Raw genomic sequence first — 111,159 nt, 5'->3', positions numbered from 1 at the left:
TATGTATGTAAATGTAATGAACAGATATTTCCTAAAATTGTACTTCAGTTCATTTTTAAAAATAAATAAATACATAATTTTCTTTAGCAAAAGGCTGTGCAAGTTCCTGAAAGAAATACTTGACTTTTCTTTCTTTCTTTTTTTTTTTAAGGGGGGGGGGGGAAGTGCAGTAATACTTTCCAGATGGTATAACTTAACTTGCACTGCCAAATATTATACTCGGTGGCATCTAACTAGAGAGCACTCGAAAAATTTCAGCCTTGACAAGAGATACTTACCAGGGTGCCAAGTGTGATGTGTCTGTGTATGGAAGGAGACAACTAGGAGAACAAATGAGCAGGAGAAATATTCTGTGTTATTGAGGCTTTACCAAATGAGCTGGCATTACAAAAATAACAACTGAAAGCAGCCAGCAGTATTGAAGTTGTGGAAGAATAAAATGTCCTCCATCACTGACTGGATTCTGAACTTGAAAAACGTCTTTTCCTTTTTCTCTGTTTTTTTTCCACAGACTCGGTAAAGTTTTTTTCCCTTCGCAGTGTTTCTGTGTCTGCTGTCCTTGAAATGCCAGAGGAAACATACGGCGGACAGCTTTACAACTTCAGTATGCTCGTGCTGAATGCAAGCGGCCTGACAAATGTTCTTCTCGTTAGCGGTGCTGTAAATGGACATCTCGGAGTTTTGCCATAGCATTCTCAAGTCATCGCTTTCCCATTTGGTCCAGTGGAGTTTGTTTGGTTTTTTTAAGCCTTCTTATCCCTAGCCTGGAAGGAAAATCCAGCAACAGCCACTTAAGAAAGCTTTGCTTTTTATAGAAGCTTACATTTGTGTACAGTAGGTTCCCCATTTATATAGTGGAATAGTTTGAAGTTGAAGTCACGCTCCCATAAAAAGGCCTGTGTAGCTATGGCCTGCAGGATTAAGGGCTTTGTTTTCATAAGGAAGATGTTAATCTTCATGAAATCACTTGCTGCCAATTCTTGACCAATTGAATCAACTGCATTACACTGGAGAAATGTATTCTCTGATTTAAGGGCGGCATTGAATTGGGCGACTCGGACAGGCTGGAGAGCGAGAGTGGATTCTTCATTGTTTAGCACCACGGAATGATTTTTTAAGGACAAAAAAACCTATTTACAATCCTAAATCTGTCCCCAAATGCATCCTTTGGCATATTCAGACCTGTTTAGTTTTGCTCCTCATTCCTGTTCCATTTCTTTACCAGCAGCAATTGCAACTAGCCACTTTTTTCAATGACAATTTTATATAGGCAAGGAATATTCTCCCTTACAGGATCCCGTAACCTTTTTGCACGCTCTGTCACACTGTTTGTAGATACAGTGTGTGCTCAGGTATGTCTGTATTCCTGTGCTCATACTGGATCAAAAAGACGGTGCTTTGCGTGGCTCAGGTTTTGTGATTCAGAGCAATTGCCACGTGCAAAGCTGCGCCTTTAACAGTTGTGCTTAATGCCCCCATTTAAGGAATCGGGGATTCAAATACCAAACCTACATTGGAACAGCTGTAAGCTCTTCACTTAAACAAAATTAAGGAGGGTAAGCATTAGATTTGGATCTGTCTTTGTGCTTTTAATTAATTTCTTGCCCAATTTCAAGTAGTAGTTCACAATCTGGCCCACAATTTTCAGTGAGAGAGACTCCTTCCACTGCGGAAAAAACTAGCACTCAGTAACAAATAGCTTGCGTTATTAAAGAGAAAAAACAGTTGGTATAAGATCATATTTGTAACTCAGCTGAACAGGCAGAAGATGCAAAGATTTACTTTTTCCATTTAGCAATAATCCTTTTGGTTCAATGGACTCAGCTTTTCACCCTCTGCATAGTAATAGGCCTTGCAGTTACACATAAGGGGGTCATTTAGCACAGAGTGGCTTTAAAAATGCTACTGCCATCAGTTTGCCAAACAAGTTATTGCTTTGCAGAGTCCCTTCTGCGCAGTGACTTGTTTTAAAATAATCACAGACTATTTCTAAATAAGCCCTAGCTGATTTATACACGTAGGCCAAGATTTTTCATTGAGGGATCTCAGCATCTGGGAGTCCAACTTAAGACACTTGAAAGAGACCTGATTTTGGAGGGGCAATGTTTGCCGTCTAAAAATTAGACGTCTTTTCAGGTATCTCAGAAGAGGCACCGATCACTAGGGAAGATGTTGGTCATATCAGCTGGTCGAGATGACAACATTTCAACCAGAGGATTCATCTTCACTTTGCTAGTGATATTGGAAGCCGTTGTATGCTAGACCCTTTGGCATTTCAAGAGCCATGCCAATTATACTTGCTATAATTAGAGTTATGAGACACATTGTTTAAAATGCCAGAGGCTCCTGCATGTATTAGCTCTCCCAATGTTAGTAATGTTTATGGAGTTGAACCACAATTACCAACGGGTCCTGACGCAGGTAAGTCTTCCCTAGAGGAGCTGAGGTTTGTACGTGTCTGATGGCACCCGATCTTGCATGGAGACCACCCCGTTTTGCCATTGTCTCCAGCGGGCAGTCTGATCGGTCCCTCTCGTGTAGCAGCGGCTGCTGTTTCAAAGTGGAACGTGTCGACCGTGTGAGAATGGGTCTGTTCTTGTTAAGTTTCTACTTAGTAGGCCCAGGTCCGCATCCCCCCCGAACCAGCCAAGCGCCCTTGATTCCCATGTCAGAAGGGAGCACAATGTGGATCTAGGTTTTCTCTGGATCAAAGAGGAAAATTTGGCCCTTATGTTACCTTGAAGCCTTCCTAGCTGAAATAACAAAAGGCATTGGTACCTTTTGGCCCAGTTCTTGATGAATGGATGGTAAGCTCTTTTTGTTTGTTTTTTTCTTCTGTCACGTGCATGTAAAAGTGCTTTAAAAACCTTTCAGACCACAGAAAGCCAAGTGCCCGTATGTCCAGGACTGTCTTTTCCTCAGCTACGTTGCGGAAGTGTGAATACATATTGTTTGGAGCAGTAGGCTTGATGCACAATAGATGTTTGCTCCGGCACTGTGGTCTGTCCCATGCTGGTGAGAAACAAGGGTCGTTCTGGAGAAGAATAGCCTCTACTTGCTGGTCACAGTCGCAGCCAGCAGCCGCAGACTTTTGTGATGGGAGCGTGAACTTATAAGGAGTGGGACTGGATCGAAGCGGGGTTAGGAAACTAGTGGGCGTCTCTCTGCTAATGCAAAAGCACAGAAAGGGATTGTTGGCACGGGCACACAACACTCCCCCCCCCCCCCCCCTTTTATTCCTCAAGCAAAAATTCAAATGGATTTTCCCTTGAAGTGCATCTCGGTTCGCTTTGACTGCGGGGAAGATGCACTCGGTGATAAGCAGACTCCACCCGAGCTGCTTGCCAGCATCACTTTGCCAATTCCTAGCGGCTGAGAATAGCTCTTTAGAGACAACAAAGTATCAGGGAGCAAAACCATGTAAGGACTCGCATTCCTCTGGCTAGCTCGGAAATCCATGTGTTCTTTGGCCTTAAGAGCGCAGGAGGAGTGGAAAGCAGCTAACCGATTTTTTCTTTTTTTCCAGGCAATGACGTGATTCTCTGCCACAGCTGATAAAGATAGGACTGGGGAAGGTTTAAAGAAATGAGCTGTACAATTAACATATGGAACTGACTGCTGCAGGACACGAAGGCAAACGATTCCCTCCGGTCGTTTAAAAAAATGGGTTACGCATGAATGTGAGTGCGATCCTTGCGACGATACAAGCTGATCGCTGGCTGAGCGATCCCCTTTCCCATGGCACGCTATCACAGAGCTGGATTGGGTATCGGGGGTTTTGCACAGGCTGCTCTTATATGGCAGGATATTGCAGTGGGTTCATACCTTGTTTGTATTGCCATAGTCCCTTGGATTCGCAGTCAGGGATCAGGAAGCCCTTGATTGAGGGGATCTACAGGAAAGTAACAAAGGGGTAACCCTTGCCTGGGGATCTGGCGGTCTGCAGGGCGGGTAGGATGCGGTAAGAGAATGAAACAAATGGGCGAGGTTGGAGAGTTGAGGGCACAGAAATGCAGGAGTTAAGAGTTTGCCGTTGGGTAGCCAAGGGCACACAAGAGCCCCACTGCTGCATTTCATTAGGCTATTACAAGGATGCTGGTTGCAGAATTGGGGTGAGGGGAATAAAGAAATAAAATAAGACGATGTTGCTGATCCGATCTTCTGTACATAGCGACCGTCTGCATTTGTGTCTGGTACAGCTCTGAGCACGCTGTGAACTCGTCTGTAATCACAATAAGCTCCAAGTCTATAAATAGTTGTCCACCTCCAGTCCAGCTCCTCCGCTACAAAGTTTGGTTACAGTTGTACTAATAATACAAGCTGTCCGGGTCTCTAGAGGGTTGTGATGATGGATGGCATAAATGCTATTGCAGTGCTGAGCACTGACGTGCTGTCAGTAATGCCATCAAACAGGAAAGGTCAGGGAAGTAATGTACACCAGCGGTCCTCTGCGCTCATCCTCTAAGTAAATGGCAGCCCAGAGCTAAAAGTTAGAAGTGAATGTGTCCCAGCAAGCACAGACAGCTCTTTCCTCCAAGGGAAGGTGCATATGCATTGCTTGTGAAATGGTCTCTCTTGCTGTTGTGCTGAACAGCACAAGCCCCTGGCACAGAGTGAGTTGAACGCTGTGCAGCATGTCTGCTCTTATCTGAAATGGGATAGACACGGTACATGCTTAGAGGCAGGGGCTACGGAGTAGTACGCAGTCTGCAGGTGTGCTGGAGAATAATCGGCCTCCCTGGGCTCTTTGCTCCCAGTGCCTGTGCTTTGCTGGGTCCTTTCACCCGTGCTCCTTGCCCCCAGGGAAAAGAGCCTTCCTCCCTTCAGCTCAGCCATTTGGAACAGCCTCGCCTCAGACAGAACCTGAAAAACTTGCCTGTGCACCTGAATTTCTTTCTCCCTTTCTTCTCTATAATAGCATAATAGGTAACTCAGAATAATAGCTAGGGCAGCTGTAAGCCTTCCCAAGCTTCAGTTATAGTTTTACACCATTCTGCACGAATATGAGTTCTTGTCCATTTGGTTAATGCCGTACTTTATCGCTACGTGTGCAATGAGATCTGTGATGCTTTGATATGAAAGGGGGCGGGTAGCTACCTGGGTTCAGTTCTCCGGTCTGCCACAGACTTCCCTGTCTGATTTTGGTCAAGTCCCTTAGTTTCTCTGCGGATGCTGGAAAGATAAGTCCGCTAGCACAGTCAACACACAGCACATGCGATAGAACTGGCGCCGACAGCCCCTCGGCGTGGCACGCATCAGACGGGGCAAGGAGCGGGAAGCCGAGCAGCAGATAGAGCAGAAAGCGGAGCAGCCGACCAGGCAGAGGGAAGGGCTGGAGCAGTGCTTGGGGCTGATGCGAGGCTCGTTTGTGGCACGCCGGACAAAAAGCTTGGCCCTCGCTGCAATAGACCATGAGGCGCTCCAGTGCTGCAGTGAATATTACTCGGACCAGCACTGAACGTAGGCCTGGGGAAGGCCGTATTATCTCACCGCTGCAATAAGTTTGTCCGGGCTGATAGAGGTGCTTACGCCAGGGTGTGGGAGGTGGTCCTTTACAACAACAGTCTCCACAGTCATGTCTGAAGTTGGTTTTGTTTCTAGCAATCGTGCTGCTTTTCAGTGACCTTTTGAGCTGAAAGAGCCCAATTCGGGATATTTGGTGGCTCTCCAGTGGTGGCCCAGCTGCCTCCTGACCGCCAGCACCATGCCAGTGGGCCCTTACACTTCAGACCCAATGGCCTGGTTGGTGGCACAAGCCCTGGAGCAGTAGGAGAGTCTCTCCACAGCTAGGACCTGATTGATTTTGAAGCCCAGGACCCCTTTGCTGCATGGGAGCTAGAGGCACAGAGCACTTCCGAAATCGTGCTGTGGGTCTGGGGAGAAGACAGAGAAGCAGCCCTAAGTTATAGGGCTGTGGTGGACAGAAACACAGGTCTTCAGCTTCTCTGACCACCGTGGTGCCTCTTGATTGCGTTGATAGATGAGGGATCAGATCCTTTCAGTGTATCAGAGCACAGGTACGTCCCGTCCCTGTCCTTGCACTGCAGTCGTATCACCGGCTGTTCCCAAGTCTCACCTCCTCTGTGCACGGTCACTTAGTGCTAATTATAAGCCATCCACAACTTGCAATATATAACCGCCAATGAGGTTTTTTTTTTTAAGCATGCAGCTTTTCACTAGTCAGGCGCTGGTGATGGCAGCTGTGCTCTTTCCTGGCCCAGAAGCAGCAGTGTCCCGGATTGTTCCTGACTGAATCCCATCTGCTGGGCAAGCTACTATACCATTTAATGCAGATTTCTGCCTGCTGGCATTAGCTAAACTTCAACGGCAGCCTGAACCCAGTGCCATTTGATCCCAGGAGACTCCCACTGTCTCGAGAGAGGTTGATGCTTTGTAAATTCTCCCGGGGGACTGTCCTGGGCCCTAACGCAAGCTTGAGCTGCTCTGCAGAAGAAATGGGGCAGCTCCTGTCCTTCCCTCCAGGCCACCAAAGGTTGTGCCTCGAGCATTGTATCTACCTGTGTGAGAAGCGTGGGTGTTCGGGCCCAGAAGTCCTTCCCTCCCTGCGTATTGCAGACACGGCGCTGCGGCGGTTTGCTGTACCCCGAGGTCTGGGGGGCAATAAATCTTGAGCATGAGGGAGAGGGCTCCAGGAGGGTGGGGACGTGACTGTCTGGCCCTACTAGTCATCACCAGACATGGAGGGGGCTGGGGTGGGAGGTTACAGGGCTATGGGCCTTGCCTGCAGCTGTGAGGCCGTGTGGTTAGGGTGTTAGGCTCGGTGGTTAAGCGAGGGCGAGGGGCAGGGTTTTCAGTCACACAGGCAACACCCTGCAGCGCTGCTTCGGTCTGAGCAATGCTGGAAAAAACAGTCCCACCAGAGGCGCCGAGTACCCTGGCCCCCTCGGAAAGGGGGGCTGTCACCTGAAATGCATAAAACTTTCCATCATCTTGGGCCACCCCAGCACAGGTAGAAGTCAGCGTCTAGGAGTGCCAGCAGGGAAGCCAAGCCACGCTCAGGTGCAATACGGGGCCTGTCCGGCTCCCAGCCACCGTCGGGACCTGGACCCGCTCCTGCCTTGTTGCGTTCTGCTTGCAAGGACCTGGGGCGCTCCCAGGACGGGCTTTACCCACTGACCGCTGCAGAGCCGGGTTTGGAGTCCACGTCGCTGAGTAACCCGGGCTGGGAGGAGAGGCTCCCTTCGTTTCCCCCCAGGGCTGTCCTCTGCCTCTGCTCGCTCTGCTCCACGGTGGGTTGGTTGTTTTTCTGCTCTCCAGGCCACGTAGGAGGCTTTTCCCGAGAGAATTACACCTCCATGCTTCTAGCAGCGGGCACCTCTGAGCGCTCGTTGCGGAACAAGAGCGGTCTGTCCTGGCTCGCTTCAAACCGCTTCCCAGGCACGGTGACCTACACTAGCAAAAGGCCCTGTCCCAACGTGAAAACCTAACTCTTGGTTCAGAAATGATACCTTTTATTAGACCAACTAGGAAATTGCAACAGAACTGCTCTTTTTCTGAACCACGAGTTCTAGCTTTTGGCCTTCCACGTTGTCTCAGGCCAGCACAGCTACCAAATACATCCCAGTGTGAGCCCCTGTGTAACAGTTTACGTTTACCGAGGATTTTACACGGGGAATAGCCGGTGTCTGCATAGGAATGGCTTTGCTCAGGGCGAATAGGACCTCACTCCCCCCAGCTGACCTTTTGGTCTGAACACAATGACTTGTCGAGGAAAGTCCCAGCTCCGCCTGGGGACCTGTGTGTGAGGAAACTTTCCAGAACCCGGCCCTCTCACTTAATGACTTGCTTTATCGCTCAGTAGATACGGGGATGGGCTTGGCCTGCCAGCGCAGGGCAGATTGCAGACTGACAACTTAGCTTGCGCCGCCTTGGACTTGGTAACCCTCTCTTTCTATTTGCCGTCTCTCCCACCCCACAGACGTCTGAATGACGTAAAGGCAGCTGTATTGTCAGCAGGAAAAGGAGCTGTTGTCGGCTTTTGGCAGCCCGTAATCACAACGGCCATAAAACGAGGCTGGGGCTTCTGGGGAGTGCAAAGGCTCAGGGAGTGAAAGGGTGCTCAGGACTTTCAGCCTGAGCTGGTTTTAGGCTGGACATCTCGGAGGGACTGGGAGCAGTTAGGTGCCCATCGTGCATCGCACCTCTATGGCACCGAAGCTCCTCACTCCCTTAGGCTCCTTGGAAAATTTCAACTTTAATTCTCTCTCTCTCTCTCTTTTTTTTTTTAACTTTCTGCTTTCCACTGATCACATGCGGCCTCCTCTGGGCCTGCCTGCTATGGCTGGTATGCTTCCCGCTGATTGTTAAATCCTGGTTGCTGGCGTAGGGGGATGGGGAAACTTCAGCTATTTTTGGGGGGGTGGGGGGGTGGAGAGGGGAGTGAATAGCGCAGCATTCATTTTCCAGCCAGCTGCTGCTGATTCAGGACATTTTCAGCAGTGACAATTGTATGGAGCCGAGCCACCGAGGGATCAGTTACAAGTGACTGCTGCAGCTACAGTGTCGACAGCGGCTTTCTAACTCGTTCCTCTCTGTATTTCTCACTGTGTGTGACACAGATGGAGACATTTGGAGAAGTAACAGGATAGCAAGGCGGATAAGAGAAAAAAAAAAATCCCCTGGATTTCCTCCCTTGTGCTTCTCCCCCCCCCCCCCCCCCAGCCGATGATACGATCACGTGCTTTGCTGCAACAATTTCCATCCCTCTCCTTGCAGAGAAGAGGGTTCGGGCAGGATCCCTGAACACGGCCCAGCCTGATGGGAATTAGCGAGCAGGACACACAGACCTGAATACATTTCTTTGGGTGATTCATAGTTCCTATGAATTTAAACCCCCAGGATCACGCGTTGCTTGGAGGGTTTGTAAATGCATCTATAATTATACCCAGCTGATAAGTCAGCCCTTATGCAAATACTTTCTGGAAGTCCTGTTCCCACCTGTTTGTTATTTCTATAAATTTCCCACAGTGGGTGGATGAACAACCCGGGGCTCCTGGAAAGGCTGGTCACCCTCAGGGGTCCAGGCAAGGCAAATGTGGGAGAAGGGGATTGATTGTAAATGTGGAGCTTTTGCAGGGACCAAGGTGGAGTCCTGCTTCTCCTCCCATAGAGGTGCTGCATGAGGACGCCTTCCCAGGTGGAAGGTGCGAGCTCCTGCACACGAACAGGGAAGGAGCTTGGGTGTTTGGGCAGGGAAGATGCGGGAGGCGGGGAAGTTTGGGTGGTACGAATAGTCAGGAGGCCTGAGTTTTGGGCCTGTCTCTTCTGCAGGCCTCTGTGTGACTTCTGGCAAGGCACGCTGGGCTTTAGTTCCCCAGAACAGGGACAACGGTCCCATGCTTTGGGCTAGATGGCTGAAGCGTCCCCTGTTAGGAGGGTCGTTATTATGTCACTTTGCATGGAATTTGGCAGCCCATTTACTTAGCTTTGGAAGCTGCTTCCTCCACAGCATGAAGAAACTGGGCCCTTTACCCTGCCCAGCTGGTCGCCGGGGCTAAGCACGGTATATCACATAGTGCATTGTTCATGGGCTCGCTTGGTACGAAGGACGTACCGCGTGCGACTTCACATTAGAGCCAGAATTTGGTACAAATGCCCAGTGAGCAGCAGGGACCTGACTGCTTAATTCAGATTAGGCTGCTGCATGTTCGAATCACAAAAAACGAGGGCTGGAAGGGACCTCAGGGGGTCACATCTAGTCCAACCCTCTGCTCAAAGCAAGACCATCCCCCACTAGATCATCGCAGCCAGGGCTTTGTTGAACTGGGCCTTAAAAACCTCCAAGGATGGAGATTGCACCATCTCTCTGGGGAGCCTGCTCCAGGGCTTCACCACCCTCCTAGTGAGAGAGCTTTCCTAATATCCAACCTAAACCTCCCTTGCTGCATTGTGTTCCCAGATTGATCACGGAGCCTCAGACGCCTTCCCCATCCACAGAGTGGGAATGAAACCTGCCAGCTCGCTGCAGTGGAGGCGCTCATTTAAAATACGTTTGTACAGCACCGAGCGCAACCTGGCTGGGGCCTGCTGCCAGCACCCCTGCATCTCCCTTGGCTCCCTGCATGACACGTTAGCTAGTCTCCGAGCATCTCACGCAGTATGGGACAGAAGACCGCAGCAGTGGCGCTGTCTTTCCCACGGAGGTTGCTGAGTCCGTGAAGTGCGAGGCCCTGCCACTAACACACCCACTGCTGCTGGCAAGGCTGTGCGGATGAATGAGAAGCCTGGGACGCAGCCTGGGGCACTGCCCCGTAACAAAACCTCTTGACAATGTAAACAGCATCCTTCAAATTCAAATACAGAACATGCAAGCGAGCGAGCAGGAGAGATGCCTCGCCTAGCACGCCGTTGCTGTTTCTCCCAGTTGCTATGTAAACAGCTTTATTTCTGGCTCAGACCACATACCAGGTCGCAGCCCTGTGCCATGTAATCCCAGATGATTGGTTTCAGCGCGCTGGGGCGGATACGGCGGCTCCAGAGCAAAGCTCTTCCAGTATTACCCAGAGCAGCTGCTCTGCTTGCGCCAGGGCAGTTGCAGGCTGTCGCGCTGCCTGGCCCACGGGGTTTATCGCAGCGACAGAAAATAGATAAAATTCCTTCCGTGCCAGCACTCACCGGGGGGGCCGACATAGCTGACACCTCCCGAGGCACGCAGCTAAGACCAGGCAGGGAAGGGCCCGGGCGTAACGCTGCACGGTGCAGCTGAAACGAACGCCGTCTGCGTCCTCCGCGTCTCGGCCGCTGGGTTCCGTGAGCCGGGCTCAGAGAGGGCTGTCCCAGTCTCGGTTTGAAGGCCGGATGGCATCGTCCGCCCTCCACAAGGCAATAAATGCATAAATACTGGGACTGAAAAGGACCTCTTGAGTCCCCAAGCCTGGTCTCCTGCTGTCACAGTCACCTAATCGCCACCTTAAGACCAGCAAGGGTTTTGTCGCCTTCAATAGCATCTATGGGGGAGAGCTTCCAGCCTCATCTTCCCTTCGTCTCGCTGAGGCTGAAAGGCAGGGGGCTGCCTCCTACTAAGGGTCCGTGTACAGTGCCCAAGGCAATTCACAAATAATTGATGCTCTGGTCACAAATGGTTGGGGCTACTACTAATGCAAGTGAGCCCTTTGTCCATGCAGGCGGGCATCTGCATGCGAAAAACCTCTATGTGTGACGAGGAGGTGCCCAGGTTATACGGAGACCCGCCGGATGTGCATATATTGTCACGGTTGGATGCTCGTGTTTGGGGTGGTGAATACACAGCTAAATGCTGGAGGTAGGCAGGGGATGGGGTCCCACAAAGGCTAGGCACTGGCAGCTGCTCCTGCTGGCAGCTTGGAGACTGAGTCCACGATCCTGTTGTGCCGCACCAGCCTGGCAAGACTGTGCACAGGGTTTATACCCAATTTGAGTCTCTCTTAAGCCTTGACTGGAGAGCGTAACTTGAATTTCAGCATGGCTTTCCCTTTACTTATTAGTATGGCCTCTGCAAAAGAAAGACATTAGCTACCAGAGAAGGAGCAATGGCCTCAAACTGCAGCAAGGGAAGGTTAGTTTGGCTACAAGGGAAAACTTTCTCATGAGGAGGGTAGTAAAGCACTGGGACAGGCTGTCCAGAGAGGTGGTGGAGGCTCCGTCCTTGGAGGCTTTTAAGGCCTTGCTAGACAAAGCCTTGCCCGGGATGATGTAGTCGGGGCTGGTCCTGCTTTGAGCAGGGGGTTTCGCTGGATGTGACCTCCTGAGACCCCCTTCCAACCCTCATTTTCTGTGAGTCTACTAGGGGGGAGACAGCAATGCCTACTGCTCAGACATGGAAATATTGGGATGGGAAAGTTTTCTGACCTCCCAAATACCTTTCCCTATTCAGGGGGTGAGTCAATGGCCAAGCACTGTTGTAAAGTGTGGTCCTGATGGGGGAGGTCCAGCCAAGCCTCCCGCCCTGATCTGTGACGCTGCCTTTCCCATTGTTCAGTGAGGAAGAGGCCGGCGGGCCAACCTTGCTTCTGGCTTTCTCTGTCATCTGGAGAGCGGTTGCAAGCAGTCAATTCCCTGGTGTCTGCAGAGCAAATGGGCAGCCTTCATCTGCTTGCCCCTCTACTGTTCGTCCATTGAAATCTGTACAGAGTCAGTTCTGCAGCACAGCGCTGCTGGTTGCAGTGCTTGCAGCTATGCTGGCTCTGGAGCAGGATGCCATGCCAGCACCCTGGCTTGAATATAGGAAAGGCCATTGAGCTCGGGGCCTGGGCAAACCTCAAACTCAGAAATTTTGCCTTCTCCATCACTACATCCCCCCACCCCCAGCCATTTCCACCATGCAGCGTGCTGTCCTAAGCTGCCACACCATGTGGCTGGGTGCTGCTTAGCCGGGTTGTATCACAAAGGAGACTTTTTTTTTCCCCTCTGGCAGACGAATAGTTGTGCAGTGTGTAAAGATCTGTGGGATGAAAAGGTCCCTACCAATATGAGCTGGAGGATTAGTAATGCATGCAGGGAGCCCCTCGGGAGGAGGATGACTGTGCAGAAGTACCACCGTTTTCTGTCTTTCTTGCAACCACAAGGCTATAAAATTGGAAATCGCAGTTGAACAAAGGGCGGACTGATCTCTTTACAGCTTCTGCCTCCGGGTAGCTCTGATCCAGTATTGCAAAGAAAGCTAGCCGGCAGCTGGGCTCTGTGGGTGGTGAGCTCACAGTCAGGTTCCCCCACGTGGTGGGACGTACTCGTGCCCCACGGAGTCCGAGTGCTTTGTGTTTCTCCTTTTGTTCGGTGAGCGGGACGGTCGCGTCAGCGGCAGAGGAGGAAGGGCCGTGCCTCATCAGAGAGGCCAGATGAGGCTGCGGAGGCTAGCGGGCAACTCAGTGGCTCGTGGCCTTGCCTGCGTGAAGCCTCTGCTCTCCTTGGGTCCCTTTTCTGGTCATCTCAGAGGACAGGGAGTCGTGGGACTCAGAGCATCACTCAAAATCATAGCAGCCTCGGACCTACTGCTGCTGCCGGGGATTGCACAGCTTCAGACTATGGGGGATTGAGGGCAGTGTAATGGTACATCAGTCCCCTCGCACATCTTCCTTCCTTTCCTCTTGTACGTGGGGGAGGAGCAGAGTCTGACAACCAAACCCTGTTGCAGGCAATGGAGAATTCGCATACGTCCCCTGAGGGTGGTGGGCCTTGTTGGGAGAGGCAAAAAGCCTGGCCCTTTCTCCAAGAGGCAAACACCCGGATTAAAATCGTGGATGGAGTGAAACGCGGTCAAAGACCAGCACGTGGAAAAGACAAATCCACGACAGAGAGACCCGGGACGGGGCATCTGGGTCCACTGCAGGGCGCCTGCAGTATTTGCGTGGTCCTGGCATCTCTCACCCTGACAGGCGAGCAGTGGAAAAAAAACCTCCCTCAGCCCACATGTGTCCTGGAGGGGATATCGGTAAGACAATAAACACTGCCATGTGGCCTGCAAGCTCTGGGCTACATCTGTCTGTCTGGATTAGGGCCAGTCCCAGGAGCTGCTTATGCTAATAGAGCTCATCTCCATAATCTTGTCACCCAAATGCCTCCTTGCTGTTGGTGGAGGGGCAGGGATTTGGGATTATAGGGGGCACCAGCCACTGGCTCCCCTCCTTTGTGCATCAGGAGGAGGCAGGTTGGGGGCGACGGGACGGGGTAATACCAGATAAGATCAGCTCAGGGAAGAGGTCACGTATTGCAGTGCGAGGGAAGAGGCTTCTACCTGTCTTTGCACCCTGCTGGCCTCCCCCTGACACGAGGGTTTCGGCTGGTTGGGGGGAGGCAGATGATGGCCTGGCTACCCTTCACTCAGATTGCCAACTGGCTGCAGCTGTGGTGGCATTCAGCAGGCTGGTAGCATTTGCCTGGAGTCCCCTATCCGGCTACCAGGAGCCTAATGCCCCTAAGAAGGGGTCCCGTAAGAGAGGCAGGTGACTAGATCTTCACCCTGAAAGGGGCGGCGGAAGTGCCAGCGGACATCTGAAAGAGGAGGAGGAGGGTGAGGGCTGGCACTTCTCAAAGATGAAGCGAATTCCTGGCCGAGATGTATGTTGTTCTGTTGCTAGGCAAGTCAGGACCCAAGGCAGGGAGGTGGTTTGGACTCTACACAGCGTGCGGATGCTTTCTGGGGTGGCATGGGAAAGGACCTGCATTATACAGTTTCTTTTCCTGGGTAACAGTCTGCTGGGAAGTGTCCTATGACCCAGGCACTCCTTCCACAAAGGCAAAGCCAAAGAGCCTGCAGATGCCAGCAGTTCTGCATGGTGTGGATCTGCTGTGGTTTCAGACACGGCTGGGAGATGAAAGGCTCTGCCCCTCTACCAAGCTGCTCAGATGCCCAGTTTCCCAAGTATTTGCAGTTGCTGGGTCAAGCTCTCCCTGACCTCGAACCCTGCTGAGTTTTGCTCTCGCCAGGGATAAAATTGGGCTGACCGCAGCACATGCAGGTTCAGCGTTGAACATTTTGAAACCAGGGGGTGATCTCAGCTGCGCGCCCCAGGGGAGGTGTTGTGCCCCCACAGCTGTGCTCCTGGGTGCAGATTCCCCCTCTAATCTCCGGCTCTCCTGGCACGGTGAAAGCAGGCACTTGGCAAGCACGGAAAGGCACCAGCAGCAGCGAAGGGGATTTTTCGCTGCATCCCGCTGGGCGGGTGCCAGCAAGGCCTCCGCTAGGAAAGTGGCCCGTTGCTGTGGACAGGTGCAGCTGAGCTGCAAATGCAAACAAGGACAAGCTGTGACCGGCACCATTTAAAACTTGAGCTCCAAGCGGCTCTACGGGAAAGCAGACACTTAACAGTTCTGGTGTTTCTAAGGTAGGAAACAAGCAGATGTGCAGGTCTTCCTTTTTTATTAGGTATAATAAACCCAAAAGGGCACATGTCTGCTGTTTTTTCAACTGCTCGGTAGGTTGCTTTAAAGCCCTTTTTTCCTGTGGTAGCTTACAGCTGCTTTATTCCCCATTTGTACCTTTTGCCTCGCATCTGTTCCTGCCTCCTCTGTCACCAGGGCATCTTCTTGCCTCTTGTCTCAGGCTGTAGGTTCCAGATCTCCGTGTAGGTAGGTTCTTCTTGCTTCAATATGGGAGGTGCCAGGCTGCATATCAACCCACTTGGCCTCAGGTCGTAGGGTCTCACCACTGCTCTTCCCACCAGCCCTGCTTTCGGTGGCAGGCCACAGACCCCTTGCTCTACACTTCAAGTTCCCATGTTTTTGTTCCTCCCCGTTTTTTTTTCCCCTCTGGAGAAGAGGAGACCGAGGGGAGATTTAACAGCAGCCTTCAACTACCTGAAGGGGGTTTTGAAAGAGGACGGAGCTGGGCTGCTCTCAGTGGTAGCGGATGACGCCACAAGGAGCAATGGGCTCCGGTTGCAGCAAGGGAGTTCAGGTTGGATATTACTCAAGGTCTGGAATAGCAAGCACCTACTTTGAGACAAATTTAGGATGTTTATCTTGCTGGGATCCTGCGATCCCTGCTGACTTCCTGCCCCTGGGGCAGGGGGCTGGACTCGATGGTCTTCCGAGCTCCCTTCCAGTCCGAATGTCTATGAATCTATTAGGAAAAAAACTTCTTGCGAGGAGGGGAGTAAAATGCTGGAAGAGGTGGCGGACTGCCGTCCTCGGAGGTTTTCGTAACCAGGCTGGACAAAGCCTTGGCTGGGATGATGTAGATGGTGTCGGTCCTGCTTCGAACAGGCTGTTGGACTAGATGTGACCTCCTGAGCTCCCTCCCAACCTGAATTTTCTATGACTCTGTAACATGCTGGACTCTTATTATGTACATGCATTTCCTCCCCTCTACTCCTCTTCTCCCAGAGTCTTGGTGAGGAACCCACCCGGAACGAGACAGACAGTGGTGTTGCCAACCCTGTCCAGCTGACTGGCACAGGTGAGGCACTGTTATGGGGCTGGGATAGGGAAGAGCCACTCCACCTCCCTCTCCCTCCCAAAAACTTCATGTCTGGTTGAGCTATTTCAATTTAAAATAATTCATAGTCAGTCTCTCAAGTGCTCCTTCCTTCCCAGCCATAAACTGCTAGCATTAGCAGCCTGGCCATGCTGGCCATTTTGCAGAAACCAAGCATGGAAGCGCTGTCTGGAGCACTCCTGGGAACGACTAACTCCCACAGGTGTTCAGTGGTCACTAAATATAGCGTGGGGTGGGTGGGAAGCAGCTGGTCGTAACCATACAGGCTGCATGGTGAAAGGATTAAGGAACTTCTCACGTTTCAGTCCTTTCCCCTGATACCAGCTCTGTAGTTTGTGTCTCCGCCCATGGCTGTAACTACCCAAAGACGATGGGTGATTTGGGCCTTGGGCTTTGGTCCGGGGCCCGGATCTGTCTTGATCAGAAAACTCCATGCAATCATGTGACTTGAGTTGAATGAAACCTATTGCTCTGGTGGTGAAACGGCGTGTCCCCAACTTAGCCCCGAGCAAAGTTTTAGCGGCCGAGCTTCGTAAATCCACGAACCGCAGTTTTTATAATGGAACTGCTGACACATGGCTGAGCCTCAGTGCATGGAGAAAGCCCTGCTAATGCAAGAGCTCTGTTCGCACACACCACTTATTGCTGTCGCTGCTTGGCTTAGTCGCTAGCTGCTTGTTGACTGAGCTCCATTTGGTCTGTAGCACTACACATCTAGGAGCCAAGAAGAAGGCTTTCTCCCTTGATTTGCTAATGGACGATGTTGTGCAGAGACAGACTCGTGCAAGAAGAGACTTGGCTTCTCCCCACCCTGCGCATTTGCAGGTGAGGGTAGCTGCTCTGCACAATCCAGTCTCCCCTCTCTATTGCATCCTTTCCCCGAAGGACAGGTTGCATGAGGGGACTTGGTAGGTACAGTTCCCCACGGTCTCGAGCTTTGTGTAGTCTTTCTATGCCCGTGCAGAATGGGCATCAAGGCGCCTTTGGGAGCATTTCGACTCCAGGTACATGCAGGCCTAAGTAAGCGTGACAGGCACGTAGCAGTAAAGAGCCGGCTTAAAACTAAAGGAGGCGGGTTCTTCTCTCGCACACCATCCTGTGAAAGTGGGAAGAGCAATACTGGCACACTTAAAGTTCATTTGAAAATGGCGCTGGCCAGGAGGCTAGTAGCAGCACATAGCCTTTCACCTCTCCTGCCAGTGCTGCTCAGTTTAGGAATAGCTATTATCCCCGAGAGTGGAGCTGGGAGAGAGGGAGTCTTGCCCTAGCTCCTTGCGAACTGATGTCCGCATCCCAGAAACCACCAGCACACCAGGACTGTGCCATCATCCCTCTTCCTGGCAGACTTGGGTGACCTTGTTCAAATCACGTTACTACCTGGGCCTCCATTTCCTTGTCTAGAAGATGGCCGTAGCAACAACCATGGTAGGAAGTAAGGGTTAAGTTATTTCCAAAACACTTGATCTTCTTATGAAGACTGCTGTAAAAGGGTCAGAGATGGTGATGGGCCGAGCAGAAATATGACCAGAGACTGACCAAGAGCTTGCATTTCTAACAGTAGAAGACCTTATTTGATTCTTTGCAGGTTAAGTGTCCATTTTTCCCGCTGGCAAGACAAGACATGGATTTGGGTTCCTGCCAAGAGATAACTTACACAGACCCTGTCTAGACCAGTATATTCAATTCCTCACAGGGACAGATGGTCTTCATGACTCACTAGAGGTCCATTCTTATCCAAAGGATCCTAGCGTTCTCTGCCTGCTTCATTAACTTCCCCAGTAAAGCTTTCCAGCCATGCTTGCTATTCTGCTGATCGGTCTTGTGTTCAGCACGACTGAGACAGCTGTAAAGACTGGTCTGGATGTATTTTATTTCTCAACCTTATCGATAGATCTGTACTGCTGCTCAGCAGATATATCACGCACGATCCAGGATTTGCTCACAAGCTTTTGGCTTTGCTTGTTCTGTGATTTAGGTTTTGGGAGGCCCAAAAGAACACCGTCACTGCAAAGGAATAAAAAGACATATGCTTCTTACGTGCCTGTGTGGGTTTGCCCCCCTTTCTTTTCTTCTTAACTGTACCTACAGACGTGGAGATAATCTGGCATTGTGCTGTGGGCAAAATCAGGGTGTGCTCTGCTATTAGAGATGGCAAAAAATGATTCTTTGTTTCAGCATTTTGTATTGATTCCTGCTCACTTCTTTTTTGTCTTTCTCAGACAAAATTGTCACTGGAGTTGGCGCACAAATTTTAAGACGCGACCAAAAAACTTTACATTTAGTCTCTTTTCTCAGTCCCTACCAAGTGGGAACCATTATATTTGAGGAAGGACTTTTGTCGTGGATATGCAGCAGGTGATCAGCACGGTGTGGCCGGCTGGCCTGGTTCAGAATCCATTCTTCTACTGCAGCCTGTTCGGGAGAGAAATGCAGCGGGGACAACAGCCCGTGCAACAGTGGACCCGAGGAGGAATGTGGGACAGAGCCATGATCTCACTCCCATGAATCAAACTGACTTAATCCTGAACAATATTCTCCAACATGCCATACAATGATGGGCTCTGCCAGCCAGCCAGAGCATGCCCAGCCTGTTATGTGAGCAATTCCAGACCCCGCCAACATGCTAATCTGCTGAGGGGAAGCCAAACCCTCTTGCTGTTAGAACTGCTCCTGGCACAAATCAAGATGCCAGAGATGCACTCCTCTTTATCATCATGTCGGGGTAAGATGGTGCTAATGAGACGAGGACATGCCTTATAGCAGTGGTCTCCAAACTTTTCTGATCGCGCACCCCTATCAGTAAAAAAAGTTTTGAGCACGCACCCCCAATATATGTATATTTATATAAATAGAAAAAGTTCTAATATTTTCTTCCCGCACCCCAATGGATCGTCTTGCGCGCCCCACTTTGGAGACCACTGCCTTATAGGCCAGGAGATGCATATGGGCCAGCGAGAAGCATTGTATGGTTCTACAAATATTGGGCAGGACGATCTCTTCAAAATTGTCATTTATTTTATGATGCTCCAGAAAGCATTGGGCACGATGTAGAAGATGAAGGCAGACTCTGTAACAGGACTCTGCATAGAGGGCTAGGGCTTTTTTGCTGATTGATCTGTGTCTTGGGTGTTAGAGCTCTTGTATGCATTATAGACTAATTCCCATTTGCTCACTCCAGCGTGAGATCCTAGAGCATGGAAAGTTTTTGAGCGTCCCTCTGTAAGGTTGGTAGAAGGAAGGCTGGCAACGAGGCGGTCCTGGCTGGAGCAGCCAGTCTCAAGGGGAAACGAAGGCTAAAATCATCGCTGCTCCCAACAAGCAATATGCTTTTTCTTTGGGACTGCCAGCCACGTGGGGAAATCGCAGAGGGTACTGGAGTGAGCAGTGCTCATACAAGTATGTAGGACTGGGATTTTCAGAGGACTCCAAGGTAATTGGGCCTCATGCCGCTATATCCCAATGAAATCCCATAGGTGTTGGATACCTGTGGCTGGCTTTTTAAAGACTGTGACACTCTAGGTAGATAGCCAGGTGCTTGTGGGGTTTTAAGAAGCACCAATGTGCTCAACTGCTATTGAGAACAAGGGAATTAGGAAAAGCCTTTAAACTTCTCGAGGCGCCGAAATCCCTTACATATCCCTCTCCTCTCAGAACTGGTTATGACGGCACGTGTATTGACTATACGCCCTTCTGCAGTTCTCATGTGCCCAGACTCGAAGAGTTTTGCAACGAGGAAAAGTGGGCTGGCTGCATGGCTGGAACCAGGTTCGACAAGTAGTAGTAAGGAAATATAAGGAGAAAAATTATGAGGGAAAAGCCAGCACTGTAGGAAGTGGATTTTGGAGGAAAGTCCCTTTGAGAGAGAGATTTCCCTGCTAAACTGTGGCCCCAGGATTCATTTCTTGCTCTGTGCAATGGCCTCAATTACTTTTCAGGCAACAAGTTTATCATAGCTCCTGTCATCCTAAACGAACCCTACAGGCTTTATAAACTGATGCACACACTAAGCGTGTGAGCTCTAGGTTCCTTTCCCACAGCACAGAAATGCAGCTGTGTCTTGGGAGAAACGCAGCTGGTGTTTAACCACGAGGCAGCATTTCACCAAGGTGCTGGAGGGAAGAGGAATTGAAATTATTGCTGATTTAGTCTGGCCAAATTGCAGGGAGAAAGACCAAGGCAACTGTTTGCAGTGTCCTGTTACTTCCCGGTACAAGCCTGGACCCTGTTTTGCCTGGTGGCGAAGCAGCAGGATTTGGGAGGAGCACCCCTGCCCAGGGCACGCTGACAATTGCGTGATATTCTCTGCTTCCGAGTGAAGAAAGAATTGCAGTGGATAGTTTGGGAGCAGATGCTCAAAGCGCTGCCTCCTGGGCTAATTCCAGTCTTCTCGTTGCCGTAAGAAGGACATTAATAGACCGAATGGGCATTAAATATATCTTTTCAACTCAATTACCCCTGTCCTGAAAGCATGAAGGATTATTTAAATATATAATCATTTTTTAAACGGGAAAGCTTGTCACCAGCCTCACACGTACACAAACCTACACGGGGAGAGGATCTGAGTTGCGTACAGCCTTAACTATCATTACTTTAATCCACAAGGTCTCTTTTCCCCAGTAACTGCTGTAATCAAATAATAATCTAGTTTATTACATGCCAGGCAAAGTGCTTTAGCTGATCAGCCAATTGTGCTGCAAGGATAGAGAGCCTGAGCCTGCTGCTGGCTGTGGGGCTGGGAATGGGAAGAGAGAAACAATAGCTTCCTCTCATTGAAATCCACATCCTTATAAATTGTCCTAATGGGCCTGGAGTGGAAGCTGCATTCTTCAATTGATTCCTGAGTTTCAAGGGAGCTGGGGATTTAGCCACCGTTGTGGGCAGGTTTTGGTGAGAACACCTCTGCACGGGTTAGGAGAGGGTCTGAAAGGCTGGCGGGTGGCAAGGGGTCAGATAATAAAACTGTTGCCCAGACAGCTATTTCCTCAGGCATGCATTCTCCCTTCCTGCTTAGCTATGATATTTTACCTTTAGTTTAGCTATCTTTTATGTCCGTTACAGAGGCACTGAAGTTAGCAATGGGAGAGCCCAAACATATCATCCAGCCCATCCCCAAGAAGAAAGGCAGGATTGTGCTCCCCCTGCCCGCAATGCATTCGTGACCGCAGATGGAAAGACTTCCATATTATTTTCCCGGGGAAAGGCTGGAACGGCAAGATACTGCGCGATAGGTGTGCTGGAAAGGACGGTCCCGTGCTGGACCCGGTGATCTAATACAGCGGGTCCCAATCCGTGATACACAGACACCCCCTCACTGGTACGTGTTAGCAGATTTCCTATAATTACTTTGTATGACAAATTTGCTGGTGGTACTTAAGGTTGCATTGTTTTAAATTGGTGGTGCAGAACCTGTCAGAGCTTGGAAGCCCTTGATCCAATAGGGCTCTTCCCTGTTGAGCTGTGCGATCAGCAATGCTGCAGAAGGCTAGATCTAGAGGGCACGGGCGCACCAGCCGTTGCCCGACTTCTGTGCTGTTTCCACAAGACAAAAAGGGCCTGGAAAGGTCACAAAACCTCACGGTGGAGAAAGAGAGCAAAACTTGGCAGCCTCCACATCCTAATATTTTAAGGATCTATAAGAAAAACACTCCAGCCTTGGGGGCTGCCCGTTCTCAAGGGCCTGGGCAGCGTTAGGGTCACCGCAGGGAGCACTGTGCTAATAGCAATGCGCGGGAGGGCTGGCGGGCTCCAGGAACCCTTCACCTCCACATCTCCCCTTCCAAGTCGACTTGCTTGTTCCCAACCAGAAAGCTTATAGTTTCATAGGGCCTGCCCTCATTATCCTTGATGGCAGGGAGCAACTGATGCTGAGCAGTCATCTCAGGAGAGAGGCTCTGCCTTGGCTGTCTGCGGGAAGGCTTTCAAGGGGTGGCGGGGCTTGCACCTTGCTCTTGTTAGCTGTGCCTAGAGGCCCCGGCCAAGCGAATCCTGGTAAAGCCTCAGCAAACGCTTGACAAGACAAGCTCGTGCAAATTATTATACCCATTGTACAGGGGCTCAGGGAGCCCAAGTGATTTTTACGTAGCGTCGTGCAGAAAGCGATGAGTCAAATTAGGAGCTCTTCTCAGTCACAGCTCTCTGCCTCGATACCAGAACTCCCTGTTCTCTCCAAGTGAGCGAAGCGGGCTAATATGCCTCTTTGGTGGCTTCACCAAAGTTCACGTCTCCTGGCTGGCAGTCCCGGCAGGGGCTCATTTTGCACCGAGGCCTTGGTGTGCTGCCTGCGATGCTGTCACCGCGCCTCGGGGTGGCTGTGTGTCTCTCAGGTGTATGGTGAGCACCTGCAGGGAAGTGGAGGGCAGAGTCCTGCCCAGCAACGATGCTCTAGGGGACTGCACGCCTCCTGGGGAGGCGCCCTGACCCCAGCCCCCGCAGCAGCCGGCAGGATGCTCAGCAATGAAGTGACATCACCCTCTGGTGGTGAAGGTGGGAGAATCGCATGATGCTGGGATTTTGGGGTAAAACAAGAAGAAACCAGGAGCCCTGAAATCCATAAGAATCACCAGGTCTGAGTTATCTCTAGGAAGCAGAAACGCAGTCCAGGTTTCCGGAGAGGCTCATGGGGGCTGAGTTGAGTTGGGAATAGTTTTATGGCCAGAACAAGGAAAACTGAGATTTCTACCCTGTTTCCACTGGAGGTCTGTGGCCTGTTCACAGCTGAGATCCAAAGCTAGGAGGACGTGAACCTGATGGGAATTGGGGCTAAAGGACAGGAATAGTAGGAATGTGTGGGGTGGTGAGGGCAGGGGTGGTCATTCTCTTCCTATCCAAGGGAGGAAACTTTCTGTAGAGTTAAGCCAGTAAAATATGGGGTGGGATGACACTTATTCCTGCTCTGGGCGTTCCCCCAGTTAGAGCTTACTTAGTGTACTAATTAATGCCTTTTCTCTTTCTCTCCCTCTCTTTCCAACACATCGGCCCATCAATTTCTGTTCTATTTTACTTTCTCCTAGGATGAAGGTAGGAGCTAAGTGTCCTTTAACAATGAGGCATGCTGGGAAAGCTCTGTAGTAGGTAAAGACCAGCCTTTTCTTCAGTCGGCGCCTAGTCTGCTGGTGGTAGGACCTCCAGGTATGGAAGAAAATGTGCCCTGGTATTTATTTGGGTTTTGCTGCTTTTAGACAGGTTTTATGCACGAAGCAAGGAACAGCTTTTAAATGGCATCATTTAGACCATTGTGCCAGCCACATGGTTATTTTTGTTAGGCCACTTGCAGTTTAATCCTCTGAACTGCATTGTGCACTTAAGTACGCAGTGTGGGGTATGGTATAAATAAGGCCAGAGTTGTTTTTTTCCCATACGTATTAGCGTTTCTGTCCTCAGGGGCTGGTAACCTTGTAGAAGCTTGCAATGCTACGTTCCCCGAGAACAGGGCGGCTGCAGCATTCACAAGGACAGCCCCAAAGAGCTACGCTTTCCTCTCTGGCTCCTGGAACTGCAGGACTTAAAAAATAACCTGGCCTGGTCTGTCCAGGCTCTGAGGTAGTGAGTGTTTCATGTGGCCAGCAGCCCCACTGGTGTTCCCTGTACATGAGTGGTGTGCACGCATCCACACACATGCACAAATACCTCTATGCGTATGTCTTTATGCCTGGCTCCTGTCCCTCCCCGTTATCCGCTCCCTCGAAGCATGCCCTTGCTGCACCCCCTTAGTAAGCTGGTTTTGCTGGAACTGCAGTCGGCTGCACCCTATGCTCAGTGGAGGGGGGGGACCTTCCAGTAATGAAATGAAGACGCAAAACAGTGGATATGTAGCTTTAATTTCCTCTAGAAATTGCGTACTTGAGAATATTTCCTATTTTTAGGCCTGTTCCCCCACAACTCGTGTCAAAAGCTGAGACAAACAGGCTGTTCGCTGCGCTCCGCAGGCTGTTTCCAGAGCCTGACCTTTCCAGTCACCCGGCACGAGCATCTTGCAGTACGGCTGCCTGGGGTCTGCTCACGCGCTATTTCAGCGGGGGCAGGGGCTTTTCAATCATCCGGCGTGCCTGCCGCCCTCGGTAAGAACTTGGCTGTGATGTGTTAGTGCGATGCCCGGAGAGATGATGTTGGGGCAGCAGGAGCTAGGAAGGAAATTCCTCCTAGCTGATTGCAAACCCAGCAGGACAGGTGAAACAACCTGCCCCTTTTGCCACCAAAATATCTGTTCCCTCTGGTGGGATCGGAAATGCTTGTTTCTTTTTGCCCTCCGTGGGGCAGTGATGTTGGCGAAGGGTGCTGAAGATCCCCGGGACACGGCTACTTCGGTACGCACCAGTATTTCTAGGTCTTAATGCAAGCGTGGCCGTGGGTGGGAGTAGTGGCGCGGCTCATCGAGGACCCGCGCTGACCGAAAGCTGTCGCCTGCTTAATGAGCCCTTTGTGAAGATGAGGGGTATGCGCAGTGGTTATTTCTCCTGGTGTTCCCATATCCTTGTCCAGTGCTTGTGGGGTCACAGTAACATTGGCAGAGCTGCGTGATGTGCTGTGTCGTGCCGTGCCGTGCCGTGCCGTGCCCAGGCCATCGGGCTAGGATGTCTGCGCTGTGCCGAAGGCAGTGCCACGTCCCGGCTGCAGACGCAGGGCACGGGGATGGCAATGGGCCCTTCCTGCCTCTCACGCCTACCGCCTGGCACCATCGCTTGATTTTTAGTGCCACCTGGTGGATAATTAGTTAATGAATTAGTTATTGGATTGGAGGAGATATGAGTTTTGGGACGCAGCTGTTGGGTATGTGAGAACAAGAGGGGTTGACGCCAGCATCCTGAGCAGATTCCAGCCAGGCTAAATATGTCCCTGTTGGCCTTCTCCCTCATTCTCTGCCCAAAGCATCGCGTAGCTGTGCTTCACCAAGGTAGCTGCATATCAGCCCTTGCGTACGGGCTCTTTATCCTGCACTTTCAGACCCTGCCGTGCAAGATGGTGCATGATGTAGTCATCCTTCCTTGGAGGACTATGTCCCCATTGAAAGAAGATGATAAGGTGCTCTAATGGGCCTTGTCTACCTTAAAACCTGTTGCCTTTTGGTACTTTATTCCTGGTGATTGATTGGTCCTTGGTAGAAATCTTCCTCCATTAGTGATTGACTTGGAAGGAAAATTACCCATTCCTTAAATGATGTCAGTGACCCTCTTTTTTGCCTCTCAACAGCCTTATGAAGGAAAGAGGCCACGTGCTGCAGTATGTCTATCAAGATTGACCTTGCTCGGCAGAAAGGTGCTGAAGCACTTTGCATTCCCTCTAGTCACTGGAAATACTGCAGTTAGCCACTTCGATTCCCCACCCTGAGACGTGTTTAAAGGAAGAGGGGAAAAAAAAAGGCTTTGTGTGACAGCCAATACTGTGGGTGGGCTTAGGGGAAAAAAATCCATCCATTTGTCATGCGGGGGCTGGCTCCTAGGTAGGAAATGGCACGTTAACATCCCCTGTTCTGCGTAATCACAGGCCCCAGGTTTGCCAGCAGTCTCCTTCAGAAACTCCTGCAGGCTTATTAAAGTCAGCAGACGCTTGGGTCTCAGAGACGTTTCATCTTCCACTAAAGCATCGTCACAGCCATTGTTGGAGGGAACATGCTGGGCGCAGAGGATTAGTGGGGGAAAGGAAAGCCCCGTGGTAAAGGGACTGCAATGGGACAAAAGATGTGTGAATTTATCTCCTGGCCTGGCTGTGTGACATGGGGCAAGTCATTTAATCTCCCTACATCCTGCTTGTAAAATGGAGGTGACAATTCTCCCTCTCACTCCCTGTGTTTAACCTCTTCGGACCATAGGATGTGTGGGGCAGGAGCTCTCCCCTGTATGTGTCTAGCTCTATGGGGCCTGCTCTTAGACAAGGCCTGGAGGTGATTAATATGTTTATTAATGGTCTCTCTACTGGCAAATCCTTCATTTCCAAATGGTATCTTTATAATTGTGCTGCACAACTCTGGAGCAGTCTGTTGTCCGAACGTGCAGGCGGCAGAGGTGGGCAAGTGGGTCTGTCAGCTTCCTGGCAGACCGTAAATACACCTGCAAATCAAAACTTTGTGTCGCAGCATCTGCACAACCGTCCACCCCCCGACTATTCAAACAGCTTTAATGAGTTTTTGACCTCTCAGCTGCATTGTTATGAATCCCTTGGCATTTTACTCTTACCCCGCGACCCCGTGTTAATCAGGGCAATGGAGGCTGACAAAATCTTGATTGAAACATGGGTTCGGTGAGATGCCGCAAGCCTTGGAAGTGATCAGGTTGCTCAGGAGGGGAATAGTCACTTACTGTGAGCACTTAAACAGCGATGGAGCAGGGCAAGGGTCTCCTGCTGAAAACCCTGAGCCGGGAAGTGGAAGACATTGATTCTTTATCAGCAATGTTATTTGTAGCCGTGCCCAGTGACAGATGTGGGTTTCATCGTTCTTCCATCTGAGGAATAGCACTACAGCCGAGTGACAGCAACTCAGGCAGTCGTCATTGATATGATACATTTTCAAGTGGCTGATGCATCTTGTAGCTTCTGCCAGTTGAAGATAAGCGGTTCTGCCAGGGACAGGCATTACACATAAACTGGTATAAATGATTGCAAACCAGTTCAAATCCGTAACACAACAGAAGTTCAGTGTGCATAAACCACTTTCAAAATGGATGGAACCAGTTTAAGACAAACCTGGATGGATGCATCAGACTTAACTGATTTAGGTGAAATCAGCTTATTGAACTTCTGTCCCTGATACACTCCAGATTCAAGTTAACTCTCAGACCCCCAGCATCCCAGGATGCTTTGCACCTCCACCCTGGCAGGGTGGGCAAGCTAGCCTTAGCCCAAGCTGTCTGCTCCAGCTGAGCAGGGAGGTGTGCTCTCGTGCACCCTGGCTCCTGGCCTAAGCCACTGCAGGTATGTGGCTGCATTTCTGGAAACAGAAGTGAACATCTATTCACGTGCTTGTCGGTTCAATCTATGCAATTCAGACTAACCTGCAAAGATTGAATCAGTTCAGCCTTGGGCTTTCTCGCTGTCTGTACTTAGCCTTAAAGCACAGGCTTTTAAAAAAGCATGGTATACATTTCCAAGCAGGTAGATTTATTTTATCGGTGTGGGTTTGACACCTGAAAGGAATGTATTGTTTGTGGAAGGTCTGGGTTGAGAGATGGAAAATGAAGTCTTCCATAGGTTGTACTGCTTGTGAGCTACCAGTTCTAGCTTCTCCCACCGTGACGTGGTGTCTGTAGCTCCATCTCTTATAGTGTACTTTTCTATCTTCTGTTTGAGGTGATTGCCGTTTGGGGCTCAGTTCAGATCCAGCATGTTGCAGATGTGACCTCTTTCCCATGATTTCATTTCCTTACTTTCTCAAGGTCATGATTTCCCTTGATTTTTAAAATGGGGGAAACCCCAAGCCCCTCGATTGGAAGTATGTGTAGGGCTAAACCTAACACCTGGGCTGAGAAGGCAAGTCTCTGTGGCCTGTCGCATCCTTCAGAGGTGAATTCGGTTCTGTCCCCAAGTGTCAAGGTTCAAGGGGTTCCACCACGTAGCTGCAACTATTTTTTTCTTGGGGCAGCCAGGAGTTTCCCAGGATATGCTATTTATGTCCCTGTGGCTTTGGGGACTGCGTGTGCCTGCAAACATGGGAATAGACACTTCTGAAAATTCTCCCCAATGAGACTAAGTGGTTTAGAAGCCTCAGTTCCATTGGAAGATAACAGATGAACATGAGCCTGCAATGCGATGCTGCGGCTAGTAAAGCGACCGAAACGCTGGGTTGCATCCATAGATGCTTCTCGAGCAAATCCCGGGACGTCATTCTCCCCTTGTACTCGGCCTTGGTGAGGCCGCAGCTGGAGTACTGCGTCCAGTTTTGGGCTCCGCAATTCAAAAAGGATGTGCAGAAGCTTGAGAGAGTCCAGAGGAGAGCCACACGTATGATCAGAGGTCAGGAAAACAGATCTTACGATGACAAGCTGAGAGCCATGGGACTCTTTAGCCTGGAAAAGCACGGGCTCAGGGGTGATCTGATGGCCACCTGTAAGTTTATCAAGGGTGACCGCCAGGATCTGGGGGACCATTTGTTCACCAGAGCGCCCCAAGGGATGACGAGGTCGAACGGTCACAAACTCCTGCAAGACCATTTCAGGCTGGACATAAGGAAGAATTTCCCCAAGGGCTGGAACAGTCTGCCAGCAGAGGTGGTTCAAGCGCCTACACTGAACACCTTCAAGAGTAAATTAGATGCTTATCTTGCTGGGATCCTATGACCCCAGCTGACTTCCTGCCCTTTGGGCAGGGGGCTGGACTCGATGATCTCCCGAGGTCCCTTCCAGCCCTAATGTCTATGAAATCTGTGAAATCTTGGGCTCAGAAATAGAAATAGAAGGGCCTCGGTCACTTTCAAAATAAGGGGCTTAGGCATGTTTTGAAACCTAAAAATGGTTCTGAGTATGTGCTTCAAGTCAGGCAAGTACTTGCACACCTTCCTGAATCGGGGCCTCCGGGGGAAATTCATCACTGTACAGAGGCCCAGGAAACCACAACCACAGGGAGAAAAATGTCGTAGTGGCAGCGATACCATCAGGTGTCACGGGGACCAGCACCATATTTAATTCTGTAAACGAATTAGCAAAGACAACCAGGGATTATTAATGACCAGTACTGCAAGGCCACTTCCTGTTTTCTGTCCCCAGGGGAAAAATTTCCACTGTGCCTTAGCAGGGGATAAAGAGCTGTTCATTGCCTCTTGTTGGATGCTGGGCTGATCAGTGATATATGGGCTCTTAGTGATGACTCCTTGTCTCTTCGTTCACATCTGAAGCGTGCCGGCTTCTGTATTGGATTCTGGATAGAACAGGGAGCACAGGTTAATTTGCTATCTTTGGGATGTCCTTTGTTCATTGCAGAGCTGTTTCTCGCCTCCCGCCCTTTCACTGACACTCAATCTGCCTGCTCTATTATTCATGTCCCCTGTCTTCCCTGGGAATTGATCATAGATAAACAGTCATCAGTAAACAGGGCGTGTGGGCAAATGCACGTCTTAACCCATTGATGTTTGGATGCTAGGAAGAAGTGAAAACCTGCTTAAAGCTTGTTAACCGGCCCTCCCCAGGGGAAGATTGGAAGCTTGCCATGCCTCAAACTCCCCTTATGGATTTGCTTTTGGGGGGGTTTTTTTGTTTTAAATCAAAGACCAAAATAGCTTCTGATTTTCTTCTCTCATTCTGATGGCTTCCTGGGCAATAAAGACCCCAGCGAAACCTCCAGAGAAGCTACATGGCTGATGAGATCTATCTCCGCATGTGTGGGGCCTCTATCACAGCAGCGTGCGAGTGCCTCCCAGCACCCCGGGTGATGACTTGAACGTAATCTCTCGGCACAAGGCAGAAATGACTTGCCCTTTGTGCAAAAGAGCTTGTGGCTGAGTTGGGGTCTGCAACCTCTCTCATCCATTGGAGACTGGTGCTTTGCCTGCTATGGCATCCTTCCTGTCCGAAGGAGAGATGACGTCTTCCTCCTAAGGCTGTTGGGGCCCTGGGGAGAGCAACACATTTAAAACTGGAGAAGTCCCTTCCCTCTGTATCTCTTTGGGATGGGCTTGAGGGGGGCACCCCTTTCTGTCTAGGGGTTGGTGGCCGCTGGACCCATCCACAGCGAGGTCTCTGGCCCTGTCCTGAACAATTTTGGGGCTTGTTGTGGTGGCCTGGTCTCCAAACAGAAGACAGAGCCCTTATTCCTCCAGCCCTTCCATCCTGCCAGCTTGGCGTGTGGAATAACAGCATCTTCCGTGCTGATGGCAGCTCTTTCCATGTTTGTTGGCAAACGCTCGGCCACCAGCTGAATAGCGTTGTTCTTGATGGCTGAGCAAAGCCGACAGCTACCAAAGGCTTCCCCTGCAATAGCGTGTGTGCAAATATGCAGCGTTCCTCCCCCCCACTCCCCCCTGCTCAAAAAAACCAGTGTCTTAGAAAAGCAGAAGGGCCTGCGTGAGGTGGCGGAAGAGCCTTCAATATTTGCCTCGGGTTTTCTTTGTGGGGACGTAAGGGAAACGTCTATTCCTTGAGCTGCTGGCGTTTTGCGCGCCACACGCCACTCACTTTTTAATTGCATACGCTCGCTTTTCAAGGATTCCCACGATTCCCGCGGACTCGGCCAACTCCCCAGATTTCAGCCCTTCATCGGGGATCTCGGAGTGGAAGAGCGGTGGCATTTGTGTATCTGGGGTGAAATCCACCCACGCAGCGAGGCCAAGACGAGGCGGGCGTGCTTTGTGCGAGCCATTTGGTGATAGCAAAGGCAAGGAGGGCGGAGCTGGGGTATAGGCCCCCTCTATACAGCCGCTTTGTGCTGTGGCCCCTGCATTGGGACAGAGCAGCGTGGCAGTATGAAAACTGATCCTGATTTCAAGTTTGCTTTGGCCTTGTTTCGGCACCTTGGGAGCCAGCCTGCCTCCCTGTCCCCCTGCCTCCCGAAGGGAATTCACGTCCGTGTTTCTTTCCACGGCTTTCCCAGGTTTCTTCTCACCGAGGGCTGAGGACTCCTGCAGGCGGGCGACGCCCTGGCCGTCCCTGGGCCTCCCGCACAAAAGCTGGTGGCACGGCCAGGGCCTAAGTGACCCCCCTGCGGGCTCTCCTTACAGCCGCTTCATCTCCTCAGCCGGCGAGCACCCGAAGGCCTCAGGCTTGGTGCCGCTGGTGCAAATCTAAGGTCTGGGCGGACGGGAGTGTCCTCAGCGTGGCTGGGCTGCTGGGGGCGCTAATCTCTTTTTTGAGGACTTCTTTTTGCCGCCTTTTTCTTCTCGCTCCTGGGACTGGCTCCCGACGCTTCTCCTCCTCCCCCAAACGGCGCTCGGTCCCGGGAAGGATCCGGCCCGCAGCTCCTAGACCCCGCCCCTTGCCGGCGGCCCCGCCCCGCGGGCGCGGCAGCCAATGGCGGCGGGGCTGCGTGACGTCGCGCGGCGGCCCCGCCCCGGGGGCGAGGTCGGTCCGGCGGAGCGCTGCCTTTCCTGGCTCCGGGCGCGGCGGAGCGGGCGGCGATCGCGGCGGCCCGGGGCGGGGGCGGGGAGGCGCTTCTCCGGCGCGGAGGGGGCTGCCCCGCGTGCCTGCCTGCCTCTCCGGCGCTTGCCCTCCAACTTCCTGCGGCGGAGGGGCGGGGAGAGGAGCCGTCCCGGCCGGGCTGCCATGCTGTCCAACACGCCGACCCCGCCGGCGCTCTTCCCCACCCCGCCGCCGCCGCCGCCGCCGCCCCCCCAGCAGCCGCCGCCGGCCCAGGCGCCGCCGCCGGCCCAGGCGCCGCCGCACCCCGCGGTGCAGCAGCAGTTCCCCCCCTTCCACGTGAAGGCGGGCCTGCAGATCAAGAAGAACGCCATCACGGACGACTACAAGGTCACCACGCAGGTGCTGGGCTTGGGCATCAACGGGAAAGTTTTGGAGATCTTCAGCAAGAAGACGGGGGAGAAATTCGCCCTCAAGGTAGGTGGGGCCGCCCCCCCCCCACCCCGGGCAGGGCGCTGCCCCTTGTGCTGGGGAAAAGCCCCCAGGCTCCTCGTTGGGGTTTGCCCCCCCTTCCCTCCCGCCCTCCCGGCCCGCCTCGTGCTGTCCTCGGGCCCGGGGAGCGCCGGCGCCGGCGGGGGGGTGTGGGGCGAGGGTCCTCTCCCCGGCCTGTGGGGGCTGGGGGGCCAGAGCGAGGCCGTGCAGGCCCTCCGGCCACCAGCGCCGCGAGGCACCGTGTCTGGGTGGCCGTGCCGGCTGCCACAGGGCCCCCCACTCCCCCCGGGAAGCAGCTGGGCGGCAGGACTTCCCCGGTGCGGGGGGCTGCTAGACCCCCCCCTTCCTGTGGTGGGGGAGAGGGGAGGTGAGAAATACCAGCCGCGGTCACCGCCCAGCCGCGATGGAGCATGTCCGCTGTCTTGTTGCACGGAAATACAGCCGGCGCCCCAGCCGCTGCGAGCAGGCTGCGAGCCGTCTCGGGATGGGGTAGAACGAGCAAATCCTATGAAACTGCGGAGACAAAAGAGCTCCTGCAATGCCCCCCCCCCCCCGCCATCAAAATGAAAACGCACTTTAAAAAAGATCCAGCGCACTTCCTGTCCTCCCTGCCGCCGGGGTTTGTTTGCGTTGTACCTGGGATGAAACCGGCTGCCCCTGTTTCATTGTTTGCTTTCTGGCTCGCTTGCGTGGTGTTGCTACTGTTCCCATCCCTGCCGTGAAACGTCTGCCCCCTCTCCCCCCCCACCCCCTTAAAATTCTGCCCGCTAACATGGACAAAGCCGGGCTGTGAGTTGGTTTAAAACCATGCCAAGTAATGTGGGAACGGGTTGGCTTCGGGGCCGAAGTATCAAGTTTGAGAGGCAAAGTCGTCTCCAGTCTTGGAGATTTGTTCCAGCTCGTTTCTGGGTGACGTTGTACAGCTCGAGCTCGCACGCACGGTTGCTCGGGCTCTGGTAGGACTCTGTCAATGCCGAAGTTGGTCTGGCTGTCCTTGTCTAATCACCCTCTTCAGCAGTTACGTTGTAGACACTAAATGTCTCCTGTTCTCCCTCCCAGAGCTGGGTGCGTTGTGGTGGATACAGGAGTCCATAACGTGCCTTTGTTTGAAAGGTGTTTGTATAAACAGTGCGCTAAAATATACACACATTAGGCCACAGTAATGTGATGGTTTCCCTTGTCTCAAGTGAGCCTTTGGAGAAGGGGACGGGGTTTCTCTGCTACAGGGAAGCTGGGAAAGTTTATCTGTGCAACGCAGCGCTAAGCATCAGGTGAGATGTGGGACGCTCCCCGGAGGAGACGGTTCCTGCCCATCTTGGACGCGGTCTGCTCCCCCTCGTTTGCTGTTCCGAAACTCTAAATCTTCGCCATGAACCTGGTAATGCACAAAACAACAAAGCCAAACCCACAACCCAGGCCAGCTTCTGGTTGCCTGTGTTTCACTGGTCTTTAAATGAGGACATCTGCTTAAGGCTGGGCTTGCTAAACTCAAGACAATGAAGGAGGAGCCTTTTTGATATGCAGATCCCCCATTGATTGGGATCCTCCTTCAGAGTGGAGGTGTGCAGAGGAAGGGGCAGAGAAATTACTGCTGCAGATCTAATACCTTGGGGAAAAGAAATTGGAGTTATTCTGCTGAATGACATGTGCGTAACTTTTTTGGCTAAAGGGCTGACGTTTCTCATTAGCCGCACTGTTGTGCTTGAGGAACATGCCCAGTATCCCTCTTTCCTCCCCCCGCCACCCGTCCGTTTCGACTGTAAATGAGTAGGATCAACCTCTGTTTTGACAGACTTGCTCGCTCCATCAATTTGAAAGTTGACTCAACTATTTGAATAGCAGTTTCATACCCTTTCTGCGTGAAATAACAAAAGAGAGAGAATGGCGGGGTGAGGCACAGGGAAAGGGATGCCTTGTGTCGGCAGCTGTCCCTTATCAAAATACGGGCTCAGCTCAGCAGGGCCCCTCCGCGGTGATGCTCTTGTCCGTCGTATCCTGCTCCGCTAGCCGCGTGGCCAGGGTGCGCGTTTGATTTGTGTTTTGTTGGCTGTGCTTAAATGCCTCTTACAGCCCAGGGTTTCAACAGCATTAAAATGGAACGTAAATCGCAGCCTTTACCTTTCAGCGTAAATCCCACCCCCTACCTTGTTTCACCCCCTCTGAGACCTGTGTGAAGATGGGAAGCTGTGGCCACATGGGGCCAAATCTTTCCATGTGCGAGCTAAGCCTGCAGATGCGCCAGATCCAGCAGCAAGGCAAAGGACCATGACAGATTCAATTGGGACTGTTTCTGCCCAGACGTTGTCCCCACCCCCATCGCTCTCCTCGTTTTCTTCCGGGCTGAGAAGAGTTTAGCTGAGCTATTGAATGTGTTGGTGTCAGTTCAAAGTGCAGCACAGCTGCTCCCGTAAATGACTCCTCCTAGCCCGGGATTTGAAAATCTGCTGTGCTGTTAGTTCGGGGTCCTAGACGAAGCTACCCGGTGTCCTTTCTGCCTTGAGGAGTACGTCCGACAAGCTGCCTGTCCAGGGAGCTTGGGAGACTTCAGGTCCACCGGTTGAACCTGTGGGCAGTGATGGGTGACTTACTAACTACAGTGTGCCTGGCCCTAAATGCCGCGCGGTGTCGCTCAGCCAGGGCCGAGCTCTTGTGAACCTATACAGAGTTATTCACAACTTCTGAATTACTCATTAGCTGCATCAGCGAAGAAGGAATAACTGAGCGACCTGGATACAAGGAAATGATTGCATCAGGAGCTGTTGCGTTTCCGGTGACATTAAACAGAAATTGTGTGGCTCCCAGCCAGAAGTCAAAGGTGAACTGCCTTTGTGCTGTATGCTGGGTTTGAAGGCTAGCAGCTATGTGCTAAGCCTTTCTCCCCACACGTCATGCTCTAAAAGGTCGTGTATTAATGCAATTTGTTGTCGATGGAGAGACAACTATATATCGCGTTAATATTTGTGGCTACCTCTGTTTCTGGTTTGCTCCTTTGGGAATCCTGTCAAACCACGCGTTCTTAAACCTCTCTCTCCCAACTTCGAAGAGGCATTTATGTCGGGATTTCATTAGATAACCGCTGCTATAATAATATTTAAGGGTTTTGGGACGCATGTGCAGTTCAGCAGCCGAGAAGATGCAATTTGACCAATTTCCCCCCACTTTGAGTCCTTGGCAGAGACGCTTGATTGCTGCATAAAGTAGCGCGTTCCGGTCTCGTGCAAGTGAACGTGCTATCGTCTCACTTGTTTGCGCTGTGCCCAGATGATATAAACAGTGGAAGCTTTTTTTGCAGGTAGTTCTGGCCTCACCTGTTTCTCTTCCCCCAGTCACTGCAGAAGAAAACATGCCAGGCAGAACTCACCGGATGACCAGTATTAAGGAAACACGATGCTGTTGAGACCAGCAAGTTGGCATTGCCTCTTGCTGGGGATGTCAAGTTAGATGCTTTCTCCTTGAGGGGCTGAGTCCTGAAGGTGTTTTGGTGACCTCCACCTCAAGGCGATGTGGTGGCACGCAGTGACTCCTTCAAGATGCTTAGCCCTAAACAGGATCAGGCTCTTTTATGGATGAAATAATTTGCTCTTTGGCATTCTGAACGTTAATGGCAATGAAGTGGTGGCTAATGGTCCTGAAACATGAGATGGTGCGTATATTGTGTCCCGTCCTGTCCCGTCCCCCCACCCCCCCACAGCTTGGCTTGGTTTATTATCAGAAGCAAATTAGATTTGTAAGATCTGGAAAATGTATTGTATGTAGGTCACTGCTGACTTGACTTGGCTTTGGTTATTGCAGTTGGGCTGTTGGCATTATGCGATACAGATTGCAGGGGTAGGATTGCGGGTGAGGTCCAATTCTGTGTTGCGCAGTGTCAGTTCCATTCCTAGAGGTACTTTTCCAACTGATCTTCCAATGCGACTCTGGATCAATGACTGGTTGCCTTAATGCAGCCCTTTGCAAGGAAACGGCAGGTGGTCTGGGTCGGAGGATAATAGAGGCTCAGTTAACGCTGGATGAATGCTAGTGAGTAGCTTTTCCCGTGCGTCTGTCTGCATCTCTGCCGTGTGTTTCACTTGGGGAGGTCTGGGGGGTCAGTTGCTTTTAATAAAAATGAGCTCTTAATTTCAGCTTCGAGGTAGTTGTAGCTGGCCGATGGACTGGGAAGATGGTCCACGGAGCAGTCCTTTTGGGGATGCTGTGCCTTCCAAGGTACCTTAGCAGTATCCGTCATGCTGCTTTTCCCCAAGTACCCATTAAAACAGCCAAGTGCTTGAAGTGGAGCAGTTCTGTATTGGTGAGCACATGCCCCTAAATGCATTTGTGCCATTTGAGTTCATCATCTGTCCAAGAGGGAGAGGTTATCTGGGGGAGGGAGGCACAAGGGCCATAATGATGCCCATCAGGGGCCTATCACTGTGGTTCTTTTGTAGGCTTTACCAGAACAATGTCGTCTAGGACAGCAGGGGCCAGCCTTTTTGGCAGACATGCCACAAAGTAAGCCCAGAAGGTAAAGTCCATGCTTTTCAGTTAATCCCCCAGGGAATTAGGAGGTGCCCCTTATTGCGCTATGCTGATGCGCTGAACGTTATGGAACACGATCCGGTCGTTCCCTTGAAGTCGCAGTTAGCTCAGATCCTGGTTTTTGACTCTGTAACGGACAGCAAGGGCTTCTCTAGTTGGTCTCTGCTTGGAAGAGCATCTTGACGTTCCCCCCTCCTCTTGCATCGTGTCTGTTGGATCTGCTCTTTATTGTAAAAAGTTGTCCCTTACCACTTTTTTAAGCCGGTTAAGAACATACCGGCCCCCTCAGTCTTAACTTGATTATTTTTTTTTTTTTTTTTGCTTTAAGGATCATGATGCTGCATTAGAATTTGGCTTCTTGCAACAGCCACAAGATGCCTCGGATGACCGCATTTATTTGGCTGATGAGTGAACACGCTCGCCCTCCCAAGCTGGGGTTTTTCAGGGATGACTCGGGGAGTTAGGCTCTCAGTTCCCGTTCGCTTTCAGTTGGAACTGGGTGCATTGCTCCTTTGAAAATCCACTCTTAAATTCTCAGCCCCATAATCATCGAACAAACCTATGAAGATTGCAGGGCTAGTGCTCCTTGGTGAAGGTATCTCAGTATTAACTGCATGCTGCTATCTGGCTTGTTCTTAGCGCTGTCAAGCCCACGTCACTGGAGGGGTAGCATTTTTTTTAGCTTCGTCACGTAGTTTGTAAAACCAAAAATGGCCTTAATGCCATCTCTTATGCAACACACAGTTGCAAAGCTGTGGACAGTATAATGATTTCCCTGGGGTATTCCAGGACAGTGGTTTATTATCTCACTGACCAAAGTTCTCCACTGGTTTGAGTTCGGAGTTCACATTGGTAATTTGGGCGTCATGCTGTGCCTCCTAAATTATTGTCTGTGGCAAGCACTCAAATCCGCAACTTCGTATTAGGTTCTGAGTTAAACTGACAAGACCCAGGCAATCGAGGTTGACTTTTGCTTTGTGCTTTGGCACTGATACTTCCTAAGGAAACCATGGGAGCTGAATAATAATAATAATAATACTCCTGCATCTAGTTCTTTTGAACTGGAAGGGAGGATGGGGAAGCCGCAGCTGAGGGAGACCGAGCCTCGGTGAGAGGAAGTCATTTCCCCATAGTTATCTCTAGATTCCTTCTCTCTACCTTATCCTGCTGGACCGCGCTCGAGACCTGACTTCACGCAGCAAAAGAGAGCGTGCCGCAAAGAACAGGCCCGTGCTGGCATGGATGATCTCATGGATGATTTCGCTAACTTGGCCTAACTTGTTCTGTAGGGGTTGTAGAACATGTTGGTCGACTACCAGTCTTCATGATTTTGGAGACTTTGACTTCGGCGCAGTGCTAAGGGCGGATGCGACTTACCTCCGGGGCCTGGTGGAATGGAGATTTCACAGCCTCTCTAGGTGATCTGCTCCAGCGCTTGACCACCCTTGGAGTGAGGCGGTTCTGTCTAACGTCCTCCTGAAGCAGAGATCCTCCTGCTTCACACGTGCTCAGCCCTCCATAGCTCCGCTTAGTTCAGGGAGTTGCCCAGGGCCACTGACGGAGTCTGTGGCAGAACTGGGGTCTGAACTCAAGTCTCCGGAGCCTCGGTGCCAAGGCCATCCTGCCCTTCTCAGGTCAGGGATGGACCGTGTTACAGCATTAGCCAGGGTCAAAAGGGGGTTGAATAGCTTCATGGAGGGTGGGTCCATCGGTGGATATTCAGCGCCAAAATTGGGGTTACAGCCTAAAAGTTAGGACTTCCCAGGCCTCTGGAAGGGGGAGGGATGGGGTAGATCATTCTTCATAGGCCGTGTATGAATTAATACCGTTCCCGTGCGAGACAGGCCGTGTATGAATTAATACCGTTCCCTCTGAGAGACAGGACACTGGGCTTAATGGACTCGTGGGCCGACTCGGTCTGTTGTTAGTACTTCCCAGGCCAGGTGTGTTGGCAGAAACCCTTTGGAAGGGTTGAGTGCTTTCCACACACGATAAATTGAGCGATGTACGTGGGAGATTTAGTTCATGCATCGTGACAGTTGGGTCCCAGATCTGATTTCAGCAGAGTTTCTTTGGGAAGAGCGCCGGTTAAAATGGTGTATTAACCTGTTTTGTGCCGCATTGCCTTGTACAGACTTGTGCCTTTCGTTAGCCAGCAGCCCCGGGCTGGGGCTCTCTTCTTTGTCAGGCATGCTTTACTTGCTGTGAGGCACTGGGCTTTAAATGTACTGTGTATATTTAAAGCACTGGATAAACAGCTTGGAGCTCTGTAGATTAGAAGCAAGGTCTCCGAGCACATCAGTGGGATGAGAGATAGGGACATGGAGACACCAAAGAGCACAGACAGGAAGCCTGGAAAAGCGAGTTGGCGGCATTGCCGCTCTTGAAAAGCCGATAGGCCTGCGCTCAAACTCATCCGGTCCCTGCCGAGGGGATGGGGATGGTGGATGGGGTAAGAGTCAAGGGGGTCGGAGACCTCCTTGGATGCAGCTTGATCTGAAGCAGTGCTTCTGTGGCCGTGGGGACTGCATGCGTGGTGCGAGATGGCGGGTGGGGGGGGCTGGAGTTCGGGGTCTCGGGTTGCTTGCGCGCTGACATTGCTGCTCAGTTCCCGCAACCAGGAGCCTAAAAACAGCGTAACAAAACCTTCCTGGCTTGCCGGAGTGCTTTCTCACCACCGAAGTCTACGGACCGTGGTCTGAGTGCACTTGTGTATTTTTAGGTCTCTGACTCGCGGCTCCTCTGCTCCGGCCCCGGCCCTGGGCTCTGCTGGCCGAGGGTTGCAGGCCTGTGCTGGGCCTGGGAGGGGAGGAGGGCACTTTGCTGAAGGGAAGAGCCTGGCAGGCATGTTGGCACCAGGTGGCTTTCAGTCTGCACTGGGTGTTGCCCCAGGAAAGCCACTGGTGCGAACCCTACTCCAGAGAGAGGTGACGGGTACAAGGCTCCCCCTCTGCCTCTGCTCCAGGATGAGGCCCGTGCGGATGTCTCCTGTGATTGCTTGACCAGAAGCCACCCTGCTTCTTGTGTAAAAATACACAAGTTTCCATGCTGAGCTGGGTTAGCGTCAGACCCCACTGGTTTGCTCTGATTCAGCCTCGCATAGTGTTAATGCAGTGAGGGGAGGGTGCCCGGTGCTGCAGGACCCCCTCCCCCTTCCCCACTCCTCTCTTCGAGTGCACGAGCTGTGCGCTGCTCTCTCTCCATCCCCTTGCGCCCAGGGCTCGGGCGGCTTCTCTCCAAGCAGAAGGCCCCGTGTATGGCTTCGGGTTGCAGCGTTCGGACGGCATGACCTCACCTCGCCGCTTCCAAGAATAACGTGCCACCTCCCCGGTTGCCTGGCCAGAGTCCTCTGCAGAGGGAGAGGGTGGCTGTGGGCTGCTGGGGTTGGTGCAGCAGACAGCACCTCTTCCACGGGCGCTTCCAGCTAGACCCCCAGCATGACGAGTGCCCACCCGATGTGAGGGCGAGGGCGCCGGCGTGACGTGCCACGCATCGCTGGGGCTTCCTTTCTCCCCGGTGGTGGGGAGGGGGTTAGCGGGGTGTGTAGCAGGGACGGGCCCTCTTCTGTGTTTCGGAGCATGGTAGCTGCCGTGGGGATCCTTGCAGGTGCGTGACCCTCTGTCCAGGCCCACCCCAGGTCCGCTCTCTTTTTGCTCCGGCGATCTTGCTGGGGCCAGGCATCCCGACATGGCACAATCGAGCGCGGCTGAGTCGGGCGGCGTTTTGAGGATGTGAGAAGCACGCGGGGAATGCTGCTCGGCTGGTGCGGCGCTCTCTGCAGAGAGCGCCTGTCTCCCAGGCCAAGGGCGGTGGCAGGAGTGAGGAGGGTAGTAGGATTGCTGGGTTGCTAATGCGGGGGGCTTGGGGGGGGCTTGCAGCAGGGACAGAGATGTTGGGAAGCGCTGAAGCTAATGCACGGTGCCAGACTGCGCTGTCGCGGGGGAAATCTAGGCGTGTTGTGATTGTGCCCGTGGGAATGTGAGCACCGAGCCATTCAGATGGGAACTCCCTTCTCCGGTCCCGACACACCCTGTCAGGCTTGCCAGGCAGCTTCGTATCCTAATCTTTTAAAAAGGGCTTCAGCCGCTGAGGACCAGGCAGTGGGGCTGGAGCTCCTTGAGCGCCCTTTGAAAAGCTTGCCCGCCGTTTGCTGAGGCGGGGTGCTAGGGCAAAGACCCCGGTGTCCTTTCCACTGAACCGGGGGCGCCGGGGTGTGATGGATCGGTCAGAACAGGGGGTGGCAGCTGCCTCTGGGGGCTCCCCCAGACCATCTGTGCCACCACGGTCTTCCCGCTCGCTGTCTAGCAAGGCGCTTGGCTTTAGCGCTCAAGCTAATCCCTGTGCAGAGAAGGCTCCTGGCTCTGAAGCGCCTTAAACGGTTCTGGGGAAAGTGCTGATGGTGGTACTAGCGGAGAAGAACAAGCCACTTAATCCCCTTTAGCTGCCCACGTCCTTGACTTGGTGGACGTGAAGGTGCTCTGATGGTTCTCTCTCAAGCACTTGGGCCTTGTGTAACTTTGTTTTGGAGGAAAACTATTTCCCAGCTGGTTAAAGTGCTTTAGAGCCAGGACGTGGACTTTGCACCTGCCTATCAAGTGCTTAGCAGGTTGCTGGCACTGGGTACTGAAATACCACTCGTTGACTGCTCCCAGCACACAGCTGGCATGTTGTTTAAACCCGGAAGGGTTGTGACTTCAGGTGTTTCTCTTGGAGGGAGCTTTGGTCCCAAGAGACACGGCAAAGTACCTGAGTAATGTGAATGGAAATAGGCTGTGCCTAAAATTTCCCTTTTAGGTTCTTTCCTGCACTGAAATCGCTTTAAGCCCAGTCCTGTGCACAGGTGTGTGTCTGCTTTATGGGCCATGGATTTGTATCACTAGGGCAATGTCATTGGTGACAGAGGTGCAATGTCCAAGGCCCTGGGGGAGTGCTGCTTTCTGAGAAACTTTGTACTCTGCCAGATTTACCCAGACACATGCTTTAACTATTCGCATTTCAGCTTGATACCTGCATTTGTGACTAGCCTAAATTCACCATTTTTAATGCTTGTTAAGGGCATGCATGTGTAGACATGCATGCTTAATGTGCATTAACTTAGGCTAATGCGCATTAAAGCATCACATGCAGATGCATCCTAATTTAGCAGGGATCTGCTCCTGGGGACTAGAGAAGGGGGCAAGAGCATGAATCCGAATGCAGCGAGCACTAGCAAGAGAAATTCCTGTACCAAGTCACTGCCAAGATTGCAGCTTTCTGGGGGTCTCACCTCTTTAGGGCTAGGGGTTCTAGTGAGCAGGGTGCACTAATCACATCGACCCTGCATTTCTTCAGGGGCCTTAGGCAGGGGTCAAGACCAAAAGCCCGTGAATGCTCTTAAATCCCACGGATGTGAGACGTCTCGAGATCGAATCTCTCTGGAGCTGCTGTGATCTGTGGAAATGACGTTGCAGGCAGGGTGGCTCTTGGGCACGGGGGTGGCTGGGGGTAGGGGAATCGCTGCGTGGCTGGCTGGGGCTTGGTGAGGCGGGGAAGGCTGGCGTACAGCACGTCCTCTCCATGCTTAGATGGACATGCACGATAGTACCGGAAGGGGTGGCTGATCTGCTTTGGACAGGGGCAACGTCTTGCCTTGTCCATGCGTGGATGCTTTCAGCATTAAGTAATAAAGGGAGCAGGCAGGCAGGCAGGTTCACTGCAGCTGCCTGGGATCGGGCCGGCGGTCTCTGTTATGTGTAATGAGATTATTTAAGTCTCTGGCGTCATGGGTGCATGTGACTCTGAGCCTGGCCATCCAGTGAGCTGCAGCCTGCGTTGAGGATAGGGTTCAGCCTCTGATCCCAGATCTGAATGTTCCTGGGGTTTTGAGCCAGTGCTGGACTTGCAGCTCTGCTCACACACAGTGTCTGAGCTACAAAGGTGTTGCCATCCCTGTTGTTGTTTGCCTTCTCCGGCAGCTCCTGCCATCCCTCTCTGGCACTGAGCACCCACAACCCACTCTACTGCTTTAGCCTTTTCTTTTCACTCCCTTCCATGCTGCTGCTTTTGAGCTGGGGCATAAACCAGGCTTCGGGGCATGCTAACCATAGGCTTTTGCATGGTGAAACATGGCAGCTTTCCGTAACCCCTGATTCCTGTGCTGGGGCTGCAGACTGAGGCTGTCTTCAGCATTGCGGGGTGCGAGGAGAAGGGCAGAAATAGGGGCTGTCGCAGGTAGGGGTACTTGGGGAGCGAGGTGGGTGCAGGGGCTGCCTCAAATTTGACTTGGGTAGTCCGAAAGCTAAGCGGCACACCTCCCAATCTTTTTTTTTTTTTTCCTTTTTCCTGCTTCTCTGAGGTCACCAAGTGACGCATCCGACCCTCGCGCTCTCTTGAAAAGCTCCTAAGACTTCCGGGCAAGTGTCTGTTTTCAGGGAAACGTAGTTTGAACTGGAGTCGGGGACTGCAGTGGAAATTTGGCAGCGGGTCCCGTCAGCCTGGAATTCCAGCAGCTGCAGATCATCGTTTCTCGGATATTTAGATGCTGATCGGGGCTCGTCACGGGCTGTGCTGTTCAGGAAGGGGCAAAGGGTCCTTGGGCACGTGGGGGTCAGTCTGCACCGCAACGGATCCATGTTACCCCAGTTTTATTTTTTTTTGCCGGTCTAAATATTGGTGCGATTTAACGAGGCTGTATTAGCGGCCATGTTTCTACTGCAGCTTCCGAATGGAAACGCATCACAGCAAAACCAGTGTATGAAATCTTGACTTCCCCTAGCAGGAGGCCATCTCCGTTCCCAGATGAGGAAGCTGAGGAGCAGAAAGATGCAGCGCGCTGTCTGTGGTCCCTCGGGAGGTCAGCGATGGAGCCAGAAACAGCTCCGCCCCCGCTTCCCTGTCTTGGACATGAGACCATCCATCTTCCTTCCTTTTGTAGCGTTGTTGGACTAAATAGGAGTCGTCTTAGGAATGGTCTGTGAGCGCTTGCTTTGGCCATTAGTGCTTGTTGCATGCTTTGGTCTGAGTGTCTGTTTTCTTTCCTCTCTTTCCGTTACACAATATCAGCCACCCATTGCAGTCAGTAGGTTGCTAGTAAAGCATAGTCGGGTGTTGCAAACATCTCTTGGCTTTTGCTGCATTAGCTGGCCCCTGTTCACCTCTGTTTTCCTTGGAAGGAGGAATTGCCAGTAATTTGAAAAGTGGGATGTCTCCTCCAAGTCATCAGAATTGTGAAGCTGGCTCGTGGGTTGAGTCACTCGGATGCTGGAGACGGTTGTGTGGGTTTCCAGTGGAGCCTGCCAGCATTAGCAGTTGTATAATTATCCAAACTACATCATCATCATCATCATCATGGTGAAATCGTGACTCAGTGAGTCTCAGCTGATGGGCCTGTCTGCCATAATGCATCTGAAGCAATTTGGTCATTGGACTGGCTCTGCAGCGTGGACTGTGCGGCGTAGGGCTCGTGTGTTCAGCCCCTCAGGTCTGCTCTCTCTGCGCTTGGAAAGTGCAAGTGGAAGGGTTCAGGTCCGATCTTGGGAGTGCTGCAGTCACCTCTCCAGCGGCCGTGCCTCTTAAACGTGCTTGGTACCTCCTGGGCTGCCAACCTGCTGCCGCCTTGTTCGCTCCCCATCTCTCCTCCTAGTTCCCAGCCTGCTCCTTTCTCTGATTAACTCATCGTGAAAGGATCCTGGTCTCTCCATGCTGGTGTTGAAGGATAATGTGTCAGGTGATTGGGAGCACGTGGCCCTGGTCTGAAGGGATGCTGTCTTCAAAGTGGGTTCATGAGTGCGTTTCCAGATGTGACCTCTTTCCCCCTGTTTTATGTTTCGTGGAAACAAACCGTCTTCACCTGAAAAGCCTGGTGTGGCTGACCTGGTTTCCTCTACAGCTCTTGGCTTGGAAGGGAGTGCCCCAGGCCCTGCTGCCACTGCAGCTTGGGTTAAATGACTCATGCAGCAGCTTTGCAGAGCTGTTTTGGAGCGGATGTTTGAAACGCCGCCCTCCCTGTCCCCCTCCGCCTTTATTCCAGGAAGGCTATGGGTGAGGTGGAGCTGCGGAAGGAGAACTGCCCCATTCAAGTAACCGGGGAGTTGATTTTGGACAGAGCACTGCCTGGACCCGCTGCTGCTGGAAGGGTCCTGGTTTGAGGCTCGATGCCGTTCCCACAGCTCCCGGCATGGATGAGCCGAAGGGATATTCCCCTTCTCTGACCCATTGCTCTCAAGTGCTGGTTGTCTAAGGCCAATGCTGGTGTTTTAAATTTGATTTTTTATTTTTTATTTTTAGGCTGCTCTCCTCAAAAGCATCGCAACCGCAACCTCTCCCAAAGCTTAAGGGAAGCTGTAGAGTTGGCCTCGGTCTTGCCTTTCTTCCATGAATATGCCTCCTTCCCTCCTCTCGCTTGCCTCTCACAAACCTTCCCGGCTTTAGCCACATCCCTCCCCCCCAAGCTACGCACACGGTTTGAGAAACCCCGGTCTGAGGTTAGTCCCACAGTCATGGTCCTGTTGTGCAAAGCCCACTGCAGCAAGGCTGAAAGCAGCAGTGTGGCTTGGAGGAGTCCTTGCCCCTGGGGCTGCTGCTGCCCAGGGGCTGGACACTTGCCCCACTGCTGCTGCTCTCTGAACGTCAGACTCGCTGTTCGCTGGTTGAATGTCCCCGTACCTGTTGCAGGCAAGTGAAGTCAACAGCTTTCGCTAAGGGGTTTGGGGGGGTTCTTGGGAAGCTTATCTCTGGCAACGGATGGATGTTTTCCTTGCTTTCAGTGCACTTGCGTGCGCAGTGCTCTTTCCTGGCACTCGCATTTATGGACTTTACCTTGAGGAGTGAAGGGCAGAAGACTCTCTGGCCTTGTTAGCATCAGCCAGCAAGAACGAGGCGAGCTTCCTGGCTGCTTTCTGTGCAGCACAGCTACAAGAAACCCTGCTTCTTGTCTGACAAACGATGCCCTTGCAGAGGTCTGTCAGTGCTGCGAGCAGGCAAATTCCCCCATGTCTGCTGAGGATATTCTTCTGTTCAATGACTCGGGCACCTCTCATTCCTCCTAATACACGCTCTGGTGTATTTGCACCCACAGAATAGATTAAAACGACCAAGAGTGTTTCCTAGCAAGAGAGGTGAGACCAGACCCCAGACGTCTGGGGTCTGGTTTTAATTGCCTGTAGGCTGTGTTCAACCTCAGCAGCTTTCTGCATCAGTCCAGCATCTGGGAAATACCCAAGATGTGTGGACGCTGTCTGGAGAAGAGCCACGAGGGTTATTTACTAAGCCGGGGCTGGCCGACCTGTAGCATCCGTCACGCAAATGGCACGGGTAGCCTCTGCCTGTGGCAGGCAGTAGATCAGTAAGGGCCAGGCAGTACAGCAGCGGATGGGGCAAGAAGCAGAGGGCAGAGCAAGGGATGGGGGAGCATGGGGCAAGGAGCAGAGGGCAGAGCAATGGATTGGGCAGGGGACGGGGTTTGGAGCGGGAAGGCAGGTGTAGATGAGCTCTGAGCAGAGGACTAGGAGCAATGACAGCTGGATTTCTGTGGCTCTGCTGACTCCAGCAGCGCCTCTTGCTTGCCACGGGGACAAGCAGTAGCCGGAGGGGAGCTGGGCTTGGGAAGTGCTGTGGCAGTGCTAATAAGGGCTTTTAGATATTTGCCTCTCCTTCCTGCAGGGAGCTGCTTCTGCCTTAGGAGAAATGTCTCGATTTCTGGAACTGGTGAGTGGATAGGGTATGGCGGCAGGATTGTCTAAGTGTTGACTGAGCCCCGTGTCCCTTCGGCGCTAAGCCCTTTTCATGAGGCTGCTTGTATAAGGGGGGGGAGCTTAAACCCTTTTGCAAAGCAAAAACTGGGATTCCTCCTGCCTGGTTGGCAGTGCGCTCTCCCCTTACTCCCGCCATGCCCGGAGGCTTTTGGCTGTATCTCTTCCCCGGGGTTGCTCTTAATGGTTAACTGCTGCTGAACTATATTAATTGGGCTCCGTACGAATTGGGCTGTCAAACGAATTTTATGTGTCAGGCTTGCTCGGAGATGAATAGTCCTGAATGGCAGGGTGATGCTTTTAGTTGGGTTTGCTGAGGGGACAGTGATGGGAAGGGAGATGAAATAAATAAAATACAAAAAAAGGGGGAAAAAACCCTCCGACCACCACTAGGTCTTCTCGGCCATCTTGTGACGAAGCAGGGGCCCGGTGGAGTGAAGCGATTAGCTGTGAACTTCAGGATATGCTGCTTGGAGGGATTAGCAAACCTTTCCATGTGTGCGAGACCAGGCACAAGTATTCACTAGCTCGCGTCATCCTTGTGTTTTAGGATCGGTTTTGGGATGGTGGACACTTTAATGAAGGGGTTTTAAATGTGCTGGTATAGCAGTGACTGCTTTGGTGAAGGGGGGGTGGGGCTCCCTGGGTAAAATTTTCTTTTTGGAGGCAACGCATCTGACTGACCTCTTTACTTTTCTGGGACTGCATCGTGGGATGAGCTTTGGGGCTGTGTGGTCCTGTGGATAGGAGTGGCTTGGGACTCCAGGGATTTGGATGGCTCTGTCACTAACCTAGTGTGTGACCGTAGGCGAGTTGCTTTCCGTTGCTCTTTACCTCGGCTTCCCTGTCTGTAGAATGGGCATGACTGCCTCACAAGGGTGTAGAGGCTTAATTGCTTTGTTTCAAGTGGTTGCTTTGAGGTTCTTGGGCGCATAGATACGCAGAGTATTAACACTTATCCTAAAGCCGGAGTCCAATTTTAGTAGCTGTGTCCTGAATTTCATAATGAGCTAGGAGCAGGATACCAAAGGGTACTTGATCCCACTTTTAAATAGAAACATAGCCTTTTTCCCCCCCCGCAGCGTGCTGAAGGGAAGGGGAAAGACTTCTTTGCAGGGGAATACAGTTGCCCTGAGAAGAAGAGAACAGCTGCTGTTGGGAATATGATGGAGATTGCCCCCGGAGCTGGCAGGCTGGGGGTGATGGGGCTGACCTGGTTTGTGAGGCCGATGTTGCTGCAGGTAGCCGTGTGTGTGCATGGCAGGGTGCCTGGCCTCACGCACTGGAAGGATCCACAGTCCCTTGATTTAATGTTTTTTTTTCCCACCCCAGCTACAGGCAGGGATCTTAAAGGCCTTGCTCATTCTCCAGTGACACACGGTCATTTTCAGGGATGAGAGCGATCATCCGCAGAGCTGGAAAATCCCCTAATTGTGAGGATTTATGGTTTCCCTCCCCCATCCCCATCCCTTCAGGATCTAAGCTTTCATTTCGCATGTTTTTAGCCCCACCATACAGCAGACTGCACTGTGCTCGGTGTGGGTCTCGAGCCTGTGGCTGGCCTGAAATGTTCGCACAAAGAGGGGGTGCAGTCTGGCCCTAAGCACGATGACACAAAGGTGAATATTATTCACGATCCTCCCTTCCCTCCACTGCTGACTGCAGCCAGCGCTTGTGCCGGACATCTAGGCATTGCCATTAGTAGTAGGCAAATGAATGGAAATGTGGGTTGATCTTGCTGTGGGTAATGCAGCTAGCAGGTGACAGCTGGGAATAGGACCCAGGAGTCCCCATCCCAGTGGACTGTTTGATAGCATCTGCTCCAATGCAGGCTGGCAGGCAATTGATAGCAAGGACGGGGGCAGGAGGGCGTGATGACCGACGTGGAGCTGCCCCATAGACGTGGAGCTGACCCCTTACGCTGTGGAGCCTCCTAAGCCGTGTTGATCCTTTCCTCTCTTTCTGTGCCCTGCCCCCAGCCCAATTAGCATCTGCTCTAATTATGTGCATTGCCAGGAGTCATCTGCTGCAGATCTGCTCCTTTCACAAAGTCTGGGTAGGGGCCAGGTGATGGGCCCAACAGGCGAGGATAGCCTCGCTCCCTGGGAATGGGAAGTTGTGTTCCTGAAAGGGGCCCTGTGGCAGGGAAACCCGTCTTGCTCCAAAATGTCTTGAGTGGGAAGGGGGAGGTGAAGTGCTTGTATACTCTCTCCTCTTAGAGATCAAAAGCACCCAGCGGTGTAGGGAGCTTGATGGAGTGTATTGGTGCAAAGTGGGGAAGGAGCTCATGGCCCAAGCGGGGAAACTAAGCTAGGAAAGCTTCCCATTGCTCTTGTTCCTCTGCCTCCAAGAAGCAAAACCGCCTTTCAACAACAGCCGAGGAGCCGGCACTGGCCCTTGCTGGTTTACGGAGCGCCGTGCTCCAACCGGAGATGCTGGGACCCTCCTGAAGGCTTGCAAACAGTTCGCGCAGGTTGTCTGGCTCTGCCGTACTGCCAGGGCTGATCCAGAGTGGGCTGGGAGAGCTGATGCAGAAAACCCTGCCGTTCACGGAGCCCAATAGCTCCAGCACCTCGGGTTTTAACGGCCAGCCCTAGCTACTGACGTCTCGGCGTAAACCGCGCGGAGGAGAGAGACTTCGCAGTTTGTCCGCGGCTCCTGCCTGGCTTGGGCCTGCCGCTGTCCTTGAATGTGCCACCATGTTGTGAAAGGGTGATCTTGTGATCTCTGCCAGTTATCTGCACCATGCTCTTGGGCAAGCTGGGCTCCTTTCCATGCCTTGCTTATCCCAGTAGCAGCTTTGGGGGCATTTTTTCTATATTGCCCGTCCGTGGGGCAAGGCACAGTCCCAAGCAGGCCAGCATGGAGACGGGTCAGGCAGGTGGGAGGCCCAGGGTCAGAGATCAGAAGGCTGCATAAATGATAGTAGATTTAGGAACCCCTAAGCAACTTGCTTTATGGGCTGTCATAAAGAAGAGGTCTCTGCCCTGAGGGGCTTGCAGTCCGCCGTGCACGGAGGCTCAATGCAGGCTGGGATGACTGTCTCTCTCCAAAGCGCCTGCTGATGTTTTGGGCCTGCGGAGACGATAAAAATCCTTTTGAACAAATAGCTGGGGAAAGGACACAGCGATATGAAGAGCTCCCAGTCTGCTGCGCTTCACCAGACGTCAAGGCCGTATAAATAAAACTCCCTCTTAAGCCTGTTAGGATGGAATAAATATATACACAAGGACTCCAGATCCACTGGCTGCCAGGGTTTGCGCTCTGGTATTTGTCTGTGCTCCTTGAATGGATGGAAAGTTCCTTTCATGGACACGCCGGAGAGGTGTGGGGTGGGCAACGGGGGGACCAGGCAGGTGCTTCTTGCTTCTGTAGTGGTTGCTAATCCACCCCGTTGCTGCCGGATCTGAGCGTCTTTCAGTCCGTGACATGACCGGCATCTGCTGGGTGTGTGGGTTCTCTGTGAGTGTGTGTGTGTGGGGGGGGGGGGGTTTGCTTTGAAAGGACCTTGTTTTACAGGGTGATTTAAACGCATGCATAGCTGAGTTTTTGTTCAAGTGGGCACAGGGCAAACTTGATTTCAGTTTGACTTGTGTGTACCCAGGTACCAACATGGCAAGCTTATTTTAGCTGCCTCCGGCCTGCTGCGGCAGGGCAGGCAGCCGTGGGGTCGCGTCATGGAAGCAGGAGCTGGCATTTCTTATTGAGCGGGTGAGGGAAATCCCAGCCGGGTCTTGTGAAAAGCAGCAGGAAGTGACACCTGATGTTACGTGCAGCACAGACATCGACGCCTCTGTTGTTCTAACCCTGTTTTCTTTTTCTTTTTTTGGTTTTGTTTTGTTATCAAGCTCCGTGTGTGTTTTGAAGGAAAGTGCAAAGTACGTAGGTTGCTGCCAAGTTCAAGGTGTATGTGTATGCGGTGCATTTGCCTCTAAATGAAACGTGTATAAAGGTCAGCCACTTCCTATAGTAAAAATGCAAATGCCCGCTTTCCCATTCACAGCTCTGCTTGCCCTGATGGGAAAGCTAATTGCATACAGAGCTTAGGGCAATGGGATTTGGAAGGAGTCGCGGAGAGCCTGGGTTCTGAGACAGGACAGCACTTGGAGAATTTTGTATGACAGTCTCCTGATCTTGGCCAAATTTGGGATCTTGGGTTTGAAACCCTCTTTTTTGCCTGCTAGACAAGGTTCTTTGGGTAGATGTCTTTTATTATTGGAAAAGTTGTTGCCTGCATAAAAGTTCTTCTTCCGGCATAGGGAGAGTCTGCTGGTGGTTGCGTGCTCTCCTGGGTAGAATAGGAGCGAATCTGCGAAGTGCAGGTCTATGAAAATGCAGATGTGTGGCAGAGAGGATCAAGGGGATGGGAGATGATAGGTGTGAGGTGGGGGGTGCTCTCGGGTAGTGCTGACTTAACTGCATTGCTGTGGGTTGGATTTGAACCAGTGCCTCATAGGTGGAAAGCTCTGTGGCTTGTTACCCACCCCCTGAGTCAGTCAGATGAAAGCCTGCCACTTCTAACCCCTGTTTGTTTTCAGCAGGACATTTATATTTCCCCCAGACCTGCAGGCAGGGATGGGCTGATTCATTTTAGCAGAGGGCAGACTGAAGTACAAAAGGGATGTCTGGTTTGTACCACCCCCATGCTGTCTGGTGGCAGTAGGTAACCCGCTGGCTTGGTAATGCTTCAGGCTCAATAAAGCCAGTCATATATTTTGCCTAACTGATTTATCCGGCTCTGCTGTCTCCCCTTTTCTCCACGGAAGATGCGCTGTACATCAGTCGCAGCCTTCCCGGAGTGTGTCGCATGGCCAGCCGCGCACATTTGCTCAAGATAAATGCTGCTCCTTGGAGGCGGTGATGAAGGTGTCTGCGGTGCTGTCCTTTCCAGAGAGCACGGCACTCTACGAATAGCATCCTCCGCCTAGGAGACCCCTCGGGAGGCCTGAGCCGGTTGTAGTGATCCAGAGCCCAATGGACGCATTGGTGCTGTTTCTACGTGCTAGAATCCCTATGATTAACAAAACGAGGAGCAACGGGCTCAAGTTGCAGCAAGGGAAGTTGAGGTTGGATATTAGGAAAAGCTTTGTCACTAGGAGGGGTAGTAAGACACTAGAGAGGTGGTGGAGCTCCATCCTTGGAGGTTTTGAAGACCCGGCTAGACAAAGCCGTGGCTGGGATGATGCAGTTGGGGCTGCTCCTGCTTTGAGCAGGAGGTTGGATGAGATGTGACCTGAGGTCTCTTCCACCCTCATCACTTACGACTGTATGATGGGAGTTGCATGGACACCTGCCATATTATCATTCCATTGATGTACAGTCATGCTTGGGTAGAAATGGGGGAGGGAGACGTTTGAAATTCAGTGAGATGGGCAGAGGTAACTCGAGTTTCCTAGAGGAGGTTTTCTTGCAACGTATTACTTGACTGTACGGTTAAATTCAGACTGAAGGCGGAGGGTGTGTGAGTGCATTAGGGTGGCAGTTTTGGAAGGAACTGCCTTGCCTTTCCCACATCCTCTGTCCTCCTAGTCTGCTGTTCTCACCCACCCTCGCCTTTGAAGTTGGCCAAGATGCGGTATGAGGAATTCTCCCTGCCCTGGAAGGGAACAGCTTTACCCTGAGGTTCGCTTTCGTTTTGTGCTTGTGTCCGGGGCCTCTTCTCATCCCTCACGGTGTTCAGCGCTGGGATTCGGCGAGGGACTCTTAGGGTATCGCCAGACCAGTCGGTGTCTCGTAATTGCCGCCTTATTATCCTGCACAGGTGGGGTCCTGGGGGCCTCTCTTCTTTGCACCTTTCTGATGTCTTGCCTCACAGCCTTTCTTTTTAAAGGAGCCTCATGTAAGCAAGGGCACAGAAGGCAGCTGAATGAGAGGCCAGGCTCGTGGGGCACAGGAAATGGTCTTGCCCTCCCTCCTGCATCTGGACAACTGTTTTCCGCTGGGGTGTGCTCAGCGTGGGCTGGGCCTTTGCACGCAGCTCCCATCCCGGGGCTTGCTGGAAGCGCGGCCCGAGGACGCTCGTTCCTGATGCTGCAGCTGATGGTAGAGCTCGGTTGCTGTGCAATATAAATAGGCCTCAGGTGCTTCTTCACTGGCTCGAGGCTGTCATTGTTCAGGTAGAGCATGGCTCATGGCCTCCTCCCTTTCCCCGGCTGTGCATGCATGCGCTCCCCATTCGTGCATCAGCTGCTCTTGTTCTTGTTATCGCTCTATAAATAACCAGCTGACACAACAGGTCGCATATCCTACTTCAGTCTCCCTCTCCCCTTGAGTCTCTTCCCCCTTTTCCACGCTCTCTTGGGGCATGTTATTAGCTCAGCTCCTTAGTCTGTTTTATCCTTGGTCTCTCTCGCGTTCTCCTCTCACCTCCCTTGGCTATTCTGCCCTCCTGGCTTGGCTCAGTTTCTCTGGAGAAATGTGACTTCTGCCCTCCTGCTTTCAGGCTACTTTCTCATCCTCTCTGAAACCCGCATCTTTTCCTTAGGCCTGCGCTTGGGAGCATCCCAGGGTCTTTGCTGACGGAGTGCGGCAGGGGCGAGATGGGGAGTCGCATCAATTGGAGCTCCTGTTCAGCGGTGGTTGGGGTTGGCCATGCCTTGCCCCCTTGGTGCAGATCCCAGCTCACCTTTGTCTCCTTGCTGAGGTCAGCATCGCTGCAGGGTGCCAACTGCCAGTCTAGGCAAGGTGAGAAGCCTTTGCTTGCACAGGGCCGACTGCCCCCTCCTCCTGCCCTCCTCCCGCGCTTGGTGAGCTCGCGTAGCAGGAGCGGGGTGATCTCAGCTGCGTGGCCTTGGGGTCACTGGATGACTGATGCCTCTGTCAGCCTGGCTGATAAAGCAAGCTCTCTGCTCAGTTCCCTGTCTTTCCTGGAAGTAGGGCTGTGTTGTAGGGGAAGGGGTTGGGGCTGTGATGTTTCTCCCTAAAATGGCCAACTGGTGGTGTTTGCCGTTGAAGCAAGACGCTGGTTTGGTTGATGGGACACTGGCCGGTTCCAACCCACGTGATGGTTGTTTTTTCTAAAGCCCACTACTGTTTGTGTATTCAGCGATAGGAAATGTGCTTCTCTGGAGTCAGTGTGAACTGGGGGAATCTCCCATGATCTAGAAGAGCAAAGGAAACTTGACAGATGCTGTGGGAGGCTTCCTTCCTCTGATTGGGGAAAATCCAGGAGGGTCACTTGAGGGTTTTTTTGGTTTGACATTTGCAAAGATTTGTGAAAGTCCATTGAGTTCAAACAGAGCCAGGCGCTCTGAACGATTCCAGCCAAACTCCACATGCTGGGAATCCCCAAGCGCCGTAGAGGAGGGGAAGTAAGGTACCCAGCTGGATGTGTCCACACAATGTTTTTTGGCCGGAGACGGTGGCTGGAGCTGCTCTGTGTGGGCATGTCGGCCTTAGCAAGCCTGGGTGGGCTCTTTGAATTCTGCCTATGTTTTACTGGCTTGGTTTCAAGTTGTGCAAAGTGGGATTTCATCTCTCCATCCATGGCCTTGTGTTTGTAGTGCTGTCTCTTGGTCTCTGTTCCTTCCTAGACCTTAGGAAACCCCTACTTTGCAGCCACAGCTCTGGTACGCCGATGCTTGCGCTCCTTAGTACCGTGCATCCCGCAGACTTTGGAGGGGATGTTTGAGAAGCAAGATGCTATTGCGTGCGAGAGGCATGGTTGGATCTTGATAGTTGAGGCTGTGCGTGTGAGCGTTGCTCCACTAACCTGATCTGGGTGTCTCCACAGCGTATACCTGTCCTGACCCCCCCCCTCCCCCTTTTGAAGCTGTGCTCTTTCCAAACTCAGTTACCCAAACCCTGCTGTCTTTTGGAGGGGGCCACCAGGGATGGGCTGGTGTCCAAAAGTGTTTGGGTCGGTGTCCGATTGATGCGACTCCCCATCTCCCTCCCGCTCTGGTTTTATTCCAGTCCCACGTGGTGATAAGTTTGCATCTTTTGTATTTGGGTTTTTAACTTGACCCCCGCCCCCTTTGCTGCTTTATTTGTGTGTCACCATCCCAGTGGAAGGCTGGGTCAGTGGAGACTGTTAGCACTGCCCCCTTGTTACCCGTTACCCATTGGTTTCGCAGTCTCTTTCTCTTCCTCCTCCGCCTTCCCCTTGCCCCCCTTTTGGTCGCCGGCACACGGCAGCCTCGATAGCTGCAGGTGCCCCTCTGCGGAGCCGCTCTTGGTTCCCTAATGGAGCCTCGCTCTGCGGTGCGCGACTGCTTTATTTTTAGCAAGGTGGAAAAAAGGTGCCAAGAATATTGGAAGCTCTTGGGACTCGTTTTTAATGAGACGCCGGAGGCCCCCTGATGGGGGGGGGCCGGCTGGCATCGGCCTCGTCCTGCAGGCCCTGGGGTGCAGGTTGGGCTCTGGAGGAAGGGGGGCACAGGGCCCCTGGCAGGTGGTTCCTATTTAAGCTCCAGCTTGCTTTCTTGCTTTCTGCCTTTGTGCTTCTGGAGAGGGCTTTTGTTCCCTTCTGAAAGGGCTGAATAGCTGCCACATCTGTCATTCTAGGAGAGTGGCCACTGGGGGAGGAATAAATGCTTGGCAGGTGCCCTGCCTGGCCGGAGCCTCGCGGTGCACGTGCATCCCAGGAAGGGTCTGCACGCACTCGGTGCCGTGGCAGCTGGTCACGGCATGCAGCCGGGTGAGAAGGAAAGCGCGCCCCATGCCTGAGAGAAAGTGCTCGTCTCCTCCCAGCAAATCTGCCCCGAAATCTCCCAGCTGGCCTAGGGGGCACTTGGAAGGCAGCGTGTTCCCCAGCCCAGCTCAGCTGCCTTCATTGCGGTAGCGTGGAGAGGGTTAGGATATCGCCCGTCTTTGAGCATAGCCCAAAATAAGAGGGTGGGAAGGTGCAGAAGGGAGAGCGTGACTAGCTTGAAGTCGTCCAGGGCCAGAGCCCTGTGAAGCAGGTGCCGCCAGCCCGGTGGTGACTGCAGTCTTGCCCGCAAGCAATACCTCTTTTGCAGAAAAGCCTGGACCCTGCCATGTGCTTTGAGGATTCCTCGCTAGCTCTGGGATAACTGGTTTGTCAGAGGGCGCGTGGGAAAGGCTGGCATTGCCTTGTTGGGGGACTATGGGCCGGGGAACCTGAGGTCCTCTGTGTATTGCCCACTCGTGGGTGACTGTCTGTTCTTGATAGATGGTTCTAGGCTGTGAAAAGGAGATGTTGATCCTGCTGGTTTACCCAAAGGGTCTCTAGATCCTAACGCCATTCACTTTGCTTTTCTCTCCTACGAAGCCTAATAGCCTTCAGATCACCTCTGCTCGCTCTCTGGCTTCTTGTGCGGAAAACCCACTTCCTAAGTGTAAGCACACGCTGCTTTTAATGCATGTCCAAGGGGCTGGCAGGGGTGGGGACTGTTGGTTTTCTTTGCTTAGAGCTAAAAGACCTTTCCCGCCTTCAAAGCCCAGTGGTTTCCTAAAGCAGGCTCTGTGCTCCTGGGTGTCTTTGGCACTGAGCTGTCTCCAGCTTTTGCAGGGTACCAGAAGATTGTGCAACCATTGTGACACGAGGCCATTTCCTGTTTCACGTGATAATTTGTCCTCCACCGCACAAGCTGCCTTATGAAAGCTTTGTCATGTCTCTCAGTGCCGTGCCAGCCCTCGCCACCTTATTGTGAAATTTACCCTCGGGCACTGCGGAGAGCTGAGAGATGGGAAGATGCTAAACATGTGAAACTCCGGCCTGCGCTGGGAGCTGCCTTTTGACTATTATTATTATTATTATGAAAATGTATAGCTGTGAATGCCACTTACTGTGTGTGATGGCAGGGGCTGGATTTTCAATAGCTCTGCCTCTCGGGCAGTGGGCAGTTCAGGAAACTTTGGAGAAAAAGCCTGTGAAATAATTGGATACCTGCAAAACCTTGCCCTGCTGTGGTAGCGAGTTCTATAGATGAATTGTATAGGGGATATTAAAAAAAGAAATTACCCTTCAATTCCACTGAATAGTTCCTCCTTGTACTACATGAAAAAGCGAATAGCCGGCTATCCCAGCCTTTATTTTGCATGATTCTGTCATGTCCCCGCTTATCTCCTCCTCCACTAAGGTCGAAGCATGTCCGTCTTTGCAACCGCTGTGCATATGGAGATGTCCCTACAGCTACCTTTCTCCCATGCCCTCCTTAGGAGTATGATAAAGAACCAGCATTGCTCCAGGTAGGAATTCCCCTCTGATTTATGGACTATTATTTACTTTTTAGTACAGTAGCGTCTACTGGGGGCGTTGTATTAAGTGCTGTATGTTTAAAGAAGAAACTCCTTGCTTGCATTAGACAGTGTGGGAGGGGAAACAGAGGCACGCAGAGGTCAAGTGCTTTGTTTGAGATCACGCGTGACTCAGATGACCTGGTTTTTCAGTCGCATGCACCCTACTACATGCCTGGCCTTCTAGTAAACTGGCAGTGAAAGCTTTTAGTATTCTTTACCTTGTTCCTGATGTGCATTTTAAGGCTGGTGCTTTGACGGTCTGTGGTGACAACCCAGGCCCTTCTCCTGAGTGAAACCCAAGGCAGTGGGTGAGCTCTTCATAGCGGTCCTTCCTTGCCAACATGTGACATCTCACATTTGTTAGCACTGAGCTCCAGTTGCCGTCCTGTTGCCTGCTCACTTAGTGTCCTTAGATGCCTTTGAAGTCGTGATGAACCTAATAATTTTGTCACTTAAGCATTGCCGCCTCCCACGTCCACCTTGTGATGCAAACACATCAATGCTGTGACATTTTCCTCAAGTGGAGCGGTGGAACGAGGGAGCTGCAGACTCGTTGATCTGGATGCTCTTCCTTCACTGACGCTCCATAAAAACGCAGACAAAAGAGTGATTAAAATCTAATCTTGAAAACATAATAGTAGCTGCAGTGATATGAAAAGCCCTCCAAACGTAGTGCCGCTTCAACCACCTGCCCGGCTGTACTGCTGACTTGAATGTGGGCATCATTAGCCGAAACAGTCGCTGCCTGTTGAAATGATGGTAACACTGACGTGAAAGGTGGAGGCTTCCTATCCCGTAGAGCCGCTTCATCTGAGCCTGGAAGTGTGGTTATGTGGTTAAGTCACCGGATTAGGTCTGAGCAGGCCTGTTTTCTCGTTCTGCTTTTGGCGCAGGTTTGTTGTGAGAGTTTGGGCAAGTCCAGCGTTTGGGATGCTCCTTCCTTTGTACAGTAAGGACAACAACAGTTTCTCTGTCTTGTCTGTGTAGCCTGCGGGATTTTTGGGACTGTGTGTGTGTGTGTACAGCACCTAACAAAGTGACCTCGTATCCCCCCCCATCAGCTGCAACTGCCAGCTGCTGCTTTCATGCAGATGTTCAGGTTTGCACTAGAGCCGTTCTCCTGTGACTGTAGGCTCTCAAGCTGCCTATTCTAGCAGCAATGTTCATAGCCCTGCATTTGGTAACCATCATTGTTCCTGTTCCACGGATTGGGGCTCACAATCTTTTCCTTCCGCAGTCCTAAGTGAACAGCTCCCAGTAAAGGGTAAAATTTTGCTTCTTGCAAGCCCCATCACACTTGCCACACCTCAAACACTTCACAAGCTGCTTTCCCCAAGGGCGGCGATGCCAAACCGCTGGGTAGGGTCTTGCGGTGCACTCAGCAGGACTTGGATCCATGCAGCTCTGCGGAGCGTCACCTGCTCGGGTAGAGGAGCGTGTCCGAACTGGAACTTGGAGCGAGGTGGACGATATCTAGAGAGCTAGTTAATCTGGTAGCCCTTGGGACTGGGCCGCACAAGTGGCAGAGCTCCCCTACACGGTGCTTCGGCACGGTCGCTGGGAGCGCTCTGCTAGGCCGTTTCTCCTGATATCAGAATTCCCTTAATTAATGTCACAGCTGTGTTGTTGTGGCAGGGGAGACCCGGAGACCTGGTGGGATGGTGCCTTGCCTTCCCCTTTCCGGTGCTGCACTGCCTAGTCTAAACCGCATCTAAAGTTGAGAGCATGCTGGAGTTGCACGGAGGAGCGCTGCGATGTAATGCATCCTGCATCCCAAGATCCTGCGGGCCTGTGTTTTTGGCTGCTTGTCCATCTGCTGCTGTCCAGGTCTCCCTCCCACTGAATACCTTCCTCTCTGATCATTTCCCTTCAGGGGTATTTGCTCTTCTTTTCCCTCGGAGAGTCTCTTTCATTTCCTTCCCCTGCTCGTAACCTCTCTGAGGCTCCCTCGCAGCATTATTTCACCATCCTTCCCGGCATTCGCGTTTTGCCTGTGAATTTCATTACTGCCCAGTTGACTCCGTCTTCCGTCTCTTAATGGAGATGTGAAACATGCCTCCCTTCCCTCTCCTAAAGCTCAGTGCGCAGCAGTTGACCCCTCACTGCTGCCTGCTCTTGGGCAGTTTGCTGCACAAGAGGTGCTCAGGTTGGGTCTGCCCCATCTGAATACTTGGGAGAAGTCTGCTTTCCTTTCCAGGCTGATTCTTCAGTTAAAAAACAAATGTTTGGCAAATGTACACAGCCGCCTTTAGCGGGGAGAGCCCTGGGTTTACTTTGTGGGTAGTTTGCAAGACCTACAGCTTGTTTGGTCATCACTAGGTTGGACTTACCTGCCACGGGATGAGAACAGCGTACCCACCTTTTTCCATATGCCTCGAGGGGAGACTTCATGTTGGGCCACCTTGTTTCCCGGGACAGGAGGGTGAGGGCATCTCTGTCTTCTGGCTCCCGTCGGTACAGCTGCTGTTTCTAGAAAAACTAAAAACTGAGCCCATGTCCGTCTCCCCTGGAACAGCAGGTGGGCCATTTGTGACCCACGGGGCATCTTGAGAGTCAGCATGAGGGTTAATGGGAGCAGGGTGGCAAGCTAGCAGCTGGACTTTGTCTCTGCGTCGGGCAGGGAAGGCCTGTCCATCAGTTGTCAATGGAAGGCATCGACCCTCCAGGAATTGGGGGATCCCTTACAGTGCCCAGGATGTGTTTGACTCTTTAAAATGCAAACGTGTCAGTTTTTATCGACTCAGCAGCACTCAAAAGGGAGATGGCAAATGTCTGTCATAACCTCATCTCTGCTGCCCCTGAAACGCGTACGACGGTGGGTGGTGTTTTGCTTGTCAACTCTCAGCTAAGGACCTCGGAGTTCCCACCTGCTCATCACGATGGCGTGTGTGCGCGTGCATGCGAGAGAGAGAGAGAAATACAAGCCTTGCACCAAATCAAAGGGGCACTTGTTCTCTTTGCTTCCTCGTCTTTGCTGTTCTGGAGGGATCCGCATAACCGTGAACAGAGCTGTGGGAGGGGCGAGATGATTGCGGACCATCGCGGTTTCTGGAATTGGGAGAAGCCGGAGCGATTCACGGGAACTCGGCACGAGGAGGAGGCGAGGCTGAATCAGTGCAGCGGTATCTGAGGACGTGTGCCGTACTTGGAATAGATGTGCGTGTATAATCCCTTGTTCTCTCGGGTAACTCTCCCTCCAGAGATAATGGGCTGCAGGTGTGCAGGAAGGGGCTCATGCCGTGCTCCCAGAGACTTGACAGGGTTTTTAAGAATTTGGTTCTGGGAAGTGGCAGCATGGCTAATGCGAGAGACCAAACCTAGCTGCCGAGAGCTTGACTTAGGTCAGGAGCTGGGAGTGGGGGTATTCAAGCTATGTGCACGGTGCAGGAGATCCTGTACGTGGTTTTTGTTAAAGCCGTGCGGGTGTCCCCGGCTGAGTTCATTCTGGAAGACAGCGAAGTGTGAAATAATGTTTCTTTAGCAGTGAGTGGTGCAGGGGCAGGCAAATCTGTAGGACTCGACTTTTTTGTCGTGGGGATGGCCCCGGTGTGTTTTGTGACTTTTTTTCCAGGAGGAGCATTTTATTGAAGTAGTTGACTTCAAGGTTCATGTTTTTGAAGGTGCAGAAAGCCAAGAGCGTGCATTGGGGTCAGCGTGACTGTGGGTGCTTGGCACTGTTGTACAGGTGGCTTTGAAGCCCCTGCCAGGATGGCCTGAGTTACTCAGAGCATGATCTCGCGGCTGATGTGGTGGGGCTTCCTTCAGGTGACCAGCTCGTGGACTTCGTTGCAGCTGACGAGCGTTTAAGTTTGCACGCAGCTGATTTCTCTCCTGCTGTGTAATGACTCCTGGGGGATCTGGACTGAGCCAATGTGCACGCTGCCAGCAAAAGCTGTCTGCTGAAATCTCCAAGGTGCTAAGCTGCTGTGAGGCGAGCTCATACTGATGGGGGGAGAGCGGTGCCCCCTCTTCTCATGTCCTGGTTCTTCTGCTTTTGTGCGATTGAATGGTGTGGGGCATTCCTAACGAAGACAAATATTGAGGCAAGCCACTGCTTCATTAGCTCACATCAGTAATTCCAGTGGACCTGCAGTCTGCTCCTCTTGCCCCGGTGGCAGCGATGCGGGGGGTCTTTAGCAGCGCACGGCTTTAGCATCATAAAAATTAGTTGCAGTTTCCTCCCTGTGAAAGCTGCTAGGGGATGGGATACATCTGGCGAGACTAGCTGAATAATTTTGCAGCCCTGTCCTCCACCCCCGCTCATTGTGTTTTAATGAGGTGCCTATTGCAGGAAGTCCTTCATGGAGCTGGAGTTAAGGCACTGCAGAGATATGGTCCACAGCGAAGCCGTTTCTAGCCTGCGTCTTCGGAGGATGCCAGCTGGGACAGAAGGGCTATTGTCTGCCTTTACCTTTGTTTGCCAAACTGAAGGGGGGGGTGAGGGTGGCTTTGGGATCTCCGGAGAAATCGTCACCGACTCCAAGGACACCCGTGTTAATTCACACGGGCTCTGACCGTACTTGGTGATGTGCTTGAGCCCACCTCAATGCCAGGTCTGAGGATGACATCAGAGGCGATACGGGAGCACAGACATCCCCGATGCAGGCGCATCAGAGTCTCTTTTCTCCATGGTACCTTATGTGTAACGGAAATAGTAGTTACAGCAACTAGGGTCTCTTTAAGCAAAGCCCCTGGCAGCCTTCAAGTACACTCAGCAAACAGCTGGTCAGCTCCCTGTACTGTCCAGCTGTCGCCGTTTCCTTTCCTCCCTTTTGTCTTTAACCCCCAAGGTATTTTGTGTATAAATAGAAGCCTCTTCACCCTGCTCGTCAGCTGCCTCCTGCCCTTGTCCGGCAGCGTCTGTGGGGCTGCAAACCCGATTCTCTCAATGCGGTTAGCTCCCCGTGGGTAAGTCAACTGAGGAACAGAAAACTAACTTTGGATAGGTCCGATGGGATGTGGTGGGGTTGCTGGCAAGATATTTGCATATCTAGCTTGTAGAAGCTTTTTGCAGAGGTAAGAAAGGGGGAAAAACACAGTTAAAAAACCACAAAGGAGGGTTTGTCTGGCTTGGCCTTGGAGGTGGGCAGAGACGGGGAGCAGTCCTACATGCATCCTCTGCCCCAGGGAAGTGCACCCCTCAGGGCGAAGGGCTCTGAAGTCCTGGAGCACGGCTCGCACGAGTCCCAAGGATGACTCGACCTGACCTTTCCATCTTGTATGTGAAATGGCTCTTCAAAGGTCCGTTTATCTTCAGAGCGAACGCCCTGCTGTTCTTGTGATGGAAACCTGCTGATGAACGCTTTAAACAGGAACTCTTGGAAAGAGGAAAAATAGATTCAGCCCTTTGACTCCTCCACTGTGGCTCAGTGGGAGTAAGGGAGCTTGGGAGAAGGAAGGAAATGGGCAAATGAATAATGTGTGCCTAAACAAGGACTTCTTTCCTAAACAGGGATATAAGCATTGAGAAACTGGGGGCTGTGGTGTCGACACCCACACAGTCAGATGTGTTGCCAGCTGGCTGGAGGGCCGCACCAGAGGGTGGTGGTGGACGGGTCCTTTTCAACCTGGAAGGACGTGGGCAGTGGGGTCCCCCGGGGCTCAGTCCTCAGGCCCGCACTGTTCAACATCTTCATCAGTGGCTTGGACGAGGGGGTAAAAAGCACCTGTTGAAATTTGCTGATGACACTAAGATGTGGGGGGACGTGGGCACACTGGAAGGAAGCAACAGGCTCCAATCAGACCTAGACAGGTTACAAGGGTGGGCGGATGTGAATAGCATGGGTTTCAACTCAGACAAGTGCAAGGTGCTGCACCTGGGGAGGAACAACCGGCACCATACCTACAGGCTGGGGGACTCCCTTCTCGGCAGGGCAGAGGCAGAAAAGGATCTTGGAGTCATCATTGACTCCAAGGTGAACACGGGCCGGCAGTGTGGGGTCGCGGTCAGGAAGGCCACCCGCACCTTGTCCTGCATCCACAGAGGCATCTCGAGCAGGTCCGGGGAGGTGATCCTCCCCCTCTGTGTGGCGCTGGTCAGGCCGCAGCTGGAGGACTGCGTCCAGTTCTGGGTGCCGCACTTCAGGAGGGATGTGGACAGCACGGAGAGGGTCCAGAGGAGGCCACTCGCATGGTCAGGGGCAGCAGGGCAGGCCCTACAAGGAGAGGCGACAGGACCTGAACCTGTTCAGCCTCCACAAGAGGAGGCCGAGGGGGGATCTAGTGGCCTGTTATAAACTAGTCGGGGGGATCAGCAGGCACTGGGGGGAGTCCCTGTTCCCCCGAGCACGCCCAGGAGTGACCAGGAATAACGGTCACAAGCTGGCAGAGGGCAGGTTTAGGCTAGATATCAGGAGGCGCGACTTCACGGTCAGGGCGGCTAGGGTCTGGGACCAACTTCCAAGGGAAGTGGTGCAGGCTCCTACCCCGGGGGTCTTTAAGAGGAGGTTGGATGAACACCTCGCTGGGGTCGTTTGACCCTGTACTCTTTCCTGCCATGGCAGGGGTTGGACTCGATGATCTGGTCGGGTCTCTTCTGACCCTAGAAACTATGAAACTATGAAATACTTGTACTTCCCCATGTCCAGCCATCCCAAACACCAGCTGCCCATTGGTTCTGGACAAGATGATACCAGCTAGTATGACTTGGGTGCTCTTACGTGGATGGGACCAGCCTGTCTCTCCAAGTATCCAGGCAAGGGCTTTCTCTAAACCTGGATGGTCATGAAGAATCCCCCGATTCCTCCATCGGTTTTCCTTGGGCCACTACGGCAGTGGCACGACTGTGTTGAAGTCTGTGCTCAGCACTGCTGCCCTTGCCCTCTGTCAAGGGGATGCTTTCATAACACCGGGATCCAGTTACCGCATGTCATGCCTTTTTTTTTCCGATGCGGCTGCAGGCTTGCTCAGCAGTAACTGCTTGCGCTGGCATCGGCGCGAGAGCGCAGGGAAGCGTCGTGGTGTGGCTTCACCCAGCCTGCTCGGGGTGGTCCATTTCCCAAACCTGTTACCAGCTTCAAAGGACTACGCTAGGCTGGGGCATCGTTTCCTTTCTTCGTCCAGACAGCCGTCACTCCGGAAAGGGGTCTAGCTCCTGGTCCTGCGTCTCTCCTGCTCTGAGGTTCACTTGTTAAGATCACTCTGAATATCTGATTTAGTCCCGTCTTTGGCTGACGCTAGAGGATCCTCAACACCTGATCCTAGCGTTTTTGGGAGTCTTTGCCTGCCTGTTTCCCCATCTGTAATCGGAGGGAATACCTCCCCACCTCTGAGCCTCACATAAAGCTCTGTATAGGGGCATGGATCATTTCCCATCCCGCTTTTTTACCTTTGCAATTCAAGCAGTGACTGATTGCACCTCGGCAGCCTTCCTTGGATGTTGGCAACGTTCCTGTTTCACAAATGGAGAGATGAAACGCCCTCTTCAGGGCTGTGCTGCGGTGAGAGACCTGGAGCCCCTTGGCCCCCAGCCCTGCTACAGCCCAGTAGACTTCAAATCCTTTGCGTGGTTTAGTGGCACTGTCAGGACACAGCTGGGGGCCCAGGAGTCGTACCAGCCAGTGGCTGGGGTGCGACACACTCACAAATGTGTGTTTCAGGTCCTGCCTGGCTGCTCTTTCGAGGATATGCCATCTTGGGCAAGGTGGGAACCTTTTGGTTCTTCAGCTCAGGCCGTAGCAGCGCCCGGTTCTAGCTCCGGAGGTCTCCGGTCTCCCCTGTATATTGGCCAAGATGGCAGCCCCGTGGCAATTAGAAGAAAATTTGGGTGGATTTATCTGTGGCGGGAAATGGAAAATGGAAGAAGGAAGAGAGAGAAGTTGTCTATTGAGCGAGTGACTTTTATGTTGGCTACGGTGGAAAGAGATCTTAGTTGCTTTTCTGTGAATCGTATGTGCCTTTTAGATTAGATAATGTCCTTTCCTAATCTGAAAGCCTCTCCAGTGATTCTGAAACCTCCTGGGTTTCTCTTTTCTTATTGCTGGTTCCTTTTCTGGGAGGACATTTGCTCCCCACACAGCTGTGTGGGAGGTGTGCTGGTCCCGGTGGTTTGGGAGCTGTAGCCAGTCAGGCTCTGGAATAGGCTTTTCCTTTTAATGCAGATGCATGCTCGTGCTTGATTTCCAGAAGCTGACTAACAGGATATTTCCAGGATTTCCTGGGTGCTGTGACCGTAATCCCTTTGGTAAAATCGCGCCTGCCTTGGTTGTAAGCTCTAACCCTAAAAACACTTCCTACCTCGGAGAGTGGGCAAGCCCTCTCCTCTCCAGCGGCCACTTAACTTGTCAGACGGATCAAACCGTGTTTCTTCCTGAACCTTTCCAAGGAAACGCAAGAGAGAGAAGGCTGTCCCATGCAACTGGCCCGGTGTGTCCAGTGTACGGGAGCTCGGGGCTCAATGAATGCTGTCGAGATCAAAACCTTGTGTGTCGGCTGTCGGTGCTGCTCCAGCCTTGGTGGGGAGCCAGTGAAGTTCATGGCTTCACTTCATGGCTGAAGTGCAGGGCAGGTACACCTGGGGTCTTTGCTAATTGTGACTGCCGTGGGATTTTCTTTTACTTTCACGAAATGAAAGATCGCTGCTATCAGTTCCTCAGGCAGGTGCCGTCACGTGAAGTCCTAATGGCACGGTCATAGCGGAGCCCGAGCCGAGAAGGGGAACCAGAGGCAGCAGAGCTGGAAAAAGCTGAAGTGAAAACAGCTGCATCCTGTCCGGCTCTTACTGTAAATTGTCAATCTTCATCTCTCTCCTCTTCCTTGCCCCCCCACCCTCTCTCCCTGCGCTCAGCTGGGGAAGGCTATTTCTGACACCTGCCCGTCTCTTCAGGGTTGGATTTAGAAAGCTGGCTATTTTTGTAGCAAATCCTCCTGCTTCTTCAAGTGTCTGACCCGTGGCGCAAGCAGCTGATGAACAAGGTGGTACATATAGCCTCGCTCTGCTCTGGCAGTGGTGGGGGGCAGGGATGAATTAATCCTTTGTGTCATAAAACAACCCAACGGGCTGTCCCCTCCCCAGTGTGCTCAGAGGCAGCGAGGAGCAAATATATTGCCGCAGTTGGATACCGGCGGTCTAAATTGGGCAAGTGCTCACGATGCGATATGCTGCTCTTAGCAGCTGCCCAAGAATGGAGCCTGCCGTGGGCTGCAGCGTGATGGTGCCTTTGTACCACAGTGCTGCAGCAGCGTGCGTAGGGAGTATCCGTGCAATAGGTAGGGCACGGGACTGGGCCTTGGCCATCCTTTGAGATCATTGCATCATGAACACGGTGTTGGAGGGAGCTGGAGCAGTGTGGGTTATTTCTTCTGTCCAGGGACTTCAATGTACTTTTTAAACTTTTGTTAATGATTCTAATATAATAACCCCCTGAGAAGCAGAGGCATGATTCCTAAGAAGGGAAATTAAGCCGTGGAACAATTGGATGATTTCCTTGTCTTCCAAAATGGGGCTGCAACACAAGTCTCCTGGCCCCCTTGTAGAAATGTCTCCTTATGGCAGGGGTTCTTAACCTGGGGTCCACGGACCCCCAAGGGGTCTGTGGATAGATTTCAGGGGGTCCGTGAGCTTGGATGGGAAAAAAATTACATCTTTATTTTCACTGATCTCTATGTACTTTTATTTTATGCCTTTAAAAACATTATTCTGAGAAGGGGTCCATAGGCTTCACCAGACTGCCAAAGAGGTCCATGGCACAAAAAAGGTTAAGAACCCCTGCCTTACGGGATGCGACATATTTAAAGGGTTACTTAAAATCCTGTACATAGTTGGAATGAAATCCCTGCTGTAGGCTTTTATAGGATAGCAGAAAAGGGGAGATAAAGCAGAAGGGATGAGAGGTTTGCTCAGGTCTGGGAGATTTGTTATGCAGTTTCTATAGAAACCCGCGGGCTTCATCTTGGTTATATTTGCAACAAGGTGAGCCTTGAAGTGCAAGACCACCTTGGCGCTTGGGCCAAGCCCTGAACCCAGCTAGTGCACAACAAAAAGGGCAGCGCTTCTGTGATGAGGCACATGTCCTTTCCTTGTGCTTGTCCTGGCCTCGTGCCCTCCAGCCTGTGGAAAAGACACGCGTGGCAGCCAGAAAGGAGAGTGTGGGGTGAGGGTGTTGAGTCCCCTGTCCTCTCCTATGTTCTCTCTCTCTCTCTCTCTCTCTCTCTCTCTCAGGGTATCTTGTCTATTGTTGGCGTTTGAATACAATCCAAGGCCCTGCTGGGATCGGGAAGGCAGCGTGCCAGCTCCTGTGTCGGGAGGGAAACTTCTTGCCCCAAAGAGCTCAGCACCTAAAAGCAAAACTGCATAACCATGGTGGGAGGCACTGTCCCCTCGCCTGGGTCCGTCAAATGAGTGCCAGGGTCCCCAGCCAGCCACTTGAAGACTAATGGTCTGGGCATGGTGAATCAATTCCAGCTAGGGATTTTGTGCGTGTCTCTTAAAACCTCAGCCCCACATGCTGGCCGGCAGCCAGTCTCCCACGACCTCGCTCGGGAGCTCTCTGTTCGGCTTTGCTGTTCAACACCTCCCGTGCATGTTGGGAATGTGCTTGGGGCTAGGGTAAGGGCCAGTGGATGAGGAGTGAGGGAGTGTGGCTAAGAATAGAAGATGATAGCAGCAGTAAAACTCGCCAGCAAATTTCCTGTCCTTTCTGGGTCCAGTTGCACAGGGGCTGCTGGGATAACGAGGGGGGGCCGGGAGCGTGCCTTGCCCCTGCTCCAGAAGTGGCAAAAGGCTGAGGTTGATTTGCAGAGAGGCATCGATGACACCTACCTCTTGCTTTGGTCTGGGTGGTACGCTGGGAGTGAATGTGCCCGAAACAGCTGGAGCCGCGGTTCCCTTTCTACCTCGGGCCTTTCCAGATGTTCTGGAGGTGCCGGTTCTGACTTGGGCATCCTCAAACTTGGGAGGCCGGTTTTTGTGGGTGCAGGAGGGAGAGAAGAAGTTTCCTAGTAAGTGTGTATAGGCGAGCTGTTGTCCTCGGCTACAGTTTTCCTCCCTTCTTGTGTGCTATGGGTCACCACCCTCAAGATTTGGGCAAAGTTTAGCGCTAGGATTCCTGTGTCAGAGGTATGGAGCCCATGGCCTGGCTGGTGAATTCACAGAGTCCATTCGGCATGTTTACAACCAGTTTTCCCGTTGCAGATTTTGTTAAAGTAACCTCATATCCCACTTCTCCTGTATCTAGCCAGGTCCTGACCCAAGTCTGAAGGCATCTGAGGTCACGTGCCTGGTTGTCATTCTTGGGGTGACAACTTGGGGCATCTCCTTGGGGTATTAATGCCAGAGTCGGTCAAAATTACTGAGCTATTTCAGTCCTCATTTTAGCGGGGGCGGGGATTGGAGTTGCTGCTGGGAGATGCGGGAGGGAAACGGGTGGGGAAGAGGCAGTTCATGCCAGACCTGGGAGACCACCGCCTCTCACCGCGGGATAGGAAATGTGACTGGCCGGCAGTGTCCTCTCCCCGATACCTGCCTCCCCTGGGCCCCAGGAGGAGAAGAGCGGAGGCTGGGGATTGGGGGAGTGCGGGGGTTTAATCCTGGACCAAAGAGAGAATTTGCTCGTCTCTACATGATTCATTGGACGTCACTGGGGCCAAGGGGCGGCAGGCCCTTTCTCACGCTTGCTTATAATCTAAATATTGCTCCCGGTTGGTCTCTCCCACTCTGCCGCCCACCTGCTCTACTTGACCTTTCCCTGAGCTGCCAAATATGCCCACTCTTCAGGTGTTTCCACTTGAGGCCTGGGGAGAACTCAAAGCTTGGGGCTCTTGTCTTACAGCTGCATCACAGGGATGGATCTGGCTTGGGGTGGGGGCTCAGTCTCCTTTCCCCAGAGCTCCTGCAGCCTGCCCACCGTCTTCCCTGGCAGCACAGTCCCCGATCGGAAAATCCTCGACTGACACATTTCGCTGCTGTTACCAGCTTGCCCTGCAGCCCGCAGAAGCTCCAGCACGGCACAGATCGTTCTCTTCTGGGAGATCAACCTCTCCGTCTCCCGTTCCTTGCTGGAGTCTTGCCTCGTTCCCACAGCACAACAGGAAATCGCAGAGGAGCTGCAATGTTTTAGTTGCGTTGCGTCTCGGGTATTTTGAAAGCTGTCAGGCAGCTGTTTGCTTGCCTGCGGGGCAGAGGTGAATGTTTCTGCAGGTGACGGAGGCCGCAGCCTCCGACGTCTTCATTAGCATTGCGCTCAGCTTCTTTACAAGGGCGCTGAGCAGCCTCTAAGAAGTAGATGCATCTTTTGATATCCCTCCTGTTCGTCACGCTTGGATTCGTGTTAAATGATCTATTTCCTGCTGGCCGCTTTTTCCAGCTGGTAATTACGAAGTCATCTTTGTCTTCCCTTCCTGCCCCCTCCGCCCACAGACTGTGGAAACAGAGCTTTAAATAAGAGGGTTTTGGGGGGGCGGCTGTTGTATTTTGTTTACTCGATAAGAATGCCCTTTGCCCCCGGCTTGCATCATTGCCCTGCCTACACGGGCTTTTGGCCCGAAGCGGGCGGTGCGAGTGCACAAGAGGGAAGTGCAGTCTGTGGATTGGTAAAACGTGCGTCTTTGTTCCTTCTCCGCACACGCGTGTGGACAGCAAATGTGGATGCGTAAGGGTGTCGGAGGATTGCTGTGCGCTGGGATTTCTCCCTTCAAGCAAGGGCCGGACTAGTTGGAGGACTCTGCAGTGGACTTGGGGAGTGGCCCTGTGTAGCCCAGAAGAAGAGGTCAGAGGGCCCAATGTGGAGGTCCGCATCCACGTTCTGCGTGCGTCGTTCAGCTCTCGTGCGTCCGTGTCCTAGGCCTCAGGCCGCATAAAGCTTTACCAGCGGGAACCGAAGCTGTCAATTGTGCCACGTAGGCAAAGGCAGAGACGTGGGAGGTGGTAGAGTGCAGCTGGTGGATGAAATTGTGCTCGGCCGCAACTCCCTCTAAAAACACAGTTGGGTTGGTGTGCGTAGCACACACCTAGGTCATCTTCCAGGCCAGCTAAGGTGCAGTTGTTCTGTGGGGTTTACGCGAGCTAGACTGATCTCAGGAAGGGGGCTTCTCTGACTTGTTTGGACGTTGTACCGCATACAGCCTGCTGCATACAACACGAGCCTTGGTGCAGTCGTCTCTCCCCTGAGCAGCGGACACCCTGGAGTGGGAGTAGCCTCCCACTTGTATCCCATCGGCTCCACATGGACCTCGTGTTACTAGTGTATTACGTACATGGATGACTCCCACGCCACAAGTGCCGGAGAAAAGACTCCTGTGGCAGCTACAGCTCGTGTGCACAAGTAGGATGCTCTAAAAACCTAACTCTTTGCCTCGAACTCAGCGGGGGGTCCTCCTGATTTGTAGTGGGAGAAGAACTAGGTTGAGGCTAAAGGAACCAGAACTCATGGTAGAGGTGTGATATCTTTTATTAGAGCAACTAGGTTGAAGCGAAGCACTCGCTTGAATCTTGAGTTTAATGCTTTCCAGCTGCTGATTTAGCATCTTGGGATGAGGAGCCAGCACCTGGTGCTGTGTGCCGGCTGCCTGCGGAGCACCAGGGAGTCCCCTCCAGACCGCTGTTGGGAACCACTTTGCTAATCAACCTGCTCAGATCTGCCGCTTTCTCCTTTCATTGCTGCTTCTTTCTGCCTCTCGTGCCAAACCAAAGACCCAACTGGATGAGTTTCACAGTCTTCTGCTTTTTTTTGCTGGTGTAACCATAAGTTCCCTTTTGTACTGCTTTGCTGATTGAGTTGGAGTAGCGGCTACCTGTGTTCGGCGCGGTGGGTTTTTTCCCCTTTAAATAATGCTTTTTATTTTGGGATTGTTCAACTCATGGAAGCGCAAGAGCTTCGCTGTGCCGCGGAGTAGAATGAGTTGCCGCAGATTCGCAAGAGCTTTCCGCTGCCAGCCTGGAGGCGTGTAATTCGTAGTCCAAAAAACTCCCCAGGGTCTTGCTTCGTCTGCATTAGGCTTGCGCATGGTTCATATTTGCAGCCGCGCTCTGGATCAGATGAACTCCATCCTGAGCAGATGCAACCTGGTCGGTCCTGCCTGGTCAATGAATGGAGGTCTAAACACGGGTGGGTGAAGAAGCAGCTGATTTGTCCCTCGTGCCGTTGACACGAGGTGCAAGAACAAGGTCCTGACTGCTTAGGTTCATGTTAAATCTTGGCACCTTTCACCGTGTTTGAACCTTATGTCCCGACTAAATTCCAAACAGAGCCGGCGTCTCCCGTTAGGCTTTTCTTGCCGTTCCTGTTGCATACAATATTATGTGTGTGGCTTGTCCTCAAGAGCTGTATTGCTTTGCTCTATAGCTGCCACCTAGCACCGCAGGCACGCTGCCCGTAGCATACCTCTGCATCGTATCCTTTGTGTGTCCACCGCGCTGTTGAGCCAGGTGGTTTTTAACACCGCTCTCCATCGGCCAGCCGTTGCCAAGTCCCTCGTGATCAGCAGCATGCTGTCTGGCGAAGGGAGTGCTCCAGACATGAGCTTTGCATTTTAAAACTACAACAGCAAGGGGGTAGTTTGTGGAAATTGGTCTTCCCAAGGTCCTGTCATGTGTGGGTGAGCGTGGGGACTTACCCGCTTCATTCAAAAGAGCCTCTGCAATGACTTCCTCTTGACTCTTGTGACTATTATTTCCTTGCTTTTTATAGCATTGATGTTTCCTGTTCTCTTATGGGCCTCGGAAGCTCCCCAGCGAGCAGGCGTATGGGGGAAGGGCTGGATGTGATAAAGGGCATTTTGGGTAGGCAAGCTATGTTTTGTGCCCCCCACCCCTAATTCTGCTTTGTTTTTAAATGTCCTGGCTGGTTCCCTAGAGAAGCTAGGCAAAGGGAAGTGGCATCTGCCCTCCCGTCGGGTGGGGCCAGCCAGGTGCCGGCTGGGCTCTGCCGCAGCATCGAAGGGCTCGTGGGAAACCGAGAGCCGTGACGTGAGAAACAGGAGTTCACAACCCAGCCCCAGGGTCCCCGGGGCGCCGGGTCACCCCGCGCGAAGTCTCATGCTCTTTCCAGCCCGGTTCTGCAGTCTTGCAAGGGCGGCTTTCTTCTGCGAGCGCGTGAGAGACGCCGAGGAGCCCTGCCTCGTGTCACGGGGGTCTGTGCTTCGAACGTGGCTGGGCTCTCCTCGTCCCCCTCCGCGCACGAGAAATGATCCGTGGGGACCTGTTCTCGTAACAAATCTGGGCGGTGAGCTTGCAGTCTGTACGGGGTCAAAAAAGAAAGCCCCATCCTGCCGAAGCATACCGGCTTCCCCGGGCTCCTCGTGCCCTCTGCTGGCTGGAACTGGAGCTGCTGGAGGGCATCCTGTCATAAGCCCTGTACTGCAAACTGAGACTCTCCCAACAGTAGCCAGACGGGGACAGATGGGGGTCTGTCTTGCTGTTGCCAGGCTTGCTTAAACAGCCATAGGTTTGGTTATGACGTGTGCAGTCTGCAGAGGTTCTCTTCCCATTTTGGACGGGGGCAGGATATTGCAGGGATGGGACGGGCGGCGGTTCCCCTCTAACTAAGCCTTGCAGAAAACAAGGGAGGTCTGGACGGCAGCAGCCTGTATGGGGACGTGCGCCTGCTCTGCGGGGTGAGAGGGGCTGACGTGGGGCTTGAGATGCTTTGGGGAGTCGTCTTATGCTCTGACCCGCAGAGGCTTTGTGCCAAGGCACTGATGTCGGATGCCGGTACTTCATTCCCCCAGTTCATCGTTTTAAATAGGTCCGTGAACGCCGACAGGGCGGACGGGCTGGCGCACAGGTGGGTAAGCTTTTGACTTTTATTTCAAGAAAACATTTGCTCTTCTGCCCAGCAGAAAAGGCAGCCTTATGGCATTAGTGGTTTCTCTTTTATTAGTCTGCTGGGCTTATGTCTGAAGGGGCTTCTCAACCTCAGTGCCGGAGAATTGGTCCTGTGGTATAATCATTTTTGTTTTGTTGTTGTTTTTTTGTTTTTTAACTTTCCTGTGCAATTCACTTCCCCATTGCTGTGAGTTTCCCCATGCTCTAGAAATCCTCCATACATTGAGTTCCTTGGAGCACGGACAGTCTTTGTGTCTTTTGTTCATGCTTATACAAGCTCCGAGTTACAATGCAGCTCTTATCTATGGCTGGGCTCTGTACTTGCTGCCACAATGCAAATAATGGATGTAATGCTTTTCCTACAACACACAGACGAATGCCTGCATTTCTGAACGTGATTTATGGATGTCCTGTTAGAAGAACAAGATGGGAGGGGGGGGACTGTTTTGGTTTAGCTATTTTAAGACCCAGTATGAGAATGGCTTTGCCTCCGGCTTGCCCAGTTGAGTTGCGTGACTGCCTCCTCAAGCCGGACGGCCCTTGGATGCGGGGGGACATGTGCCCAAATCATGACTAATCAGGCTAATGGGATTAATACTGGGAGGTGAAACAGCAGCTGTTGGTCTCCCCTGTTCCTGTGGTCAGGCAAAGCTTGTTTTTGCAGGTACAAATGCAAACTGCCCGCTGATCTGCTTGGATAAAAGCCAGTCGGATAGTTGTATGTTCCTGAGTTTCATGATAAAAAAAGTACCTTGATTTTTTGTGTGTGTGTGTGTGTGTGTGCAGGAGGTATAAAAGTCTGTCTGCAGGGCAGAGAGTAGCAACTCGTTACCCTTGGTGGGAATGTCCTTAAACGGTTAATAGGGAATCTCGCTCCTTTGAAAAAGCTCCGTAAGATGCTTCGGCGTCTCTCACAAGGGGATCCTTGTCCGTAGGCCTTTCAGAGGGCTTCTGCAGGACCCCGTGGAGTCCAATCCCATTAAATGCAGCAGAGGGGTTTTCCATCGGCAGTGACATTTGCTTGCCTGCTGACTGCTGCTGAGAAATCTCGGTGTCCAATGAGGTCCTTTGTTCCCCTAGCAGTGCCCAGCCACCCCCCGCCCCCCGCAGACCGCGGATGAAGCCAGCGGTTAGGTTTCCTATGCTGGTGGCTTTTCCTTTTGTTGTTCTCCTCCTTCCCCTTCCCCCATCCTGGTTGCCTGCGAGCTGGGAACGCAGGTTCGACAGCCTGGGGAGTGTGCGCACCTGCCCAGCCGCGGCCCCCTGCCCGGGTGCGGCACGCGGCCCCCTGCCCGGATCAGGGACGCCATGGCTGCCCGGATCGGGGTCGCCGCGGCAGGGCGCTGCGTTCTTTCCAGGCGCTGTCATGCCGCTCGCCAGCTCGGAGTTGCCAGACGCACTTTGAATTTCCTGAAAGCCTTTCTGACCGGCGACCGTGGTTAATAGCCCCACAGCCTTTAACCAGGGGCTTCGGGGTTGCAACTGAAGCCTGGGAGGCAGTGCCACCTTATTGCTGGAGCAGGGGATCAGGAGCTTGGGGCTGCTTGCTTGTCACCTACCCCACACTAACGCAAGTTGAGACCTTTGGCAAGCGACTTGATGGCTGTTTCATGCCACAGGAGCGCTTACTAGCTTCAGCTAAGGGTCTCTGGTGCTAGGTCCTGGGTCCCGGGTCCAGTATATAGCAGGAGCCCTGATGGGCTTGCATGGACGAGACAGAAGCTGGGAGGAGGGAGAGTGCAGGTGCTGGGAGGGTATTTGACCTGGCAAGTCGAATCCTAGTGCTCAGACTCTGTCCATGACGTGGGTGATTCCCAAACTGGCCTGCAGGTCACCTAGTGGGAAGGGCTTGGTTCATAATGGGCCCCAAGTGAAGAGTCTGACGATACAGGTGCAAAGAGATCCGTGGCAGGTTTTAAGGGCAGATAGAAGTCTATCGTTCCCAAAGTTTGGGACCCCCTGCCTCTGTGTTGGGGTAACAGAGCATGCCCAAGGTGGGTGGGAGTTGGGTTGTACCTTGCAAAGCTCTTTTCGATCGCTGGATGGAAGCCCCTGCAGAGGTGTTGCTTATCAGCCCGGCAAGTGGCAAAAGGAAAAGCCAGCTTTCTGCAAACCCAGGGATGGGGAGCATGGGCTTGGTGTTGGCAAGTTGAGCTTTTGCCTGCTCGCAGCCCTGTCCCAGCTGCAGTCAGTGCCACGGCACCTCTGGGCGGCTCCTCCAGCTGCGGTCAAGGAAATCTGGACGAGATTAGAAACGCTGGTTTTGAGAGCACACGAGCCGACGGTGACGCTGTTGCACGCGGCTGGCGTGTGCCGTGGGGATCTGACTGGATGCGGACGTGGCAGCCGGGAGAGGGACCGGGGGTAGGAACACCGTTGTCTCTGTTGTCAAGCGAAGCCGCAGTTGGGGCTCACTGAGACTCTCCGTCGAAATCCCTAGTCCTGTTGCTCCCCGTACAGGTGCCTCTTTCCCTTGGGACAGGGTGAGCTTCCACTTGCATGCTCCCCACCTCCGCACATCCTTATCAGTGCTACGGTCGGTGTCTTTCTACGCTGCTCCTCGCTTGAAGCTTGTGCCTTTACCCCTTTGGTCAGAGGCTGCCTGCTGCGCTGGGAGATGGCTGTGACATGCTGTGTGCAGATCCCTGGGGAGCTGGCTCAGCGAGGCACTTGAGTACGTGCCCATGCAGCCACCCACCCCGCTCGGGTCTGGGAAAGCTTTTGCACATATTGTTGAACGCGGTTGGCCCCACTCGGGTGCTAAATTGGCCTCTTAGCAAAGCAAAGCCAAGCTCAAGCCCCAAGCAGACCGTCGCAGCGGGCGCTCGGGGACGTGCATCCAGTCTCTCGGCAGCAGGCGTACTGCGACGGCGCAGGCCGGGAGGGAGACCGTGAGCTCAAGTCGGATGCATTTGCTGCTCTATATTTAGGAGGCTGCTGCATATAATTAAGGCTGTTTGTTTATCCTGATGAACGTGGTATTTAATAGGCTTTGGCAGCGGAGCAGATCGTTCCTGTACCGGAGAGCCGAGGGCCGGCTGCGTGAAGGGCCCTTGATTCCTTCTGGAGAAGCGGAGGAGCCGGCTGTTTGGAGAATGGGCTGTTTGTGTGCTCTGGACCCTCCTGTCCCGTGTGGTTTTATGGTGGGAGCTTCTGGAGGAAGTGCTGCTGATGGCTTTGTGTCAGGGCCAGGTGGAAGTACGGGCCTATCCACGGTCATTTGTGTTTGACGCTTCCATCGCGTCCAGCTGGGACCTACCCGGCTCTTTCACTTCATCTTTCGTGGCAAGCCGCCTGCTGTTTAAAGGGGCATAGGTTGGTTAAATGGGCCCTCTTGCACCTTCCTGCCCATTACACCGAACACCCAATTACAAACTTAAATTCTTCCCCCTCTCCTCAGTCATTTGTTGTTTTAGTTTAATATTCCTGTGCAGCGTTTCTCTCCAGGCCTTTGCCGCTGCGGGTGGATGGGGTGCAGCGCCTGCTCTCTGTTACTCTTCAAGCACTGTACAGGATAGTTTTACAGGTGAGAAAACTGAGACACGGGGAGCAAAAGCATCTTTCACATCAGACAAGATACCCGAAATGTATCCTGTGTCCCTAGCCCTTTCTTTTTACCAATGGCAGTGGGCTGTTGGTTAATACTCTAGGTCGGTTGGGGCAGTGTGCCCTCCTGGCATAATGAGAATTATTTATGTGTATTGCTGGAGTCCCCAGGAGCCCCAGTTATGGGCCGCAGACCCCGTTTGCACTGGATGCCAGACAAGCACAGCACAAGAAGCTGGTCCTTCCTCCAGAAGGGATGGTTTCCCAACACCCTTGGCTCCTGCATTTGGGAAGACCATACTCGCTGTTTGTGTTCACGAGAGAGTGGATTCATAGTTTCATAGTAGCTAGAGTCGGAAGGGACCTAGGTAGATCATCTAGTCCGACCCCCTGCCTTGGCAGGAAAGAGCACCGGGGTCAGATGACCCCGGCAAGGTGCTCATCTAACTTCCTTTTAAAAATCCCCAGGCTAGGAGCCTGCACCACTTCCCCTGGAAGCCGGTTCCAGGCCCTAGCCGCCCTGACTGTGAAGTAGCGCCTCCTAATATCTAATCTAAACCTACCCTCCGCCAGCTTGTGACCGTTATTCCTGGTCACTCCTGGCAGCGCACGGGGGAACAGGGACTCCCCCAATACCCGCTGATCCCCCCTGACCAGTTTGTAGCAGGCCACAAGGTCCCCCCTTAACCTTCTCTTGTGGAGGCTAAACAGGTTCAGGTCCCGTAGCCTCTCCTCATAAGGCCTGCCCTGCTGCCCCCTGATCATACGAGTGGCCTCCTCTGGACTCTTTCCATATCGTCCACGTCCCTCTTGAAGTGTGGCGCCCAGAACTGGACGCAGTACTCCCGCTGCGGCCTGACCGGTGCCGCATAGAGGGGGAGGATCACCTCCCTGGACCTGCTCGAGATGCATCTGTGGATGCATGACAGGGTACGGTTGGCCTTCTTGACTGCCTCCCCACACTGCCGGCCCATGTTCATCGTGGAGTCAATGATGACTCCAAGATCCTTTTCCGTCTCCGTGCTGGCAAGAGGGGAGTTCCCCAACCTGTAAGTGTGGTGCCGGTTCTTCCTCCCCATGTGCAACACCTTGCACTTATCAGTGTTAAACCCCATCCTATTCTCATCCGCCCACCGTTGCAACCTGTCAAGGTCAGCTTGTAGCCTATTGCACCCTTCTAGTGCACCCACATCCCCCCACATCTTAGTGTCATCAGCAAACTTGAACAGGGTGCTTTCTACCCCTTCGTCCAAGTCACTGATGAAGATGTTGAACAGCGCGGGCCCGAGGACCGAGCCCTGGGGGACCCCACTGCCCACATCCTTCCAGGTCGAGAAGGACCCATCCACCACCACCCTCTGGGTGCGGCCCTCCAACCAGCTGGCGACCCATTTGACCGTGTGGGCATCGACACCACAGTCTCCCAGCTTTTTGATGAGGACAGGGTGAGAGACAGTGTCGAAAGCCTTCCGGAAGTCCAGAAAGACTACATCCACAGCAACCCCTGCGTCTAATGATTTGGTGACCTGATCGTAAAAGGCCACCAGGTTGGTCTGACAAGACCTGCCACTGATGAACCCATGTTGGTTGCCCCTGAGCATGCAGGATTGATACAGCTGGACAGAGAAATGAAAGGAAACAAAGAGATCGCGTTGGCTGGCATGCTGGACGGTGGGCTCAGCTGGCCAGCACGTGAGCCGGGAGAAGAACGGGGTAGCTCGGCAAATGCGCGTGGGAAGCTCAGTACGGTGTAGAGGGCAGCATGCATGAAAATGCTCATTTGGAGGTCGAATGCATGGTTGGACGGCAGTATTTTGGGCTCAGTGCGGATCTCATGGAAGGGAAGGAGGGGTGGGTAAACCACGACAGGCCTTGAAAGTGAAGACAAACAGCTTGCATTCGATGTGGCTGAGAAGGGGAAGGCAGCAGAGGAATGCCCAGGGAGACATGGGCGAAGGAACAGGCTGGGAAAGTGGTCTTGTAGCAGCCCTCCGGGTAGATCCGAGTGCAGCAAGATTGTGCAAGGCCAGGGAAAGGGAAAGGAAGCCGTGCTAACAGCAAAGCGGTGAGATCCTAGGCAGCTGCCCCCCCAGCGGGCTGAGACGAGGTCCTAGATGAGTGCTTTCTGCGAGCGGGTGAATAGGAGGGGTGTCTCTTAGATGCTCTGCAGAAACAACCCACAAGTGCGATGGCCTGGATGTGAGGCTCCAGAAAGACCCCCTGTGTCAGGGTGACAGTAGGTGTAACGCTTGTTTTGTAAAAAAATAAAACCAACCACCCCACTGTGGTTAAGTGGATCATGTGCTTCCAAGTTCAGGAGCCGGCAGCACCCCTGAGTTTCCAGCACTGAAAGAAGCAGCTAGAGCTCCTGACGGTGGAAAAACAGAGTACTTGGTTTATACACCTGCTCTGGTTCAAATATCCTACAGAATTAACTTGCTGCTAAAATTAATATTTGGTTTAAAGGGCCCCCTGAAGTCACAAGTTTTCACTGATGCCTTGGTTTTTGCCAAGTCCTGGAGTAGCTTTAAATTTTTAAAGGATTGAAAAGGTTCATGCCTCCTAGGGGGGGAAAAAAAAAAATCAGCAAATATCCATTCCCACAAGACGTTTGCCGCGTGCACCCAGCTGGAGGTATCGCGCTGCTTGGCAGTGGCATCAATTTGACCATTTTGGTGGCTGAAAATTCAGGCCCCTGCATGATGGGGAGTTTTGCCTTTGTGGTCAGTGCAAGGCGAGTAGTTCCAGCCCTGCTAAAAGAGCAGCTCCCCTGGGCCACGCTGTGTCCTGCGCCAAGGGAGACGCGTGTCCTCGCCCTTCAGCAGCTATAGCTCTGAGAGCAGTAATTGCCCGGGGGAGGTAGTTCACATGCTCCAGGGAGCCATTTTACCAAGAGTGATGAGTGGGTAAATTGAAGTGATTATGGAAACCGGATTTGTGAAGCTGAGAGAGGGCCTGAACGGCCAACGCTGAACTGCGCAGTGCTTTCTTAGGGACGCTTCCTTCCGCGCGTGCTTTCCGGCACTCGGCGGCGCTAATTTGTGCTGTTGATTTGTCCGTAGCGCTGGTCCATGCAGGAACTAGCTGCCTGAACAAGCGCGGCGGATAAGCCTGTGGCATGGGGTCAGAAATGCAGACTTTTCCTCATCCCATCCCTGCTGCTAACCCCACAGGGTAACCTTGGGCAACGCGCTTCCTTTGTCCTCCATTGCTAAATTGTGGGTGATAACAACCGGCCTCAAAAGAGGCTTCAACTTGTTATTGAATGCGGGCCCTCAGTCTTGGGGCAGAAGATGTCTCATATGTGCCAGAGGTTCGTTAACAAACAGGATGTTGCGCAAATGTGTAACGGTTTCTTCAGCTGAAGAGGGCAGAGCTGCAAGGTTGGGAGTTTTGCAAGGGTTGTAGGCACCCGCTCCTTGCCGCCAGATGGCACTGCGACCCCATGAAAGCGGTGACTGCCGGGCTCTTTGCACACGCGTGCTCAGCGGAAGCCGTCTCTGTCTGCAAGGGGTGGTCTCCCAACACCCTTCGCTCCTGCGTTTGGGAAGACCTGGTGTGGACCTGGATGCAGATGACTTCCTAGGATTGTAGCTATGGCTGCCCCTGAACTTCGCTTCTAGTGGGAGCAGAGTATGGCTGTTGTTACAACACCGGCTAGGCTGGGGCACTACAAGGCAGCTTCCTCTGCTTACCTGCTGCCCCCGCTGTCCTCCCCTGCGCTGTTCGCGTGGGCCATCAGCATCCTTCTGCCAGAGGCGGGCAGACCCTGATGTGCAGTCAGAGAAGAGGAGGCTTTTGGTTGTCTTCAACCCCTAAATTCCTTGTAGGGGAAGCACTCCCCACAGGATCGTCCCCTCCGTGGTACTAGTCCACTTGTGCTTTTCTGTTTGATGCTCATGAGTGATTCAAAGGGCTGGATTGCTACCCCCTTGATTGCCACCGCATACCACCACAGGGTACTTTTGACATGAGGGAGGAAGTAGACTGTGCCCAGGGGCCTTTGGCATCTGTCTTTGTTGGGTAGGAACAAGTCCCGTTACAAACGCAGCTAAAGCGTCTTCTCTTGCAAAGTGTGGCTTTTCCTGGAGAGTTTTATAGATTCATAGACGTTTGGGTTGGAAGGGGCCTTAGCAGATCGTTGAGTCGAACCCCCTGCCCGGGGCAGGAAAGAGCGCTGGGGCCAGATGACCCCAGCACGGTGCATATTCGGCCTCCTCTTACAGCCCCGCGAGGTGGGGGAGAGCACCACCTCCCTTGGGAGCCCATGCCATATTTTGGCAACCCTTGCCGTGAAGTTCTTCCTGATGTCCGACCTAAACATGTTCTCTGTCAGTTGGTTGGTCCTAGTTATTCCAAGCGGTGCCCTGGAATACAGAGCATCTCCTAGTCGTTGCTGTCCCCCCGATGATCTTGTGGCCACCTACAAATTCACCTCTCAGCCTTCTCTTGCAGAGGCTGAAGAGATGCAGGGTCCTCAGTCTCTCCTCGCAGGGCTTTGCCTGCAGGCCCTCAACCGTGCGGGTGGCCTCCTCCGGACCCTCTCCATGCTGTCCACATCCCCCCTGAAGTGCGGTGCCCAGAGCCGGACGCAGTACTCCCGCTGCGGCCTGACCAGTGCCGCATAGAGGGGGAGGATCACCTCCCCGGACCTGTTCGTCATGCACCTGCTAATGCACGATAAGGTGCGGTTAGCTTTACTGATCGCTTCGTTGCACTGACAGCTCATGTTCATCTTGGAGTTAACAGTGGCTCCGAGATGCCTTTCCGCTACTGTGCTGCTGAGAGGGTCCTTGCCCAGCCTGCGAGCGTGCCGGCGATTCCTTCTTCCTCGGTGCAGCACCGTGCATGTGTCCTTGTGTCTCTGTCCGCTTGATCCCTGGGCTGATCCAGGTACCTGGGCAGGGGCCCTTCGCTCTGCATCAGTGTTGCTGTTCTAGGTGTCCTTGGTCTATGCGGTGCTTGCCTAGATAAGTATTTCCCAAATTACAGTCGAGTAGAAATTCATCCAGTTAACGGGACGGGACTCTTTGAAGAGGCGCTGTTTGGTTTGCCTTGGCTGGGAAGAAACTAGTTGGCTTGGTATTCTTTGCCACGAGATGGTGGTGGTGTTGTGTTGGCCAAGATTATAATTTGTCTGGTGTAGGTGTCCTTGTTACTCAATACCATACTAGGAATAGATGCATGTACATCAGCCTCTGTTGTGCTTTGTCCCTTTTCTGCCCCCAGTTGCGTGTCCGCCTCTGTTCTCTGTGCGGGAGCCTGGAAAAGCCTTATTAGTGCGTCATACTGGCATGGCAACAGCTCGACTGTTTCGACCTCAGAGCGCTGGCAGAATGACATGCTTTCCTCCCAGAAATCTTGTATGCTTCGAGCACTGGGAGTCTCCTCCCCGTGACTACAACTGGGATTCTCTTCATTCTGCAAAATGCAGCTGAGAGATTTACGTATTTATTTCATCTTCCTGTTAGATGCTGCAGGACTGCCCGAAAGCCCGCCGAGAAGTTGAACTCCACTGGAGGGCCTCTCAGTGCGCCCATATTGTAAAGATCATAGATGTCTATGAAAACCTCTACCAGGGAAGAAAGTGTCTGCTGATAGTCATGGAATGGTAAGTGCAGGGTGAAGAAAGGTTTATCTCCAAGTACCTCCTTCTCGTTGATCTCCTCCATGGGCTCAGGGCAAGGGTGATGCTCCAGAGACCTCTGCCACCAGTAGAACATGTAGGTGCAATTAGAAGAAGCCACTGGCCACAGTTTCATAGTTTCTAGGGTCGGAAGGGACCTGGGCAGATCATCGAGTCCAACCCCTGCCATGGCAGGAAAGAGTACTGGGCTCAAATGACCCCAGCAAGATGTTCATCCAACCTCCTCTTAAAGACCCCCAGGGCAGGAGCCAGCACCACTTCTCTTGGAAACTGGTTCCAGACCCTAGCCGCCCTGACCGTGAAGTGGCGCCTGCTGATGTCTAACCTAAACCTGCCCTCTGCCAGCTTGTGCCCGTTATTCCTGGTCACTCCTGGACGTGCTCGGGGGAACAGGGACTCCCCCAGTGCCTGTTGGTCCCCCCTGACTAGTTTGTAACGGGCCACTAGATCCCCCTCGGCCTCCTCTTGTGGAGGCTGAACAGGTTCAGGTCCCGGCGCCTCTCCTCGTAGGGCCTGCCCTGCTGCCCCCTGACCATGCGAGTGGCCTCCTCTGGACCCTCTCCATGTGTCCACATCCCTCCTGAAGTGCGGCGCCCAGAGCCGGACGCAGGACTCCAGCTGCGGCCTGACCAGCGCCGCATCGAGGGGGAGGATCACCTCCCTGGACCTGCTCGAGATGCATCTGTGGATGCAGGACAAGGTGCGGTCGGCTTTCCTGACCGCCTCCCCACGCTGCCGGCCCGTGTTCATCTTGGAGTCAGTGATGACTCCGAGATCCTTTTCCGCCTCCGTCCTGACAAGAGGGGAGTTCCCATTTTCCCCGTGTCGCATAATGAGGGCATTTTAAACAGTGAATGACTAGTTACTAAAGATTGCCAAGGCAGAGGGAGGAAATGGTGGGGCCACATGTCCTTTGAAAAGACAGTCTCCTTAATTTGCCAGTTTTGCCTTGGATTTTCCCATCGCAAGGATTCAACCATTTGGAAAGCAGCCAGGCGTGCTAGTTGGAGAGGCTGAGACAAGATTGCCTGCATCTGACATGTCCCCCGTGATGTCTACCCATGAAGTGGATAGAAAACTGGCTGGATGTTTGGGCTCGCAGGGTAGTAATCACTGGCTCGATGTCTAGTTGGCAGTCTAGTGGTCAAGTGGAGTGCCCCAGGGGTTGGTCCTAGGGCGGGTTTTGTTCAGTATTTTTATCAGTGATGCGGAAGATGGGATGGAGTGCACCCTCAGCAAGTTTGCAGATGACACCAATCTTGTGGGAGTAGTAGATATGCGGGACGGCTAGGATTCAGAGAGGCCTAGGCAAATTGCAGGATTGGACCAAAAGAAATCTCATGAGGTTCAACGAGGGCAAGTGCAAAATCCTGCACTTAGGAGGGAACAATGCCCTGCACGGGTGCAGGCTGGGGGCTGACAGGCTGGGCAGCAGCTCTGCAGAAAAGGACCTGGGGGGGACAGTGAACAGTAAGCTAGGCACGTGCCAGCAGTGTGCCCTTGTTGCCAAGAAGGCTAATGGCATCCTGGGCTGCGTTGGTAGGAGCGCTGCCGGCAGATCGAGGGAAGTGATTCTTCCCTTCTGTGTGGCACTGGTGCAGTCCTGTGTTCAGTTTTGGGCCCCCCACTACAGAAACGATGTGGACACATTGGAGAGAGTCCAGGGTAGGGCAGTAAAAACAGTGCAGGGGTTGGAGGACATGACTTGTGAAGAGAGGCTGAGGGAACTGGGCTTCTTTAGTCTGGAGAAGAGAAGACCGAGGGAGGATTGAATAGCAGTCTTCACCTCGCTGCAGGGGGTTGCAAAGAGGATGGAGCTGGGCTGTCCTCAGGGGGGGCAGACGGCAGAACAAGGAGCAATGGGCTCAAGTTGCAGCAAGGGAAGTTTAAGTTGGATATTACAAGAAACCTTTTCACTAGGAAGGTAGTAAAACACTGGGACAGGCTCCCCAGAGAGGCGGTGGACTGCCATCCTTGGAGGTTTTCAAGACCTGGCAAGACAAAACCTTGGCTGGGATGATGTAGCTGGGGCTGGTCCTGCTTGGAGCAGGGGGTTGGACTAGATGTGAGCTCTCTCCCCACCCTCATTTTCTGTGGTTGTGTGCCATAACAAGGTGTTCCACTTCTTCAGGCCTCAGCAACACCAGGATTTTTATTTTCTTCCTACACAGGGGTCAGAACCAGCACTGGCACCTGTCTGATCCTCTGTGCCCCTCGGGTTGAAATAGGACTGGCTATAACAACACAGGATTTGTGGCCTTGAGGAGAGCGGTAGCGTGTGGAGAAGGGGCATCTTGAGTCATTGTTGTCAGGGAAGTCCTTAACGAGGGCTGGAGAGTAGTAGGGAGGAGGGAACCGGCCCACGTGAGCCCTTGAGAGGGATGTGGCAGTCGCAGTTAAAAACCAGGTATCCAAACTACTCCGTGACCAGACTGCTGGGTTCAGAGCCGCTTTGCGAACCCAGCTGTGCTCTCATAGCAGGCCGGCTGGCCCAGCCACCCCTGCTTTCCCCAGTCAAAGGAGATGCGGCAGCTTGGGAGTCCCAGCCTTGCTGCAGCGCGTGGTGCCAGCCCGTTTGTTCGGTCGCAGCGATGGTCAGGGGTGGGTTTCGTGGTCAGCAGGCAGCCGCAGAAACTGCGACAGAGCACGTTTTTTCTTACAGCAGCAGCTGAGCCAGCCTGGCACGCTCAGGCGGCTGCTCTAATATGGGGAGGAGGGAGGAATGAAGGGGAAAGTATCGAAACCACATCCCAACCGCAGCTGTGATTGAATGCAGCTTCCTCGCCAAAACCTCTCCTCTGGCAGAGGCCAGGGTTGTGGGGGGGCGGAGGGAGCGAGGAGCAGCGCGGGGCTCGTGAAGGGCAGGCTGCAGCTTGGCGGTTATGCAAGCCGCGCCTGAGTTCTCTGTGTGGGCAGGTGCTTCTGAGAAGCCGGCTGAAATCCCGGGCGCCTGCAGGCAGAGCGGGCTCGAGCAGCTCACACGTGCGCTGGGGCAGGAAGGCAGGCCTGGGTGATGGGAAGCTGGTCACTGCAGTCGGGGCTAGAGACTTTATGGCTGCCCTGGGCTGGAGCCTGCCACGGTCCTGAGGGCCCCACGCTGCCGTGGTGCCCCACCGCCTGACCCTCGGCCACGGGGTCCGCGTTAAAGCCCCGGTGCTTGCAACCCAGGACTTGGCTGCTGGGGTCTTACCAAAAGCAGATGGCCTCTCCCAGTCGCATAGCTGAGGTCAGATGGGTGTTGCAGAAGATCTGCCAGGACCGGGGTGCTCCTGCTGCAGGAGAGAGTCCGTACCCTGAAGCGCTCGCAGAAACCAAGAAGAGAGAGGGGGAGGTGATACCACGTGGCCTGTTTTGCAGATGAGGCGACTTGCCCACCGCTACACGGAGACAGCTGCGCCGGGGGGTCAGCAAAGCTGCACTTTTAAAACAAAAAACCAAAGCTCCTTAGGGGATCCAGATCCCCTCGTCCGTGCTGAAATGGCCAGGCTCGGAAATCGGGGAGAGCTACCCTCTGAGGATGGGGCCGGTGCTGTGCTGTTCCCTGCCTGCCGGCCCCCGGCCACCTTGCATGCCAGGGGAACGGCACGTGACTGCCCTCTCCGACCCCAGATCTCAAAGCAGCCGGAGCCACAGGCTGTGGCGGAAATCTGAATTCAGCACTTCCTCACTCGTGGGTTTAGCTTTGCTGGCTTGTGCTCAGAAAGTAGGCCAGCCGGGCGGGGAACTCTCTAGGGCACGGTGCCTTTTTTCCTGTAAATGGGTGTGACGTGTGACCATGGAGCCCACAACCACTTGCCTTTTTTATTCTGTACCTTTGCAGGGCCTCTGCCAGTGACCTGCTGGAGGACGGGGCTGGGGAAGGGGAGTGCATGCAGAAGTGTGAAGCTGGGGGGTGGGGAGGAGAGGGATTAATCCCCACGAAACTTGTCACCAATGCAGAATCCTTGCCAGAGCTCTCCTCGTTGCAGCAGCTCCCCAGAGGCAGCTGTGCATCGCCTGGGTGCAGAACAGCCCATGCTGCTGTGGAGGGCAGCTGGAGGAAGCCACTCGGGGCATGGCTGGTAGCATCTCTGTCTCCAATTCCTCTCGTCTCTGTGTTTCAGCTTGGATGGCGGGGAGCTCTTCAGTCGCATTCAAGATCGGGGAGACCAGGCCTTCACCGAGCGGGGTAGGGAGAAGACGCACGGCATTTTATCACCCTCAAATTATGCTACGTGTCCTGCCTTTCAGAGGCGCCTCTTAGTTAGGCCCATTCCCTTGACTGCTGCCTGTGTGGGGTAAGGAGCGGGAAGTCTTGGGAAACCTGCAAGCTTGTGGGTGTGGGGCTGGATGGCCCCTAGCCAGCCTTGCCCCTTCCAGTGTCTGAACTGAGCATGTTTGCATCCGCCTTGGAAGAGGGCACGCTCCCAAAAGTGCTGTTCCTCCCCGGGTGCCGCCTCCCGTGCAGCTCACCTAGGAGCTTGATGGGTTTCTGTGACTTGTAAAAGTCTTTTCGTTGAAAAATGGGAGTTCTGCCAGTTAGCAGCAAGTGCTGAGCTCTGGGCTCTCCAAGGCCCTTTCTCTCTCACCATCCCTAACAAGGCAGGCTGTAACCTCTGTTAGATGCAGAGGGTGTGTTTAAGGCTGAAGCCAGTGGCTGGAGCTTTCTCTTGCTAGTACTGCTTTTAGCAGGCCTATCCTAGGGCCACATAAGCTGTGTAAGGGACTCGCTGCAGAAAGGCAGCCTTTGGGGGACAGCCACCTTTCTGGCTTTGGATTCTCAGGGGAACTTCTAGGTCCGCCTTTGCTCTGTGAATCACTTGTGGGCGCAGAGGGGAGGGGACTGTACTGCCGAGTTGTCACGTTACGTACTTCTACAATTTCCTGTAACTCTTCTAGAGGCTTCAGAAATAATGAAGAGCATTGGAGAGGCCATCCAGTACCTGCACTCGATTAACATTGCCCACCGGGATGTTAAGGTACCGTTTATTTGAGTAGTTAATGCCCATTTCCAAGGTCTTTGCCCATAAGAGAGGGACCTCTGCTTGCATTGTCTAATCCAGGTCAGGACTTTTAGCTTGCACTGAAGAGGCTCGCTAAGGTTGGCGGGCTGCGGGTAAATCCTTCATTTTAAAAGGCAGGGGGATGGCGGGGCAGGGATGGGGAGCAGTGCTGCATTGGATCCTGTTGGCTTCACTCAGGTGGAAGGCGTATCGAGGCAGCATTGCAGCATTTTGGGTCAGGAGTGGGGCTGTTGCAATGATGGGCGGTGCTTGGATCACAGATTTTTGGCAAGGGCACCCGTGTGCCACCAGCAAGCAGCACGTCGGAGTGAGGAAGCGCCGCAAGAAGCCATTTTAAAAAAGGAAACAAAACGTGAAATGCTCGTGTGCAGGTTTGGGAATAGCCGTAGTAAAGCACAGCCCGGCAGAGGTGCATGTTCACTCCCTTTTCCTCTGGCTGGCTTAAATGCAGGCCACCTGCAGAGAACAGGAGGAGCTCAGAGCAGTGATCATGAAACGATGGCTGGTTTGATGTAGAGGAAAGGGGATAACCCGTGACCTTTTGCCATTCGCTTGGAGAACCATGTGTTCTTCTAAATAAAGAGCAAGAGCAGAGGGTTTCTAGGACTCGATTTCTCAAGCCGACGAGCAGTTGTTTCTGTCCTGTCCCAAAGAGCAGTGGCAGCTGAGTGGTGACTGGGGAGCAGCAGGCGCAGTAGATAAAGCTGCTCTGAAATGCAGCCGCCTCTGTTGTGGAACGCAGCAAATACTCCATAGCTGCCCAATGATGCCGCCCAAATTCGGGGCAGAAAGCGAAGAAGCTGCCTGCCTCTGAATGAAATTGCAGGGAGATTTTTGCAAGGACAGGACAGCGTTGCTTGGATTGGGATTTCCCCAGGACATTGGGGCTTAAGAACCCAAGTATGCAACATCCTGCTGTCTCGTAGCTGAGCTAAGGTAAAGATGCATGCTGATACCTGAAGGATGCAGCTTCAGCCTTGTTCTGGAGAGAGAGGTTGGGGTGGTCAGGAGAGCAGAGACCAAAAACAGAATGTGGTAGTGGGGAAAACCCATGCAAGCTGACTCGAATAGTACCAAACCCCTAAGGCAAGGGCTGGGTCCAGAAGGGCTTTGAGATTTCTTTCCTCTGTTCTTAAATGCACCCGTGTTACCAGTGTTAGCACCCATTTGCTTAGATGTGCGGTGTCATCTGATGTTGGACATGGTGCTCACCAAGCAGAAGATCTGGACTGGCAGTTGCTGGCTTACAACAACTAGAAAGACCTTCCAGACCCTTGCTGGAAAGCCTTGGGGTTGACAGAATTGGCCAGAAAGTCTCTTTCAGTGTCCCAGAAGATCTGGGCCAACCCTGGCTGGGTCCTGAAGGCCTTGTGCATAGGTGGGAGGGGGATGGGAGGGATTGAAGTGCTAGGGGGACGTGTGAACCATCCTGACGCCTGACCCACTTCAGCTTTTACCTGCCATGTCTTGACCGTGGAAATGGCACCGGGCAGTTGGATGCCAAGGACCGAGCTTCGGGTAGGGCTTAGGACTGGGTTGTCGTAAGAAGCCCTCTCTGACCCTGAAGATTGCACGTAAACCTGCTTGGCTCCCAATGGTGTGCTCACATGCAAGCCTTCTGCAATGAAACGGAGGCCCTCGTCTGCTCTTGCCTCCAGCTGTGCTGGGTTGTAAGGCTACGGAGGACTTGTCTGACAGTTTGCTGCTGTTTGTTGTGTCTTTGCAGCCAGAAAACCTCTTGTACACCTCCAAAAGGCCCAACACTGTCTTAAAGCTTACCGACTTTGGCTTTGCTAAAGAAACCACCACGCACAACTCCCTGGCCACGCCGTGCTACACGCCTTACTATGTGGGTGAGTCTTTTGGGATGTGCATAAGCCTTGCTCTCTTCCAGGGAATGGGGACTGCACGTTCTCAGAATCTCCTGCTATCGCTGTTGGTTTACACTGATGATGTGTAAACCCCCTTGCAAAACTGCTGCAGCCCTGCCCTCCGGCTAAAAATCCAGTACCCGCAGCTGGGCCATGCAGAAGACTGGTTTTATTGCAGACAGATCTGGGCCTCTGCAGTACCTGCTCAGGCGTTGAGGATCGTGAGAGCCAAGACGCTTCAAACAGAGGGTGGTGTAGGCTGGGCCAGGCCAGAGGCAGCATGCATCCTGTCTTTCTGCAGTCTATCTGGTGCATGTCTTGGCTTGGTATTAATCGTGCGGCCATTTCATAATGTTCCTTGCACCGGCCACCCACAGCCCTGTCAAGACTCCGTGGGCCTGATGCGCAGCACCTCTTGTTCTGGTCCTGGGCCTCTGTGTAGCTGCGCACATGGTTGTAATGATCATCAGCTCAGCTTCTGCAAGCATGAGGCTTCTGGGCACACCAGTCCCTAAGCTAAGCTGCCTTTGTGAGGTAGGCTAGGGAGTGCAGGTAGACTGTCAAGCTCGTGACTTCGGCCTAAATTAGAGCTCCACTCTTCAGAGGTGATGCATGCGTTTGGCCCCTTTTTGCTCCTTTGCAGGACGTTTCTGACCATCTTGTGACTTTTTTTTTTTTTTTTGCCTTTTCCTTTCTTTCCCCAGCCCCGGAGGTGCTGGGCCCAGAGAAGTATGACAAGTCCTGTGACATGTGGTCCCTTGGTGTCATCATGTATATTTTGTAAGTAAGCCATTCCCAACCAGGGGAGCTGCTGCTTCTACCCTCTGAATGTTGAGGGCCACTTGGCTTTGCCAGGGCCCTTGCTGGAGGAGCAGGCGATGCTCTTCCCCTGAATCCATTTGCTCCACTAGGAACCTGACTGTATTTTCAATAGTGCGCCCTTGTCCTGCTAGTCCAAGCCACATCGGGGTGGTGGGGGGCTGTTCCTTACTTTGTAGTGTGTGTCTAGTGCTCAGACTGGCCTGTTTGCAAAGCTTCCCTCCATATTTCCCTTGGGGGAACTATTCCAGGAGCAAGTCTATCCCTGTTTATCTTTGTCCCCCCCTGAGGGGTTGGGGGGGCCGGACCCATCCAAGGATGCTGTTGGATACATGATCTGGAATGGACTTCGATATATAGAGGGAGCGGGGTGGGGCTTGATCTGGTGGGTTTCCAGTGCTCTGTGTGGCATCGGAAGGATGTTTCTCTAGCAGATCGTTTCATGATATTCCCTTTCTCTCTCTCTCTCTGGCTCAGGCTGTGTGGTTATCCCCCTTTCTATTCCAACCACGGTCTGGCCATTTCTCCAGGCATGAAGAAGCGGATCCGGATGGGCCAGTATGAATTCCCCAACCCTGAGTGGTCTGAAGTATCGGAAGAAGGTAAGAGCGGCAGTGCTGCGTGCCCCCTCTAGCAGAGAGGATGGCTTTTGTTAAGCAACGTGCATATCTCGGCACTCGGGGAAGTCGTACGGGCACCGTCTGCACTGAAATCCCGTGGGGCTGGTTGTTTTGATAGTGGCAATGTGGTTTCCCTTTCCTGGGGCAGAGAAGTGGGGGATCTGGATGACACTACCCACAAACAGTTCATGTTGGTAACAGTGGTGGTGAAGGAAATGCAAGTTATAAGTCACGTAGCAGAACCCACAATGAGCCTGCTTCCTTCATGGGTCTCATGTAGGAGGCTGGCTGGGTCAGGGTCATGCAGGATGGCACTGGCAGGGCAGGGGGGAGAACCCAGGTCTCTGAGGTCCCGGGCCGGCCCTTTTACCATTGTGCTGTTCTTCCTTCACCGTAACATCCCCTGGGAAAGCTCAGCATTTGCACCCAGGATCTCTGGGAGTAGAATAAGGCCTAGTTAAACCTGGGCGTCTGCCCCATTGCAGCCAACAAAGTACCAGGGGCTTTCACCAGGCGGTGCCCATATCTATAGATCTAGATAGATAGATAAATAGATAGGTATGCTTTTTAATGCTCTCTCTTCCTGCTCCAGTTAAACAGCTGATTCGGAACCTGCTGAAGACGGACCCGACCCAACGCATGACGATAACGGAGTTCATGAACCATCCCTGGATCATGGTAGGTGCCTGGCACTCTGGATGCCAGTGCTGGCTACTGGAAGGGCAAGGGCTGCAGGAAATGTGACTGGTGGCTTAACCTCCCTTTCTCTCTTTCTGCCTAAAGCAATCCATGCAGGTACCTCAGACGCCACTGCACACTAGTCGAGTGTTGAAAGAAGAGAAGGATTTGTGGGAGGATGTCAAGGTAAAGGCTCCCTGAATTTCTTCTGCCCTCGAAACCCTGCTCCAGATGGTGTGCCTGCTGCTGTTGGTTTGTGAAGCCAGTCCCTGAGTACGCAGCCTCACTCAGGCTTGTGTGCTGCTTTTGGCAAGGGGTTGGGTGGGGGGGAAGCTTTTTGGATCAGGACCCTGGTAACTGGCCGTAGGTCTGTAGGTGTTTCTCCATAGGCAGCCCTGGGGCCATTACTGGGTTCGTTTGAGGAAGGCTTCTTGACAGAAATTAGATATCCAGAACGTGAGAGAGAGGAAGTAGATTGGGAAGGAAGAGCTTGTGTTTGCAGCCCATTTCTATGCGTAAAAGGGAAATCCACAGAATTAAGGTACACTCTAGAAAGTACACGCATGTGGCTGGTTGCAGTACAGGGTTTTCTTCATTTTGCCCCCAGCTGCAGTGTTGGGCCTGACTGGTCTAGTAACGACTCTGTCGTCACTACCTCAGGCTTTTTGGCAGGGCCTCAGATGTGCCTTGAAGAGGTGAGTAGATAATTTGGTCTCTGTGGCCTATTCAGTCCTCTGCTGAGGCTGCCATGCCAGTGGCATGAAAGGATGGGTTTTAGAGGCTGTCTGCCTCTCTCTCTCTTCCCATGGGCTATAAGGAAGCCCAGGTATGAATAGATGTCAGTCTGGGAGTTGGAAGCGATACGGTGGGTATTTAAGAGGGGGTGCTCACTTTCACGCCACGACTGTGCAAAATCATTTGATCCAATACGTTGACGAGGGTGGCCGGAAATGGAAGCACGAGCAACTCAAGCTACAAATAAAACATAAATTGACTCCAGCTAAGGCAGTTGGACTAAGGGGGCCAAATGGCTTCTCCATCTGCCAAAGTCTTTTTGTTAATGCTGGTTGCTACAGTTCATAGATTCATAAACGTTTGGGTCGGAAGAGACCGTAGCAGATCATCGAGCCCGAGCCCCTGCCCCGGGCAGGGAAGAGCCCCAGGGTCCGACATCCCCAGCCAGGTATGATCCAGTTAATCTCCATGCGAAGAGGACTGATGCTGGGCAAAGGTCTGACCTGGATCGCACGATCCTAATGGCTTCGTCCAGCTTTAGTCTGCAGCTGCGTTGGCCAGGCAGGTAGGAGCGCTGGAACATACAGGCGTTGTGCACTGTTGCTAATCCGTTCCCACGTTTCCCTCTCTGCCCCCAGGAGGAGATGACGAGTGCCTTGGCCACCATGCGCGTAGACTACGAACAAATCAAGATCAAGAAAATCGAAGACTCCTCCAACCCTTTGCTCATGAAGAGGCGAAAGAAAGCGAACCCCGTCGAGCCAACAGCACTCCCCCACTGAGGGCTCCGCCCAGCCCTGCCCGGGCATTGACAAAGCAATAACTATATATATATTTTTTGAGGAGAAAAAAAAAAAAAAAGACAAAGAGAGACTGTTATATCGAAGCGCATGGAATTCAGACATTTATACCAGACTAGTTATTTTTAGCTGCCCACTTGTGTTTCTGACCTTTCTGGAGCAGGCAAGGAATCGCCCCCTGTAAGATATGCCCACATGTTTATTTTTTGTCTCCTAGTTGAACGGTGCCGGTAATTTGGATTTTTTTCCTGGGTGAAATTCTTTGCCTCCTTCCTTCCAAAGACATGGAGATTCCTGTGGTGACCTTTTTTAGGGTATCTAATATATAAATATTTTTTAAAACTACTGTAGAGCTGAAACCCAGACAGTGTGTTCCCTATGCAAAGTGTTCGCTAGAGATGAAGGCTGCTGGCTCTTTGGTCAGTGCCGGTGTTTCGGCCAGCCGTCGGTTGGGGGGTAGGGATGTGCTGTTGGGGGCTCCTCCTAGTCCCTTCTGCTTTCCTTTTAACTCTTACCTGCAGGGGCCTGGAGTCTGGGTTTGGCTGGGAAAGCCTTTGGGTCCAGAGCTGCTCTGCAGGCCTGGATAATTGCTGGATGCCCTTTAACGCAGCAAAGATCCTTCCTCAACTGGAAGCCTTGACATTAAGCACATGGTTGTCCTCAAGTACTGTTGTGCATGCGTGTTGCGTGTATGCAGACCCATGGGGTGCGTGCAATGTGTATGCAGATGTGGGAGCGCACTCGTGCGGTCTGTCTGGACCGTCCATTGGGGTCTGTCATGTGCTTGGGATTCAGTTTTACTCTCAGGGTTTTTGGGAGTGGTGGGGAAGGGATGCGAAGGTGTCTGCTGAACCCCCCCACAGCAGGCTTAGCCTTCCTGGGATTAGACCGGAAGCACCTAATGCAGATGCCCCCATGCTGTCCCATGCTTTTAGTGCTCAGCCTGTTGCAGGGTTTTCAAGCTGTTGTGGAGCAAGACGGCTGGTTTTGTAGAGGGAAAGACCCTCTGCTGTCCTTTCGTGGCAGCATGCCCTGACTTTCCTTGGGGCTCCCAATGTGCTGAGCATGACTGCTTCGTACCATGGCACTTTGTCAAAGCTGGCAGCAGAAGTCAGAACACGCAGACACTTCCTCCTCTGTGGGGCCCCGGCACTGACCGCAGAGCTTACGGGAGACCGGGCCCTTTTCTCTCGCCGCCAGACCCGTCTCCTCCTGCCCCACTCGGACGTGGGAAAGACTTTTCCCCGCATCGGGGAAGCAGGATTCGAAGCGCAGACAGGGCATCCTTCCCTCCACCTCTTGTGTGAGATGCCTGGGCAATGGATTTCAGTTCCTTACAGTGCTGCAGTATTTCCTCTGGCTCTTCAGCTGCCCCTTGCTCCGGGTCTCAAGAAGCTAATAGGGGCAGAAGCTACTGGAGGTCCCACCAAGCAAACCAGCTGGCTCGGGCATGGCTGGGGGAAAGTGGCCACGTACCTGAAGGACCAGCTGAGCTTCAGAGTCGTTGGAGCAGCAGCTGGTTTTCTAGCACTGACGTCCCCCATTCGAGGGGCACCTGGTTTCTGGGGACCCCCCGGCTCGGTGAACTCCTGTTCTGCTGCTTGCCTGCGTGATGCAGGAGGGGAGGCAGCTCCTGGCTTTGTCCTGGCCTCTCCCACGGTGGTGTTCGGTGTTTGAAACCCATCTCTGTTCCCAGAAGCAGAAAAGCTCTTTTGAAGTCTTTAGTCCATGAATTATTTTCTTTATCACATTGTTTCACTGCATTTTTAATGTGTTCCAACAACCTTTTTTTTCTTTTTAAAAAGGAAATGTTTAGTTTCTAGACCTTTTAGACACTGTATGGAATTTTAATTTGTTTTTAAGCCAGATTTTTAAGTTTTTTTTGTCTGTTGGCTTATACTAATCTTTCTGGTCTGCTTTTCCCTCTTTTGGATTAAAGACACTTAATGCGTCGCCCAGTCTTCCTGTGCCTTGCTTGTGTGGTCGAATGGGAATCTTATCAATCCAGATTGGTTCCTCCTGGTCTTTTTGGGTTGGGGGGAGGTGGCTTCCCCCACCTTGAGTGGGGACTGAGTACCTGGGGAGCAAATTCTTGCTGGATCTGATCCAGTCCTGGGAGTTTTTTTGCAGGGCCTTTGAAAAAGTTGGGGTCAGGCAGGAGTCCCTTACAGACGTTGAGTGGGATTGATGTGGTGCCCAAACTCGTGCGCAGCGGAGGATTTTATCCATCAACTTCAGTCGGTGCTGGTGGGGGAGGGGATTTCCTCTTCCTCTCTCCTCGCAGAGTGGGTAGCGAGGCTTGGCTGCCAGGTCTGCCCTTGGCACATGCCCTGGATAAACAAATATTGGTCCCAAGGGTTTTTCCCCCCGTAGTAGATCCGTGGCAGCTGGGCTCTCTTCTCTTTTCTTCCTCCTCCGCTCCCTCTGCACCAGGCTATTTGGCATGGAGATGAAAGACTGTTAGGCAAAGCAATTAATTGCCAGGCAAAGGGGAAGAGCGAGGGGCTGGCTCATAATGGCCCTTCCTCCATCACGCGGCTGTGCCTCTTCAGCACCATCCAGTTCTTTCTAAATGCCACGATGTAGTTTCCCAGATGACCCACCCACCTGCACCCAGGACCTGGATGTGATGTGAACTTGCTACGGGTAAGTAGCAGCCTCCAGCACTACATGCAAGAGCCAGAAGAGGGAGATGCTAGTCTAGCTTTTTTCCTCTGCTACGTTTGGCTTCCAGCCACTTCCTTGCATGAAAGAGGCACCTCATTCCTTGGAAGTTGGTAGGCTGCAAACCCTGGAAAGTGCCCTGCTTCCCTCTGCCAGCTCTCAAGGCATGGCTTTTGCTGGCTGAGGCTGTCTCCAGCGAGCAGTTCCTCTCAGCTGGGCCCAGGGAGGGCTTCTGGGAGGGGAGAGGGTCTGGGTGAGGTGACAGATGCTGCTGGCTGTAAAATGCACATTATTGGCCTCTCTCAAGTGTTGGAAGTGGCTACGGCTCACTGGCACAGTGCACAGATCATCTGTTGCCATCAGAGATGAGTACCCCCCTGTGCATGGCTGGAGGGCTGCTGTTATAACAGCTCTCGATGCCTTTGCACCAAGGTTATCAAATCTTTCCTGTTACGGGCAAGGATATGAAGAGCAGGTAATGTGGCTTGCCAACACCATCCTGCCCCTCTGCTGTTTCCAGCCTTGGGCAATGCCAGGCTCTTGTGAAGACAAGGATGGCAAGGCTCTTGGATGCACTGATAAGTAAGGTTGCGTAAGTGCCGAAACAGGAGGTGTGGGCTGATGTGTGCGGGTGGATTATTTTTCCTCCTGCCACCCCTTTTCTTTAATCTGAATTTGCCACTTGAGTCACTGACTTCCGTTTCATGAAAGTCTGAGGAAGCTGATGGCATGGGCCTGGGTCAGCTGTGCAATTACTGCTGACAATAAGGTGCGGAGGTGTTGCAGGCTGAATTGCGTTGGGGCGCAGGGGAGAGCTAAGCAGCAGCAAGTGGTGGAATCGCAGAGCTCGGTGGGGGTGAGCTCTGCAGGACACGACGGGAGAAAAGTCCTGCTCACCCTTGCTTTCACTTCTGTGCTCTCACCGAACAGGGTTTTGCCTCCTCTGCAGGGAGGGTTCATGCTCGGCATAGTGGACACAGCCCAGGTCTGGACCCCTGTAAAAGCTGGGCAGCCCAGTCCTGGGTTTTGCACTGCTTTGCTCTGCCGGTGGAGCCCTGACCAGCAGCCCCTTCAGCCAGCCCAGGTAAATCCTTTCCTTGAAGTGCGCTCTGGCATTGCTCTGCAGAGCTGTGATTTGACCGGCATGACAGGAGCGCTATACGTCAAAGGGCTCCTAATGCACCTCGGTCTGATGCGGTAGCGTAACTAGGGGTGGCGTGTGTAGCACCCGCTGGGCACCAACTTGAAGCAGATGCCAGGATGATGTCCCCCCTTTCTGCAACCGTGGAGCCTTTGTTGGGGCAGTAGCAGGCAGATGCAGCAGCAGCAGCAGCAGCTGGGGCCTTGGTGTGCTTGGAGCACGTAAGACCTCCTGCACACCAGTAGCATTTTGCAAAATGTCTTAGTCGCTTCCCTGGTCTGATCCTGCCCACCCCTGCCCCTTTCCTGCCGGGCCCCAGCAAGACTTGCTGCATCAGCACACCTCAGCGCTGCCCTGCGAAGCTAGGGTTAGCTTTTCACATCAGGTGCCTTTTAGATGTGCATCAGCCTGGCACAAGTTTCCAGTCGTTTCCCCCACGCCCCGCCATCCCAGCGCTGACGTTATGGATCAATGTTTGTTGGAGCGGGTCTATGGTTGGGCTGCCCGTGAGCTTTGCCGAACTGCAGACAGCAGGAAAGCTGAGCATGTGATTTAAAAAAGGCTTTATCTGATTTTGTTTTTTTTAAAGTGATTTCACACTGGGAGACTGGTTACTTTTTTCTTTTCCACTCCCAGCAGGGATTGACGTCTATTCTAAATGTGTTGGTTAAAAAAAAAAAAATGCACTGCTTTTGTGGCTTTTGAAGCTGATGAAATCGCCCTTCTTTAATTTGTCATAGTGTTTTCTATTGCACCCATTGCAGTGGTATCTATGCACCGCTCAGCTAAGGCGTATCTCAAGGGCAAGGTGTCAAGTGAGCTCCACAGAGCTTCCTGCCTTCCATCCCTGCATAAGGTGGAGCTCTGCTTGGGTAGCTAATTAATTCAAACTGTGCCATTTGGCAATCTCTCGATTTGTAGTGATAGTTAATTCTGGGTTATTTTGATTTGCCCTTGGCAGTGGTGGCCTTTAGGGTTGTTGGGGCCCTGGGCAAGAGAGTCACTTGGGACCCCTTAGAGCAGGGGCGAGCAATTATTTTGGGCGGAGGGCTGCTTACTGAGTTTTGGTAAGCCGTTGAGGGCTGTGTGACAGGCAGCCAGGGGCAGAGAAATATTTAATTTTCTAAACTGTTTAGAGGTCCCACAGGCTGGAGAGAATGGCCTGGTGGGCCACATCTGGCCCGCGGGCCGCATTTTGCCCACCCCGCCTTAGAGGTACTCGGGTAAATATTAACCCACCACAGTTGTATCATGGGTCTTTTTAATATTCTTTGCAGGAATTGGATAAATAGTCGAGTGTTAGAATGCAAATAGAGCACTTCTTTGGAAAAATACTTCACCCCCAAAAATGAGGTACAAAATTTTGGGCTCTCCTGAAGTGTGGGGCCCTGGATGGTCATCTGGTTTGCCCCCACCCAAGGCTGCTACTGTCCTCGGGCTAGCTCCCCAGTTAGCAATAGTCCCAGGTCCTGGCGCTTGGCTTTCGGGGGTTGCTTTGGCATGCAGAAGCACCACTGTCTCATGCCAAAGCAATGTGGACCGGAGCATGCCCGCTGATGCAGCGAGGACTGGACTGCTCTGTGGCTCTGAAGAGCGGCAGTGGCATCATGCAAGGAGTGCATGGTGGAACCGGACAATTTCTTCCATTGAAATAGAGCCTAAGGCTAAATTACTCCCTGGATGCAGGCTCAGCATCTAAAAGTCACTAATTCATTCTGACTAGGGAGGTGAGGAAACCAGCTAAAGGCAAGTTTTGGCTGTGATGTGATGTGTTATGATCAGGTTATCGCATGAGGCCTGATCAACAAATGACACAGAAAAACTATATAATTTACTTGCCTGTAATCTTTCAATGCAGTCTTTTGGGTTGACAACTTTGCTCAGCTCAAACCGTGCTAGAGCTTACAGCCTCCTTTGCACAAAGCGGCTGTGGGACTGAGACCGCCCCTGCTGAGAGCAATGGGATCATCTCCTGTGGTCACTTCCAGCCCTCCTTCTCTAGGAGCCGGTGCTTGTTTCCATCTTCAGCCCCAAATGCACTTAGTTGCAATGACCCGATCAAGAGGCTGCTTTGGCCAGGTCATCCATGGGCGGGGAGAGGTGATGGTTGCCGGCCAACTGGAGATGGAAAGAGTTGGGCGTGTTTGGCTTGGCTCTTCACAGCAGCTCCCTTGTAAGTCATGTGGCATTGTCATTGCTTGTGTCTAGTTGGAGTCACAGCTGTCCCTGACCTGAAGACCTCGGTAGTGTCCACGTTAAATGTTGGTGTTGACACGTGAGGCCAGACCAGATCCTTAGACGATCGGATCTGTGCTGCCTCCGGCACCATAATTATTCGGTCATGGATCGCAAAGGGCTTTGTCAAAGCTGCTCGACTGACCGCAAGGATGTCTTGGAGATGAGCAGAATTGTTCCGACTTTGAAGGTCGGACCTTTGCATTTAGCACCTTCTCTCTAGGCATGTCAGTGTTAATTCAAGGAGCCTTGCAGCACATCTCGACTGTTAAATATTTACTGTCATTTACATACGGCAAATCGGAGGTGCAGAGACAGGAAATGACTTGCCAGGTGTCGCTGCATGTGATTCGAGTCCTAGGCCAAGACTCTTTCGTGAGTGATTTTTTGGGTGCCTTGCTGCTGGCGGAGTCCTGCGTAGGACAGACGAATGGACTGCGCTCGGCCCTTTCTCGAGCTGAGCCTCCGTAAGGCTTCTCAGGTTCGGCAGCCAAAGTTACTAGTTGCTTGACCTGAGGTGTCCTGCCTTCGGGTCCCTTTACTCAACTCCTGGTGTGGTTTCAGTGGGGAGCTAGGGCCTTCTCCCCCTTCTGCGGAGCTGATGCAGCGTCCACTGGACACTGATGGCCTGAGTTCACACTTCATCTCACTTCCTTCCCGTGCCTTTGATTTTGCATTAGCTCGAGGGCTGAAGGCCACGCAAGGGACAGTCATGAGCCTACTGGAAATGATTTGCAGCGTGCATCTTGTCTTCCTCTGCTGCTTGTGCTCTGGGGATTTTCAGGTCATGTAGTGCGTAGCTGCTCCCAGCAGGCTGGGAGCCCTCATGGTATTATTTTGTGATGTTGACAACTCATACTAAAACTGTCAGAAAACACTGCGGTTTGGAGTTGCACCGACTGAAAACCTTAGATGTGTGAAGAAGCTAGGAAAAATACTTCAAACCTGCATCATTGCTCTGCATCGTTGCTGTGCGAAATGTAATGGCAGAAGCCATGAATAAAACACAGAGCTCTGACTTGGATGCAAAACTAAAGCTACCTTCCAGTGACTTAGAGAAACCTCTTGTCTGCAGTTACAAATGCCTAAACACATTGTTAAGTAACCTGATGGCCAGTAAGGTGCCATGATGGAAATGCAGCAGCTGGGCAGAGCGGGAGCTGCTGCTTAAAAAGCAGAAGACAGCAGTCTTCATCTCTCTATGTATCTATCTAGATGAATTTTTTTTTTCCCCAGGCCCCAGCCTGGGTGATTTGAGATGCTCACAGGAGGGTTGCTTCTATACAGTTATGAACAAGAACATGTACAATTTGCCAAAGGGTCTAGGCCATAAGTGTGTGCGTCTGTACTGGGGAAAGGTAGGGAGAGAGAGGTGCCTTGGTGGCCTGTGCTTTTTAAATGGGAGTAGTCTCCAATTCTGTCGAGTTTTGAGACCCTTTATTTTCTGAATGTGTTTCACATCCCAGAGGGTAGTGAAGAAACCAGGCAGAAGTGTGTCTCTCTCATTGTCTTTTATTCCTTTCTAAGGGTGACTCCTTTTTGTCTACCTACATGAAAGCCATCTTAAGCAGGGAGGCCGTGCTGAAATGTCAGGTCTGTGAAGTGGGTGTTCGTTGTAGCCATGTTGGTCTAAGGACATAGGCAGACAAGGCTCTTTGGGTAGATGTGATCTCTTTTTTATTAGACTGCCTAAATAGTTGGGAAAACGTTCTTAGCAAGCTTTTGGGCACAAACGCCCTTCTTCAGGCACAGGGAGAGGCTGTTGGTGAATTGTGAGTTCTCCTCCGTACAACAGAAGCCAAAAGACCTGCATTTTGCAGACTGACTTCTATTCTGCCCAGGAGAGCACACACAACACCAACAGGCTCTCCCTGTGCCTGAAGAAGGGCGTTTGTGCCCAAAAGCTTGCAAAGCACAATTTTTCCAACTATTTAGCTGGTCGAATAAAAGAGATCACATCTACCCAAAGAACCAGGGCTGTTAAATGGATTAGTTTGGCTCCAGCATTTGAGATGCTGAGTCTGGCTTACACCTGTCTGTGATCTTTTTTTTATTGGATAGTCCCCATCTCTTGAATATCAGACTATATCTGTTCCCATCTCCCCTGTGACCTAAGAAAGTTGCACAGCAGGTGGGGAAACAGAAGCACGGAGAGATGAAATGCCTCACTGAAGGTTGGACAAAGGATAGGTTTGGGAGCTAAACCCAGTTGTCCCGAATCCCAGATCAGTACCTTAATTGCAGGTCTCCCCTTAGTTCAGTTTGCTGTGAGATGTAGGATGTGTGGCGTGAAATATTAGCTCAAGAAAGAGTTTTGAGACTCCTGTATTCAGGGAAAGGTGTCAAACTGTGCTGATTCCTGTAAAACAGCTACCAACAGCACCCAGCTAAGCAGAAAGGATGGATTGATTGATTGATTGATTAATTAATAGCAAGGAGCCTTTTACAACCATTCCTAGCAGAAGACAGTGGGGGGAGGGAGGCATTTTTCTGTGGCTGCCTGGTTCCAAAACAAGAAACGCATCATTTAAAACCCTAGCCTTAAGCCCTGATGCTCTAGCACAGTTGACACTACCTAAGCGGAAATGTGGACGATACTAGTGTGTGCATTGCACAGAGGTGTGAAGCATAGGCAGCTTTTTCCAGGGTCTTGGCCCAGAGCTGCTGTTAGCACACAGCACTTGCACAGGCTCAGCGTTTTGGAAAATGTTTGATTATAAATAAAAGTAATACTTGCACTGAAAAACCCGAGCGCAGTTTGCGGGGGCGGGGGGCGCGCGGGTTTTCAATGTCATGTTGTGTGTCGAGCCTTTTCTGGCAATCACAGTGCGCGCTTGCACAAATCTCATCCCCAGCATGGTCTGTGGCTTGGAGATGTTTTTTCCTGTGCATTTATAGACACAGAATGGAGGGAAGTCATGAAGAGAAATAGCAGAAACTTCATTCCTGGGGGCAGCTGAGGTGGAAGGTGTTCGGTGCTGCACTGCTCTGAACGCCTGCACGGGCTTGCGGGGGGGTTGGTTGTAGCCATGTTGGCGCATTTGATGCCAGTTTGGACAATTTGGGAGTCACCTGAGACCAGTGGGAACTTGGTGAAAACTTGGCACGGGGGAGGGTTTGATTTTAACCGGGGATTTTGAATGGTTGGATCCAGGGTGCAAATTCCCCGACACAGCCCTCTTGTAAGATTTGAAAAACACAATGGGGGGGGGGGGAGCCGGGGTGTCTCTGATTTATAGTAGGGCAGTGTGGTGCGTATCCCAATTTTTTTTTTTTCTGCAGGACCCCTCCCCAAGGGTCAAAGGGACTTGAGATCTCTTGCAACTCCCAGAGGGCCTGTTCTCTGGATGCGTGGCCGTAGCGCCTCCACTGCCCAGTGTGGGGGCTCCTACCTCCCTCTTACAGTTGTGTTCATACGCACGCCTGCTTTGGTCTTCACCAATGCCCTTCCTCCACGGCTTCGCCACTGTCTGCATGTCCCCTCCCATCCAACCCTGTTTTCTCCCTCCCCACTAAACGCTCTTCCAGGAGGAAGATGATTGTCTTCTCTCGAATGCATGTACACCAAGAGTAACAAAGTGCTCAGAGATCTGTTTTCTGTAAAGATGCTGCTATTAAAAGGAATTGCTGTGTCAATGTGTGGGCGTTACTGAGAACAGATACTTACTCATGCGAGTTCATAGCTCTCCTCCAGGTTTGAAAGCAAAATAAAATTAAACAAAAAAAAAAAGAAGAATGAATCCCAAGCAAACCAACCCATTGGGGGTGGGGAGTGGGAACCACCCGCAAGCTGCCAAGAACGCCTCTTGCAATTCCTAGGGAAGAACAAATGTCCTTATCTCTTCCTGAGGGTTGCAGGGCATGGGAATACTCTGCTGTGCACAGGTTTGTAGGAGACACCAGATCAAATGTATGCAACTTCTTCAGGGAAAACCTTCAGAGAGGACCTGAGAGGTAGTAAGGGGAGCAGTTCGTGATGGGCCACCTATATGCAGCTTTAAGCAGTTCATAGCAATAATCCAGTTCTGTTGGCACCTGTTCTGCTATCACCCAATTTGCCCTGACCTTTAGCTGGCCTTACAAGAAGCCATTCATGGTTGATTTCAACTGGAGGCTGAAGATATGAGACCAAGTTATGTGGCAATGAGAGAAGCATGTGAAAGCATCTCTTGCTAACCCTTCTTTTTCTTTCTTTTTTGCAAATGCCTCAAGTATAACTGGAAGCCAGGAGTGATTGTACAGATGATGAAAGATAAGCACCTTATCTCGTAACTATGACTGGAACATGATTATTGTGTAATCATTTTTTATTTTTATACCTTGATGATCAGCACTGTCATCTCCCATTGTGCTGGCCTGTCTGTTGAGGGGGTGAAGTTTGGGGATGCTGTCTAGTGATCAGACCAGCTCTCGTAGACCTTTCAAGCCCCATGCAAGACTCAGTGACTATGTTGGTTGCCCATCATCCATTGGATGTGGATGCTTTGAGCCTTCCCTTGGCTTAGGGGGTCTCAGCACTAGTTCTCTATTTTGGTGTCTCTGGCACACTTCCTGGGCATCGGTTCTCTTTGTTACTTCTGCAGCCATGAGGTGCTGTGATGGGTTCCCACCGTCATTTTTGGTGGCTTAAGTACACACCGTTACTGTGGGTTTACAGCTTTTCTCCAAGGATGCAACAGGTGCAGACACGCACTGTGAAGGACCCTAAAATAAGTTAGTCTTCACTTGAAATATGCACCTTGTACGCAGTTTCCAAAAGTGGTTTCCTTGCCGCTTTGAACTTCCTTGAAGCTGGGTCGGGACTTCTGGCCCTTCCCAGGATTCTTCTCCGGCAGGTCCCAGCTCACCTCGCTCTTCTTGTCCCAGGTTAACGTAATGACTCTGGTTTTGGCTGCTTCCATCGTTAAGCAGGTCTGTTTGCTACAGGAGCACCCCCAGCTTTTCCTTTCTCCTGCTCAGAGCTGCTTGTGTGTGGTGTTGGGATTTCTTCACTTCTTCAGCCTCACCTCTGCGGGCTTTAAGAGCTAGAACCAAAACCTGGATTTCTTGGTTCCGCCTGTTGTCATTTTCCACTCTCCCAACTCCAGGTCCCTGCAAAGAGGTAAGCAAAAGCTAGTTCTCTTGGCTACAGCCGTCCCAGACTGGTTCCACCTAAATAGGTGATCGTGTAGTTTTAATGAAGGGCAATTATCCGCTGTCAGCAAACGGTGGCTTCCACATCCAAGCAGAGGCAGCCCCTGCTATAGGAGATCTCTCAACAGCATCGGCCAGGATTTGTAAGCTGCGTAGAAAAGGATTCCCTGAATGGTCGCGTGCGGTAGGACCGTTGCATAGCTGTTCAGGCGGTGAACGGCAGCTGTACCTCCAACACGGAGGTAGCATTTCAGTTGCTAGGGGACATTAGGCCGTACAAAATGCCAACACGGTAAGGCTTTCCCCATCGGCTGCTAAGTGACTCCCAACAAAGCTGCTGCTACCCGAGGCCCTTGGGTAGTCGGGCTACTCTCACCTCTGGCTGAAGGGCGCATCCTCTGTTGCTGCTGTCTGAGAGCCTCGCTAGAAAAGAGGAGGCATGGGTTCTCTCAGCAAAGGCAGCAGCCTACCCACGCTGCCAGGCGGTTTCACCTGCCATACTGCAACGGCTAGGCCACCCGCGGCTCCTTCCTTTGGGCGCTTGCAAGGTCTGCCTTTCCGCCTGCGGTCATTAGAGGGACCGGATGGGCCTTTTTCTTTAAGTAATCAGCCCGCTGCTCAGGGATCGTAACCCCCGGACAGCTCCCTCACTTGCTGAAACAGGTCTGGGTGTCAGTCTCCATCATGCCCTGCAGACCTTTATTTTGTCCTAGGCCTGGAGTTGGGAGAAGGCTCCTTCATCCCAGGTTCTGCAAAGCATTCGCAGCCCGCTGGGTCAGGACCTGCTGGCAGAGTTTCCCCTCCTGCCCTAAAGAGCTCCAGCTCAGGTGAGGCATCTGCTAACATTGCTTGCTTTTCACCTTTCTGGTGAGCCCAGGAGACCCAGCGACCCAGGGCCACAGGAGCTACGCTTAAAGAAAACATCTACTGACGCAAAAGGGCTGCAAGTAACTCGGTGATGGGCTCTTTTTGACGTCCCTGCACTCCCTGGATGACGATTTTCAAAACGTTTGTCATCTGAGTCCAGAGTCTCTCGCTTCCTGCCGTGAGAGAGGCATCAGGTATTGACTCTGATGAGGGGGTATTTGCAAAGGGAATGGAGCGGGCGTAACCGCGGTTAAGTGCATCGTTGTCAAAGTGTGTACTAGGCCACATTTTAAGGGGGCGGTTGCAATTAATCCCCTCTTTCCCTTTTGTATCCGTAAAGAAGTGCTGCTTTGGTGTGGCCGGCTGCATGGGGTGGCAGGAAGATACCACCCTACTAGCAGCTCGTTCCCTTGTATGCTGCCCTTGCAGCGTTTAAATAACTAAATGCCATTATTTGGGCCCATAACGGTTTTCAGGCTTGGAATCTACAGGATGGGAGCACCGTAACGAGCAGGCCCGTGACCTTTAATCGCCATGTAATCTGGGCTCGTATGTGCAGCGTTGTATCCTTCTGATGGCAGGAAGGAACTGTACCTGTGACCTGCTGACTTGAGCAATATAGGCAAGATTTACCACAGCACTTCAATTTTAGTAGCTAGCTGGAAAAAAAAGATTCTCTTTGCACTCCACCCTCTTATTTTTAGTAACACATTTCCAGCACCGTAAAAACTGCTATTTCTTGCCGTCAGTGAAAAGTTGACTTCAGGCAGGGGTTATGCTTTGAACCGCGTCGATAGTCAGCGTTAGTTATTGCACGGTGGCAGCTTCGCTGAGGCCTCGCTGGTTCGTCTCTGGTTGCTAGTCTCTGCCTCTGCGAGAAGTAGTTGCTGCTCCGGGAGACAGAAGCTGATGATTGAACAGAGATGAGATTTTGTCCCGTCTCTCATCCATAGAGCTGAACACTTAAGAGGAGGCTTAGGGCTTATTGTTCAGACAGTGGCTTCAGTGTGGTCAACCCTCCCTTTCCCAGAAGAAGCCAAATGTCCTGAATGGTTGGCTCAAATGAGTAGTAAGTGCAAGAAAGACCCACGGTGACCGCATTAGATGTTTGCTACGGGTGATCCTAGAAACTTGAGTGGGATGATGCAGAAGATGTAGCAATGCAGCTGTCAGGTGAGGATGGCCCGCAGAGGGCTCAAAATATTGCAAGACCAAATAGGAGAGTAGCTGAATTGCCCACTTACTTCCAGGATGATGCACTTAATTGGCATTGGTTAGTTTGCGTGGTGGGGAGAGAGGTCGTGCCAAAGAGCTGGTTGTGTGAACGTAAATCACCAGATAAGGAGCGCTCAAAAATATGCATTACGGTGCCTGAGTTGTAGGATCAAAACCTCTTGCTGGTGTCACGTGTTGCAAATGGTTTCCTTTTCCGCAGCTGCTTGTGTTGGTTCTGATCAGCGTGAGAAGGAGGGACCAGCCTGTCTAACTTGTGCCTAAAGAGAGAGAGGTGGTCTTTGGGACTGTCAGTCCAGCTCCTTTCATCAGTGCTAAATTATTCCACTCAAAGGAAGCTGCTGTACCTGCTGCCTGGAAGGGGATGCCTCTGATAATGTGAAGTTTGCTCTGTCCTCCTGGTTTCGATGAGGGATTTCTTCTGCGTTTGGCTGCAGAATAAATATAGTTTCGTAGTAGGGTCGGAAGGGACCTGAGCAGATCATCAAGTCCGACCCCCTGCCGCGGCTCCTGTGAAAGGCAGAAGTGGCGGAGGATGACGGCAACGAGGCATGTCTCAAAGCGCACAGCCGTTTTTGTGGGATTGCTGGACGCCACTTACATAAATCTGAGTTGTGTGCTCCCGACTCATCCGGACAACGTGAGGATAGGCCGGGAAAGGAAAACCCCTCCAGATCCTGTTTTCCCTGCTGGACTCCAGCCACCCGACCGTGCGCTTCTGTCCAGTCAGCCTGAACCGGGCCACATTGCTGATGTATGTAGGAATCAAATGGGAGCCTACAGACATTATCACGCATCCCTCTGTTTAGCTTGTGATGATGTCCCCTTCCCAGCTCAGGACAGCAGTTGCGTTGCAGCCCCCTGCTTTGCTGCTGGACTGCAGGGGTTCGTCCAAAAACAAGGCAGAGCTCCTCCTCTCCTGCAGCGTAGCACGGCGTGTCCCCGAAGCCTGCTCCTTACCCGGTTGCTCTCGGATGGCCTGCATTTGGTTCTGCCTGAGCTGCAGCCCGAAGCAAGCGGCGGCCAACTGGAAAGCGCTAGGGATGTACGCTGACTGCCCGGCAGGTCTGGCAGCACCAGGATGAAAGCAGCACTGCAACGGATATCCCGTCTCTGGCTACGTGCAAATAGGTCGGTGCGAAATGAACCTTCAGCCTCCCCCCACGCTTCCTCCTATGCCCAGGATAAGCAGCGGTCCAGCTTCACGGGACTTTTCAATGAGAATGGATCCATCTCCATTCCCGGTCCAAGCATGAGCAGCATTGGGCTTTTTTACTTGGCTGAGCAGGACTCCTGGATGTAATTGGACTACTAGTCCATTTTTACCTCGGCTGCACTCTTTGCTAGCGTGGGCCAGCCCAGCCCCTTAGTTTTTGAGCTCTGACTTGGCTCTCGTGAGTTTTGGGAGTGCTGTTGTTCACCCTGACAGCAGAGGCACGGAAACACCTAGGTGCAAGGGACGTCTGCAGTGTTGTGAACTCGCATCCCCTAACCGTGCTGCCTCTGACCTCTGCCGAAGCGGGTTAGGGGGAAGCTGTCGTCGCCTGAGCGGCCACACCAGCTTCGCTCTGCCTGTGTGCGCGCCGGGCTTGAGGTAATTCGAATGACTTGTGAAGACAAAACCTTGCACACACAACCTGAATCATTCTTGGTAGGACTAGGTGTGGCTAAGCCAGAGGGATAAGATTCCCAGTAATGCTGTTTGTACTCTCCCGAGCCGGTATGGCTAAGCTGCTTAGTAAATCGATTGAATTTTGGATTAGCGGTAGGCCTGCCGGAGCTTGCCTCCGTGCCGCAGGAAAATGTGCAGAAGGGAGTGTGCTGGGGCTGCAGACGCTATACTGCTTAGGGCGAAGGCTACTGCTAGTCCAAGCCGGTGAACTTGCAAAAGCGAGAGCCCTTTGCAACGTAGCGGTACCCGATCCAGAGTCGGCTCCTGGAAAAGCAGGGGCCGGAAACAAGATGTTATTTACCAGGAAAACCAGGTGAGGGTGGACAGCTATGACCAGAGCACCTGTTTCAAATGTTCCCAGCATATTTTCTAGCCAGGGAAGACATAATTTTTCCTTGTTGCCTTAAAAACCAGAATACCTCTGATCAGCCCTGGCAGTATGACACTGTGTAGGGGCTGTGAAGAGCACCCCAGCAGCATGGGCCCTGACGGCATTTGCAAGAGGTTCGGGGAATGAAACCAAAGTGAGAAAAACACGTTGCTGCAAAGACGTGGACCGTGTCCCTGAGACCTGGCTCTGCCGGGAGCAAACGCTGCGCAGGGAGTAAGGGATGAGAGAGGCCTCTCGGGGGACCGAGGGGGGAAAGAAGTAGCAGATCCTAGCAGGCCGAAGGGGAAAAGGACAATGTGAGGTAAGCTAATTAATGTCAGAGTGGGATTGGCCCCTGAAGGGCTAGCCTGGATTTCCAGCTGGTGTCGATCAAAAGAAGCGGGTGGAGTTGTGCTGAACTCACCTGCCCAAGATCAGGTGCTAGTACTGGATTAGTTCCCTTCCTCCTTCAGGCTCATAGCCCCAGTTACACTCCACCTACAGTCCTGCTCTGCCTTGTGCTTCAGGATATGGTTTCTTTCAGACCCGAACGCACTAACAGCAGCTGCCCTAAGTCTCTGCTCCTGGATCTTGCCTGCCTGCAACTCTGCATTTGCCAGTGCAGGCTTTTAAAGCCAGCCAGTTGCTCAACCTAGCAATCAGGATTGATGCTCTTGGAAGAGTTTTGTGATAGGTTTGGGCACAGCAAGCGATAGCAGAAGCAAAAGCAAACCACTCCTGTTCCTGTTGGGAAACCTCCACGGGGTGCTGTCGCCGGTCCCTCTCCGGCTGAAGTAACCCCCCCGGGTATTGCGAAACCGCCCTTCTGCAGGGAAGATGCGCTCGGGGTGGGCTCACGCTTCTGCCACGGGGCGAGCCGTGGAGCAGAAGTCTCCGGGCTTGATTTGCAGAGCCCCCCGCACGGCTGAGCTGCAGCGCCTTGCCTGGGAGAGGACCTTTACTGAAACCCCTCCAGCCCTGTCTGGGCTCCCTTCACCAGCAGACGGTGCTAGTGGAGTGCCCAAGCAGGGCCTGAGCCTGCCTTGCCCGGTCCCTCGTGCAGTTCTTACTTCTAAACTAGTTCGCAGAGTAGGGTGAAGGCTCTCCTTCTGCCTGCGTGCGCTGAAAGGGCTCAGCCGTGCTATTGTTAGAGAGCATTTAAAGTGATGCTGGACCGGAATAGATGTGCCGGATTTGCACGACATGAGCAGACCGTTTTGTTGATTATTAACACGCGGCTGTTTTAGTTGTAGGGGATCCCCAAAAGCTTTGCATCTCAGCGTGCCGTTGAAGTGGGGGACTCGGAGAATAGCACGGGCTCAGACACCAGGGCAGTTCATGGGTGCGGTATGAAAGCCGCGAGCGTTAGGGAAAGAGCCGGTATGCAGATCGCCGCAGACGACAGGCAGCTTGTGTCCCGAGGCACCAGGTCAAACCCCTGCGTTGGTGTAATGTGCCATTGCATGTTAAGGTCTGGGAGAAAGTCGGAGTTGGGCAAGAGCTTTCAAAGACACTCGGCTGCCTTTGATTTTTCTATAGGGCTTAGGCTCATCACTTGGGACCTTTTGAACATCCCGGTCGCCGCACGCTGTGAGCTGCAAACTGAAGAGGGAAGTTTGGGAAAGCAGCACGGCTGTGATTTGACCTCCCCGTGGAGCGTGGGTGTTTCGAGCCTGACTTCAGGGTCTTAGGCCAGCCCTTCCCACTTTCATTTCTCCTTGAAAGCAAGGACGCCAGCTGCCCGGCCTCGCGGCTGACCTCTGTGAAGACTCATCGGATCCATCCGCACTGAGACTGGTAGTGAAAAACGGTGCAGTAACTCTCGGGCAGGGCACGGCGCGCTGAGGTTGGCTGCCCTGTCGCGCCCGGCGCACGCATGTGTCACTACTCACCTTGTGCGTAGACGCGGCTCACAGACACGCCTGTGCTTGGGTCTCGCTATGAGCCAGTTGCCACTACATCTCCTCCACTTGACGGGCAGAGAGGGAGCACAGATGAATAGGTGTGGGGATCCAGTGTAGCTTGGCCAGCGACTGAAAGTCAGACATGGTGCAAAAGGAGAGAAGGGAGGCATCGCCACATCCGGCAAGCTGGTGAGCCATCGGGGCTGGTGCTGCGCCTCGTGGTACCTGGCTGATTGCCCGCTGGAAATCGGGCCTGCGGGGCACGATCCTGCTCAGCTTGAGGCTCCGAAGCTTGACCCTATTGCACCCTGCACCCCTGAAAATCCACGAGCGAATCTAATTCGGACTGTGATGACAGCTTAGCCTTCAAATTAGGTTGCAACAAGGCAATGAGAAGGGCACGCCATCTTTTGCACGAATGCTTTTCCCAGGGGCCGAGGCGTGGCCCTATTCCAGCTTCTGTCTGCTTGGCACTTACTAGGCAGCCCTGGGATCTCAGAAAGTCGTCGTGTTAGCACTGGGTCTAAGAGAGATTAACCTGGCTCATATTGGTACTCTGAGCCTGAATAATCCTCTTGTTCCCTCAGCAGCTGTTACGAGTCAAGTTTCTACCACTGAGGTGGAGCTGGCGTAAGAAAGTGGCAGTCAGCGATGCTGTAACGTTCGCCTCCGTTACAATAATGAATGTACCAAGCTCACACCAGGGCCCTCTGCTCTGTTTTCTTTGTCACACTTGCCCTCCTCTACCACAAAACCCAGGCTTTCGGAATAGGTTGACGTGAAAATCTAGGGCACAGAGCGGTGCTGGCTCGGGACCAGCTAGCATAGGCATTTAAAATGCAGTAACAAGCTGTGGCAAAACCGCTGCAAAACGCATCCAGTTTTGGACGAATGCTCCACGGTCCAAGTCGTCTTTGGCCTGGAGCTTTCCACAGATGGACCCTCCTCCAGCCCTTGCACCCAGCTACTGCGCCGGGGCTGAGTCCAGCTGCTTTATGCCAGACGGGCAAAGCAACGGGGCCTGATGAAGGGGAGAAAGGCTTGTTTAAGCAGTGACTTGTCAGGTCAGCTTTAAAACTTCCCTTGGGGGTTCAAGGCGTGCCGGAGCTTATGCCGGTGGCTGAGCAGGCCTCTGCTTCACCCTGGGTTTGGAGGCGCACCGGTCACCCCACCCTGGGGAGCTTTGCTTTATTATTTTTAGGCTAAAAAGCCATAATTAAAGCAAGGAAAGGAGCTCTCTTTTTTATTTATTTATTTTTATTCCCAGAAACTGAAGTGAAAGTCAGAAGTGGCCTGATTAAACTGTCTATATAAGCTAAAACTAGCGTCTTTCCCTCTTTCTGCTTTCTCCCAGGTTGGAAGCCGGGTGAGTTTGCTCCCTGGCTGTCGGCCCGTAAGCGCACACAGATGTTCCCATCATTTCCACCCAGATTGCACCCTGCTCTGGTTCAGGAGAAGCTTTTAGCATGTGCCCCCAGAAGGTCACCCTGCCTGCTTTTCCCATGTTTGTCAATAGGGATGACTAAGATGTTCGATGGCTTCCTGGGCTCTGTGGAGACGGAGCCAGACCGAACAGCTCATGGGCCTCTCTTGCTTTCAAGCAAGTCTGTGAAGAAGAAGAATAAAAAAAAAAAAAAAAGCAGAAGAAGTGAAATGGTCAGCTGTGTTGCCCTTTCCCATGTTCCTCATTTGGAGGTTCACTTGCCTCCTTGCAGAAGGACAGCACAAGGCACTGAAGTCCTAAAAGCTTTGTCCACGCAAGCTGGACTGACGTCCCTGGAGCTGGCTTGGAAGCCACGTAGAGCTGCAGTAGTGCAAACCCCGTGTGCTGACCTTCCCGTTCGTGGCTGCCCTGTTTTTCTGCTAACCCTAAGCCATTTCTTTAAAGTGAGGATGTTGGTGGTGACTAGGCCTCGGGTGAGCCCTGTGCACTGGGGAAGGTTTCAGGCCGCCTGTCAAAGGGAGGGTCTACCTGTCGCATTTGTCCCGACAGCAGCACCGTGCGCGTGATGTGCAAGGAGCAGGCCGAGGTCGGGAGTTCATCCAGCCCGTCGGTGTGAACTCGCTGCATCCTGGCATTCCCTGCGACAGCTGGCATCTGCCAGTGCGAACGAGCAGTGATTCATCTGATGTCTCAGCCGCTGGCTGCACCATAAAAGTCCCAGCTGGGGGTGACTGCACCATTATGCAAGTCTGTACTTTGTTGGCAGTGCCCGTGTTGTCCCTGCTGTCTAGGTCCCATGCTCGTGGAGTCCCCGGTCTTTTCCATCAGCTGCCACAAGCCTGGGGGAGGGCATGGTTCAAACCACAGGGTGCGTGGAAGAAACGTGCGGTGGGCTCTCACGGACAGAGGGACCGTCTCTCAGCAAAGGGTCTCTCTTATTGACTTGGGAGCTACAGAAAGGGGTGCTCTACCTGAGGCTGTGCACCTTGCAAGAGGAAGGCTCCTGTTCCTTGCCTTGCTGGTGGTGGTGTGTCTTCTAGCCTGGTGGGCAATTGCATCCTTTGCTGGATGGCTTCTTCCAATACTTTGCTCTCAGGAAGGCTGGGTGAAAACGCTGGCGCTCTTGTGTCCCTACGTATTAGGTTGCACAAA

General features: G+C 52.6%; 1 protein-coding gene across 1 annotated transcript; it reads left to right on the top strand.

Moving 5' to 3' along the window:
• The first annotated feature begins 30,902 nt into the window (after positions 1–30,902).
• Positions 30,903–93,297, top strand: MAPKAPK2 (MAPK activated protein kinase 2). The gene is made up of 10 exons (XM_090025521.1): positions 30,903–31,401; positions 80,643–80,782; positions 84,922–84,986; positions 85,697–85,776; positions 87,548–87,674; positions 88,397–88,472; positions 88,989–89,113; positions 89,724–89,809; positions 89,915–89,995; positions 91,183–93,297. Exons 1-10 carry the CDS (start codon positions 31,111–31,113, stop codon positions 91,324–91,326), a joined length of 1,215 nt encoding a protein of 404 aa, XP_089881647.1. The 5' UTR covers positions 30,903–31,110; the 3' UTR covers positions 91,327–93,297.
• The last annotated feature ends 17,862 nt before the right edge of the window (positions 93,298–111,159 follow it).

This window comes from Crocodylus siamensis, chromosome 13, assembly GCF_052110815.1.
Source record: "Crocodylus siamensis isolate JL-2025a chromosome 13, ASM5211081v1, whole genome shotgun sequence".
Classification (NCBI taxonomy): Eukaryota; Metazoa; Chordata; order Crocodylia; family Crocodylidae; genus Crocodylus; species Crocodylus siamensis.
The sequence above is the reverse complement of the archived record's forward strand: the minus strand, read 5'-3'. Positions and strand labels throughout refer to the sequence as shown.

What these genes read in the sequence shown, in the direction of transcription:
- MAPKAPK2 (XM_090025521.1), top strand. Translation starts at nt 31,111, where the DNA reads ATGCTGTCCAACACGCCGACCCCGCCGGCGCTCTTCCCCACCCCGCCG. An exon ending in CTGCTGATAGTCATGGAATG is followed by an intron (nt 80,783 to 84,921) that starts GTAAGTGCAGGG and finishes TCTGTGTTTCAG; the next exon opens with CTTGGATGGCGGGGAGCTCT. An exon ending in TTGCCCACCGGGATGTTAAG is followed by an intron (nt 85,777 to 87,547) that starts GTACCGTTTATT and finishes GTGTCTTTGCAG; the next exon opens with CCAGAAAACCTCTTGTACAC.